The sequence below is a fragment of the Phoenix dactylifera genome, chromosome 15 (assembly GCF_051530095.1).
Source record: "Phoenix dactylifera cultivar Ajwa chromosome 15, Ajwa_hap1_PhDact_Kaust_v1.1, whole genome shotgun sequence".
NCBI classification, from domain to species: Eukaryota; Viridiplantae; Streptophyta; class Magnoliopsida; order Arecales; family Arecaceae; genus Phoenix; species Phoenix dactylifera.
The window spans coordinates 14,880,197-15,024,375 of record NC_143204.1 but is presented as its reverse complement, the minus strand read 5'-3'; the positions used below and the strand labels follow the sequence as shown (position 1 = coordinate 15,024,375).

Sequence of the window (144,179 nt, the reverse complement as noted above, 5' to 3'; positions counted from 1 at the left end):
ATTGAGTTTTTCAGAAATGCACTTAATGAAGAAAAATTGTTTGCTTAGAAGATGAAATAGATCTTGATTCTTGCATGATTAGAAGTAAAGATCATCATTATCATTTGCTTGCTTTATGAGCTTTATATTCTATCAAATGAGTGTGTAGAATGGACTCCTATATGCTTATTTTATTAAAGAAGATATATGTTAAATAACCACCATATTTGAAAACACTCATTACAAATATGATAAAGCAATATATGATTTGAAACAAGCATCAAAAGCATGATATAAAAGCTTAAGCAACCTTTTTGATATAAAGTAATAGTGATAATTCTTTGCATCAAAATGTGTGATATCTTACTTGCTCAAAGTATACATTAATGACATCATTCTTGGTTCTACTAATGGAGATTTATATGAAGATTTTACTTAGCTCATGTAAGGTGAGTTTGAAATATGTATGATGAACATCTCCTCTCAAACTCTAAATTAAGATAAACAAGAAAGGAGATCTTCATTGACCAACATTAGTCCACAAGAAAACTCTGATAGAAGATTGGCATGAAGAAGGTATGTCTATGACCCCATCTTGTAGAATTTGTAAAGGATGAGCAAAGTAGATCTATTGTTTAAAGCTGTATTGAAGCATGATAGAATAATTATTTTATCATACAGCTAGTAGACCAGACTGTATGCTCATTATGTGACCTTGTGCAAGACTTCAATCTAACTTTAATTAATCATATTTTATTGATAACAAATACGTCATAATCTGAATTTTGATAGAAGCAAACGTTTAAGATAAGTTGATTAAAACTTAGTTAACACATCTTATTGATAATTATCTTAAGCAAATAAAATCTAAACTAAATCGTTTTTGAGAAATTGATTTGACCTTGCTAAATCTTCCTATTGCCTCACATGCTTGTTCTTGAACCATCTTGGTTAATGAAACTATCTCTTTAGTTCAAGTGATATGTGCTTGCTTATATTTAGGCAATCTCTTGAGTAAAGTGACTCAATATTCAACTATTGTCATATCTTATATTGAGTCATCTAGTTAAAAAAAAATAATAATAAATATGTTGGATGAATGTTTTGTATCTTGAAGAAACTAATGACTTTCTTTCAAGAAAGAAAAGGAGTTTGTTAATAATGCAGGATCCTTTAACAAGAAAATGAGAGATCTCAACTTGAAGGATATCTCCATGTAAGATACAATAAACATTCACATGCAAACAAGAGAGAGGACCTTCTTCAGCCAAAAGTTCATACATAAGAAATCTAGTAGGTATTTGACTGAAGAATGCAGAATGAATTGGTAATTCTAGATACTTCTCTCATAAATTCATTGAGCAAAGTCAATAACTTAAATCTTATTATGGCATGATTAAGGTCTTTAATTATTAATTTTTGATATCATGACTATATATACATATATTGATTGACTTATACTTTTAGAAATTGTTTCATGGTTTGCCCAAACTATAATATATCTTTGCCTATGTCATAATCATGAAATACACAAGTTTATGCATAAAATTTTGATTTAAAATAACTTGTGAGAAGTTATGAATCCTTGAGCACAATGAAAATATTGTTTGCATGATATACATCTATATGATACATAAGATTATTTCATTATTCTGCTCTTTCATGTAAATTACTTGAGAATAATGAAGAGAGAGAGAGATAAAGAAAAGAAAATGGATATTACTCAAGAGATGAAAAATCTAAGCAAAAGCAAGTACTCCAATCTTAAGAAAAAGCAAAACAAGCATAATATATTCGGCATATTTGGAAGTGATAAAATCCATAATTAATTACACTTAAACAGGGAGAGTTTGAAGTGAACATTTTAACCTTTCTATATTGCTCATTGTTGCCCAGTAGATACAACCCAAGAGGGGGGGGTGAATTGGGTCTTTTAAAACTTTTAAACTACTTCTAAGACTTTTTGATTAACTATGCTAAGTTATATAGATGCACAGTGGAATTTAAACTTAGCAACAGTATGATTTATTAAATGGGACTTGATTAAGTAAATTGAGTATGCTTGCAACTAAGGGATGCGTAGATACGAGTTAAGCAAGCAATATATCTAAGTAAGCAAGTTAGACAATGACAAAAAGCATCACAAACACAATAAACATATAGTGGTTCGGTGCACCCCAGCACCTACATCCACTCCCCAAGACCTCTTGGGAATTCCACTATAATCCTACAGATTACAGCCGGTTGTTTTACAAGCTCACAACCCAACTTGTTGTTTTGCGAGATAACAACGAACTCGGTCGGTTTTCCCAGGCTCACCGACTAGAACCAACCCCGATTGTTTTTCCGGGCTCACAATCAAACCCTTACACGTTGGTTTTACCCTCGGCTCACCAACAAACCTTAATCCCGTTGGTTTTCCCTTTGGCTCACCAACAAACCTTACACCGTTGGTTTTTCCTTTGGCTCACCAACAAACCTTCAACCCCTTGATTCAATCCCTTGATTGAATCAAGTTACAAGATATTAAGACAAAGAATAAAAACAAATCAAAGCTTCTTAAGCAAGCAGATATGACAATATAAACAAATAGAGTAAAGAGAAGCCCTCAAACGAGTTTTGAAGATGGAGGAGCTCGGCTTCTTCTTTACTTGATCCTCCTCTGATTTGACATGAAGTAGAGGATCCCCGAGGCAGCACACGGATGGAGAGGAAGCTTTCGGATTCACTTGGATGCTCTTCTTCTCTCTATTTCGTTTTGGATGGCCCTTTTGTGCTTATGGGAGATTTCCTTTGTAATCTCTTTGAGATCTCTTTCCTAGATGATCTCTCCCACTTCCATACGTTCTCCCCTAGCTCTCTTCTTGTTTTTATAGCTTTAGATGGCGTGGAAACAAGAATTAGCCGTTAGAGACAAAAATAGAGCCGTTGGACACAGTCTGCACTTCCTGACAATATTACCGTTGGGATTGGAGTCGACTCGCGCGATCAGGAGTCGACTCGCCTGTTGCAGGAGTCGGCTCGTGCTTTACTGGAGACGACTCGGCCACTGTTCCAAATTTGAATTAAAGTGCATGCCTTGACTGGGAGTCGACTCGTCTTAACCTGGAGTCGACTCGCCAACTTCTGGAGCTGACTTGGCAATTTCGGAGTCGGCTCATCCACTGAAGTCCGTGGATCCAATTTTGAATTTGATCCACTCGAGTCGACTCGACTGTCCTGGGAGTCGACTCGAATCTCAGAGCCCGAACTCCCGATCCTCTGTCTTTTGGCTCATCCAGTCTTGGAGTCGACTCGAACTTCCTTGGAGTCGACTCGGCTCTCAGTTTGCGAAACACAGCCTTCTGCCATCTTGGTGTAGCGCTGCCTTGGAGTCAACTCGAGCTGTCTGGGAGTCGACTCGAATCTCAGAGGCAGTAACTTGGTTTTTCTGTCTGTTGATGGTCGCGGAGTCTCGGAGTCGACTCGTGCAATGCGGGAGTCGACTCGAATCTCAGAGTCCCAAAAATGCTCTCTGACTTTTTCTTTGTGTTCCGCTGAGAGTCGACTCTTGCTTTCTTTGGAGTCGACCTACCAACCATCGGAGTCGACTCGCGTTCCACTGGAGTCGACTCGAATCTCAGACCCGAAAACTGCTCTCTGACTTTTCTGCCTGTGACTCCTAGGAGTCGACTCATACTTCTCCGGAGTCGACTCGGTAAACATTGGAGTCGACTCGAATTCCTCAGGAGTCGACTCGAAGACTATTCTTTTGAATTTTTTCTTTGATTTTACTCCTCCAATTTGAATCCTTTGAACTTTAAGCTTGGGCCAATAAATTGTAGCTTTCTTCCAACTTGAGAGCTTTGGAGGCCTTCTTGTGTTCTCCCAACTTGCTATGTTCCTTGCAAAATAAATATCTTTCTCCTTGCAACATAAACATTAGTATCTATACTTCAAGGTTTTGTGATCATCAAAATCAATCTATGAATCAATCTTTGGGTCATCAGTCTCCCCCTTTTTGATGATGACAAAACTTGGAGTATATGCAATATAAAAGATATTGTTTTCTAGAAGTAATACATAGCAAAGTTGCATGAAGTAGAAAACATATATATTTAAAAAACATACTTCATGATAATGCTTTAGATTTAATCAACTTAAGATAATCAATATATATCAATTCCAGCTGATTTGTATTCAATTCAAAACATAAAGCATTATGAGCATATACTTAGATATTTCTCCCCCTTTTTGACAACATCAAAAAGATAGGGAAACATTAAGCACAAAGATCAGAATACTCATATATTTCTTTTCCTTATTGTACTCTGATTTGAATGTTAAATTATTGCAAGGATATGAATCATATAACTCAAGGCAATAATATTGGAATCAGATTAATGAGCACAGATCAGAGCCAATTAAGATAATTTCAGAACAGAACACATTAAATGTGATTTCAAGAAGTTTTCTAATTTGATACCACAGATAGTTTTCTATTCAAGTGTAGGTGGAATCTTCCTTAGGTTAATCCAAGAAGTACTACAAATGATATTCAAAGAAAACACGAGTGGAAATCTAACCTCTCTTCAATAATAAGTATGAAAGCTTGTTCATTTAAGACCTTTTGCCCAATCTATTAAGTATTTTATCAAACATGAGAGCAATTTTAGTTAATTTTCAGAGTAAAAGATCAAAACTTATATATTTGAGAGACATATCATCATGTTGGATCATTAATTTTTAATGTCTTCAAAGTTCTTTTATTCCTTTAGAAAATAAGCACAATTTGATACATATATAAAAATATGAATTGGCACAGAATTGACGTTCTAAAGAGCAAGCTAATTAGGACTTATTAGTGAATTTCAAAATAAATTTTCTAAGAGATACTCAAGACCATTCAACACGTTATTCTCCCCCTTTGTCATTAAGTTAAAGGCTCTTAAGAGCAACTTGCAATTTGGTTCATGATTTATGCATAAGATATACTAACCAAATAACACGCCTCAAGGTGTATCATAAAGGTTTTCAGATTTAAATTTCAGATGATACATATTGGAGAGTATTAGGATCACTTTTCATTTAGTATTCTTTCTCTCTCCTTTATAAATTTATGCAATTAAGTTCCATCAGACCTCTCCTTCTGAAATTTTCTTTCTCCCCCTCAATTGATCATTCCATCTAAGAGTTTTAAAATTTGAAGATAATGTTCAATAAAATCGTCAATCTCAAAAATATATTTTCTATAAGTTCAAGGTTTGAGATAAGACAACCTTTATAGAACTCATCTCAAGGTAATTAAAGCATGTCTTGCAATATAAGGAGGTTCATCAAAATCAATCCATAAGATTCAAGGTATGCATCAAATTAAAGTATCTTTAGAATATCTAAAGCTCCCCCTCAAAAGATGCATTCCTCTTTAATCATTCTTTTCTTTTGATATCGAGAGTGTAGAGTGATCTAGAATTATTCAAAATTTATAGTAGTCACTCTTCCTAATCCTTTAAGAACAAGTTATGCTTTCTCCTAATCTTAGAGAAAATGTATAGAATTATTAATCAGAAAATGATTCATTTGAAGCTCAGTTTCTTTCAAAAGCATTTACATTTTCTTTCTTTTAGAATCATTTGAGTGAGCTGAAATATTTCTAGCTTTAAGATCATTCACTCTATTTTGTCTTTAATAATGTAGGAGAGAAAAACATATAGATGATCATTGAAATATATATATTTATAGAACTCAATTTCTTAATCATAGTTTTTCCGCAATGTATACATGAAGCACAATAAATATTTTTAATATCAAAATAAAATCATATATTTAAAAATATTTGCTTGCAATCAAGATCATTGATCATTTAGACCAATATTAGTAGATTTTAATGATAAGAAAGGATATGTTTCGGATGCGTATCGGAGCAATCAGCCAAGACATCAAAATTAATTCTGTTTTTCTTAAATTAAGATTTTATTTAGAAATCATATTGAGTTTAAGCTTTTATACAAAATCAGATTCTGAATTTTCATAAGAATTTCCAAGAAGGCTCTCAAAATTTGAGATATGTATCTTCTACTTTGTAGCTCATCTTAAATTACTAAGATTGAAAACACATATTTCAATAATATTAGAGCACTTTCAGAATCTTTGTATTTAGTATTGAGTTTCGATACAAAATGGAGGATATTTTAACAAGTATTAGGATATTATGTATCAAAGTTAGGCAAGTAGAAAGATAGATCAAGATTAATTCATTCTGCCTAAATAGAGATATCTTTCTCTTCTCCTTTTTACAAATTTATTTAACTTTCAGATTTTAAAGATGATTGTAAACGACAAATCTGAAATTTCTTTTCAATAATACCCAAAAATTTATGCAGTATTTCAAACATTCAATTAAATTATCTAAGCATGGAGCATTACAAAATATTGAGAACCCATAATTCAAAACATCATACCATATGCACACTATATTAAGTGTTAAGTCATACATTAAAATAATAAGAACAAGAATGTCAAGGATCAAAATCAATTCTTTTCAAATAAACTCCTCCTATTTAAATATTATCTTGCATTGATTTCATCCTTAAATTATGTTTTCAAGTGATAAAAAAGACTTGATTCTTCTTATATACTTTCATTTACTTTGTCTTTCATTTTTACTTTCTTATGCTCTATACTCTATTTGCTCCCTATCCGGTGGAGTTGGGAAGGGGCACGAGGTACTACCACTAGCCTCCCTCTTGTGCCGTCCCTAATATGCCCTACACCGAATAGTTGGGTCAAATAGTGCCGGGTACTACCACTAGCCTCCCCATTGGCACCATCCCTATGATGAGCAATATAGAAAGGTTAAAATGTTCACTCCAAACTCTCCCTGTTTGAGTGTAATTAATTATGGATTTTATCCCTTCCAAAAGAATGCTCACACAAGTCTCACAAATGTGTCGAATATATTAAGTTTGTTTTGCTTTTCCTTAAGGTTGAAGTGTTTGCCTCTACTTGGATTTTACTTCTCTTGAATAATATCCATTTTCTTTTCTTTATCTCTCTCTCTTTTTGTTATTCTCAAGTAATTTTCATGAGAGAGCAGAATAGAGAATTAATCTTACGTATCATATATATGTATATCATGCAAACAATATTTTCATTATGCTCAAGGTTTCATAACTTCTCACAAGTTATTTTACATCAACATTTTAAGCATATACTTGTGTATTTCATGGTTATGACATAGGCAAAGATATATTTTAGTTTGGGCAAACCATGAAATAATTTCTAAAAGTATAAGTCAGTCAATACACATATAGACATGATATCAAAAATTAATAATTAAAGAATTTAATCATGCCATAATAAGATTTAAGTTACTGACTTTGCTCAACTAATTTGTGAGAAAGGTATCTAAATTACCTATTCATTATATGTTCTTCAAGCCAAACTAGATTTCTTATGTGTGAACTTTTGGCTGAAGAAGATCCTCTCTCTTGTTTGCATGTAAATGTTTAGTGTATCTTTCATGAAGATATCCTTCAAGTTGAAATCTCTCATTTTTCTTTCTTGAAGGAAGGTCATTAGTTTCTTTAAGATACAAAGCATTCATCCAACATATATATTTTTTAACTAGATGACTCAATATAAGATATGACAATAGTTGCATGTTGAGTCACTTTACTCAAGAGATTGCCTAAATATAAGCAAGCACATATCATTTGAACTAAAGAGATAGATTCATTAACCAAGATAGTTTAAGTCAATTTAGTTTAGATTCTATTTGCTTAAGATAATTATCAATAAGATATGTTAACTATGTTTTAATCAATTTATCTTAAACATTTGTTTCTATCAAAATTCAGATTATGATTCATTTGTTATCAATAAATTATGATTCATTAGAGTTAGATTGAAGTCTTGCATAAGGGCACATAATGATCACACAATCTGGTCTATTAGGTGTTTGATGAAATAATTATTCTATCATGCTTTAATACAGCTTTAAACAATAGATCTACTTTGCTCATCCTTTACAATTTCTACAAGATGGGGTCATAGATATACCTTCTTCACGCCAATCTTCTATAAGAGTTTTCTTATGGACTAACGTTGGTCAATGAAGATCCCCTTTCTTGTTTGTCTTAATTTGGAGTTTGAGAGAAGATGTTAATTCATTCATCATATTTCAAACTCACTTTGCAATATAACTCTTCATTAGTAGAACCAAAAATGATGTCATCAATGTGTGCTATGAGCAAGCAAGATATCATAGATTCTTCTTTTTGATGCATAGATTTATCACTATTACTTTCTATCAACAAGGTTACCTAAGCTTTTATATATCAAGCTTTTGATGCTTGTTTTAAATCACATATTGCTTTATCATATATGTAATGTGTAATTTTTAAATATGGTGGTTATTTAACATAGATCTACTTTTTAATGAAATAACCACATAGGAGTGAATTCTACACATTCATTTGACAGAATATAAAGCTCATGAGTCAAGCAAATGATAGTGGTGATCTTTACTTTTAATCATGCAAGAATCAAGATCTATTTCATCTTTTCTTGATTCAGTCTTTTAGTAGTTATCAATTTTTCTTCATTAAGTGCATTTCTGAAAAACTCAATTTTGTTATAATTATTAACAAGTTTTCAGATTGTTATATGTAAAAGATTAACCATATATAATTTGATCTTAGTATCTTGACAGTAAATCATTAGTCTCATAGAGAATAAGACGACTTGATATTTTTGCAACTAAAATCTTTTCATTGAATATTCTATATACATTGCTTGATGAATGATATCCAAGGATAGACATATCTCTATCAGATTTGGCATTATTTTTCATAAGAACATATCAAGCATAACATGTACGACTGAAAAATATGAAAGATATGCAATGGTTCATTTTCCATTTTTCAGAAGATCAAAAGGAGTTTTCATCAAAAATAGATCTAATAGAAATCATATGTATGACAAGCAGTGATGATAGCTTTTTAAAAATCATTTAAGTAGATGACTATCATACACAGTTGTCTTTTTCATTTCTTCAAGAATTCTATTACCCCTATTTTACTTAAGATGTCCTTGGTGCTGAAATAGTTAATTTCTGCATAAACTTTATCAGGATTTTGGTTTTCAACACTGTGCCATGATACTCTTTATCTTCACAGTTAGGAAACCTTTATCATTTGAAACACTTTTACAAGATTCAGCAAATACAGAAAATATTTTCAAGTTTATTTTCCAAGAACAAATCCAATGTAAGCTTTTGAAAACTTAGAGATGGAAACAACATCTTTAGATTTAGAAATGATTTTTGGTTGTTTCCTTAGTTAGCATGCATAGCAAAACTTTGACCTTTAAGAAGATAATTTAAGTAAGCCAATGGCAAGGTCTTTTGAGATTAAGTATATACTAGCATGAGTTGATTTTGTATGCTAAAGATGGTTTCTTTAATCTTGGTATTCATAGTGCATATATTTAAAAACATACCAAGTACACATTATCATATCTATGATCAATAAACAATAATGCCATGGATAAAAACTCTCAATCAAGCATATAGAGAATTCATAGAATTATTCTTAATAAATTAATCATTTTGCAACTTATCCAATAGTGAGTAAAGTACACTATGAAGTGATTTGATCATATTTCCAAAAGTATTTTCTATATCACAAAATTGATCACTATTAGCAATTCATATCAAATACTAAGCAAAAATAATGATGAGATGCAAGGATTACTGATTTTTGTTAATAACTTTTCATAAGTATATTTTAAGTTTCTTTTGTTCCATGGGTATCTTGGTACACCTATGTGTACATCCTCATTTTCTCATTTTGGGTACCCAAGCTTGCTTGAGTCCTTGAGAGTTAGGACATATGGTTCCTTTTGGAATCCATATCTGTTTAATAGTAATAACTTTACCATTTGATTTAATTATACTAGAACGATAGGTAAAGTTGTTATTCCCATCCTTTTCATTTTTGAAATAACTTATCTTATTTAATGGTTTGCTTGATGAATTGATAACCTTTTTCTCTAGAGATTTATTGTTAAGTAAAGGAATCAAGCCAAGTTTTGATTTATCACAAGCAACATATTGGCTTTCAAACATCATTTTTAATCGTTCTGAACTTACGGTGAATTTGTTAATAAAAGATTTTAATTGATTAATTTCTTTACTTAAGTTTTGATTTTCTTTAATTAAGCTATGATTTTTCTGAATCAATTCTTCTGAAAATGACCTTAAACTTTTATTTTCAGAATTTAGTTTGTCTTGTATTTCAGTAATAGAATTTCTTTCTTTTGAAATTTCCAAATTTAGCTTTTTAAGATTTTTATTTTTCCTAGCTAATTTTCTACATTCACTATACAAATCATGAAAAGCATTTAAAAGTTCATCATAAGAATATTTTTCATGAAAGTCATTTGGTGTAAGATTAGATTCAGATTCTACTTTATCTTCTTGTACCATAAGACATAAGTTAGTTACCTCTTGTAGTTCATTGTTGCTCCTAACTTTCAATTCCTTGTCTGACTTTCTCTTGGTCAAGGCTTTCTTGCGCTTTACCTCTTTCTTCCTTTCTTCTTGCTTCCTCTTCTTCTTTGTCTTTAGGAAGCTGATTTGCCTCGGAGTCGACTCGGACCTTATTGGAGTCGACTCGACTAACTTGGGAGTCGACTCTGAGCTTCTTGGAGTCGACTCGACTGAGGGAGATTCATCACCCTTTTCTGCAGTCTCATTGTTAGTATATAATTGAAGCATATGAGAGCTAATCTGAGATTTATCATAAATATTTTCTAAAGTATCCCAGATCTCCTTAGCAGATAAGCATGCAGAAATTTCATTAAACTTTGTTTCTTGAATAGCACAATATAATATGTTCATAGCATTAGCATTTAATTGTGCTAAGTCCTTCTCATTAATATGAGAGAGTGTGTGAAGGTCATTTATTATGATTTTCCATAGATAATAGTTTTGTGATTGAATGAAAATGCGCATGCGTATTTTCCAATGTGGGTAGTTTATACCATTAAACAGTGGAGGTGTATCAATTGATTGTCCTTCTCCTAGAAAACTATCTATTTGAGTTGTCATGATCTTTGGCTCTAGTCGGTTAAGACTACAAATAATATTTGAGCACCTGCTCTGATACCACTTGTTGCCCAGTAGATACAACCCAAGAGGGGGGGGTGAATTGGGTCTTTTAAAACTTTTAAACTACTTCTAAGACTTTTTGATTAACTATGCTAAGTTATATAGATGCACAGTGGAATTTAAACTTAGCAACAGTATGATTTATTAAATGGGACTTGATTAAGTAAATTGAGTATGCTTGCAACTAAGGGATGCGTAGATACGAGTTAAGCAAGCAATATATCTAAGTAAGCAAGTTAGACAATGACAAAAAGCATCACAAACACAATAAACATATAGTGGTTCGGTGCACCCCAGCACCTACATCCACTCCCCAAGACCTCTTGGGAATTCCACTATAATCCTACAGATTACAGCCGGTTGTTTTACAAGCTCACAACCCAACTTGTTGTTTTGCGAGATAACAACGAACTCGGTCGGTTTTCCCAGGCTCACCGACTAGAACCAACCCCGATTGTTTTTCCGGGCTCACAATCAAACCCTTACACGTTGGTTTTACCCTCGGCTCACCAACAAACCTTAATCCCGTTGGTTTTCCCTTTGGCTCACCAACAAACCTTACACCGTTGGTTTTTCCTTTGGCTCACCAACAAACCTTCAACCCCTTGATTCAATCCCTTGATTGAATCAAGTTACAAGATATTAAGACAAAGAATAAAAACAAATCAAAGCTTCTTAAGCAAGCAGATATGACAATATAAACAAATAGAGTAAAGAGAAGCCCTCAAACGAGTTTTGAAGATGGAGGAGCTCGGCTTCTTCTTTACTTGATCCTCCTCTGATTTGACATGAAGTAGAGGATCCCCGAGGCAGCACACGGATGGAGAGGAAGCTTTCGGATTCACTTGGATGCTCTTCTTCTCTCTATTTCGTTTTGGATGGCCCTTTTGTGCTTATGGGAGATTTCCTTTGTAATCTCTTTGAGATCTCTTTCCTAGATGATCTCTCCCACTTCCATACGTTCTCCCCTAGCTCTCTTCTTGTTTTTATAGCTTTAGATGGCGTGGAAACAAGAATTAGCCGTTAGAGACAAAAATAGAGCCGTTGGACACAGTCTGCACTTCCTGACAATATTACCGTTGGGATTGGAGTCGACTCGCGCGATCAGGAGTCGACTCGCCTGTTGCAGGAGTCGGCTCGTGCTTTACTGGAGACGACTCGGCCACTGTTCCAAATTTGAATTAAAGTGCATGCCTTGACTGGGAGTCGACTCGTCTTAACCTGGAGTCGACTCGCCAACTTCTGGAGCTGACTTGGCAATTTCGGAGTCGGCTCATCCACTGAAGTCCGTGGATCCAATTTTGAATTTGATCCACTCGAGTCGACTCGACTGTCCTGGGAGTCGACTCGAATCTCAGAGCCCGAACTCCCGATCCTCTGTCTTTTGGCTCATCCAGTCTTGGAGTCGACTCGAACTTCCTTGGAGTCGACTCGGCTCTCAGTTTGCGAAACACAGCCTTCTGCCATCTTGGTGTAGCGCTGCCTTGGAGTCAACTCGAGCTGTCTGGGAGTCGACTCGAATCTCAGAGGCAGTAACTTGGTTTTTCTGTCTGTTGATGGTCGCGGAGTCTCGGAGTCGACTCGTGCAATGCGGGAGTCGACTCGAATCTCAGAGTCCCAAAAATGCTCTCTGACTTTTTCTTTGTGTTCCGCTGAGAGTCGACTCTTGCTTTCTTTGGAGTCGACCTACCAACCATCGGAGTCGACTCGCGTTCCACTGGAGTCGACTCGAATCTCAGACCCGAAAACTGCTCTCTGACTTTTCTGCCTGTGACTCCTAGGAGTCGACTCATACTTCTCCGGAGTCGACTCGGTAAACATTGGAGTCGACTCGAATTCCTCAGGAGTCGACTCGAAGACTATTCTTTTGAATTTTTTCTTTGATTTTACTCCTCCAATTTGAATCCTTTGAACTTTAAGCTTGGGCCAATAAATTGTAGCTTTCTTCCAACTTGAGAGCTTTGGAGGCCTTCTTGTGTTCTCCCAACTTGCTATGTTCCTTGCAAAATAAATATCTTTCTCCTTGCAACATAAACATTAGTATCTATACTTCAAGGTTTTGTGATCATCAAAATCAATCTATGAATCAATCTTTGGGTCATCACTCATCATAGGGATGGTGCCAATGGGGAGGCTAGTGGTAGTACCCGGCACTATTTGACCCAACTATTCGGTGTAGGGCATATTAGGGACGGCACAAGAGGGAGGCTAGTGGTAGTACCTCGTGCCCCTTCCCAACTCCACCGGATAGGGAGCAAATAGAGTATAGAGCATAAGAAAGTTATAAATGAAAAACAAAGAAAATGAAAGTAGAATTAAGTCAAATTTCTTAATCACTTGAAAACACACTTTAAGGATGAAATCATTGCAAGATTATATTTAAATAGGGGGAGTTTATTTGAAAAGTATTGATTTGGATCCTTGACATGCTTGTTCTTAATATTTTAATGCATGATTTAACACATGAGATGTTTTGCATATGGTATGATGTCTTGATTTATGGGTTCTCAATATTTTGTAATGCTTCATACTTGGACAATTTGATTGAATGTTTAAATTGCTACATAACATCTTTTGTTTGATCCTATTGAAAAGAAATTTCAGATTTGTCATTCACAATCATTGTTAAAATCTGAAAGCTAAATAAAATAGATTCATTCACAATCATTGTAGAAAGGAGAAGAGAAGAATATCTCTATTTAGGAAAAATAAATTGATTTTGATCTATCTTTCTACTCGCCTAACTTTGATACATAATGTCCTAATACTTATTAAAATATCCTTTATTTTGTATCAAAACTCAAAATTAAACACAAAGATTCTGAAAGTGCTTTAATGTTATTGAAATATGTATTTTTCAATCATAATAATTTAAGATGAGCCACAATGTGAAAGATACATATCTCAAATTATGACTTAAAAGGGCTCTATTGAAAATATTTATGAAATTCAGAATTTGATTTTGTATAAAAGCTTAAACTCCATATGATTACTAAATAAAATGTTAATGTAAGAAAAACAGAATTTATTTTGATTGCTCCGATACGCATCCGAAACATATCATTTCTTATCTTCAAAGTATACTAATTTTGATTCAAATGATGTGTCTTACGATGATCCTGATTGCAAGTAAATATTTTTAAAATATATGACTATTTTAATATTTAAAAATTTATTGAGCTTCATGAATACATTGCTGAAAAACTGTGATTAAGAAATTGAGTTCTATAAATACACATACCTCAATGATCATCTATATGTTTTTTTTTTCTCTCCTACATTCTTAGAAACTATCATCAGAATATATATATATATAGAGTGAATACTCTAAATTTTGAATAATTCTAGATCACTCTACATTCTCGATAACATAGAATTTCAGTTTTATTCACGTTTATTATTAAATTCTGAAATTCAACCAAAGAAAAGAATGATTAAAGAAGAATGCATCTTTTGAGGGGGAGCTTTAGATATTTAGTATCTTATCCTAAAGAAACTTTAATTTGATGCATACCTTGAATTTTATTGGATTGATTTTGATGAACCTCCTTATATTGCAAGACATGCTTTAATTACCTTGAGATGAGTTCTATAAAGGCTGTCTTATCTCAAACCTTGAGTCTTATGAAAATGAGCTGAAACTTATAGAAAATATATTTTTGAGATTGACAATTTTATTGAACATTATCTTCAAATTCTAAACTCTTAAATGGAATGATCAATAGAGGGGGAGAAAGAACATTTCAGAAGGAGAGGTCTCACGGAACTTAATCGCGTATATCTATAACTAAAGGAGAGAGGAAGAATACAAAATGAAAAATGATCCTAATACTCTCCCATATGTATCATCTGAAATTTAATCTGAAAATCTTTATGATACACCTTGAGGCGTGTTATTGGGTTAGTATATCTTATGGATAAATCATGAACCAAATTGCAAGTTGAGCTTAAAGAGCCTCTAACTTAATGAAAAAGGGGGAGAATAACGTGTAAAATTTTCTTGAGTATCTTTTAGAAAATCTATTTTGATATTCACTAATGAGTCCTAATTGACTTGATCTTTAAAACTTAAATTGTGTGCCAATTCATATTTTTATGTATCAAATTGTGTTTTTTTTAGGAATAGAAGAATAAAGTCTTTAAAAGAGCTTTAAAAGAACCTTCAAAGTCTTGAACTTTATGTATACTCTAAGATATATTATAAATTGCATGAATTCATATTTTGGTATTTATGCCACAATATTTTTACACCATAAAAGAACTTTGCAATTATACTTAATATATTGTTCTTATACTCAGAAAATTAGTTAAATTGCTCTCATGTTGATAAAATACTTAATAGATTGGGCACAAGATCTTAAATGAACAAGCTTTCACACTTATTATTGAAGAGAGGTTAGATTTCCACTTCTTGAATTAACCTAAGGAAGATCCCACCTACACTTGATTAGAAAACTATCTGTGGTATCAACTTAGAAAAACTTCTTGAAAACTATCTTAATTGGCTCTGATCTGTGCTCACTAATCTGATCCCAATATTATTGCCTTAAGTTATATGATTCATATCCTTGCAATAATTTAACATTCAAATCAGAGTACAATAAGGGAAAGAAATATTTGAGTGTTCTTATCTTTGTGCTTAATGTTTCCCTATCTTTTTGATGTTGTCAAAAAGGGGGAGAAATATCTAAGTATATGCAAATATCTAAGTATATGCTCATAATGCCTTTATGCTTTGAATTGAATACAAATCAGCTTAAATTGAAATATGTTGATTGTGTTAAGCTGATTAAATCTAAAGCATTATCATGAAGTATGTTTTAAAAATATATGTTTTCTACTTCATGCAACTTTGCTATGTATTACTTCTAGAAAACAATATCTTTTATATTATCTTTTATATTGCATATACTCCAAGTTTTGTCATCATCAAAAAGGGGGAGATTGATGACCCAAAGATTGATTCATAGATTGATTTTGATGATCACAAAACCTTGAAGTATAGATACTAATGTTTATGTTGCAAAGAGAAAGATATTTATTTTGCAAGGAACATAGCAAGTTGGGAGAACACAAGAAGGCCTCCAAAGCTCTCAAGTTGGAAGAAAGCTACAATTTATTGGCCCAAGCTTAAAGTTCAAAGGATTCAATTTGGAAGAGTAAAATCAAAGAAAAAATTCAAAAGAATAGTCTTCGAGTCGACTCCTGAGGATTTCGAGTCGACTCCAATGTTTACCGAGTCGACTCCGGAGAAGTTTGAGTCGACTCCTAGGAGTCACAGGCAGAAAAGTCAGAGAGCAGTTTTCGGGTCTGAGATTCGAGTCGACTCCAGTGGAACGCGAGTCGACTCCGATGGTTGGTAGGTCGACTCCAAAGAAAGCATGAGTCGACTCTCAGCGGAACACAAGGAAAAAGTCAGAGAGCATTTTTGGGACTCTGAGATTCGAGTCGACTCCCGCATTGCACAAGTCGACTCCGAGACTCCGCGACCATCAACAGACAGAAAACCAAGTTACTGCCTCTGAGATTCGAGTCGACTCCCAGACAGCTCGAGTCGACTCCAAGACAGCTTCACATCAAAAAGGCAGAAGACCAAGTTTCGCAAACTGAGAGCCGAGTCGACTCCAAGGAAGTTCGAGTCGACTCCAAGACTGGACGAGCCAAAAGACAGAGGATCGGGAGTTCGGGCTCTGAGATTCGAGTCGACTCCCAGGACAGTCGAGTCGACTCGAGAGGACAAAATTCAAAATTGGATCCACGGACTTCAGTGGATGAGCCGACTCCGAAATTGCCAAGTCAGCTCCAGAAGTTGGCGAGTCGACTCCAGGTTAAGACGAGTCGACTCCCAGTCGAGGCAAGCACATTAATTCAAATTTGGAACAGTGGCCGAGTCGTCTCCGGTAAAACACGAGCCGACTCCTGCAACAGGCGAGCCGACTCCTGATCGCGCGAGTCGACTCCGATCCCAACGGTAACATTGTCAGGAAATGCAGACTGTGTCCAACAGCTCTTTTTCTTGTCTCTAACGGCTATATTCTTGTTTCCACGCCATCTAAAGCTATAAAAATAAGAAGAGAGCTAGGAGAGAACTCATGGAAGTGGGAGAGATCATTTAGGAAAGATATTCCAAAGAAATTACAAGGAAAATCTCCCATAAGCACAAAAGGGCCATTCAAAGTAAAATAGAGAGAAGAAGAGCATCCAAGTGAATCCCAAAGCTTCCTCTCCATCCGTGTGCTGCCTCGGTGATCCTCTACTTCGTGCCAAATCAGAAGAGGGTCAAGTAAAAAAGAAGCCGAGCTCCTTCATCTTCAAAACTCGTTTGAGGGCTTCTCTTTACTCTATTTGTTTATATTGTCATATTTGCTTGTTTATGAAGCTTTGATTTGTTTTTATTCTTTATTTTAATATCTTGTAACTTGATTCAATCAAGGGATTGAATCAAGGGGTTAAAGGTTTGTTGGTGAGCCAAAGGGAAAACCAACGGTGTAAGGTTTGTTGGTGAGCCAAAGGGAAAACCAACGGGGTTTAGGTTTGTTGGTGAGCCGAGGGTAAAACCAACGTGTAAGGGTTTGATTGTGAGCCCGAGAAAACAATCGGAGTGGTTCTAGTCGGTGAGCCTGGAAAAACCGACCGAGTTCGTTGTGCGCTCGTAAAACAACAAGTTGGGTTGTGAGCTTGTAAAACAACCGGCTGTAATCAGTAGGATTATAGTGAAATTCCCAAGAGATCTTGGGGAGTGGATGTAGGTGCTGGGGTGCACCGAACCACTATACATCTTTGTGTTTGTGATGCCTTATCTCTTGTATTTCATGCCTTCCATTCATGCTTGATTGTGTAATATCTCTAGCTTTGTTTTCTATAGAGTTATAAGTGATTTGCTTAGCTTCCACTCCATTCTTACCATACACATAGATTAAGATTGATCATACAACTATAAGGTAATTTTAGATCAATTGCACCCTAAAGCCATAATATAATTGCTCTAGCTTAATCTTCCACTGCTTTACTTGTAATTGCCTAGAGCTTAAGTAAATAACATCCTATTATTCTGCTGCAGTCTATTCAAAGTAAAAATTAGGGAACATAATTTTTAGAAAACCCAATTCACCCCCCCTCTTGGGTTGTCACCTTGGGCAACACATATATTTAGAAATTTTTGTTTGCAATCAAGATCATCGAAAGACACATCATTTGAACCAATATTAGTATACTTTGAAGATAAGAAATGATATGTTTCTGATGCGTATCGGAACAATCAACCAAGGCATCAAAATTAATTTTGTTTTTCCTACATTAAGAGTTTATTTAAAAATCATATTGAGTTTAAGCTTTTATATAAAATCAGATTCTGAATTACATAAGGATTTTCAATAAAGGCTTTCAAAATCATAATTTGAGATATGTATCTTCCACATTGTAGCTCATTTTAAATCATTACGATTGAAAACACATATTTCAAACATATAAGAGCATATTCAGAATATTTGTATTTATGTTGAATTTTGGTGTGAATTAGAACATTATATACTAAAATTAGGCAAGTTGAAAGATAAAACAAAATCAATTCATTTTTCCTAAATAGATATATCCTTCTCTTCCCCTTTTTTTTGTTACAAATTTTATTCTACTTTCAGATTTTAGAGATGATTGTGAATGACAAATCTGAAATAAAATAAAAATAACTTCATATAGTACTTCAAACATTCAATCATGGAACATTACAAAATATTGGGAATTCATAATTCAGAACATCAGGCCACATGCAAAATATGTTATGTGTTAAGTCATGCATTAAAATAATAAGAACACGCATGTCAAGGATCAAAATCAATTCTTTTCAAATAAACTCCCCCTATTTAAATATAATCTTGCATTGATTTCATCCTTAAATTATGTTTTCAAGTGTTAAAAAAAGATGACTTGATTCTTCTTATATACTTTCATTTACTTTGTCTTTCATTTTTTACTTTCTTATGCTCTATACTCTATTTACTCCCTATCCGGTGGAGTTGGGAAGGGGCACGAGGTACTACCACTAGCCTCCCTCTTGTGCCGTCCCTAATATGCCCTACACCGAATAGTTGGGTCAAATAGTGCCGGGTACTACCACTAGCCTCCCCATTGGCACCATCCCTATGATGAGCAATATAGAAAGGTTAAAATGTTCACTCCAAACTCTCCCTGTTTGAGTGTAATTAATTATAGATTTTATCCCTTCCAAATGTGCCGAATATATTATGCTTGTTTTGCTTTTTCTTAAGATTGAAGTACTTGCCTTTGCTCAGATTTTTCATCTCTTGAACAATGTCCATTTTCTTTTCTTTATCTCTCTCTCTTTTTGTCATTCTCAAGTAATTTACATGAAAGAGTAGAATAAAGAGATAATCTTATGTATCATATAGATGTATATTATGCAAACAACATTTTCATTGTGCTCAAGGATTCATAACTTCTCACAAGTTATTTTACATCAAAATTTTAAGCATATACTTGTGTATTTCATGGTTATGACATAGGCAAAGATATATTTTAGTTTGGGCAGACCATGAAATAGTTTCTAAAAGTATAAGTCAGTCAATACACATATAGACATGATATCAAAAATTAATAATTAAAGAATTTAATCATGCCATAATAAGATTTAAGTTACTGACTTTGCTCAATTAATTTGTGAGAAAGGTATCTAAAATTACCTATTCATTATATATTCTTCAGGCCAAACTAGATTTCTTATGTGTGAACTTTTGACTGAAGAAGATCCTTTCTCTTGTTTGCATGTGAATGTTTATTGTATCTTACATGAAGATATCCTTCAAGTTGAAATGTCTCATTTTTCTTTCTTGAAGGAAGGTCATTAGTTTCTTTAAGATACCAAGCATTCATCCAACATAAATATTTTTTAACTAGATGACTCAATATAAGATATGACAATAGTAGCATGTTGAGTCACTTTACTCAAGAGATTCCCTAAATATAAGCAGGCACATATCACTTGAACTAAAGAGATAGATTCATTAACCAAGATAGTTCAAGGACAAGCATGTGAGGCGATAGACAGATTTATCAAGGTCAAATCAATTTAGTTTAGATTCTATTTGCTTAAGATAATTATCAATAAGATGTGTTAACTAAGTTTTAATCAACTTATCTTAAACGTTTGTTTCTATCAAAATTCAGATTATGACTTATTTGTTATTAATAAAATATGATTAATTAAAGTTAGATTGAAGTCTTGCACAAGGTCACATAATGAGCATACAATCTGGTCTACTAGCTGTATGATAAAATAATTATTTTATCATGCTTCAATACAGCTTTAACACAATAGATCTACTTTGCTCATCCTTTTCAAATTCTACAAGATGGGGTCATAGATATACCTTCTTCATGCCAATCTTCTATAAGAGTTTTCTTGTGGACTAACATTGGTCAATGAAGATCCCCTTTCCTGTTTGTCTTAATTTGGAGTTTGAGAGAAGATGTTAATTCATTCATCATATTTCAAACTCACTTTGCAATATAATTCTTCATTAGTAGAACCAAAAATGATGTCATCAATGCATACTTTGAGCAAATAAGATATCACAAATTCATCTTTTTGATGCATAGATTTATCACTATTACTTTCTATCAAAAAGGTTGCTTAAGCTTTTATATATCATGCTTTTGATGCTTGTTCCTAATCACATATTGCTTTATCATATATGTAATGTGTATTTTTAAATATGGTGGTTATTTTTCATAGATCTCCTTTTTAATGAAGTAACCACATAGGAGTGAATTCTACACATTCATTTGACAGAATATAAAGCTCATGAAACAAGCACATGATAATGATGATCTTTACTTCTAATCATGCAAGAATCTTTATCAAGATCTATTTCCTCTTTTCTTGATTTAGTCTTTTAGTAGTCATCAATTTTTCTTCATTAAGTGCATATGTAAAAGATTAACCATATAATTTGATTTTAGTATTTTGATAATAAATCATTAGTCTCATAACGAAAAAAATGAATTGATACTTCTACAACTAGAATTTTTCATGAATGTTCTATATGCATTGCTTGATGAATGATATCCAAGGATAGAAATATCTTTATTAGATTTGGCATTATTTTTCAAGAGAACATATCAAGCATAACATGTACGACTGAAAAATATGAGAGATACGCAATAGTTCGTTTTCTATTTTTCAGAAGATCAAAAGAAGTTTTCATCAATGATAGATCTAATAGAAGTCATATGTATGACAAGTAGTGATGATAGCTTTTAAAAATCATTTAAGTAGATGACTATCATACAACATTGCCTTTTTCATTTCTTCAAGAATTCTATTAACCCTATCTTACTTATGATGTCCTTGGAGCTGAAATAATTGAATTTAATATTATTTTCTGTATAACCTTAATTAGGATTTTGGTTTTCAACACTGTGCCATGATCTTCACAGTTTGGAAACCTTTTTCATTTGAAACGCTTTTACAAGATTTAGTAAATACAGAAAAATACTTCAGTTTTATTTTCCAAGAGCAAATCCAATGTAAGCTTTTGAAAACTTAGAGATGGAAACAACATCTTTAGATTTAGAAATGATTTTTGTTTGTTTCCTTAGTTAGCATGCATAGCAAAACTTTGACCTTTAAGTAGATAATCTAAGTAAGCCTATGGCAAGGTCTTTTGAGATTAAGTACATACTAGCATGAGTTGATTCTATGTGCCAAGGATGGTTTCTTTAATCTTGGTATTCATAGTGCATATATTCAAAAGCATACCAAGTACACATTATCATATCTATGATCAATAAACAATAATGCCATGGATAAAAACTCTCAATCAAGCATATAGAGAATTCATAGAGTTATTCTTAATAAATTGATTAATCATTTAGCAACTTATCCAATAGTGAGTGGAGCATACTATAAAATGAAGTGATTTGAATATACCAAAAAAAATATCACTTATATCACAAAAATGATTAATACGTGCAAGTTATGTTTTAATCAAACACTAAAGCAAAAATAATGATGAGATGCAAGGATTACTGATTTCATTATAATTATTATTTAAAATTACTTTTCATAAGTATATTTTAAGTTTCAATGTGTCTAGAACACCCATTTGTATGAATCTATTTGTTTTATGGGTATCTTGGCACATCTAAGTCTACATCCTCATATTTTCATTTTGGGTACCCAAGCTTGCTTGGGTCCTTGAGAGTTAGGCCATATGGTTCCTTTTGGAATCCAAATCTGTTTGATAGTAATAACTTTACCATTTGATTTAATTATGTTAGAACGATAGGTAAAGTTGTTATGCCCATTCTTTTCCTTTTTGTAATACGTTATCTTATTTAATGATTTGCTTGGTGAATTGATAACCTTTTTCTCTAGAGATTTATTGTTAAGTAAAGGAGTTAAGCCAAGTTTTGATTTATCATAAGCAACATATTGGCTTTCAAACATCATTTTTAATCGTTCTGAACTTACGGTGAATTTGTTAATAAGAGATTTTAATTGATTAATTTCTTTACTTAAGTTTTGATTTTCTTTAATTAAGCTATGATTTTTCTGAATCAATTCTTCTGAAAATGACCTTAAATTTTTATTTTCAGAATTTAGTTTGTCTTGTATTTCAGTAATAGAATTTCTTTCTTTTGAAATTTTCAAATTTAGTTTCTTAAGATTTTTATTCTTCACAGCTAATTTTCTACATTCACCATACAAATCATGAAAAGCATTTAATAATTCATCATTAGAGAATTCTTCTTGAAAATCATTTGACGTAAGAGTAGATTCAGTTTTTACCTTGTCTTCTTGTGCCATAAAGCACAAGTCAGTTACCTCTTGTAGTTTCTTGGAGCTAATATCATCATTGTCGCTCCTAACTTTTATTTTCTGGCTTGACTCTTTCTTGGTCAAGGCTTTCTTCCTTTTTATCTCTTTCTTCCTTTCTTCTTGCTTCCTTTTCTTCTTTGTCTTTAGGAAGTTGATTTGCCTCGGAGTCGACTCGGACCTTATTGGAGTCAACTCGGTGAACTTGAGAGTCGACTCTGAGATACTTGGAGTCGACTCGACTGAGGGAGATTCAACACCCTTTTCTGCAGTCTCATTGTTAGTATATATTTGAAGCACATGTGAGCTAGTCTGAGATTTATCATAAATATTTTCTAAAGTATCCCAGATCTCCTTAGCAGATAAGCATGCAGAAATTTCATTAAACTTCGTTTCTTGAATAGCACAATATAACATGTTCATAGCATTAGCGTTCAATTGTGCTAAGTCCTTTTCATTAATAGTTTGTGAGAGTGTGTGAAGGTCATTTGTTATGATTTTCCATAAATAATAGTTTTGTGATTGAATAAAAATGCGCATGCGTATTTTTCAATGTGTATAGTTTATGCCATTAAATAGTGGAGGTGTATCAATTGATTGTCCTTCTCCTAGAAAACTATCTATTTGACTTGTCATGATCTTTGGCTCTTGATCGTGAGATCAATATTTAAACTTAGAGCACCTGCTCTGATACCACTTGTTGCCCAGTAGATACAACCCAAGGGGGGGGTGAATTGGGTCTTTCAAAACTTTTATGCTACTTCTAAAACTTTTTGATTAACTATGCTAAGTTGTATAGATGCACAGTGAAAGTTAAACTTAGCAAGGGTTTGATGTATAGACTTCGACTTGATTAAATATGCTTGCAACTAAAGGATGTGCGGATAAGAATTAAGCAAGCAATTTATCTAAGTAAGTAAGTGTGTTAGTTAGACAATAACTAGAGGCATTTCAAACACAAAGGATATATAGTGGTTCGGTGCACCCCAGCACCTACATCCACTCCCCAAGACCTCTTGGGAATTTCACTATAATCCTACCGATTACAGCCGGTTGTTTTACAAGCTCACAACCCAACTTGTTGTTTTACGAGCGCACAACGAACTCGGTCGGTTTTCCCAGGCTCACCGACTAGAACCACTCCGATTGTTTTCCCGGGATCACAATCGAACCCTACTCGTTGGTTTTACCCTCGGCTCACCAACAAACCTAACACAGTTGGTTTTTCCTTTGGCTCACCAACAAACCTTACACAGTTGGTTTTCCCTTTGGCTCACCAACAAACCTTAACCCCTTGATTCAATCCCTTGATTGAATCAAGTTACAAGATATTAAAACAAAGTATAAAACAAAACAAAGCTTCTTAAACAAGCAAATATGACAATATAAACAAATAGAGTAAAGAGAAGCCCTCAAACGAGTTTTGAAGATGAAGGAGCTCGGCTTCTTCTTTACTTGACCCTCTTCTGATTTGGCACGAAGTAGAGGATCACCGAGGCAGCACACGGATGGAGAGGAAGCTTTGGGATTCACTTGGATGCTCTTCTTCTCTCTATTTTACTTTGAATGGCCCTTTTGTGCTTATGGGAGATTTTCCTTGTAATCACTTTGGAATCTCTTTCCTAAATGATCTCTCCCACTTCCATGCCTTCTCCCCTAGCTCTCCTCTTGTTTTTATAGCTTTTGATGGCGTGGAAACAAGAATCTAGCCGTTAGAGACAAAAATAGAGCCGTTGGACACAGTCTGCACTTCCTGACAATATTACCGTTGGGATCGGAGTCGACTCGCGCGATCAGGAGTCGACTCGCCTGTTGCAGGAGTCGACTCGTGCTTTACTGGAGACGACTCGGCCACTGTTCCAAATTTAAATTATGGTGCATCCTCGATTGGGAGTCGACTCGTCTTAACCCGGAGTCGACTCGTCAACTTCTGGAGCTGACTTGGCAATTTCGGAGTCGGCTCATCCACTGAAGTTCGTGGATCCAATTTTGAATTTTGTCCTCTTGAGTCGACTCGACTGTCCTGGGAGTCGACTCGAATCTCAGAGCCCGAACTCCCGATCCTCTGTCTTTTGGCTCGTCCAGTCTTGGAGTCGACTCGAACTTTCTTGGAGTCGACTCGGCTCTCAGTTTGCGAAACTTGGTCTTCTGCCTTTTTGATGTGAAGCTGTCTTGGAGTCGACTCGAGCTGTCTGGGAGTCGACTCGAATCTCAGAGGCAGTAACTTGGTTTTCTGTCTGTTGATGGTCGCGGAGTCTCGGAGTCGACTCGTGCAATGCGGGAGTCGACTCGAATCTCAGAGTCCCAAAAATGCTCTCTGACTTTTTCTTTGTGTTCCGCTGAGAGTCGACTCTTGCTTTCTTTGGAGTCGACCTACCAACCATCGGAGTCGACTCGCGTTCCACTGGAGTCGACTCGAATCTCAGACCCGAAAACTGCTCTCTGACTTTTCTGCCTGTGACTCCTAGGAGTCGACTCATACTTCTCCGGAGTCGACTCATACTTCTCCGGAGTCGACTCGAATTCCACTGGAGTCGACTCGAAGACTGTTCTTTTGAATTTTTCTTTTGATTTTACTCCTCCAATTTGAATCCTATGAACTTTAAACTTTGGGCCAATAAATTGTAGCTTTCTTCCAACTTGAGAGCTTTGGAGGCCTTCTTGTGTTCTTCCAACTTGCTATGTTCCTTGCAAAATAAATATCTTTCTCCTTGCAACATAAACATTAGTATCTATACTTCAAGGTTTTGTGATCATCAAAATCAATCTATGAATCAATCTTTGGGTCATCACAAGGGAAGAAAACAAAGGGTGGCGTGGCCTCCTTCCTCCTCTTCTATTGGTTCTAGCATAAGGAAAAGAAAAGGCTGCGAAGAGCCTTGTTTTCTTCTTCCTAGATCCCTCCTTCTTCTTTCTCCTCTCAAGCCAATCAAAGGTTGATTCAAAGGAGAGGACTTCAGCCATCAATAGCCTTCTCTGCAAGAGAGCTAGCACCCCGAGAAGATCCAAAGGCTTCGATCGACTCCTTACTTCGTGTGGATACCTATAGAGGTCGGACGCGTGTGCGGCTTCCACTGAACCTTCATCAAATACCACGTAAATCAGATTTGCGGAGACCATCTACCCGTACAAGGTGAAGATCTGATCTTCTTAATCATGATTTTAAAATGGTTTAATAAGAATTTAATCCTGATCTATCTACAAAAGGTTTTAAAATACGTTCATGCGATGAACGGGATATGCACATGTCTTTCCGCTGTGCATCTGAAAATTTTTTGAATTTTCAGCGGCATGTGACAGATCCTAACATTTTTTTCGGGCTTACAAACAACCCAGTTGGTTTTTCAACCAAAACATTTACAACATTTATTTTTCGGGCTTACAAACAATCCAGTTGATTTTTCTCAAGGCTCACCAACCAAAACCTACACTGTTTGTTTTTTTTTGGGACTCACAAACAACCCGGTTGATTTTTTCCAAGGCACACCTACCAAAATCTTTTCCCTTGTTGAATCCTCCTAATTCAACAACTTCCAATTTAAGTTTGGAAGAACCTTTACAAGTGCAAAAATTGAAGAAATTAAAGCACACTAGAGTTATGCTCAAGATATAAAATACAAAAGAAGAAAAGAGCAAAACTCGGATTGGTGTAGTGGTAGATCTTTGAAGCTCTTCACCAATTGATTGAGGTTGAGGATGTGATCTTGAGGTTCTTGGTAGATATTCTGATTGATTCTAACTTGAATAGTTCTCCTCTTGCTCAAATGTTTGGCCTTTTTTGTGGATTTGGCCTTATGCCCTCACTTTTGGAGTTCTTGAAAAAATTTGATCTTGTGGAGCTCTTATTCACTTTGTTTAATGGTGTTTCCATGAATTTATAGCCTGAAAAATATGTGGAAAGCTTCTCCTAGCCGTTAGAGACGAAATAGAGCCGTTAGAGATGAAAAACTAGCCGTTGGAGTCGTGAAAAACTACCCGTTATGCCTCCCAGCGTGCTCGAGTTGACTTGCGCAGACCTTACGTCGACTCGGCTGAAGCAGAAATCGACTTGTGAATAGGAGTCAGCTCGGCACTATAGCCCTTCTTGTATTCTTCAACTTGCTATATTCTTTGCAAAACAAATTATCTTTCTTCTTGCAACACAACCATTAGTAATTATACTTCAAGGTTTTGTGATCATCAATATCAATCTTTGGGTCAATAAAGCCCATGCTAGTTTCATGAGTGCCTATGAAAAATTCATAAAGCTAGGGCTTATCCCTGAAGTGATATTATGCCAGTTTCATAATGATAAGAAGACGTAGAGAGAAAGAGAGGAGTGAGACTTTTCTTGTTGGCATTTGGTGGAAGTGAAGGCTGGACGCAGCCGGGCCGGGTTCGCCTCCTTAGCCAAGAAGACAAGACGGCTAAGGAAGTCAGCAGCTATAATTAATAAAAAAGGATAGAGCGGGTCTCCAGCTGTTGGATTTCTCTCTGCAGCTGTAGCTGCTAGGATACTCCAATTGTTCAGCTAACCACACGGCGTCCAGTCGCCCAAACATACGCGTCCAATCAAGGTTCTCATGCTTAAATGGCCAAAGGCTGACCTCAATTGTAAGCTAAATTCGAATGCTGCTTTAATACAGTCTGTTTAGGGTCTCTTTTTATGCGGCTCCCCTTCCTGGGAGGTAATTACCGACTCTTCAATACTTAAAAAGGTCTCTCCACCCCGTTCTCCGGAGCCCCCACTAACACCATCACTTCCCGTATCGCCGAGTCAGTATATGTCCCCCCCGAGCCCTACATTTCAGCAGACCGTCCTGCACATTCTTCCAATCGACATGAGGACCAATCAGCCAGCACGGGTCCTCAACCGAATTTGCTCCATTTTGCTCAGTTGGGGAGCGGGGGTACCCTCGAGCGGTGGCTGGGCGCTGATTGCCTAACTTCGGGTACTTTTTCAAGGCTCACACTACAACAAGAGTCCGAAGGTGAGAAAGTACCAACAAAAAGGGGGTCGAGGGGAGAAAAAAAGGAACGCTATACTTATAAAAGTTTAAACCTTGTAAGCATAGCACGCCTAAAGCTGGTTTTCGTAGGCACTCATAATTTTTTGCAACCGTGAGAAGAGACTGAGAGACCTATGTTTTCTATCACATAGATTTGCGTGCAGCTCGAGAGTTTTTCTCTCCTCTCCCCCTCAAATTTTCTGTAGCTGATATATTACGCATGTTGTTTCTTTTCACCTACTTCAAAAAATCTGAAGAGTGAAACTCAGGGTAAAACCTGTCAACTAAATATCCAAAATTTGTGCTACTGAGTGGTCAAATTTTCAAACACATAGGTTATATTTTTCTCCGTTGGTGATTTTTTTTGCTAATTGGTAATTCAGTGTTGAAAGGAGGAGAATATAACTTTTTTTTTCTTTTTATTTTTTTAATTTTAAGTAGGTGATTCAATTTTTAAAGAGATATTACAGAAAGAGGCATAGTGTCTTTAAAATAGAAGTAATATAAATGATATTTATTAAACTATTGCAACTGTACCCACTACCTCGAGCCAAGCCTATGCCAGTTTCTCGAGTGCCTACGAAAAATTCTGAAAGCTATGGCTTCTCCCTGAAATGATATTATGCAAGTTTCACAACAACAAGAAGATGTAGAGAGAAAGAGCGGAGTGAGACTTTTCTTGTTGGCCTTTGGTGGAATGGAATGACATGACTAAAGAGCTTGGAGACATGTCTCTAATATGGTTGGAAAGTACCAACAAAAGGGTGTTAAGGGGAGAAAAATAGAATTCCATATTTATAAAAGTTCAGACCTTGCATGCATAGCACGCCTAAAGCTAGTTTTCATAGCCACTCATGAATTTTTTGCAGCTCAGACCCATGTTTTCTGTCACATGAATTTGCACGCAGCTCGAGAGAGCTTTTCTCTTTCCTCCCCCTCAAGTTTTCTATAGTTGATATATTATGCCTGTTGTTTCTTTTCACCACTTCGAAAAATCTAAAGAGTGAAACTAAGGTCTAAAACCTGTCAACTAAATATCTAAAATTTGTGCTACCAAGTGGTTAAATTTCCATATACAGAGGTTATATTCTTCTCCGTTGGTAATTTTTTTTTAACAAATTGGTGATTCCATTTTCAAAGGAGGAGAATATAACTTTTTTTTCTTTTTCTCACTACAGGAAAAGGTAGATTTCCCGATGCTAGGAGAAAGCGTCGGGATATTTTGGTTCAGCGCCAAATTTTACCGACACTTTTAAAAAGCGTCGGTACATCTTTAGAATCGACGATGCTTTTTAAGCGTCGCTGTAAGCTGGACCTACGACGACGCTTATAAGCGTCGTCAGAGGCCAAATCCTTTCCAACGCCTCGCCCCACTCTCAATTGATGCCCTAGCTACCTTAAAAATGTCTCCTCTCCTCTCCTCTCATTCAAAAGCGTCCTCGAGCTCCGATCGCCTCTTCATCTCGCTTCCCGAGCTCCGATCGGCGTCCCCGAGCTCCGATCGCCTCCCCATCTCGCTTCCCGAGCTCCAATCGGCGTCCCCGCGCCAACATCAATCCATCGCCTCCCCATCTCGCTTTCCGAGCTTCAATCGGCGTCCCGCGCCGACATCAATCCATCGCCTCCCCATCTCGCTTTTCTGCTGCCGTCGCCCTCGCCCTCTTCTGGTGCCCTTCTTCTTCTCTCGTTTCTTGCATTTTTTGTTCTTGGCGAGGCTAGTATTTTCTGTTGATTTTTGGGGGGTTTTTGCAGATCCCTTTTCTTTCTTGGTGATTGCAGGTGCTTCCGAGCCTTAAAAATTATAGGTGCTTTCTTTCTCGTTTCTGAAGCGGCTTAGGGATTTAGAGAGGACAGAGAGGAGTTCTTCTTCTATAATTCCTCCTCCATTACGGATCGTTTGTGATCGTTTCTATTTCTTCTCCTCAGAATCGAATCCATGGCGCGGAAGCAAAAATCGGACGCAACGCGCCTCGACGAGGTGGATCGGACGCTCTACTCCATCTTCCGCAGCGCGGCCAACTCGCTCTCTTAGTTCTACACCCAGGCCATGAACCATCAGCTCTCCTTCCAGGCCGGCGAGCGCCATGCCCTGGTTCCTCTCTCTCTCATCCTCATCAATCGATCGTTCCCAGGTTCATCTTTGCTTTTATGGTTCCTTTAAATCGTTACAGGTTCCTACTTGATAGATTCAATTTGTATTGGCTCTTCTTTCATGGAATCTTTGTAAAATTTCTCCTTCCAGGCCATGAACCATCAGCTCTCCTTCTAGGCCGGCGAGCGCCATGCCCTGGTTCCCCTCTCTTTCTTTTTTTATTTTTTTAAAAAAATTGAAGGCTAAAGCCGACGCTTATATGAGTCTTTCAGCGACGCTTTTAAGCGTCGGTAAAAAGCGTCGTTAAAAACCGACCTTTCACAACGCTTTTGAGAAGCGTTGGAAAAAACTTTTTTCACTCAGGTATCGCCGACGCTTCGACGATGCTTTGGATAGCGTCGGACGGATCTTTACCGACGCTTATAAGCGTCAGTAAAGGATATAAAATATGCTGAAAAGACCACTTTTTTTGTAGTGTCTTTTTTTAATTTTCAGTTGCTGATATGTATATGTATATATATACATATGTATATGTATGTTTTCAAAGGAGGTGAGTTTCAGATTTCACTCGGTGTATATTAGATGGATCTTGGGCTGCATTCAGGCCCCATCATTCGCCATTCTTGTGAATGTCTCCCCCACGTGCTTCTTCAACACCTCGGTGGGGTTGAGATAGGGGTGCCCACTCTCGCCGTTACTCTTCACTATCTATGCGGATGCACTATCTAAAGCACTCTGGCATGGCACAGAGGCACAGGCTCTAGAGGAGTCTAGCCCAGCACCGAGTTTGACTCATGTTTTGCATCTGCTATTTGTCGATGACTGCATGCTATTGGCCCATGTGATGAGGCGGTCTACATAAACGATCCAAAGGATTCTTGTGGAGTATTGTGTGGCGTCAGGGCAACAGGTCAACTTGGCCAAGTCGACTATTCACTTCAGTCCGAAGGTCAAGCTGAGAGTGAAGACTTCCATTATGGAGATCTTAGGCATGGGCGAGCAGGAGGGCACCTTGATGTACCTTGGGGTGTTGATTACTGGGCGTCAACTCCGCAGGGGGGAGTGTTCCACCATGGAGCAGGGAATCAGGTACAGATTGGAGGGGTGGCAGGCGAGTTCTCTATCCATGATGGGTAGAGTCACCTTAGTACGATCTGTTCTCAGATCAATCTCGGTCTATCTCCTTTCCAACACCATTGGGCCTCTTGCACCATTGAGAGCCATGGAGCGTCTGTTCAGGAGCTTCATCTGGGGCCAACACGAGGGAGGGAGCGGTGTTCACCTGCTGGCCTGGGATGTGATCTGTCACCTGACTAGTGGTGGTGGTCTGTGGGCTCACTCCTTGTTAGAGCAGTGGGAGGTTCTTGCTACTAGAGCCCTTTGGGATTCTCTAATGATGGCCAAGTACGGCGTTTCGGCCGAAGAGCTTGTCTTCCATATTAGGCGCCACAGTTCTTTTATTTGGAGAGAGATCTATGCATGAGGCTTTTCTATTCTCGCTGCAATCAGATGACAGATCAGGGATGGGCAAACGATTGACATCCTAGAGGACAAATAGTTGGTTGCTGAGTGGATGGCCTACACTGCTTGATATGGTATGTTTGGCAGGTGCAGTATCTGTGATCTATTCATTCCAAGGGAACGAAGGTGGGAGGAGGGTCTCATTCGGCGGGCCTTTGGGGAGCACCTGGCTGAGCGAGTCTTAGTTTTGCCGATACTCGTAGAGGAGATAGCGGGCAAGAGTGTCTGGAGTGGCTCTGGGAGGTCAAAGGTGAACTCTCGAGACCTTTGCGACCTAGTGACGAGGGCCTCGACTCAACAGATAGATGGTACCTGGATTTGGTGACTGCGCATCCACCCCCATGTTTCCATGTTCATCTGGAAGCTAGCTTGGTGGTGCCTAACAACCAGGGGAGTATTGGTCAGCAGAGGGGTGAGGGTCTCCCCAGCCTGCGAGGCATACCCGGAGGTTGAGGAGTCCATCTACCATGTCCTTTTTGGATGCCCGCGGGCGGCCTAGATCTGGCGGTGCGCGGGCAAGGCATGACCCCGACGGAGAATTTTTTGGCTTGTTTGAAGGCATCTTCGAGAAGGCCCGACACCATGGATTGGGGGGTCAGACGTGCCTACTTTGCCTATTACATATGGCTAGATAGGAACATCCGAATCTTCGAGGATAGGTAGGTTCATCCGAGGATTGTGGTCGACAGAGTATTGATTCACGCAGCCGAGGCTACTTTCTCCTGAGACGGCTAGGGACATCTGGGATTCCCATGTAGCTTCTTTAGCAACCATGTTTGTTTTTATCTCTGGGGAGCCCCCACCCCCAAGTTATCTTAAGGTAAATTTCAACAGCAATGTTGCTAGGAAAGGAGAAAGTGGAGGAGTGGGCTTTTTTATTAGGGACCACTATTCCAGACTTGTGGTGACCGAGAGACGAAAGATCTTTGACACCTCTGTCATTAGAGATGAGCTGACAGCGCTGTGGGAGGGCATCTCCTATGCGAGGCAGACTCTGGGTGCGGCGGTTCCGGCGAGTCGTGGAGGAGATATTCTATGTTAGCTCGGTGTCGAGCCTGGAGGACTTCGTACCGCTGCTGAGGTGGGTGGGGGTGAACAGGGTTAAGAAGCGGATGGCGAAGGACATGGATGGGTTGTTCCAAGAGATGGTCGACGAGAGGCGCCGCCACCGCCGCCGGTGGGGGAAGGAAGATGGAGGAGGGGAAGAGAAGAAGACTATCGTGGATGTCATGCTTTCGCTGCAAGAAGAGGATCCCGTGTACTACACCGATGATATCATCAAAGGAATAATACTGGTTCATATTTTCCAATTAGATTTTTGCGTTTAAATAATTTGGAGATGAGATTCATTAAGATCCGCTCTACGGTTTAAATAAGAGCCGTTACAGCAATTTTATAGGAATCCGTTATATGAATAATATATTATTAATAGCAGATATAACAAAAACAGTTATCAGTTTGCCATTATCCTCATGATATTATTAAAATAAGGGACATTAATGTTTTCCTAATAAAATATTACTATTTTCTTAATAAAATACCTTTTTTTTTCAAAATTGAAATTTTTAATCAAGTTTTTCTCAAAATAAACATTATTTCTTTATGAGTGAACAGATATTCTGAAAATGATGCAATTGTCATTTGTCATGTGCCCATTATTTTCTATTACAATATCAGTAGAACTAATGCTATAACAGTTATTATTTTAACATAAAATAATTTGAAATCGCTTAAGAGTAAAACTAATAATGGTTATTTTAACCAGTAAGACCGTGGGGGTATGTTTAGTCTCACATTGATTATTAATTGAGAAGATCTTGATAGTTATACAGGACTAAGGGACCCAAAAATTATTTTCTTTTCGAAAAAATTATGGGTACAACTAAGAAAGCTAAAAAATACTTTGAGGAAAGAAAGGAAAACTAAACTCAGATAGTTCCATCATTACCTACTTTTTTTTTGAAAAAAGAAATGTTGGAAAATTGACATGAAATAAAAAAGCAAAACGGGAAGAATATGAAAAAGAGTTGCAGGAAGAAGTTGATTGGATAAGGTACATTAGTTGAAGCACATTCTTTAATATAGTGATTTCCTCCTTATAGATAAACTTGTAGGAATATTATCTTTAGCATACAACACCAAATGCTTTGATACACTATTTAAGAGCTACGTGTCTATTCTTTCTCCTTTCTGACAACTTTTTTTTCTGATTTTGTTGGCTGCATCCACACCATCGTATGTAAGACGTCGTTGTACCAAAAAAAAATAGAAAGCAAAAAAATACTTAACTCAAAATAAAAAGTACAAAACTAACTTAAAAATAGAAGAGAGTTCTGGTGGATTCTTTGCAAGAGAGAGGAGCAATTGTTGAATACAATCTGGCCTTAATCACTGCTTTATTTCAAAAGAACCAGTGTTCAACATGTGAGATGCATGTAGTTGATCTAGAAATCTGGCCTTAATCAGGCTTTTATTATTAGAAGTTATTCTACCCGGCCGGGACAAAACAAAAGCCAAAATAAGGACTCACAGCAATGCACAGTAGACACGGTCAAAAACGTCGACACATCCGAGGAACAGGAATCCATGGGGGTCGTTCTCACATATATTTTAATTGAACACTTTAGACGTGATTCTACGAGGTTCGTTAGATAGCCCTGATGGTCGAAGGTAGCTGCCGCCGGGACCCACACCTTTGTGCCGACACAGCCGTAAATTTCTCACCTTACACGTTGCACGACTCCTCTCTCTCTCTCTCTCTCTCTCTCTCTCTTTTTGGTGGCGCCCTTGGACTTGATATATATCATGATAGCAACCGCATCAGACCTAAAATATCTTCCTGCACGAGACTTTTGTTTATACAAAAGGTCAGATATATACAATCTTGTATAATTTTTGGTATCTCCTGATATAAGTGATGGTCAGAGAATTGACTCTGTGCTTTGAATGCATATGGGAACATGGTTTGGGTTGCAGCTGAGCCCATGTTCATATTTTCATGGTAGCAACCGCATCAGACCTGAAATATCTCATTGCACGAGACTTCCACCACTATTAAATTTATAGAGGGTTAAATATATACAGCTTTATATTTTTTTAGGTATCTCCCGATACAAAGTGGTGGTCAAAGAATTGATCTTGCGTGCTTTGAATGCATATGGGAACATGGTTTGGGTTGCAACTTAGCTCATGTTCATATTTTTTTGGATTGCATTTGGATCAAGAGTTTTTCAATCCATATCTATATTTGAGTTTTAAGTGGAGATTAAATTTTCGATTCATTTGGGATCATGTAGCTAGAACTTTATTCAGGTTAGGATAAAGACCAAGACCAAGACAGTTTGAGGTTGGCTTGTTAAGTTGGGTTAAGCGTCAGCAGATAGGCAAGTTTGGGTTGAGGTGCCTTGATGGGTTATAAAAGCATATGCTGTTGTTCTCGTAACCCAACCCAAATCTCACTTTAAGCAACAAAAGTTAGCTTTAGCTAGCTGAAATTTGTGCGCATCTAATACAAATATAAAAAACGACTTCTTGTAGGGTAACTTTGGAAAATTGAACTAGTTAGGTCACTGAAAAACATAGAAACTCAAATTCAATTTTTTCAAGTTGGATCGCCGGGTTCCAAGTTGATCGCCTAATTAATAGCATTTCAATCAAAATTTCGACCAATCCGATCCAAAGTAACCTTGGACCATTGATGTACTTGATTGGGAAATCGGCATCTTATTTAGTCATAAATTTTATACCAATTGATGAATTTGGTTAATCATTTGACCTGAAGTTTTCTAGCATAAAGACCTCCAAAAAAAAAATCAAACGAAGAAATATTTTAAAATTTTACTTAGATTTTTTTTGTAGAAAAAAAGATAAAGAGTAATCACTCACTTTTCTCCCCATTTATGCATGTAGATCACCAATCTGAGTATAGATATGATTAAAGATGCTGCAATTCTTTTCTTTAATGAGTATAGACATGATTTAACTGGCTTTTATTTCTTTGTAGGTCCTCATAGCAGCTGGAACTGATACTACTGCTGTAACAATGGAATGGGCAATGTCACTCCTACTCAACCACCCAGAGGCACTGGAGAAAGCTTACACTGAAATAGAGAGTCATGTTGGCCACGAGCACTTGGTCTCTGATTCAGATCTCCCCCGGCTTCACTACCTCGAGAGCATCATCAAGGAGACACTCAGATTGTTCCCAGCCGGCCCACTCCTGGTGCCACACGAGTCATCAGCCGAGTGCAACGTAGGAGGCTTCGACATTCCACGCGGCACGATGCTATTGATCAATGCCTATGCAATCCATAGGGATCCCAAGGTATGGGAGGATCCCACGGAGTTCAAGCCAGAAAGGTTTGAAGGTGGCGAGGGAGAGAGGTACAAGTTTCTCCCTTTTGGGTCAGGGAGGAGGGCGTGCCCAGGAGAAGGCTTGGCTACGAGGTTGATGGGGTTGGTGCTGGGATCTCTGATCCAGTGTTTTGAATGGAAGAGGGTTGGAGAAGAGGAGGTGGATTTGACTGAGGGCGAGGGGCTCGCCATGCCCAAGGCCGTCCCTTTGGAGGCCGTGTGCAAGCCGCGTCAAGCCATGATCAATATATTGTCTCAGCTTCAGGAATAATTTGATTGGGGGTAAGGTATATATGAGAGCATATATTACAAAATATGATTTGCTGTAATAAATTGGACTGAGAAGATCCAATTAAGTAAGACCCATTGCAGTGTCTGCATCTATGTCTCACTTTATAAGAGGTTAAATGATTATTAGTTATAATCTTCATAAAATATTTTCTTGTTAGACGCTTCATATATATACTGGTGGTTCCTTTAATATGTGTTGTTTCAATATATATTTTCATAATGCTTTTTTTATTTTTGAGAGGATATTTTTATGACACGTTTAGTAGAGAATATCCTGCACTTGGAATGATCCGATCGTGGAGAAAGAAGAATTTCTTCAGCCAGCTTAAGTTGAATCTGCCAAAGAAAATTTAGAAATAATGGAAAAAATGCTAAGATAGGATTTATATCTCCTTTTATTTTATCGATGATCCACTCCTATTTATAACAGTAATAAAGTCCTTTTTATACAATTTGAGTTAGGTTTCTTTTCTAGTTCGAATATAACTATATTTTCAAAAGTAAATATAATTAGTAAAACTAAATATAAAAAAACTATAATTCTACATAATGTAGATCTCTGACTTCTACATCAACTTGCATGTTTTCTGCCACTATGTCTAATTATTCACGGATTGAGAGATATGTTAGTCAAAGTATTTTCTGAAAAAGAAACCTTTGATTTGATCTGCATGTTTCGGAGCTCTAATGATGGAATTTAGGCCCGTTTCAACCCTGTTAGAGATTAGCACTAAGTCGTAGATCTCGATAAGTTACACTATTTTAATTAAAAAAAACTTAATTTGGCATCGTATAATCAAGTTTGACCTCCGGAAGTTTGATACATGATTTGGCTTCTTAACGTAGTGAATATTGCTTCTAGATTCTATCAAATTTTATCTATAATGGCCAAAATGATCCGTATCGTGTTCAATGATCTTTCTGGATTATGGATCCACTTCTGTTATTGGGATATCAAGGAACTCACAACAAGTTCGATGAAATAATTAAAAGCCCTGCTACCATTGCCAGGGAAAAAATGGGAAAATCTGTCAAGCTTTTTTTGGTTCCGCATTTTGTTGGCACGATAAATGATGTGATCTGATCGCAGCTCACATAATATCATAAATAATCAGATTATAATGCATAATGTTACATAAGGCATAACTTTTTGCATCCTTGAGCTACTAGATTATAATTGCATAATAAGAGATCAACATGGTCAAAATATATATCTGTTTGGGAACATTATGTAAATGGTGAACTGCAAGGGTATAATAAGCACTGCAGCAAGACTAATAACAGTATTCTAGAGAAATAAGGAGGCGTACAAAGGGAAAGCAAAGGATGATTTCCTGAGGTCTTAATACAATGGCTGATCAAGCCAATGATGGGGCAACAACGCCCATCCATTACCTTTAAGAGGGATATATGGTGAACACTGTACATGAGTTTCTTGAAATTTTAGGATTAATAAAATCTTTTAGGGCTGGTTTCAATAACCTACGTCGAGTCCCACCCTCATCTCAATTTTGGATGTCATTTCTCCCAGCTTAGGGCTCCTCCTTTATTGCATTTGATTCAGCCCCTAGATTTGTTCGATTTATATTACATCATCATTATCTCCAAAACATCCCACCCATGTTCATTAGCATCAATAGCAAATCTTTTACACAATCATCTCAAGATTCTCACGGTATCATGCAGCTCACACAATCCAATTCCAGTCCGCGTCAGTTACAACCATTCATCTATGAGGTCTATCACTCCTTGACTACTTCCCAGTTCCCTAATTTGATCAATTAATGGCTTGGACTAGAAAGGATTAGGAAAGTTATATACAAAATCTTGACCCACATCCTACCTTAACCCGACCTGCAAATAACCTATTTTAAGCATGTTTGAATTTGACTTAAAAAGGATTAGATCATAAATAAGTCAACTTGTCTCAACCTATTTATAAAATTGTTTGGGTTCAGATTTAAACTTTTGATTTGTTTAACCTATTTTGATCTATTTAATAATTGGGTTGGATCATGTCCTGACCGGTTTAACTTATTTAAAATTTATTTAATCTGTTTAAAATTTGCTTAACCCATTTCTCTCCTATATAACCCGACCCACTTAACATGTTTAACCCATTAAAATCCATCTAATATGTTAAAAACCCACTTAATCTATTTAACCTATTTAGCCTAATTTGATCTATTTAATAAACAAGTTGTGCAAGTAGAGTCAAGTTACCTATTTTATAAATAGGTAGGGTTTATATCTGAATTTTTTATTTGTTTAATAAATAGGATGGGTTCGGGTTGATAAATTTTTGATCCGATCCATATCCAGTCCTATCCAGACAAATAAAAATCATATAGGACGGGCACCATAAGAAGAAATATGGGGCAAAACTCATTTTTTGACACATTTTCTTTTGCGCCAATAGAGAAAATCTAAAAGTCAAATAAAGATAAGAGAATTTCTACTAATGAAGTTTGCAAGTCCTCCAACTTAAAAAAAGAAGACAAAAAAAAAAACATTACACGCGCCAAAAGAGACCATCCATGAAGAAAGACCATAATCCGTATCCCCTTTCTTCCTTATCAAGCCTCTCCTTTTATCTTCTTCCTTATCAAGCCATCTCTCTCATCTTTGAGGTCTTCCTTTTCCTCCGAAGTCTTTTTCTCCGGCCTTGCTAGAAATTGTGTATCAATTTACCTAAAAATGTATGTTAGAGTATTGGATAACTATTTTATTAAGTCAGTATCACCTCACAATGCAGTGTGTACTAGTGAATACTATATTTTAAAAATTATATATCACTTTACTTGAAAGTATGTATGAGTTACTGCTAGGTATGTATCCTAAAAGCTCCTAATATATATCAAGAAGCTGATAAGTGTATATCACTTGGCCATGTAGTGCACGATCATATTCTAAAAATTGTGTATCAATTTATCTAAAAATATGTATTGGAATGTTGAATAATTATATTGCTAAGTGTATATCAACTAATCATGTATATTGGATTGCTACTATATATGTATCAAATAAGCTTACATTATATATTAAGAGGCCAATTAGTGTGCATCACTTAATAAGGAAAAAAGAGGATGCGGCGATCTTTCTTCACACATAGGCCCCCCCTCTCTCTCTCTCTCTCTCTCTCTCTCTCTCTCTCTCTCTCTCTGAGTCACCTATTAGATCTTTAATAAAAAAAATTGTTCGATCTGATCTAATTAAACTGTGAGACCATTTCTCACTTGTTTCGAGTCCAGGTCAGAGAAAAGGAAAGATAAAATTGGAGAACCGGAAACTCCAGACCGGACTTGGCTGAAAGGGGGTTTTGTTGCGTTTCCGGGTCGGATTAAGACACCAACAACCCATGCCACGCGGTATTCACAATCTCCCGCGCATAAATCCACCGGGGAATAAGACCCAATTCCATGGGTGACCACAGTAAACAAAACCGGGGACGTGAATCCGTCCCGTGATCTCCTGAATCCGCCCGATTCCTTAATTCCCGCCGTACGGACGTTTCCTTTGAAACCCGACACCACCCGGGCGGCGCCGCGCGGCGACGAGGTCTCCCCCGCTATCCCTCCTTCGAGCGAGCGAAGATCTCGTACTTCTTTCATGAAAGCGAGCAAGGGGAGGCCGCTATGGGGCTTGGCGAGGGCCAAGGTTGAGCTCCCGCTCGTGTTCTTCTACTGCTCCCTCTTTTTTCTTGCTGGGTTCTACGGATCCCTCCTCTTCTCCGTGGTGAATCCCCTTATCATCTCCATCTTTGCTTTTAGATCTCTTCTTCTTCGTCGTCTTTTGGAATTCCATTGTGATTTCTTTCTGGGCTTGCAGCGTTTCTCGGGTGGCCGCGTGCCTCGGGGAAGGCTGCTGGAAGTGGAAAAGGAAGTGTCGGATTTGCCCGGGATGCCCCATGGGGAGACCGGAGAGTCTCGCCCTTCTTCAGTCGCCTTCCAGGTTTTTTTTTTGTTGTTGTTATATTCTAGTTATGGTGAATGAATCTATTCTTAATGTCTCTGATAGAATTCAAAAGAAAGCCATTGATTGCTGTAAAAATTTAGTTTTTATACTCTCAAATCTACTAAGGTTTAAGTGATGAAGCTATTTGTAGTTGTTGCGAAGCAAACAGTTTAGGAACAATTGTTTGCTGAAAGGAGTAATTTTGGCTGGATGTCAAATTGGATGTTTGTTATTCAACTTTATAGATGCAGGGCAAGAGACAAAAAGGGAAAAACCAATTTTATTTGCCACTGATAGGAAAACTTATTTCTCATTTATTTTGGTTTAATTTGTTTGCTGATTTTATTTTGGAAGTCTTCAGATGAAATTCACTTGTCAAATTACACTATAATTTATCCAAGACGCCAATGCACCTCAGATTCTTTTCTTTGCATGAAATACTTTCAACATCATCCAATTGTATAATTAGGGTTCACTTTGATGGAAGTGGGACCAAGGAATCATCACACTCATGCAAACCTTATGTTGAGCACTCAGGGTGTCTAGGATGAAACTGCTATGAGAAATCTGGTTCACCGGGCTTTTTGCAGGCTCTCATAGCTTGCTAGAGAAGTAGCTTAGTAGCACTAGTTGCAATTTGCAAAACACAGTTTTGGAATATTTGTTTGCTGAAAGGAGTAATTTTGGTTGTATGTCGAATTGGATGTTTATTATTCAATTTTATAGATTCAGGGCAAGAAAGTGAAGAAACAATAATTAAAAACCAATTGTATTTTGCCATTGATAGGAAAACTTATCTCTATTTACTTGATATAATTTCTTTGCTGATTTTATTTTGGAAGTCTTAAGATGAAATTAGCTTGTGAAATTATGTAATAGGTTATCCAAGATGCTAATACACCTCAGTTTCTTTTCTTCACGTGAATTTTTTTTCAACATCATCCAATTGTATAATTAGGATTTGCACTGATTGAAATGGAACTAAGGGATCATCAGACTCATGCAAACCTTATCTCGAGCACTCAGGTTGTCTAGGATGCAACTGGTATGAGAAATCTGGTTCACTGGGCCTTTTGCAAGCTCTCATAGCTTGCTAGAGGAGTAGCTTAGTAGCACTATCTAGTGTAAATAGGGTACTAGAGAATAATTTAGTTATACAATTTTCACCTTGCTGTGCTGCATGGCAGCAATTTATTATTGCATAATATATATACTGGCTTCCATTATTGTTAATTTTGTTACTTTAATGTCTCAACAAACAAGATTAAAACTTTCTGTAATTTTGATGCTTGGGAGTAGGTTCTGAGCTGGAAACCTCGAGCAGTATATTTCCCAAAGTTTGCAACAGAAGAAGAGTGCCGAAATATAATAAAAGTTGCTAGACCAAGCCTAGAACCATCGACACTTGCCTTACGAGAGGGAGAAACTGTGGAAAACACCAAAGGAATAAGAACAAGGTAAAACATTCTTTTATATTCTCTTGGAAGAAATCCATTAAAATTAATGTTGTAATAGAGAAGAAAATCACATACATGTTCCTTTGTTTGTGTTCCCTTTATGACAACAGTTACTTTTAGTTGATTGGTGTACTTTTTTGGAGAACGCTTGTTCATTTTTTATATTTAGATATCTAAAGAGTTCATGCAGAATTCAATGTTGTTGGAAAGTAAATAACGAGGTTTCGGATCCCGAAGAGCTCCTCTTTGCTTTCCGGTTTGGTAGGTTTTGAAGCGAGAGTGAGTGCAGGACTGAATTCAGGTGTGGGTACGGGGAAGTAGATCTTTTTAAGAAATTTAGAAGAGGAAATGCTTAAGAAGCTGGTGCTGAAACAAATTTCTTGAGAGATATATGCAGCAATTGTGGCAACCTAAATAGAAGTTTTCTATTACTAAGTTTCTCTTTATCTATTATCTTTGTTGCTTTCATGAGAGTTTCTTGAAGGGATATTATTGTGCACTGGTTCTGAAATTTTACCGTCAAAAGCATTGATGTGTGGGAGAAGACAAAAAGAATGTGGTCTTTATTTTAAATTGACTTATAGAGCCGGAGATAGAGGTGAATGGATGGTTTTTCTTATTTTTGTATATGGGTAGCCTGGGGCAGATGACTTTACTGTGAACTAGATAACTATTATAGCTTTTTGTGCGGATTGAACTTAAAGTTTTGAATATACTAAATCATCTTAGGATTTGAATCCTTGTTTTAAAAAGAGGTTTATGCATCCACATATGCCAAGGAAGCCCCTGTACTGCATCCCACAGCCATATATGGCCCATTTATGTGCTGGGCTGCTTATGCCCAAGCCGCTGCATATGCACCCACATACTGCACATTTGATCACTTATGCACCAGATGCTGAATATGCACTCGCATAACTTAAGTACTACATGTATGTACTACATGTTTTGTCTCTTTTGTTTATGAAGTATGCATTCTAAAGTTTAAACTTTGTTATAAACTTGTAACAATGCTTTGCTGTGACTTATAGTTTACTCTCTATTACAAGTTGAGCATGAATAGGATCATATTGTCATTTTATTAACATGTCTTTTTATTCTAGAACTTAATATATGCATTTTGAAATACCCAAATAAGTTTGAATGCATGTACTTATTTTTTTGTATGCTTTATTTACAAATTTTTAACCATATATATATATTTGATTTATTTTAAATATTTAAAATTTGAACCTCATATGCAGCCGCATACCACATATGTGCTACGCCATGAACTAATTACATGCATGTGGCTTCCACTTTTTAAAACGTTGCTTCGAATACTTAACCATTTGATCCTCTTTCTTTTGTTAATGTTTCCATGCAATATCTTGGATAGGGTAATTAGTTCGAAACCTATAAAATTTGCAGTCTTAGTAGTTTTGATCAATGAGAGGTAAAGAAGTGTTGAAATTATGGAATAGATGAGGTTGCTCATTTTAGGAGGATTATCCTTTTAATGTGCAATGGTTAACTCTAATATAATTATGGGGACCACATTAGTATATAGTTTTGTTTAGAAATATTATAGCCCTTGGAAATACCCTTTTCCTCTTATTTGTTTTTTTTTTTTAGCTGTTTAAAATCTTATATCTGATTTTGGGAGTGAATTTTTTCTAGACACTAGTGAATTATTTGTTATAGAATAGTAGAAGTTTATCTTGCCAAGATGCTAACTAGTATTGATATTAAGAAATTAATAGTGTTTTATGTGGCTTTGTTTAGTGATTACTTGGAAATTGGGATTAAGTCATGTAGCAAAAAGGAATGATTGCTCACATCTACAATGTGCTATAGAAGTTTGTTTTAAATGTGAAAGATGAGTTCTGTTAAGGGCTGGACATGGTTTAGTTTTGAATCATAGATACTCTATAGGTGGACTATCCAAATGAAAGATCAATATCAACCTTGATCTGGTATCCCTATATTCCAGAACTGTGCTGATGCATGGATGAAACAATACATCAAGGATCTTGCCCTATAGAACATGAGTCATATGAAAAATGGTTGATTAAAGATCATCTTTGTGTTTTAATGCAAATTTTCCTTTCTTTGTAGTTTTAAAATCTTGATACCTTCCCATTTAGTTGAGATACCTACCAGCTATAGTATTGAATGGAGGGCTTGTTACCAGAAGTGCCATTGTGGCAATGATCAGATCGATCAATGGACAGCTTTTGGGGACTTGTGAAATACAATTTCGTCATGGGCATGCAATTAAGCATGGGATGTAGATTTTGGTGAAATTTTGTTGGAAAGATGGTTAGGCGACCTTTCATTACATCTGACTATACCAAAGCATATAACGTGGCCATGGAGTGGGATAAAAGATGCTTTATTTGCTTACAATCACATGGAGAGTGAGAATAATCTCATATGGGTTCAAAGTTGGAATATAGACTTAATGAAGCTGAATTTTTGGAACTGGAAGTCTGCTTAGTTGTGCTTGTAACATGGGATGATCGAAGTTATGAGATCAAGGTGCCTAATGACAGCTGGTGGAGATCACTCAGAGAATGAAAAAAAGTGCTTTTTTTTTTTCTGAGTGAAAGTATTCCTCAGATTCATAATAGATGAATCTCATCACCCTGCAAAGATTTGGAAAGACTAAGTCTTCAAATGCGGCTATACTTTTCTGCAGTCTTTCTGCACAGAAAAAATTCTGGCCATGCTTTACTGGTAAAAAAGCAGTCAGTTAGGGTACACAAAGTATGTGATGTGCAGGCTGGCAGGGTTCAAAGGACTAATATCTAATATATCTGGACCCTCTCTTTCTCTGTTTTGAACATTTCATCAATCTTTTGGATATGGGAGTAAGATCAGTCCAATATGTTGAATTCTTTCTTCCAGGCTACTGGTTAGGATAATCTAAATTAAACAGTATTAGGTGGACGGCTATTCACATCATTTGTGCTGTCTGTCATCCTGGATGAAACATTTTGATTTTTAGAAGGGAAACAAATTTGGAGTAATCTCCTGGATACATTTATAGCACTCAAAACTATAGGTATGTTTTGTCTACTGCTGTAGAAGTACTAATGCCATTTTCATTCTTTTTATTGTGCTTTTTCACTAGGTGTTTAGGCTTTCTATTTCATGCTTTCGAGCTGGGTTTGATGTGGTTTCTTCTTCTCCCTCCTATAAATTGTATCTTAACAAATTAAAATTGTTGGTTGATTGGGAAAAGAATAGAGGTTAGAAGTAGCCACCTAATGATTGGTTATGCTGGACACTGGCAATAATTTTTCAATGTTTCTTATAATCTGAGTTTTGCATTCGCGATCTTTCTTCGATAAACTGAGCATTGTATTATATTTTTTTGCCTACCTTGTCTCTGAGTCTGAGGTCATGCCTCTTTCAAACAACAAATATCGAGGCAAAGTTTAATATATTATAAATTTTGACTTTCGATTGTTTGTGATAACACAAGAGACCATGGTCTACCGTACCGATCGGTACGGGTCAGTACGGGCCGGTATGTACCGGTACCGGACAGAACCGGTATGGTACAACTACATTTTTTGGTTCTGACCATTCGCAATGCGTACCGGTCGGTACCGGCCCGTACCGACCGGTCCGTATCGGCTCCAAATTGTTTTTGGCTTTTGGCCCGAACTAGCCAAACCAGTATGGTACCGGTTCAGTTCGGTACGGTACCGGTTCAGTTCGGTAAGGTACCGGTACCGGTACCGGCGCCCACCGGTATGTTGGTACAGTCAGTATGGCAGACCTTGCAAGAGACATTCTCCAGAAGATGGTTGTGGAAGTTTTCTGTGCATGAACATGATGTGGACTTGCATATCTTTTTTTGGCATAATATTGCAGATATGGTGTTAGGGTTGAAGTTTCTAGGTCTTATGAAGAACTTCTTTGTTAATGATGTCTTCCAATCCGTCACAATGTATTTAAACTTTTTCTTGCATATTTTGAACTCTGGGCTCATAATTCATTAGGTAAATTAAAGGATTTGAAGGAAGTGTATTTTTTACTGCTTTATAATTCATCTCATGGTTAATTGGCTTGCATACTTTTTGCTGCAGGTTCATCTTCATTAGTGTTTTTTATCCAACAATCTCATTTGTTGTATATGATTCACATTTATTATTACTTTTGCCTTAGTGACTAATAAAAGACTGATGAAACCTGTATTGGTTCACTATGTTTTGGAACTTTTCTGAATTGTTGGCTTCTGGTAACAGTTCAGGGACATTTATCAGTGCATCGGAAGATTCAACTGGAATCTTAGACCAGATCGAGCAAAAAATTTCAAGAGTTACCATGATCCCAAGAGAAAATATGGAGGTATGTTCCAAATGCTTTTGTACAGATACTTAATAGTTGTTTATTCATACTTCCAAGTTTTAACAAACAATGTGAACTGTAATACCTTTTTACACATTTTCTTCAAAAGATACCTCTGTGGTAGCTTCTAGGGCCAATCCTTAAATCACTTTCCTATCAAATGCTGTGACAGCATGAGCTACATGCTAAGAGTGCAGGTGTGAAACTAGTTGAATAATTTTGATGAATGTACCAGATGGGTGGTTAAGAATGCTGATGTGCTAAAGACTTCTTTTCTTCTTATTGGTGGTTAATTTATTGCATACTTTCTAAGCATATAAATTGATTTGTTATGCTCCATGTTTTATTAATAGAGTTATATCTGCCACTTTTTTGCTCAACAAGCCACAGGGTAATTACCTAATACATTAGAACTCATAATTTTTATGATTGCATATTGGAAACTGTGCATTTTCCAAACTTACAAGCTTAATATTATGGAACCAAAAGGCCTATGATCTAAAGAAATACTAGTAGCTCATCCTTTGACGATCCTAATGATTTTACATGAACCCTTGCTGCTTTTAGAGGATTACTGGATGATTTGTAAGCTGACTTAGGTATGGTGATACAGGCCTTGTTGGTTAGGTTGATGGTTAAAGGACAGCTTTAGCACCTTTTCTTTTTTGTTGGCACTGCTAAAAGTTAACTGTTGGAAGTGCAATCCGAACTTAGAATATGTGCATGATAAGATAGAGTGTAGATAAAATATAAGTTATATTTGACTTAATTTTTGATGCAGATTTGGATACCTTAGAGAGGCCAATTGTGTCCTTGAATGGTTTCCCAGCCTTGGCCTTGTGATACAGTTTGAAATAGTTTTTGAGACTAGAGTCAGTTCATGATGTGTTTGGTTGTGATGATCTTTCTTTAGAGTTTGGAGAGGAGACTAGATATGCTCTCAAGTCTCAATTATATATACACACACTCATATACATATATGTACATAGACACAGATGTACATATGCATACATATACATATGTATGTATATGTATGTATGTGTATATATAGATATTTGCTTATATATGTGTATGTATGTATATATATGTATATGTATACATATATATATACATGTACATATATATATGTATATGTATACATATATATATACATGTATGTATATGTCTACATATACATACATACATATATATATATACATACATGTATGTATATATATATATATATACATGTATGTATATATATATATACATGTATGTATATATATACATACATGTATGTATATATATATATACATGTATGTATGTATATATATATATATGTATGTATGTATATATATATACATGTATGTATGTATGTATATATATATATATACATGTATGTATGTATGTATATATATATATATACATGTATGTATGTATGTATATATATATATATACATGTATGTATGTATATATATATATATACATGTATGTATGTATATATATATATATATACATGTATGTATGTATATATATATATATACATGTATGTATATATATATAAACTTTGGATACTAGAAAATCAAGATGCATTATTTCTTGCATCTGAAAGGTTGATAGATGTCATAGGGGATAGCTATGATAAAGTGGTTGACGAGCACGAGCATGAAATGCTCCCTCAAGTGGGAAAGAGACACTAAAAGAAAACCAGAAAGACAAGATAGCACTGTCCCACATCTACCAAGTGGTAGGTGAAATGATCTTGGAGAAGATGTCGTCGGTGAGTACAGCGAAAGAGGCTCAGGACCTTTTATTGGAAATGGCTGTTGGAACCTAGGGAGGAAGAAGAAGCTTGGGAAGGTGGCAAAGATTCTAGCCCTGCAAGCAAAGAAAATGATTATGAATGGGAAGGCACATTTTGATAATTCAGAGTATCTTGCAGAGGTGAGCGTTATCACTAGTTGATTTTAACATGGCCAAAGAGATTTCTTCAAATTAGGTTATTATAAAGGATGGACGAGAGAACAGATTTGAAGATTTAGTTGGAAGCATTTTTATTAAGGCTGATAGTTAAGTGCACTTGCTACCTCTATATGACAGCTCAAAGTAGGTCAAGTCATCTTAGCATTCAGAAAAACAGATTATAAATTAGAAGATTAGTGTGGCAGGCATGAAATATTGTGATGCTTGGCATCAAGATTGATTGGTGAACATGGAGCAAGTGCAAATTAGTTTTCTAGAACTACATGATTTAACTTCTTAAACAAGTCAAGATGTATCACGCAGTGTCATGTGCTATGTCAAGGGTTCATAACTAATTAAGGAAGACTTGAAGCTTCATGAATAGAGATTCACCACCAAGGTACGCCAAACTAGTACTGGTCGGCGCACCGGTGGAGACCCGGACCGGTTCAGATGGTTCGGCCGGATTTTGGCTACGGCGACGTTTTTTTTTTGGGGGGTTCTCTCTTTTGGATCTTTTTCTATGAAATTAAATCAAATTTGATATTTTTTTGTTATTTTTTTTCATGTTTTTTTTTATATTTCTATGTTTAAGTTTAAGGTCTAAGTTAGATGATGCATCTTATTACTTTTAATTGATATATATCATAAAATGAAGACCATAAAATATCTTCAAATTAAGATACAATCAATTACATACTTTTAAAATATTTTCGGATATCTAAAATCGGATCGAGTGGCGATGGCCCTCGTAGATATCCGAATCATAAGTATAGTCAAAAGGAGGTAGATCAAGTCATCCAGAAGGAACGTGCGCTGGATTATAGGAACTGTCGGATCTCTTGCTCACGCTCTGGGTCTGAGAGGTGTCTTCTGACTGTGTAGGAGCCCATCCGAATATGGCGGCAGTAAAATCCGACCCGTGTGATGCTCCGGACTACGTAGAGTAGTAGCCATCAGAAGATGCCTCCGACGCACTATATCCATATCCGTATCCGTATGGATCATTGGCTGCCTGAGGCTGCGGATAATAGGATCTAGTATACGACTCGAAACTTGATACTCCTATGGATCCTACTCCACATGCGAGGTCATCTACAACTGCATCCTATCCTCCTGAACGACCTCGAGGAGCCCGTCTTGTATATGCAATGGTATCCTTGCGGGCTCTATCAGATGGCCTACCGTGGTCTCTAACCTGTGTAGTATGCGTAAACTAGGACTCGCCGGTGTATCAAATACCAACCTCCGGCTGTGTCTCATAAGTAGTGTACCATACAGCCCTCCACTTTCTCCATGGCTAGCAGATACATCACCACCACAACCTTCATCGCTGCTGCTTTAGGTCTTCTCGACACTCTCCATTAGGGCCTTTTATTTTTTTTCGTTTGCTAGGCAGGTGCCTTTTTACCATTCGTGCCCCTCTTTGCTTGACTACCACGCCCTCCTGATCGAGTCGACTAGGTACCGTAGCGTCCAAGTCGACTTGGCATTCCACCTCCACCTTCTTCTTGGCAGCCATCTCCTTGGCTTCTTTGATGTCAACAAGGTTCTGCCTCATTAGCAAACAGGTCTCCAGTGGGCAATTGGGGCATGTAGCTACCTCACCGGAATTGCTGGCTAAGTTCTGCTTCAATCTAGTTACCCCTCCTTTCTTGAAGTACTTGTGGCAATATTAGCACTTAAACTGGTGCCGGGCCTCGAGCATGTGCCCATGGTCCCAGCCAATATCACGCTCGGAGGGTTGGTTTTTCTTGATGGCTCCATTCCTACGAGAACGATAATTTCTTTTTTATAAACTAAATTTATTTTTAATTTTTTAGTTATTGTAAATTCAGAAAAAGAAGATTTCTGTCTCTAAAATGACTTCTGAATTATGTAGAACATATGGCTATTTTTTTTAAAAAAATATTTTTTTATTTTTATTAAAAAATTAATTTTTATTTTTTTATTTTTAATTAAAATATAACTTATATATATTTCAAAAAAAAATTATGTCACCATGCACATATCTACAACATATAAAAAAAATCAAGCCCAAATCGGCAAATTGAGCATGATCTCCTCTTTTTTTGCAATTTTTGACCTATTTTTTTTAAGCACCTTAAAAATATATTAAAGAAAAAAGATAAGAAAAATAAACCATACCTTAATTAGCCTTTACTAGATTTTTTTCGGAAGGAGAATAACGCTTTGTTACCTCCTTAATTTTTTTTCACATTGCCTTTGCTGGATCCCTGCTCGATCCCCCTTCCCTTCGTCTACTGGATGCCTCGATCCCTGGACTGCCACTCGGTTTTTATAGCCGAACGAATTCGGCATTTGATGGGACAGCGCACGCGCTGTGGCTGAAAGGGCCGACAGCGCGGCCACAGCGCCACGCGCTGTCGGCCAAAGTCAAAAAGCGTCATGTGCTGTGGTCAAAAAGGCCACAGCGTGTGGCCTTTAAAAAAAAAGCAAACCGGTGCGAATCAAACCGGTTCGCACCGGTATAAGGATGTACCGGTGTGAACTGGTCCAGTTTGCACCAGTACGAAGTTGGAACCGCTCAGGGCCGGAACTGTTTTCCACGGGCTGAGCAGACTGGTCAGGAATCGGACCGATCTGGTATGGGTCGGTTCAGCATACCATGTTCACCACTTTGATGTGATTGTTATCAGGTGTTTTGGATAGTGCAACAGAGATGATGTTGGCTACTATAGGATTTTATGGCATCAACAGACTCCAGATTGAGCAGGGTTCTTCAAAGTTTAAAGCATAATTAAAACTTAGAATATGTGTTTTTAGTTAGAATACAATTGATTGGTCTTGTTTGAGTTCATGTAATGGGTGTTTGGATGTATAATGGCTGAGTGATAAAACAGAATTTAGTTAAGAGGTAAATATTATACTTAGTGTTTGGATTGAGTTGAGATCATAGTGGTCGATTGCAACCTTGTATGATGTCATAACCTTGGCATACAGTGATAGCATTCGAAGTATGGCTAGAGAGTCGGTTCATGAGTGCATTTGCTTTTGATGGTCCTTGATTAGAGTTTGGATAGGAAAGTGGACATGCTCTTAGCATATGCTATATCTAATGTACATCCATATAGCTTGTCTACTTAATTGCCAAAAGAAATTTAATAAAGATAATATTCTTGTGTGCTATTGTGTTATATCTCTCCGGTCTCCACTCCATTTCCTTCCTCCTATCTTCTCCACTGATATTTAAACCTGCTGGTTAAATATTTACTTGGGTTACCTAATCCTTATGCATTTCTGAATCAAGCCATACAGAAGGTGTAAGCCATTTTACTCAATGCCTAATATTATAGGGTATTGTCTATTATTCCAGTAACTATTCAATCATCCTTTTCTCATCTAAGATTTTGGATTATATATATCAAAATTATAAAACTTTGAACAATTTACGGAGGCATCGATGTGCATTCATGTGTAAGAAGTATCTTATTTTAGATGGACAAATTATTTCTCTAGCATGCTATATGAGGACATGCTATCTCTAAAGCCTCCCACTTCTAGATGCATCATTTGGAGAATTAAAGCATACTGTAGCCCAAGGTTCGCCGTTTCGGTACCAGACCCCATACCGGTGCCACACTAACATAGTATCGGTACAGTACGGTACGAAATTTTTTATTGTACCGAGTATCGGTAGTCTCTTAGTACCGAATACTGGTACTGAACAAGTACAGCACAGTACGCCTTGTACTGCCCAATTTGGCCGGTATGGCGTATCATGTCGTAGCTAGTGACCAATATGACACATATATGGATATACAGGTAGATTGCAGTCAACATTTGCATGCAACTTGGTGTGAAAATACTCCATTACATGTCTTTGAATATATCTAAATGAAAGAGTATAGGTCTAGAATGAATGAAGAACCACTTTTCATTTTGTTGTAATGTTTTTACTTCTGTACAAGAGAGACCTGCATTTTAAGTGAAACAACACCACCCTGCTAACCTCCACCCCTGCCCCTTAAAGAACTCAATATTCAAGGATATGTTATCAGCAATAAATTTTCCTATTAAAAATATATTGAATGCTTTTTTTATAATTAAATCCCTATTCTCAAATGGGAATTCCACTTACCAGTGGAACATTTTAACCATTGCAGATTGGATTGTTGTTACCAACAGAAATACTTCTTTGATTTAAAATATTTTTCACTCAACATGCATTGTAGTAGCATTCATCAGATATTTATTGGATGTATTGTGATAATCTGATAGGCCACTTTGGCTTAGGAGTTAACTGATAAATTATTATCTTCTCTGAATCAGTAAAGAAAAGTACTTATCAAACTTTGAAGACTCAAGGAATGTTAGGATGGGAGAATTGTTGCTCATCTTCTTGTTTATCTTGTTTGTTTTGTTAAAAGGTTTAGAAAGAATTCGGAAGGAATGAAAAAAACGTAATGCTGGAAGTTTCAAATCCTAGCTGGGCTAGCTAGCATGCAGATGACAATATATGGGATTTAATGGTGTTTTTTGATAGTTACCAATAGCTAATGCTCATGCAATTATTTTATTTGGGAACTCACTTGTCTTCTTTTACAGTTTATGGCATCTTTTTTGTGGTGCTTCAAATATATTGCTACTGTTTTATGCATTTTCTTTGTTGAACTAGTAAATTCCCTGTCACTGGAAGTCTAATATAGTTGAGTAACTTTTGGTGATATTATCATGTTGCAGTCATTCAACATCCTCCGCTATGAGATTGGACAGAAATATGCTTCGCATTATGATGTATTCAACCCAGCTGAATATGGCCCACAACAAAGCAACAGGGTACGTACTTAGCTACAGCATAAGTCTTTTTTTGGGGAGAAAATTCTTTTTATTTTACACCTGACATAGCATAACATAGTTTCCTAAGACCTGACTACAGTGAATTAAAATGTGCAAAATAAAATTGATCTTGACATAATGTGTCTTTACAATTTGGTTAAGAATCATTTTATTCATTATTTAGAAATCTAGCTGGAGCTGGCACCTTGTTTAACTAACCAGCTTGGCCCAAAATGCCTAAAGCCACTATCTCTCCCACTGCTAAAATCCTTCATTATCCTTTTTCTTTTCTTCCCATGTTAGTAGGGTAGCCCACTATTCTTTTCCAAACACCTTCATCAATCCCCTTATAAATAGCGGTTTTTGGTAAAAAAAATAGTGATTATATCCATTCTGCCGCTCCTATTATTTGCCACCAGATCACAGACACAAACAGATCATGAAGTTGATCTTGTGCTTTTATCCCTATCTCAGATCTGAGTTTATTTCACAACCAAATATCATTTCAGTTCTAAAATTATATCAGTTTGCAACTTCTTGTAGAACCAGTCTTTTGAATATTCTTTATGTTATATTGCCTCTTGAGATGTATGCCTATAGGATATTAGTTGCAAATGCCGTTCTTGCAGCATATTGGAGACACCTTTAAGTGTGTGTCTAAGAGAGTGGAGTGTATTATTCTCAGTTTCTGGTGTCTTTTAAAGGGCAAGGAAAGGATAGTTTTGCATTGGTAGTCTGAAATCTGTCTTGATTACATGTGAACACTTTCTTTTTTGCCTATTTGCTTTTTGATCATGATAATTACCTGCTTGGGTACAAAAGTTATCTAGCAAGTATCTTTCTTGAAGTTGTAGCATTTTGTGTGTTCCACCCTTCACTGAAAGAGGATGGTCAGGGGATATGCTAGATGAGGGGGAAGGCACCATACATTCCCTAGCCTCACTTTATGAGAATTAATGTAAGGATAAACATGCCATTTGCTCTTCTGGTTAATTGTAGCCCGACATTGATTAAGTTTATTTGACAACAATTGACGCAAGGGCCTATATACACAATTTAAATTTTGTGGGGGTAGATATGCAAATAATGATATATCGAGGCCTCTATGTAAGTATAATATATTTGTATCTTATATATGCAAATTTCCAGTTTCTTTGGATGTTCATCAATAAATCTGGGGGCATAAACAGCGTGGACCAAAACTCTACTGGTCTCTTGGTGGTGGCTGTTGATTGGACAAGGCTTCGTGTTAGGTTATTCTTACCCATTGCTTGTATCAGGTTTCATATCTAAATATTTATGTCATAGCAGTTTAAGGGCATCCAAGGTGACCAAGTTGTCTTGTAATTGACACAAATCTGGGACATTGAAAAATAAAGTGATCATTTTTCTTATCCTTACGTCTGTCTGATGTCAAATGCAAGAGATTACATGAAGCATTTGAGAAGTGAAGGGGAAAAAATCCTAATATGATACCCATTTAATAAAATTTCAAGAAGGAAATTTACAGTTTTATTTACTTTGGTGACTGGTATGTTGCATGGTTTAAGTATCAAGCTTCACAACCTTGCTAGTCATAGGCTGGCATGGTTTGATACACTATCAAACTGTGTCATGCCTTGCCAGTCTTGTGTCAGGGTACTTAGCAATGTAAATGGGTTTATGCCTATGCTTATCAGTCTATGCCCGTCCATATTGGTCCAGCCAGTAAGTGCTGGATCAGCAAGCACTAGCATGCATGCTACAAGAGCCTGTAATCTCGTGCCATTCCAATAATCTATGGGCATGGATGTACCATACAGCAAGGACTTGCATGCAACAATATCAAAACCCTCAGTGTATCGTAGATTATTTCAAGCAAATTATCAACCTGATAGGACCTCTAGAATTGCGTTACCATTAATTTAATCTTGAAAGTATAGTTTATAATATGAGGGATCATAAAACTCAACATGTTGAAAAGAAAGGTGGAGAAAAGTTAAAACCAAAAACAAAAGAACAGTGCCGCTTGTACAGAGGAGATATTATCATGGACAACATGAGTGAAAGGAAAAGCAAAAAGACCATTATGCTACGCCGATCCATGTGTTGCTATTAATAGTTCTGTTACAGTTATTAGCTACTCACATTAACACTGCCAACAAACCTAAGTGTGCAGCTGGATTAAAATGAGTAACCCCCAAGCTCATTTCAAAAGTTCTTCTGTTTCTTTCCAAATAAATGTTACTCTGGCCTTCAAGAAAAGTGATTTTACATGTCTGTCTCATCTATTTTTGGTCTTTTATTGTCATTAATTCCCATGTTTGCCATGAACAGGTTATGTTGTGGTCTATGACTTAGTAGAAACACAAACTCTGAAAAATAGCCTATGTCAAAAAAACTTGTATTATGTAATTTTTTAACCTCAGCTTCTTGATTCAGTAATGGTGATTGGCTTTTTCACACTTTCTTGTATCACAATGTTATCCAAATTATACAAAAATCTTCCTATTTAGGAATGGAAACCATCCAAAATCATAACTGCTTAAAATTTAGAATACAAGCTTTTCTTAAGCTGAAGCTGATATTCTTTTCCATGTTTCAGTTTTCTTATTTTGGATCTTGACATTTGAATTATGATACTTATTCCATATTCTTGGGTTTAATAAAGGCTGTAGATTTTTAGGCTATTGTCTTGAGCACTAGTTTAGCCTTCCTAATCATTTGTAAATTTGTATACATTTTATGTTGCTAGCTACTTTTTAAGATTTATATGATGAACCTTCATTTTAATTAACAAATATTATTGTACTCATTTAGATATTACTTACTGCTCAAGCAAAAATAATTACTGTGTGTTTGCAGGTAGCTACTTTCTTAATATATCTAACCGATGTTGAGGAAGGCGGAGAAACTATGTTTCCTTATGAGGTAAGCGGCAGTAACAACAGTGTAACCACTTTTAATCTATTTCTTCCATCACATTTATGCAGGATTTGGTTGTGTTTGCAGAATGGTTTGAATATGGACATTGGCTATGATTATGAGAAATGCATAGGTTTGAAGGTGAAGCCACGACAAGGCGATGGTCTTCTGTTTTATTCAATGTTTACAAATCACACAATTGATCCAGTATGTACTCCACCTTTTTCTACCAGGAGAAGAAATTTCTCTGCTTGTATATTTTATTGCTGATACATTCTCAACTATATTGTAATCTCAATATGAAAGCATTTTGATCTTATTATTATCAGATTAAATTACATTATTGCATCCAAATTTATTATGCATTTCTGCAAGATAGATTTGAGAATCTTATGTCAAACCATGGTTTTGATGTCTATATGCAAACAGATGACTTAAGACTTGATGTTCCAGGACATAACCGAAGCATTATGCTTTGTACCTAAATCGATGCAAGTGATCCAAAAGGATAACCTAATATATGATAAAAATAAATTGTTCATTTTCTATTGAAAGCCTATCATTTTTCCACTTTGGTGCATATGTAACAAATTTCCAAAAACATTGGAAAATTTATTTTAGGCATTTGGATGATGTTGATTGGGAAGAATGTTATGGATCGTCAATTCGATTGCTTGACCATGCATTTTGGCACTAGGGAAAAAAGCTATACTGGTTATCTCATACAAGTATTGAGTTTGTCCTGGTGTAGTATTGTTGTTCCATAAACTTTATTAAACTCTGTAAACTGTTATGACTCTTCTTAGTTTGACTTTTAGACTAGAAACAATTTTATGTTCTTGAGGTCATGTGTTAAGCTGATGATCTTTGCTGTTTATGCAGCTATCACTTCATGGGAGTTGTCCAGTGATAAAAGGGGAGAAATGGGTAGCAACTAAGTGGATCAGAGATCAAATACAAGACAATATGTGATGATACAGAGGCTTTTTTGTTCATTAGATTATCCTTCATTTTTTACATTACGTATTTACTACCTATGAATAAAACTCATATACAGAAATATAACAAAAAATTAGTCAACTTTTAAGTGTCTTATCCAAATAAAAAAATGTTCAAATCTCAGATCTGAATTTGATAGTTTGTATACTTCCTTTTTTTTCTGCCCCTTTAAGCTAATTTAAATTCACTTGCTAGCTATTTGTGGAATCTACCGATATTGAAGACTCGAAGTTTTTGTTTTAGTGCATAAAATAAACAAATTGAATGTAGATGTGTGATGGAATCATGAGTAAGTGACCTTCCTGCAATCTGCAAACAATGTTATTCCAATTTTTGTGGACGGACTTTTGTGGCAAAATTGGTCAGGGGCTTGATCATAAATTTGTTCCGAAATTTATGGATGATCTGTATTTAGATTGTTGTATTTCTTCTTTTGTTGCTGCTGCTGCTGCACTCTTTTCCTGTTGCAGTGCTTCAAGCCAATCACCAAGCTGTTAAGTAAAGCCGCATTATGAATTGATGATTTGCCAACAGTATGTATCATGATTTTTGTGATACATGATTTCCGTACCTCTGTCCAACTGGTCTTCGAATTGGATGCTGTTGATCAAGCTGGCCATATGGTCCACAAAAATTTCTTGATCATTTTTTAATCTGCTAATATGCTCATCTTTGAATGATGATCAGTTTGGTACTGTTTTTTTTCTGCCATTTCGTCATCTATTTGAGTTGTATTGCAAATGCACCAGAAATGCGTAAACTCTCGAACTGGATCTCAAATACAAAGAAAGCATTTACGTGAGGGATTTTGTATGGGTCACACAATGTGTAGGCAGTTCTAGCACTATGTTTATTTAGGTTCAAGAGAGGAAATTTAGTGTAAAAGGGGGCTTATTAATCCAGTCAAGCTTGTGTTCTCTCTTTTGGGTTCCAAAAACAAACCTGAAGTGCTGGTAAGCCGAGTTAGGATCTGACTTAAGCGAAACCGGAAACTTGAAATCCAAACTGACAATATAATTATGCAGGTATCTCACCTAAATATGAGTCCAATATTTTTTTTCTCTTATTATCCTGAGTTCTTCTGGGAGGGTGGCTGAGGCTCAGCTCAGCTCAAAATAAGTTCGAACTAGTTTAAATTTACTTATAATTGAATCAAACTTGAATCTGGATCAGAGGCTTGAAATTGATTTCAATCCAACCTGAGAAGAGCTAACTTAATTAGGCTTGGTTCTTTAAGACTCACAATTAGGTCTCTAATATGAAATATATGTAAGAGAATACAACTAATCAACAATATGAATAAATCAAAAAGCTGATGTTGGGAAGCTTAGGATAATATTAAGGCTATAATTAATAGACTATATAATTAGTTGGAATCAGCTAAACTTTAATTACAGATCGAACAATTTGAGCTTGAGCCTGATTTTGGTTCAAGCTTGGAGTCAAAATTTCAATGGAGCTTGTACCAAGCTTGATTAATTTTGACTTGATTTAGGATCATCAAGCTAATAAAAATATACTAGTGTTAAATACAATTCAAAATTAAATTTAATTGCAGTTGATCGGACAATAAATGAGTCAAGCTTGGTCTCCATCTTTAGGCTCATAATTAATTTGAAAGCCAAACTTGGCCAACCTTGGCTATATTACACCAGAAAGCAAATAGCTCAATGCCACTATTCTTGAGCAACTTGAAGCCGGATTTTTTTTTGCACTCTTATGGATAGTAAAATAATAAAAAATATTGGATTCAATTGTCAATTGCTCCTATCGAAAATAGGATTGGCTACAAATTCGAGCCATAACACATGGTTGCATAGAATCCATATAATTTTTTCGATCTAAATCGAGCAAGTCTTATACGAAGATTTTGTTCTTGTTCTATTTGATACTAGTAGAAAAAGAATCTGACTCAGTATTATTAAAAAATAAGAGTAAGCAGGACCAAATTAAGATGATATCGATCACCCTACTTGCGCTGTGGGAGCTACATTGTTTTTCAAATTTCATCAGAAGTTTCTATATGTTTTTGCGCCTTTTTTTTGTGACCTCAAAAAATAAGGGATGGACAATTGTTTGTTCGTTAGGGACATATACAAGAAGAAGGATGGTATATTTCTTGCAAAAGAAGAGGACTCCTACTTCCATACGAATCCACCATTGGATCATCCATCGGTCGTTTTAAGATCTGTGCTACCGGCTGCATGGGAGTTGGGAGCGTTTTCAGATCTTTGCTGTGGATGATCTAACAGTGGACACGACCGAGGGAAGGTGAATCCTTCTTTCACGGGAAAGATACAAACCCGATCCTTCGAATTCTGCCCCGCGGGACCCACCCACGCGCAAAACCATACGAACCCCGTTCCCACGCCTCTGACTGCTGACTTCTACGACGTCTCAGGTTGACCGCCAACATTGCCTCCAGCCCTCTTTCCCATCGCTTCCTCCCTCCATTTCCGCCATTCCAAAAGCTTCTACCTCTCTCTCTCTCTCTCTCTCTCTCTCACACACACACACACACACACACACACACACATGGCGTCCCGTGTCGCCTTGGTCTCCTTCCTTCTTCTCCTTGCTGCGGCTCCTGCCATGTCCACCAACTACGAAGGTACTACTCTCCCTTATCTTCACATATCTTTGTCTTTTGGGTTCAATTGATTCCACCACCCTTCCATCCAAGGAAGAGATGGAGCTAGATCGGTGTTGGTGGGTTCTTCTCCTTGCCACCAAATTTGAGTCGATTTGATCTTTGATGTTCTCTTACTACTATTTAGTTCGTGACAAACAGGGGAGGCGCTGCAAGCGCTGAGGGCGAGGCTCTCCGACCCAAGCAACGCGCTCCAGAGCTGGAACCCCAGCCTCGTCAACCCCTGCACCTGGTTCCATGTCACTTGCGATGTTCGCAACCGCGTCATCCGCCTGTGCGCCCTTTTCCCCTTTCCCCCCTTTCCTTGTCTTCGTGTAATCCCCTTTTTTTTCTCTCTAAAAAAGATAAGTTTTTTTGTTTTGTTTTGTTTTTTTCGCCTCTCTCTCCAGGGATTTGGGCAATTCCAACATCTCTGGTCCTTTGGCTCCCGAGCTCGGCCGCCTCCAGGACCTCCAGTATCTGTGAGCACTTGTCCCTTGAAATCTTTGCTTCCTTGGACGCATGTTTTCTTGTTCAAAGATGAAATCTTGGTTGATGGTTGGTGTTGGATTTTGCTCGGTGAATACAGGGAGCTCTACGGGAACAACTTCGAAGGGAAGATCCCTGAAGAATTGGGCAATTTGAAGAGCCTCATCAGCATGGATTTGTATGGGAACCGATTGGAGGGAGAAATCCCCAAGTCCTTTGCCAAGTTGAAGTCGCTCCGATTCCTGTAAGTTTCCCAATTTCCTGGTGATCATAAGAAAGATTCTGTTTTTTTTATTTAAATGCTATCATTGCCGATTTGGTCTAAAAATTTCCCCTTTAATTATTTCTGCAAATATTGATGCAGGCGTCTGAACAACAATAAGCTTTCAGGATCCATTCCGAGAGAGCTTGTGACGCTCTCCAACCTAAAAGTCTTGTAAGAATAACAAGGATAAAATTCTTAAAATTTCTTTTCATGGCTTTACGATTCGGCATTGAAGTGGTGCTTCTAATTGTTGCAGTGATGTTTCAAACAATGATCTTTGTGGAACTATTCCAATTGATGGCCCATTTGCTACCTTCCCCATCCAGAGGTAGTGTTGGAAAACCCATCTTCAATATGGGATAGAACTTTCTATTTAACTTATGGTTAGAGTCTTTAGACTCTCTAAATCATCGACGATATGTTTTGCCTTTAAACGTTCTTATTAGGAATCTTTCTTGACTATAATGAAAGTAGAAGATAAAGTGATCAAGGGTATAGTGAGAGTGGAGCGTGCCAACTGGCTGAGTTGATAAAGTCACTAGGTGTTGATACACGTAGATTAGAATCCAGCCTTCACCTTGATCTAGGGCGGGCTTAATTTGAACCTAGTTCTCAAAAGAACACTTTACTAAGAGTGTGTTGATAATTTTAAGTAAAATAGTGGATTAAGATTTGCATTACTTGCATCTTTTGTTTGTTTATGGTATAGAAAGTTCTTATTTTGACATATGGCCTAAATATTGGAGGTATATTTGCTTTAGACTTTGATCTATGCTAGACATATCTAAACCAATATTTAAGAGATCAAGTGTTGCCCTTTTAAGTGAAAATACACTTTTTAGCTAGCAGTCTATTAAATTGCTGCAATACATATATAGGCCTGGAGTTGCAGTTAAATAGCTAGCAATCTTTTAAATTGCTGCAATAAATATATAGGCTTGGAGTTGCAGTTAAATAGTTTGAGCATTTTCCCTTATATGCTTTCTACTCTCTAGTATATGTCATTCATTCATGAGGTTGTATGATTATTGCCTTATTACATTGTCCATCTTCCATGTAATGTAATTGCTAGATTTCATAGCTTTGTTACATATACATGTTAGTAGTAGCTATTGTTCATACATACGTACATACATACATACATACATACAATGTAATTGCTAGATTTCATAGCTTTGTTACATACATACATACATACATCATAAGTTATCGAAGCGAAAAAAGAAAAAATATTGGAATTATAAAGAATTGCATCAAGTTCTTTCCTGCGTACATGTGAGCCGAAATTTCTTCCATCAAGATCCTTCCTACCAGGAAATAAACTTGTTATATATAGAGGAGTAATTTGGAGAATAAATAGTTACAAAGTGGGTAGCAAAAGATCACCTCTTTTGCATTCATGCTGTGTAAACCAACACATGCCAACCTCACATTTATGAGAATGTGGGGCTCGAACATCTCATGCAAGTGTTAGGGTCTGCCTGGCATGCTGCAGGTCGACCTTGCACTGCAAGGCCGGTTATAAGGCAGGCTAGCCCACATGTTTCGATGCTTGTAATTGGACTGTAGGTTGCAAGTCAAGCTGCAAGGCCCTTGCAACCCAAGTCTAATCTGCAGTAGGTTAGCTTGCAACAAAATTGGCTGCAAGTCGACTTGCAAGGAGAGCACTTCCATTACCTTAAGGGCATGGGTTAAAATCTTGTCTTCATAACATTTTAATAATATAATGATAATAATTATATAATGCAGTTGTTATCATAATATAATATAATTACTATCATATGTCCATATCCATGGTAAATGTAATCATAATATGATATGATATGACATGATAATATAACACTATATAATATAATATAATATAATAATGTTATTGTATTATATAATATAATTATATACTATTTATCATGGTCTGCCGTACCGGTCCGTACCGGCCGGTACGGGCCGGTACGTACCGGTCCGGCCTGGGACCGGTACCGGATCAGCGTAAAATCCGGTACCGGTAATTTATTGTTGAAGGACCGGTACGCCACCGGTACGGGACCGGTTCGGACCGGTACGGGACCGGTTCAGACCGGTACGCCACCGGTACGCTACCGGTTCGGACCGGTACGCCACCGGTACGGACCGGTACGGGACCGGTTTTGTACCGGTCCGGGCCGCCACCGGTACGCCGACCGGTACCGGTACGGCGGACCTTGCTATTTATAATATATTATAGTATAGAAATATTATTATGTTGGTAATAATATAATAGTATTATTATATTTTAGTTTATTATTAGGAATTTGATATATTTTATTATATTATATTGTTGTAATAATTATATTTAAATAGCATAATAATTTATAATATAATATGCATTATAATATTTTATTATTATAGTGTAATAATATTATAGAAACTATTATTATATTTTTATATCATATATACTATTTATTATACTATTTAAACTAAAATATCAAAATAAATATTTCTAAATTAAATATATTTTATAAATAAGTAATATTATGTCGTTCTCCCATCTAGGCTCGAGCTCACTTGCCTCCACTTCTCTCTCTATGGCTACACCTCCTCTTCTCTCCATCTCTCTCATTTCGCCTCTCTTTTTTTTCCAATCTCTCCTCCAAGTGCACGAGTTGAGCTTTCTTGTAAGTAAAATACTGCAATTTAAATTGTAATGCTACTTAAGTTGTATTGCAGCTTTAACTATAAGGCTCCAAATAGCCCCATAATGTATCACCTGCATGAATGTATGATCACGATGGTGCATGAACCTGCCTAGGTACAGTTTACCAACTTTTAACTTTAATGTACTAAAAACTATAGTATCACTCTGTAGAAAGCTTCTAATCCAGTGTTCTGTAATGCAACCAACTCAAGTTGTGTGTGAACTTGTAATGTGGCTCATGGATGTACATAAATAAATATTTTGGCTGCAATGCTGTGAATTTTATTTAACTTGCCTATAATCATTGACAGTTTCTTGTTTATATGGGACTGCAACTATACATTCTCTATGGGTATGAAAGTCCAGTATTTTGGATGAACCTAAACAAATAGATATAGTTCTACTACTATATTATGCTAGCCTGTTTCTTTCCCTGCCTTGTGGAGGCATCAAAGTGTTGCAATACTGAAACCCAATCATATGTTTAACAATGTCTGAACATTTGGCTCTCTCTTTCCTCTGGCATTTCAGTTTTGGCAACAACAGCAGACTAAATGGACCGGAGCTGCAAGGACTGGTCCCTTATGATTTCGGATGCTGAATGCAACACGATCTACTTCCCCTACAGAGGCATTTGGAATGATATACTTGAATGAATTCTTGTACTTGCGCTAGAGGGAAGCTATTGTAGTTATAAAATGCTAAGGCAGATGGAGCTTTTTTTTTAACATGTTTGACTTTACCTAGCAACATTATCAACCCACAGTTAAAGATGATATAAAGATCGAAAGCTTATATTGTGCTGAATTGCATGTTTTTTTCAGATGCTTACTGTTCTTTTTCTTTCCCTTGAAGGAAAAATTAAACTTCAGTCTTAAGCCTTTGAAATCTAGACTTTGTTTTGTTCATCTTTTCCTCCATATACCAACTAGGGCAAGCAGTTGATTTTGGTTTTGTCATGATTATTTTGATCATCTTCTTTAGCCCAAAAGTGGAAGTATGTCGAGTAATCTTGAATCAAATTAAGATCATAGTCATCTGTTTACTTCTCACTTTGAGTTGCACGTCAAGGTCTAGCCAAGATATTTGGCTGCATTTGGATATAGATAGCTAACCAAGGGGTAATAAATATTAACTCTGGGTATCCCACATTTATCCACTTATTCTAGAGTTAATAATATTCCTTGTTGGTTGAAGTTTGAGAGTTATTAAGTTACATAAAAAATATGACAAGATGGATAGATACACACACACACACACACACACACACAGAGAGAGAGAGAGAGAGGAAAAAAAATAAAAGAGAAAGGAGAAACATTTGAGAGTAAAAGTTATTCCACTCCTCCCGGTGGAATAATTTTAATTGGGATTGCTGTTTTTTTTGGGAGGGATATTTGGATAAACTCAACGTACCAACATATGCCAGAGCTTAGCCAATGCAACATTTGGATACAAGGAATTGCCCACATTAGAATGGTTGCAAACAAGCCAAGGCAGGCCAAGCTCTACGCCTGGCTTGTCAAATGAAAGGGGTACTCCACCAGGCTTTGCTACGAATTGTTCAAGCCTGATTCATTCCCTAAAAACTTAAATGAAGTTTGTTATCGAACCAAGCGCAAGCTCTTGCTTAGTTCTGCAAGCCTAAAGCTTTTCTTGAGACTCGTCTTGTTTATGAGTCAGGCCCTAACTGGAGGATGTAAATAAGACCAATTAGGATGTCTCCGCGCGTGCTGATAGCATTCTATGAGCAAATCAGCCTGCCTATGACTTGGACTTGACATGCATCAACCAGCAAGTTATCACCTTGCTGACAAGGAGGAATACATACTTTCTGATCCATGGTGAGCTTGCAAGATTGCTCAGATTGTCTGGCCATATATTCAGACACAATTACCTTCATTCGCAGTGTCGAAAATTTTTGTTCAACCAGAGAATGCACAGAGAGGACAGTTGGATGGATTGGAAACTCCATAGAGCAGAAGTTTAGACATGCATTCTCATTTTCGATTCAGGGTTCTGTTGTTACAAAGTAAAAAGTAGTCAGAGAGCTCATATATATTCAGTATTCCAATTTCATAAAAAGAAACCAGCTTTCACAGATAGAGCTGCAGATAGATTGGGTACGATGTACTGATATTATTTATATCTGTATCTATATTTTTTGATGAATATGAATGTAGGTATAGATAGTTACTTTTTTGGAGTTTCCATATTTCTTCTAAATGGTTATGGATACAACCCTGATATTAGCTATATATGTATTTTTTCAATCCAAGTATAGATATAGAATAAATATAAATCAAAACTTTAGCAAAATTCAAAAAATATTATAAAAGATGGGAACCGAATGCACTATCGAGATTGTATGCGATATGCAGATTACTAAAGATCCAAGACATAATTATTGAACATGCATGAAGACCACCCATTGGTCCAACCAGATTTATACTAAAAATATTAAAAATCAAAAAATAACATAAACAAAATTTATATTATAGAACTATTAAAAAATTTTTATATCAAATACCAACATTGCTCTTTAATTGCAGCATATATTAAAAAAAAAAACATGAATTATCTATTTTTATAAAAAAATTATATATAAATGCAGGAATACATAAAATTTATTAATATTTTAAATATTTCTAACAATGAAGTTCTAAAGATATAATTAAAAAACAAAATAAAATATATTTATTTAGATTTAATGATCAAAATTTGAAGTATTACAATATACCTGACTTTTTAACAACGTGAAAAGATATCAGTAAAATAAACTACCTATAAAAAAATAGCAATAGATATTACAGGTTACTAGTTTGAGCATTTGCTATGTGAGTAAAATCTCATTGGTTTGAATTTTTTAAGTGCAAAGGTTATTTAGAGAATTTTTTTTTATTGATATATGAACCCAGATTCAAAAAATCTTTGTAATCAGTAATAAGATCCAGGTCTGCTATGATTTTATAAGTAGATATTCAAATATAGATCTGACTGGACACCAGAATATCTATCTGAATCTTCGAAATGGATTGGATTTTATCAGACCCGTTCTCAACCCTACCTTCAGCATGTATCAAATGAAGCGCCGGTTAGCGTGGAACTTTTGGTGTGAGAGAGCAGCACTTTGTAGCACCATTCTATCAGAAGTACTCTTTTTTTTTTTTTTTGGCTACTTCAAACAACATGATTAGTAACAAATATACAATTTGGAACAGGACCCCTCGGTCGGCAGATTCACATTCCAGTATATCTTTTTCTTGTCCGCTCATAGACAGATGGAACTTGACGTTTGAGAATAAGAACAATTAAATACATTTCCAAAGACACAAATACTGCAAAATTAAGAGCCTGTTTGACATTGCTGTTGTTTACGTGCTTTTTACTCTACAAATTGAGATTGATATTAAAGATAGCATTTGCACAAAACTTTTGATATTCCTTGCTTTTATTGCTTTCAAAAATTCTAAAGATTTTACAAACAATTTCAAAAAAATAAAGGTTTCTCATGCATGTTCGGTCTAGTTCGCTTTTCTTCGGGTTTTTGGGAACAAGAACAGAAAATGGAAGCAATACCAATTAGGCTCTAATTTTTTCTGGCACAAATGGCTCATGTAGGAAAATTATCTCCTGATAAAGCCAGGAGTTAACACATGCGTTCAGACTAAAAGATGCAAAGAGTAACAAGCACACATTGAATGGTTCGAGAAAGTACAATATATCATAGGAGTGCAAGGGCCTGCTGTCAGCTAAGTGGTCATGACTAAAGCAAGACAACTTGTTTATATAGTATAGAGGTGCCCCAAATCAATGACAATGCCCATTCTTAAAATAACACAACCAAAATCACCTGCATCTCCACTACTAAGTGCGCATCCTGCTGTTCTCTACAGCCCTCACTTGAAGGAAATAAGGATGTGCCTGAACAATATGAAGAATAACATGTCAGAACACTAAAGTAGAATAAGAGAAGAACAAAAGCTGTACAACAATAAACAAATATTACTTTCTTTTTTCATTCTTGAGGATAGAATGCATAATCAGATATAAAAGAATGCTTCAACAAGATTGACCTCTGCTGCTCACCCAACTTATTTTTTCATATTTGGTACAATGGAAACTCCTTATAATGCAATTTCATAGCTTCCGAGATATAATCAAAAGTTTGCTTAACAATGCTCGTAAATTGTATATACATATGTATCCATCCAAGCAGGTAGGCATGTGTTGTACGATTAACTCATTACTCATTCTTCTAAAGACGAGATTAGGCGCCATTTAACAAGTTACCGCACATGTTAGGTGCAGGCATAGAGGGTAGGTCGAGATACAGCTTACCAAAGCGAAAAAAAAGGTTATGCAGACACTCATTTTGCCTCTAATATGATTTTCTTTCTATCAAAGTCACCCTTGTGCAACTAGAACCATAAAAAAAACTTCACTTTAGTCAAACAAGCATAATAGAGCATGAACAGTAAGTCTTAACTAGGGGATAGGGCGGGTTTCGAGCCCAACCCCAAAACTTTTTTGGCTCAAAGACCAAAATTTTTTTCAAAATTCTGGCCCAAACTTGAACTTGAGTTCAATCTGGCGCCCAATAGGGCTGGCCCGGAGAGTGGGGGGTCAGAGAGAGAACGGAGAGGGTAGAGAGAGAGATCAGAAGGTAGAGAGAGAGGGGAAAGAGATCAGACAGAAGGGAGAGAAGGGAGGCGAGGAGAGAGATCAAGAGGAAGAGAGAGAGCGAGGAGAGAAGAGAGAGGGAGAGAGGGGAGAGAGGAGAGAGATCGGATGGGAGAGGGGAGAGAAACATCAGGAGGGAGAGAGCATGAGGGGATAGAGAGAGCAAAGAAGAGAAAAGAGAGAGCAAGAGGTCGAGTTGGAATCAAGAGGGGAGAGATGAGAGGAGAGAGAGTGTAGTGAGGAGGGAGAGCGGAGGGGGGAGAGAGATTAGGGGGGAGAGGAAAGAGGGGAAAGATATCGAAAGGGAGAGAGGAGACTAGAAAGAGCAAAGTGGGGGGGGAGAGAGATCAAGAGGGGGAGAGCAGAGAGGGAGAAAAATCAAGTGGGAGAGCGACGAGAGGCAGGAGAGTGGAGAGAGAAAATACATGGAGAAAGAGAAGAGGGGAAAGATATTGAGAGAGGGGGGAGAGGAAAGAGCAGATAGAGATTGAGTGGGAGGGAGACAAGTGCTGAGAGAGCAGAGAGGAGAGAGAGAGAGAGTGGGGAGAGAGAGTCTAAGGGGGGATGAAAAACAAGGGATGGTGGGGTTTTCCTTAGGCTTGGTTCTAGGCTTGATCTTTGGATTGGGCCCAGACCGGGCCAAGCATTAATCCAAAGTCGGGCAGAAATTAATTTGAGCCCTACTTTTCATCCCCAACCTAACCTAATGCATCTTAGGCCTAGCTCATGGCCCCACCTCAAACCGGACCAAGCCCACTTCCAGCCCTAGTTTTAACCCATTAGGCTCTAGATTTTCTTTTGATATTATTTCTAATAGTAATACCTTCTCTCCCAAACTTATTCACATCCACACATCATACCTTTCTCAATCCTTCAATGCACCATGTTCTCCCATATAATGAACCTCTACAACTTTATCACAATTAGTAGTTGTCACTTCCATCTAAATGTAAACATTTACCTCTTGCCATCTTGATTATGGAACACATCTCTCCCTATATTTCCATCTCTAAAATCCTCATCTTACAGTAACCTCATCTTATGGTAACTGTCCATCTGTGACCAACTATATGGCCCATAAAATAATGTTCGAACTTATTGCAAATTTCTGAATTTTTTCTAAGCCTCATAAGCATATTCTATGTGGCCACCCTTTTATTGCACCTTTCTTGATTTATCTCTCATTATTCAGTACAACAGACCCATGAAGAAATATTAATCACAATAACAAAGAGGCCTCATTTAAATATATAAGTATATCGACACTAAACTCGCATACAAATAATCTGATTAATCTTTGGAGTTTGGACCCTTACCCTCCAAAGTTCTTCATACTGGAAAAGCCATCAACATGCAATAGTTGAAGACCTTGAAGACCAAAACTAGAGAGCATATTCAAATTCAACAAACAAACTATCAAATTTGGTGATCTTTATTCTTTCATAGGGTGCTTGAGAGACAGGCTACGATATTAGAGAATTCCTGAATGTTGACCAGAGAAACAGCTGGTGTATGTTGGAGGCTAAATGGTGCAGTATTTGTTATGGAGTTGGCTACAAGGGATACAGTAATTCTGTGAAAATGGGATTTGCAGAATTGTGCTATTCGGAAATCTTCACATTATAGAACTAGTGACCTCTCTTATCCATCATCCTGCTTTGCTCTTCCTCTGTGTCTCTCTTCTGCCAAACGGAAGGTTTCATGTTGGAACTCATACTCGTGCACAGGAAATCATAAAGCAGTAGATGAGCATTCACACATACCCACATAGTTTGCAGATAACTGCCCCAGGAGGTCATTAGCATGAACTTCATTACAAACTCCACCACCTAATCCTTTTGGTATCATTAAAATGGAAAGTCATAACACATTTAGATGATTACTCTTGACATTTCAATTGAATATTATTCAAGGTCCATTAATTGATTGTCAATTACCATTCATAGGTCAAACCAAAGACCATCCCCATCAATTACAATCTGTCTTAACCAAGGTTCGCCGTCTCAGTACCGAATCCCATAATAGTAATATCCTATTACAGTATTGGTACGCCCCCGTACCGCATACCGATTTGGTACTAGTATGGTACGGTATGGTGAGTGCACACTGGTACAGACCAGTATGGCAAACCTTGGTCTTAATCCTTGAGGACCACCTTCTTTCCATTAACTCATGTCATTTCAAAAGACTCATACATATTCTTGAATTGAGACACTGACTAAATAAAGTAACTTATTTCACAAATTACAAGTGTTATAGATGATATGATGTTAAACTAATATACTAGAGCTAGGCCATATTGGAGTTCCAGTCACAGCTAAAACGTTGTAAAGGCTTCACTAGGAAGTAAGTCTATTAAATGAAATATAAGTTCAAAATAATACCATTGCTTCTCGTGCTGTAAGCCTATCCTGGTGATCATAGCGAAGAAGCTTATCGAGAAAATCTATTGCCTGCATGCCAAGCCAGAGTCATGATGCAAATTGCAAACTAGTGAGGATGCTGATGATGATAAAAAGAACTAACAAATTAATTAAAAAATAAAACTCATTGCATCAGAATGCATGCCAAATGATATAATTATAACCTCTGGAGAAACAAGATGCTGATTGTCTGCATTGATAAACTTAGACCAAGGTTTCCTGCTGTGCCTGCAGAAAGTAAAGCAAGCATGACAATGACTAATGTGCTAGCCAGCAGCATCTTATCCTTCTTATTAAGTTCTTAGATAAGGTGATTGTCGCATGTAACCTACTATTATATAATTCTAGTATCGATTATAAATCCATATGTCACAAAAAAATGTACCTTCCAACAAGAGCTTCAAGCTGTGGATCAAGTTCCAAGCGATACTTATTTAAATAAGCATTTAGTTCATCTGTACCAAGTACCTGGAAAATTAAGTACAACATCAATAACTCATCAAGCGGTCACATAATACTATTGAATGCACTTAGCATGCTGATGTTGTGGCAAATGAACATTTACATTTGAATGGCATTCATAACCGGATTGGACTTTGTCCAATTCTCTCTCTCTCTCACACACACACACAATCACACATATACACACAAAAAAAAGAGTATAACATGACCAGTCTACTGAAATAGCATTCTTCTATTATTCCTTTTCTGTATTTGTAAGATGACTTTTGACGCCAAGACTTCCAGTTTTAGACATTGTTGTTGATCAACTGACTGACAAATAAAAGTAGCTCTAGATACATACCAACATCAGATACAAACAAGAGATGACATGAAACAGCCATATCCATTTTGTCATATGATCTATTGACATAGGAAATAAAACATTAATATCGACACTTAAGAATACTGCGACAAAGAAAAGATAATAAGTTAATGTAATAGTAAAAGATTGATTTAGGAGGCCAATGTTAGCACTTGGTTGAGATAGAGTCCCAGTGTATTGTCAAAATTTGATTATTATACCTTGATCCATAAGTAACCTGTATAGGTAAATTCCCATACTAACAACTGCCAATAAAGGTTAAGATTAAGGTGACTATCATAAATTACCATCAAGCATTGAAACTAATGTAAGTCAATGTTCAGGTCATATATTACTAAGCTCAACATAGTAAACTAGAAATTAACATGAAAAAAGTGTGTGCATGCGTGCAAGTATGCATGCACATACATGCATATAGTACATATACATTATATATATATATATATATATATATATATATATATATATATATATATATATATATATATATATATATATATATACGAGTTTGACTATACAATTTATGCTAACTCCTTGTAAAAGAAGTTAAATATTTTAAAATGAACAACAAGCAAATGAATGATAGGCAATTCAACTTGAATTAATACATTGCACCAGCATGGTAAAATATATGATAGGGTACATAAATTAAAAATTTACTTTATGGATCATGATATACACCTCTTAAAACATGGGAGGATTTAAATTCATTAGATTTTGATGATTAGATCATAGTAAAGCATAGTATCATTGTTCAACAGTTAAAAACAACCAAAACACATGAATTTTGATTTTTAAGCCTTTTTTTTATAAAGTATGTCATGTTCAACAGTTTGGATCTTGAATTTGGATAGCCAATCATTGATTTTAAATCATTAACTCTTTTTTTGAAGGAATTACCTAAAGCATATAGTCCAACTCATATACACATAGACACACACGCACACACATATGTACGTATATATGTGTATGTATATACCCAGGGGCGGCCCAATACATTTGGAGGCCTAAGGCGAATCCAATAGATGAGGCCTTTTTTTTAATAATAAAATTTTAAATAAGTATAAAATATTTTTTAAAAATGATATAAAAATAGATAGTAATCAAGTATAATATTTCAATAAAGATACACGAATCTAATAAGAATAGATAAGAAGTCTTTTCAATTTAATATAATTTTTGAATGAAAATATAGAAAAATAATTAACCTAAAAAAGGAGCCATGAAATTGATTAAATAACTGAGATAATGCTTAATAATACTTTTATTCTGTCAAGTAAGAGCAGAATAGGAAAAGATCATCCTATGGCACTTTTTATGGGAATTATGGTAAAGCAAGAGCAGAATTTGTCCAGGCCTTTTTTATAAAAGAAAGTAGGGGCATTATGGAAAATTCACTCGATCTAATTAATAAAAATCCCATCCCACCATTTTCCTTTCAAAGTGAGTACCCTTACTTGGTGAGTACCGAAGCAGCTACTGCAGCATCACATCACAGCAGCCATTCAACACCACCCCCCCCCCCCCCTCTTCCCTCCTTTTCTCTCTCTACCCTCCAAGAAGTCCATCTCCAATCCCCCTATCTTTCTTCCCGATGGCCCAGGTGGATCAGGAGTATTGTGAGGGAAGGAAAACCAAGACCAAAACCAAAAAAGAGAAGGGATGAAAGATAAGAGTGGCTTCAGGCGGGTATCAAGCCAACCAAATCCCTCCTCTCTCTCTCTCTCTCTCCCCCCCTCCATCCAAAACAAAACTACTGTCCCCAACTTCCCAAATTGCTCCTCTGCAGGCCAGAAAACTCTCCACCTCCCTTCCATCAAGGGAGAAGACTCGTAGCCAGCTCCTGTTTCCGTTTTAAAAGAGGCCTTTGCTTCCTTTTGATCACGGTGCCAAAAACTTCCCCCTCTCTCTCTCAATTTCTTTTCTCCCTTCACCTCCCGGGGCCTTCCATTGGCCCGGGGCCTTAGGCGACCGCCTCGATCGCCTAAGGCTCGGGCCGGCTCTGTATATACCCATATACACATACACACACACACATATATATATATGTATGTATGTATGTATGTATGTATGTATGTATGTATTTACGGATATATATGTACATACAAACACATGATGTATATGAACATACAAGCATGCAGGCATGCATACATACATAATACATGCATGCATTCAAACATGTACATATGTACTTATGTATATAAAGCAGAAGGTCACAGAGTTTCACCTAATGATCAGGAAGGAAAAAAACAATACGGATCTACAGAGGGAAAGATTGGAAGATCCAAAACTAAAAAAGTGGCATTTGCTAGAAATAACATAAATACAACAAGACCTAAAAAATCCAAATGATTTTTACCTTGGCAATTTTAACAAGCTGATCATGATTATCATGGCCATAGAAGAAGGGTTCCTTGCGAAATATCTGCAATCAAATAGCAGAGAATTGTCACCGCTCACCATAATCGAGAAGTCATGAATGGGCAAGAAAGAACAATCTAATAGCATTTAAGATAACTAAGGAACTAAGATAAACTTAAAAGCTTTGGGTAGCAGAGAAGCCACTTACCATTCCAGCAAACATGCAACCAAGACTCCACATGTCCAGGGAGTAGTCATAATCTTGCAAGTCAACAAGGAGTTCAGGCCCCTTGAAATACCTAATTTAAAAAGACAAAGAACATTAAGTAGTCAAGCATATGTATAATAGACCAAACATGAGCATTTGCCGCATCCACCTACAATCATGCCCACACATTAATAGCTATATATATATATATAGACCTTCATCCAGAAAGACTAAAGAGCCGAGAGAGTTAGCTGATGCATGACTTTGGCTATGACTTCGGCAACATATAACCTGAGAGACGCTATTTAATAACTTAATAAATATCATGTGAATTTCTTTAAAATATCATGCAAAAAGACTTGATGATTATTGTTCCTCTTAATATCAATATGATTAATTTGGTAATGGTCACATCTCTGTTCAATATAGCATACTTGTTATTATAGCTGATCTATGTAAATAGTGTTTACTCAATAAGTTCAAAAAAATATGAAGGTTATTAGAAGCAAGATCAGTTGCAACTGTTTGCTAGAAGTCATCAATCTTAATGCCTAACAAATTAAACCAAACAAATCCTAGCAAAACAATAGAGAAGCTGTACAAAAATAGAATATGCACCTTATGCTAAGAAAGCAGCATGAGCACAAAAATATATACCAATCTGAAGCAAAAGCAAGTATAGCAAGTACAGTGCAAACAAAATATAATACCAACAAACATGGTTCGCCGTACCACCCCAAACCATTCAGTTCAAGGCATACAGAATCATACTGAGGGAGAGCCAAGACAACTTTCCATTTTGGTTCGAAATAGAGCTCGAACCACTCCGAACCATATGGTATGCCTCGATTCGGCCTGGATTGCCCAACCCCCAACCCCCCTCGAATAAAGGAGTTGGGAGGCGAAGAAGGCCTCCCATGACTACTTAGCCCCTCTCTAACCCCTTGTTTCTAAAAATCATGAAAAGTTGATACATTTCGCCGATCTAAGCCAAATCTAGCATGAAAAATAGGTAATGGCCCTCTCACTCTCTTTCTTTTTCCTTTTTTTCTTGTTTTGAGGTTGAAAGCTGGCAAGAAAATGAGAAAATGAGGGGAGATAAACTATGGATCTATAATGATCTAGCAATTCTACCTAAATCATAATTTTTCTTTAACTCTGTAATTTTTTAAATTAAAAAATATATTTTTGAATTAAAAAGTAATAAAAAATAAAATAATAACCAAAAAAGTGTAAATTAGTAACATTTTTAGGGATGTGCTTGCTACTCTCTATCAAAATTTGGTACCAATTTATTTAAGTTTGGGCACAATCATACATATAGAGGCACAAGCCAAAATTTGAATAAATTTAAAAAATAAGTAACCTTTTGCGCATATCCATGGGCTGAGAAAAATACAAGTAGCATCCCTGCTATGGTGCTACACTGATACGAACTCAAATTAATTTTCTAAATATTTTTATATTTAAAAATACTTTTAAATCAAAAATTATTAAAAAATATTTAAATAATACAAAAATAATAAAATAGGTATTATGTATAGATAATTCAAAAGTATTTTCTAAAGTAGAAAACTGATTTTTTGCATTAAAGTAAAATTTCACCGATTTTAAATAATTAATTAAATAAAGATAATATAAGATAAACATATAGCTAGCATCCCTAGTAGGGTTCTACATTATTCTGAATTAAAATAAAGCCACCATCCCTCGATATTTTCTAATTAAAAATTAATTTATTAGATAAAAATTAATTAAAAATATTTAATGAAATCTAAAAATATTTAAAATTATATTAAATATAGATAATGTATCCAAATTGGTTTTCACATCACCGATGAGTTTCAGTTAACTCATGCCACACCAGATAGGAACCATAGTATACAACTTGATAGAGCCCATAAAGATACCATTGCATAAGGAGACAATCCATCAAGGTTGTTCAAAACATGACATTGCTATGTGTAGATGACCTGGCATATGGAGTAGGATTCCTGGACGTATCTGGAGCCGAGCCGTACACTGGATCCTATTCCACACCAACTAGGTATGCCTATATGGGTATGGATGGGGTTCGTTTGAGGCATCATATTCGAATGGGTACTATCCTTCACAACCTTGAAACTGAACATTGTTCATAAGAGATATTGTTATATTTTCAGGTTAACAAGTAATACTATGTTAAAATGAGCTCTCATACAAATATAAAAGAGAATAATTTATTTTCTTCTTTTATTTATTTATTTATTTATTTATTTATTTATTTCTAATTTTTTTTTTTTTACATTTGTGTGAATGTTATTATATAAATATTTTAAATACCAACAAAATATTTATTGTGTAATATCTCAGCTACCTGCATGCTACAGCTACTTTTTTAAAACTTCATTCCTAGCGGTCACTGATGATCCCAATGGAGTTAAAATGATACAAGACACATCCATACCACCTCTAGAAGATGGGCAAAGTGACTTCTAATACCTGGTTTCAGTGCAATTTCATCTATGTTACATGGACCCAGATCTGTGTGTTGGCTGCAGGGGCGTGTCCAAGCACCAGACCCTTTCAATATCAAGGAATTCCTAGAGAGTTGTATTCAAGTGTCACCCTAATGTTCATGTCTAAAGTGTTATTTACAGGCACTTCAGGCTAAGGCAAAGGAACCATAATATTTCATGTTTAGTCCTTGAGCTCCCACTCTTGGTTCTGAAGAAAACTGATTTTCAATTTTTCCTTGGTAAGAAGACCACTCAGACTCTAATATTGAAATGCTCCACGCCCTCTCCCTCAACACACCCTCCTCTCCCAAGTGGTTCCGTTTGGCAATGTGAACCACCTCCCTCCAGCTTGACTCATCTTTATAATCACTCATGACATTCTTTGATATTGTGAAAAGTCGCTAATTTCTCAATCCAGCTAGGCTTTTTGATGCTATTCAGCTATTCCCTGTTCCAGTGCACAATAGAACTGGACCTTTTTTCTTGGGCTAAGTCATCCAAATCTGAGTCCACCTAGTTCATCTATTGTCTGCCAAAGTATACCCTTTTATGGCCAGTTGTTTGTAGCAATTTTTGAATGGTGAAAAAATGATTTTTAGTGAAAGAAGCCTATATACCCTCTTTTCCTCATGCTCCCTCTTCTTTTCTTTTTCTTGTTATTCTTTTTCCTATTTATCTCTATTTTCTCCCAATTCCCTCTCTTTATCTAAATTCTTTTCTCTTCCATGACAACATACAGAAGTACATAATACATTATTGTTGTCTATCATTGCTGTGATGATCCGACTACCAGAAGTCAGCTTCATTTAACAAAAGTCAAACCGTCAAAGGCTTGAGGTTGCAGCAGCATTAAGGAATAAGGAGAAAACTGGCAAAGGAGAGCTTCAAATGGAGCAGGAAAGCAGACTTACGTACAACAAGGTTTTAAAGATTCTAGGAAGGAGAGAGGAAGTCAAGGGGCTGCCGTATGCCTAGGCACCTAGATGGGCGCCAAGAGTTCAAAACGATCCAAAAAATATAAATAAATTCTTAAGATTACAAAACAAAAAGAATGTGAAAAAAACATTTGCTAGATATTAATCCCATCTATATTCAAACATGATACAAACATTAGATAAACTTAAGGAGTAAGAATACCAGATAATTTCTAGCTTTCACACTTTTTTCCTAAATATTCTTGAGTGGCAGCTGTAGTAAGCATCATGGGTCGCAACCCGAATAGCAGCCACCATGGGCAGCAGTCATAGCAACAGCAAATGCTGCAGCTGATGGTAGTCACACCAGTTTAGCATCATCTCAATGATAGCAACCCCGATGGTAACAAAAAGGAATTCTTATGAAGCTGTATTCAAATGTCACTAATGTTCATGTGTTAGTTACAGGTACTTCAGGTTAAGCCAACCGTCCATAATATTTCATGTTTAACCCTTGTTGAATTCCCAATCTTGGTTCTGAAGAAAACTGATTTAAATTTTACCTAGCTTAAAGACCACTTAGCCTCTAATATTGCAATGCTCCATACCCTCTCCCTCAGCACACCCTCCTCGCCCAAGTGGTTCCATTTGGCAATGCAAACCACCACCCTCCAGCTTGACCCATCTAATATCCACCTTTATAATCACTCGTGACATTCCTTGCTATTGTGAAAAGCTGCTAATTTCTCAATCCAGCTAGGTTTTTTCGATGCTATTCAGCTATTCTCTCTTCCAATGCAATCGAAACATTAGAATCGGACTTTTTCTTTGGACTTAAGTCATCCAAATTTGAGTCCACCTAGTTTATCTATTGTCCACCAAAGCATACTCTTTTATGGCCAGTTGTTTGTAGCAATTTTTGGATGGTAAAAAAAATGATTTTTAGTGAAAGAAGGCCTTATACCCTCTTTTCCTTTTCTTATGCTCCCTTTTCTTTTGCCTATTTCTTGTTATTCTTCTTCCTATTTCTCTCTATTTTCTCCTAATTCCCTCTCTTTATCTAAATTATTTTCTTTTCCACGATAACATACAGCAGTACAGAATACATTATTGCTGTCTATCATTGTTGTGATGACCTCAAACATGATACAAACATTAGGTAAACTCAAGAAGTAAGAAATACCAGATAATTTCTAGCTTTCATACTTTTTCCTAAATTTTCTTGAGTGGCAGCAGTAGTAGACATCATGGGTTGCAACCTCAATACCAGCCATTAGGGGCAGCAGTCATGGCAACAGCAAATGCTGCAGCTGATGGTAGTCACACCAGTTAAGTATCATCCCAATGATAGCATCCCAGATGTAACAAAAAGGAAGAGAGAGAGAGAGAGAGAGAGAGAGAGAGAGAAGGGAAGGGAAGAGAAAAAAAAAATACTAGAGTCGCCAGCCTTCGGTGCCGGCAAAGCCGCCACCCACTACTGACCCCTCTTTCTCTCTCCATCTCCAATCTCTTGGCTGCTGTTAGGGTTCGGGTGAAAATAAGATGCGGAGAAAGGGGGAATCAGGAGTGTATGAAGAATCAGTTTAATGCTTTAACTGGGTCTAAGTGCTCACAGAAATATCTAGACAATCCAGCAATTATGAGCATCTAAACTCACTTTTGTGCCGTCATGACCCTTAGACTGCATCACAACTAGAGAATATTCATCTTCTAATGTAATATGAAAATGATTCTGCTGAGTAACAAAGCCATCTCAGAAGGATCGGTTGATATATTTTGATATGTTAACAATTTTAAGTCATAATTAAAAAACAGTAAAATCAATGATTTTTGGCATGGTTCCTAAACAAATAATTTGTCAACTCATCCAACAATCACTTCTTGACAAGTAAATCACACTGTCCTCAGTCTTGACATATCCATATGTTTAGATAGATTGCTATACACCCACCTTCTATGACCAGATTTCCTTCTCGTACTTTTATCTGAAACAAATAATTGAAGTGCCTCAAATCTCTCTTCTCCCAATACCCATTGGACACTAAAGAAACAGTAATCTGGTTGATGATGATGTCAAATGAAATATTTATATATAAATCATTTATAATAAAGTTAAATGAGAAAAAAAAATGATTGCTTCGTTGAAGTTGTGCAAGTAGATTGACTACTCTTTTAAGGAAAATCCATGGAATAAGCACTGGAATGTAGAGTTGTTGAGAAACAAAAAACCTAGTCAAGTTGGAGTGAAAGGCAATGGGCAATTGACAAACAAGAAAGCATTAAGGCATGAGAAAAGCTCCATTTAGTCACAATTACCTTGAAGCCACACGAACATTGTACTCCTTTCCAGGATGGTAGAATTCTGCAAGTCCCCAGTCTATTAAGCGAAGTTTACGAAGTTCATGATCGATCATAACATTGTGAGGTTTGACATCTCGATGCATTATTCCTTGTGAATGGCAGTAATCTAATGCCTGAGGTCATAAGAGATTAATTTTGAAACATTTTGAAGTCAATAGCAAGAGAAATAATCTCAACATCTTCAAGTCGAAAGTGCTGCAACTAAAAGGTTGTCATGATAAGCTTTCCTAAACTCTAATAACAGCTGCAAACAAGAATTCTTAGGGATGTTTATATAAAGGAAACAACACAATGCAGAATCAAAAGGGTGGAGGGAAGAAGGTAATTTAACTGACAACAATTAAGAAGTGTAACCATTTGTAACAAACACCAATTACAGCAGTGTAGGCAATACGTACTTCTGCATGTAACCAAAAATTCATCTGTAGAAACTTGTGAACTAGCACGTCTAGCAGTTCAATCCAGCATTCGAAGATCAGTTGAGTGAGAGAGGGGGGAAAACACGACAATATTCTCATGGACAACAAAACCACCAAAAATAACATGGAAATGTTCAGCTGTTGCAGTAATACAATGAAGTTAGCTTAAAGCTAACTCCCATTAAACACAATATAATTAGTGCCATTTATTATAGATGGGACTTGTAAGAAGTACTCAGAAATCTCATGCGTAGAAATTTTTGAGAAAAAATTTGGAAGAGGTTGTGGTGACAATAGTTTCAGCCTTAATAGGAACAATTGTCAAGAATGGTTCCATGACCTAATTGATAGTTGAGATACGTCTGGATGCTTACGCTTATGGTAACTCATTGGATACCAAAATAAAAGACGAGTAGATAAAATGGAACATTTTTCTTTAGATTAATTCTTTTTTTTTTTGACACTAAAGGGAAAGAGTAGTATCAATTATGTCCCATAAATGATATTATTAGCCGATATACCGGCTTAGTACTTTACAGAGGAGCATCTTTGCTTTGGCATAGAGAGGACAAATACCACTTCACCTGATAGTGTTTACACCTGGACATCGTTTAAAAGGCTTATTTGAGACTCACATTGCCTCATGCACCAAGACAAGACTCTATAGAAACACCTCGAGACTCTTAGGCAAGGCTTTAAGATGTGCAGGCTATCAAACTAAGATTTTCATGGAAGGCGCATTCATTTACATTTATATTATACCTTATATGCGAGCAAACAAGCTAGGCTTTTTACAATTACTAAAATGAAATAGAAGAGAAGAAACGGATTTCAGTTTTATATTTCTGTAAGAAGTTCTCTGTGAACCTAAATCCAAAACCTGGGTACAGCAAGAAATGTTACTGTATGCTTTGCACAGTACTGGCGTGTAGAATGCAAACTTAAATCCAAATCCTGTGGACAATAAGAATTATTACTGTATGCTACCCAGTATTGGCATTTAGAATGTGTGATCTGTACAAAATTTCATATTCGTGCAAATATTAACTGGGATTAACAATGCATATTTTTATCTGCATTCTTGTCACATTATTTTTTCACACCTTTTAAACCTCATTAAAAAAAAGTGAGATTTATATGTCCTGCCTTAAACTGAGTTTCTCGGATATTTTTTCATCTCGTTATTATTTTTACCAAACTTTTCCCTTCTTGCATGTTAGCATACAAGAGAGGAAAAGAGACTGCCCCTTATTAATGAAAGCCTTGTAGACCCAAAATGGTTCATACCATTGTTAAGCCTTTAGTTAAGATGCTTCTAATCTGCACCAGCTGGTTATTCCGGTGAATTGGGTGCATACCAGTTCATGGATGAAACCATACAGGTTATGGTCTTGTGAATCAGTGCCCTGGTAGTTTTTGATTTGAGACATATTGGATCTGAAATTGCTAAATTGCTACAAACAACCAACAAGTAGCACTATTTTCTCACAGGTTTTGCAGGTATATAAACCTTGCATCACTAAATTGATTTCTTGTCAAGTTTTATTAAGGAATAGAATGCCTTATTTTATCTCGACATATCACAGTCTAACAAAAATGTTTACAAGAATATTATAGGATAATAGGATTGCTCTAAAAGAAGCATAATGTACGCTTCCTCTTGATCAGTATTCAGACAAAATATGATCTGCAATTGCAAGATGATACACTAAATCAAATGTTACAGGTGAAATTATGATGGAACATCTTTTCTATAATATCATCAAACATGTTTCAGATAACTTAAACAGAGCAAGTAAAAAAAACCAATAGAATGGAAGATGAAATGGGAGCTTGCAAGAAGCACATCACAACATTGAGGTCAAAAGGCACCAGGAAAATGAAGGATAACAATGCACATACTACAGTTTCCAATGTTTCGAAATTGAAAACTAGTTCAGAGGTCTTAAACATGCTATTAAGCAAAAAACCATGTGGCACGAATGGCCAGCTGTGTGCTTAATCTATCTCCTTGTAAGGCTATACGTAACGTCCTGGCCAATTGTGATTTGCAAAAACGATCATTTCTCCTAGTTGGATTTGGCATTTTTCCTTTTAATGTAAGCATATATGTAGAATATTAATATTCATAACTCATGTCACTATATTGTACACAAACAAGCACATGATGAAACACATATAAACATAACAGGGAAAAGTGAGTTAAAAATGAACCTTGAGAAGTTCATATATGTAGTAGCGTATGTCATAATCCGTCAGCGTGGGATATAAAATTTTGAAATCTGTACTGTTCACATATTCAAATATTAAGCTAGGAGTTTTTGAATGCTGATCTCTGACAATATCAAGAAGCTTCACAACATTTGGACCACCACAGAGGTTCTGAAGTATTTTAATCTCCCTCTTTATCTGCAAAAGGTGGCAACAGAGATTATTTGTAAGAACATCAAAGGCAATCCAGTTTAGCCAAATGCAGTCATTATTGTTTTCCCCGTAATTCCAACAACTGAGAAACAGTGCCAGCAGTGTGCAAAAATCATTCGTATAACGAAAGCATGCTAAAAAAAATTGAAAACTAAAGAACTTATTGTCACGCAAGAAGAGTAAGACTGATTATTAGTGCTAGATGCAAATTCTTTGTGATCAACTGGCATTAGGGCAGAAATCGGATCGAATACGGATCGCATATTACTATATCAGTATATCCATATCTATATTTGTTCTATTTGACGAATACAGATACGGATACGGATGTTAGTCAGATGCAAAAATTCATAACCATATTTGTTTTAAAAATAACACAGATACAGAAATTGTGGATATAAATATTGATATAAATTGGATAATTAAATTTATAACCATAGAATCAAAGATATTATTAAGTGGATGATAAATTAAGTTAATAATATGTTAATACAGTCATTTATTTTTCTTAAAAGTTCATGATAAATTAAATAGGATTACAAATGAAATCGGATATTTGGATACAGATCAGATACTATCCATATCCATTTTTTTTCGACGGATATAGATCCGGATAAGTCGGATGCTCAAATTTCTATACATATCTGAATAGTTTTGGATAAAAAAACAGATTTGGACATGGATTTGGACGGATATTATCCGATCCACTTTCACTCTTAACTGGTATGCAACCATACAATCCAATCTTCTTTATTTAAATATTTTGCCAACCAAGGCACTAGATATGAAGAAAATATATTTTCAATAGGTTCAGTATGTAGGAGCTAAGAGAGCTCTGAGATTGGAGAATGAATCTTCCCCCACCCCAGAAATGGGGTGGGAATAAAGCTAGAATTAGAGGTGCTACTGGAATTCAAGAGACTCATGATGTAAAGTACCCACTCAAAAAGGGTTGACAGCTGAAGAATAAATTAAAACTTCTATCATCTCTTCTGGTCCTCTAAACATCATAAACAGGTTATAGCTAGGATAGAGGGGAGGGGATAAAAAGAGAAATATTCAGATAAGCAAATTTTTCCCATCTAGCTAAAAAGATTATATTCAAAGTGCTTGGAAAAGGGGGAGGGGAAAGCCAATAATAATAATAATGAAGATAATAATATAGTCTTGCTCCTGATGTTACTTCATTACCATTTTAACCATAATGTGGTCTGTCTCAATTAAGCATTAAAACTATGACCATGCTAACTTGGGAATAACCACGTCTTAATCAGATACTGTAAAATGGACAGTCAAAATGTTCACAGCAGTTATCCATCAAATTCTTTGTGATCAACTGGCATTAGGGCAGAAATCGGATCGAATACGGATCGCATATTACTATATTAGTATATCCATATCTATATTTGTTCTATTTGACGAATACAGATACGGATACGGATGTTAGTCGGATGCAAAAATTCATAACCATATTTGTTTTAAAAATAACACAGATACAGAAATTGTGGATATAAATATTGATATAAATTAGATAATTAAACTTTATAACTATAGAATCAAAGATATTATTAAGTGGATGATAAATTAAGTTAATAGTATGTTAATACGGTCATTTATTTTTCTTAAAAGTTCATGATAAATTAAATAGGATTACAAAAGAAATCGGATATTTGGATACAGATCAGATACTATCCATATCCATTTTTTTTCGACGGATATAGATCCGGATAAGTCGGATGCTCAAATTTCTATACATATCTGAATAGTTTTGGATAAAAAAACAGATTTGGACATGGATTTGGACGGATATTATCCGATCCACTTTCACTCCTAACTGGTATGCAACCATACAATTCAATCTTCTTTATTTAAATATTTTGCCAACCAAGGCACTAGATATGAAGAAAATATATTTTCAATAGGTTCAGTATGTAGGAGCTAAGAGAGCTCTGAGATTGGAGAATGAATCTTCCCCCACCCCAGAAATGGGGTGGGAATAAAGCTAGAATTAGAGGTGCTACTGGAATTCAAGAGACTCATGATGTAAAGTACCCACTCAAAAGGGTTGACAGCTGAAGAATAAATTAAAACTTCTATCATCTCTTCTGGTCCTCTAAACATCATAAACAGGTTATAGCTAGGATAGAGGGGAGGGGATAAAGAGAGAAATATTCAGATAAGCAAATTTTTCCCATCTAGCTAAAAAGATTATATTCAAAGTGCTTGGAAAAGGGGGAGGGGAAAAACAATAATAATAATAATAATAATGAAGATAATAATATAGTCTTGCTCCTGATGTTACTTCATTACCATTTTAACCATAATGTGGTCTGTCTCAGTTAAGCATTACACTGAGACCATGCTAACTTGGGAATAACCACGTCTTAATCAGATACTGTAAAATGGACAGTCAAAATGTTCACAGCAATTATCCATCAAATCAAGTGGTAATAATGATCTTGCTATAGACATTGTTTTCTTATCTTCCCCTTAACAAATCCACCTGGTAATCATCCATCATCCATGGATCAGAATGGTGTAAAAATGTAGGTGCAGGTGCAACAGAACTTGAGAAGGTAACTGGCTGCAACTTAGCTAGTAGAGCATAACACGTGTTCAGTCATGGATGTTAAAACTTTAAAGTACTTACTTTACAAAAGAGTTTAACTAGCCGTATTTTATATAATCTAGTATTGTGGAATCACAAACATATCACCATTGCACGCCTGAACATCAGTTCCCAAGTTAGAATGGTTACTAGACGGCTGTTAAAGGTAGTCAATTTGAGAAAGTGCTAATTGATACAATATATTATGCTTTGATTTTGGTTAATAACTTTATGGATGATTTAAAATGATACCGGGATGATGTCAGTTCATTTCATATATCTAGATTCTTGAATTATCATTCAGCAAAAATAAAGTGATGCCCGTGATTCATAGCACCAGTTTCAGTACCTGTAGGAGTACCATGCTGGTACAGTGATGTGTCGGTTCATGGTACCGACACTCAATATGCCCCTCAAACCTAGTATTGGTTTGCTACTGATACAGTACAGTATGCACGGTACCAAGAAGTATGGTCAGGAAACCATGTTCCTACCTTTCTCTCCTTGTCAAGTCCACTTATTAGTATAGCTTGTATGTGATTCTGTTAACTTTATCACTCTTAATATCAAAAGCATGCAATCAATATAAGCAAAACGAAACAGAAAAAGACAACTGCTTACTAGATTATATTGGTTTCCAGACAGAATGATTACATATTAATACATGTATTAATACCTTCTTCTTCTTAACGGGCTTAAGAATCTTGATGATGCATCGCTCATTGGTGGATACATTTATACCTTCAAAGACCTCGCTGTATTTTCCTCTCCCAACTTTCCTCACAACCTCATAAACGTCCTGATCACTGGGGGGAAGGGGGGGAGAGAGAGAGAAACTTTAACTATTTGATCACAACTATTTTAGCTTTCTATAATTGCAGACTATTTGTAGCATGCAGTTAACTAAAAATATCATAAATAAATGGACTCACGCAAAATGCCCTATAGGCAAACAGTGCAGCTCAGTGAAACATTTATTCACTAAAAAGAAAACATATTTTGCAATATCATTTCATAGCTAACTCAAAAGTTCCAGATACTAAGAGCCATAAGTGCCCAAAAAAAAATTATACTGGTATCAGAATAGAGAAAAAATGTAATAAGTAGAGTATCATAGCCATTTCTGCATAACTGCTTCTAACAATTTTGATGTGTGTAACATCCAAAAATTTTGCATTATACAATTCTACATTACTGAAATATAACATCTTTAAGAAGTTAAGAATCAATAAAGCACTTAGAATCATCCAATATAATTTTTTTCTTATTCAAGCATCCAAAATAATCTGAACCGATGAAAAAATTACTTATCAAGCATAACATCTATATGCTGTAATCCAAAATACAAATTACAAGGGGGGAAATTGACGAAAATGTTTACTAATAACCTCACCGAGGCTCTTCACTTCTAGAGACCTTGCCAAAAGGCTTACTACTGATAGATACTCTTTTTAATTAGCAAATGAAATGTCACTGATATAAAGGGAAGGACAAAACACAACATGCTGACTCTCTAGCATGATTGGTACCAAGTCTATTCATATTCAGAGACTAGAGCTGGTAAAACACCAATTTCATGTTACTAAAAAGTTGATCCTTAGCTCTATTATTGCAGCCTATTGTATAGTGACAGGAATTTAGAAAATATTTTGCTACAGGTTCCACATGTGGATTGCTGGGTGGCAGGGAAACTGGAAAACAAGGAGGACTTACAAATGAATACTTAGACAAAGAAGATATTACTTCAAATACCGTATTCTCACTCTCTTTAGTTCAAGAGGGCTAGCATTTTTCAGAAGAGTGATGGTAAAAGGACTTGTAATATAACTTTATTTTCTCCATGTTCAATCTGTTTGCCCTGTTTTACTGAAACATTGAGGTACATATATTCTTCAATTTTCCAAATTTAATGGATTGTATTGCTTCAATAAGTAACAACAGAGTACTCCTAACCAAGATTCGCCGTCTCGATACCGAACCCTGTGCCGGTGCCATACTAGCCAGCATTGGTACGGTATGGTACGAAATTTTTTTTGCGTACCAACACTCGGTACTTCATCCATATGGGTACCAGTACTGAACCGGTACAGTACGGTATACCCCATACCGGCCTACGATACATCTTGTACCATCCGGTTCGGGCCAATACGGCGAACCATGCTCCTAACCACTATGAAGGATTTCCAGTATGAAATCAAAGAAGACATATACATCTAAGTTTGTTAACTTCAAAGTATTAAGTTCAGAATTTGTAGTTACTATTGCATGTGTCATGAGGCTCCATATTTCATTAGTAAGAAATATATTATAGGGTCAAAAGCAATTTCACAGTATGCAGTAACATGCCTATGAAAAGAATAAAAGTTTCAGAACTTTGAAAAGGATATAAATAAGGATCTGTTTGGTTGCTGAAAAATGAAAGAAAAGAAAGATAAATCAGCAGAAGAAAAAAAATGATTGGAAAGAAAAAGAAAATTGAGTGTTTTCTCATGTCTTGTTAAAGTAAGAGCAAAAGTCATTGAGATAGTCGTTCGACATGGTTAACTTAGCGTGAGAAACTCCCTTGTTGTCATTTTCCCTCAAAATTGCTACTTTTTCTAGAAGAAAATTTTCAGACTTGCTGTAGAAACTTTTGACCCTGTATTTTCTCTTTGAAACAATATCTTGTTTCAAATGCACAAAAACAATGCAATAAAATGGAACATCTTCAAGTAAAGGTTTTCTGAAGGAGAGAAGGTTAAGAAGGTATATCATCAGTTGGTTGACCAGGAGACAACATTTGTCTCCTGGGGTGAGAACAACAAAACTCCAAAGTATGAACTAAAAAGCTGTCTGGACAGCATGAATTAAAGAACTGTTTGGACAACAAACTAACTTATCTATATGATTTCTCCCACTTGAATGGGAAGGGGTGAAGAGAAGCTAGAAAGTTCAAAGAAAATAATTGGGAGGGGCCATGAGAATTTATAGATCTGACAAACCAATAACTTCTGAGGCACCAGAAATTATTCTTCTGAATGGTTTCCAGCATCCGAAACCTAAGGGTCATAGGACCAAGGATATCCGATGACTCCCTTGAACTTCTTTCCTCCTTTTGTTTGTGCATATAGCATCAACCACTGGAATCGGATATCTCACGGACAGGACAATCAAGCATCCAAACAGTACAAAGTATCTAAAATAAGTTGTATACTTGCTTTTGCAATTTAACGAAAAGCAAAAGGCATACGAAGCATTGACGAAGGACCTTAACTAGAAAAGAAGCATTACTGAAAGTGGGAAAGTGACCGTCAACTTCAAAAACTTATCACACTTCAAATTCATTGAAGCATTATTTGAAATCTGTAACCCTTCGCAGTTTGTGCAACATATTGAAGCTTTGTCCTCTCAAAGATATACATGTATAGGGTTCACATATATTTTGATGATTTTCTCCATCATCTCTTTGAAAATCAGAAAATAAGAGCAATAGCTATAGTGAAAAAAGGAGTGATGAGGCACCAAATAAACTATAATTCCATGTTATATATATTCAAACTGGTGCATGCATAATCAGAGAAGCACGAGTGAATGTTTCATTGGGGAACAGCTTAAACACCATAATTTCAAAACAATTGCAGATTCTAGCAAGCTAAACAAATATAAAGAGAGAATCTACATGACTAGCAAGAAACTCTCTCTTTCCATAACTCAGACCTCTCTAACAGTTTAACTTTCCGTCCAGAATTCGCTTCCTTAATCAGCACACATTATCGCCTTCTTTCGCATCAATTGAGACAAAAAAAAAAGGGAAAAATAAAAAGACATAGCGACCAAATAACATCCAGACATCGACGGATTACGTTTTTAGATTATTAAAACAAGGCGGCGGCTCAGCAGCAAATTCTTTGGGGAGAAGAATCAAATCCAATCCAATCCATCGGACAATTCAGATCACGCCGCACAGCTAAAACTGGATCAGACCGATAAAAAAGATCGCAGAAGTGAACACCATAAGCTAGGGCTACGGTGGTTCCAGAAATCCGATCTTACCCCCACTGGACGGTGAGGGACTCGTAGTCCCAGTAGTCCTTGGGGCGGTGGACGTTGATGTCGGCGTAGACACGAGCCTTCGACATGGCGGCGCCGCCGGGCCCCTTCACCCAACCGCCGCTCGGATCTTCGCGCAAGAGGGCGAGAGAGAGAGAGAGAGAGAGAGAGCGAGCGAGCGAGCGAGCGCGAGAGTTTCTCCTACCGATCGACAGTATTGGAGAAATTATTACCCGGGGGGCGAGGGCGGAGGGGGAAAGGTAGTGGGGAGGGGGCGGCTGGGCACGTCGCGGAACAGAGCGCGCCCACGGGATCCCCACGATTTCGTGGGCGTGCCTCGCTGGGATCGTCGCGAGGGTAGCTGTCTTCTGTTATGTGAGGAGATTCCAATTCCGGAAAGAAACGAAGACCAATAATTGTCAGCGCCGGGAGCCATCCATCAGAATGCCAAGTGATGATGCGTATATGCGGCTGCTTTTGTTTTGCCCGTCTGTCTATGCTCAATGCTCAACGTTTTCTTACCGACCGCAATAAGCCATCCTATAGAAATTAGCGAATCAATAGCAATAAGCTAGTTTAAAGAGGCTCATAAAATACGTCTCAAAAAACTGTATAGAGCAGAAAACTCAATTAACCGAATTTAGAAGCTAACATTTTATCTCTCCCAACAATAAGTTTAGCCAGAACATTTATAACACAACCCAAATAACCTTCACTTATAGGTATCTAAGTATATTTCTCTCTTTAGGACTTCCCTCTTACATCGCCGAGCCATCACCCTTATGGGTTGGAAACTTGGCGTTAGTATTTGGATCCAGATTGGCTCCTTTTAGTTCTCAGGTTAGCAGCCAAAATGTTTGAGGAAAGAAAAGAGTCCAATCATTGGGGCTTGTTCCTTGTTTTTTTTTTGACGAGGTTATATGTTGTATTTGGACTTAAAAGACTTTATGGACTATAATGGAGAAGCAACAAGCCTTCTTGTTTAAATTCCAAAAGATCATGGCATTCTAAAATACAGGCAGAGAAATTCTTTTCTTGCAATGCAACATGATCCAATGTATTTTAATAAGTCTAAAGACCAAGCACATCTTTGCGCATCCCACTCCCCCCCCCCCCCACAGTTGTGGTTTTCCCCTTTTTTTTTGATAAATATAGCTCAATTAGCTCAGTTCTTTCTCTGAAAAAAAAGGAAACAAGAAAAGTGTGACTGCCAAAAGTTGCAGCACTTCAATTATGACAATTACCACAAGCATAATTATGGAAGGGTGGAGTCTCCCATTCTATTCCCTCCTTAATTACCACAAGCATCTACATACTCAGCATTACAAAATGATCCATGAGCACCACAAATATTACAGCACTTCAATTATGGCAAATGACATACAACATAATTATAAGAAACCATAAGATCTAGCGGATTCCCATATCTCTGACCATATAATCTTCAGGATGGTGCTATTGAATGCCAACTTCAACCTATTCTGCTGCAGAATCACCAGATAGTCTCTCATATAGTCGATAGATCAAAGCTGATTTAGACATCTGAGGCTCCCTCTCAAGGACTGCAATCACATCCTTGATAGAAATGTTGCGTGCCACTTTTGGATGGGAGACTGCCACTGGGCTTCTCCCCAATTTTCTCATGCCCCCTAGGACATCGAATAGAAATTCTACATTCATCAGTAGGTCGATCTTTTTTATTGGGATGGAGGACACCCGCCCAGCCCAAGTTGAACTGCGGGCTACACCTACCATTTACAAGTAATTCTTTAAGACAGTAAAGGAAAAGAATGCCTTACACTTACCAGATATAGCTGCAGCAGACGAGCCTTTCTTTTCAGCTTCTTGCTGTTCTCTCGAACTTCTTCCAAAGCTTGACGCAGGCTTGCAAGTGGTAGTTTTACCAGGTTGGGAACCAGAGGCTCCATCCAGTCCTTCCCGTTTCTGCCGTGCTTGCTCAGCCATGAGTTGCCACTTTGAAAGCATATCATCTCCCCCAACTGCAGCTCGAGCAGCAACATTTGCAGCCGTCGTTCTCATCTTATCATCCTCTTCTTTGTTAGCCTGCATGAGGGAGAAATTCTGCAGCAGAAAAAGGATACAGACAACTCTCCCAATAAAGAACAACATTTTCAAAGAATGATACCTTAAGGGTCTTGGAACGCCCTTCATCCTTGTCCTTGTCAGCATCAGCCCCTGCATTCCCCTCCACCTGTGATCGCAGATAATGAAAATAGTGGCTCATGCAGATTTTGTTCAAAAAATAACATAAATAAAAGTTGAAGAAACACATTAAAGGGAAAAAGTTCAGGCAATATTTTGGCTTCTAAAGTGATTAATTTCATTCATAACCAAAACTAGTACCTAGATGCATAAATAAATGTGCAGGGATGCCTGATTCAGAGGTAAGGATCTCATTTTTGCGTGGAATGGAAAAACTTTCACAGACCAATGCTTTAAGTTTTCATTCAAGATTGAAGGTCATCTTTACTGAAAATGCTATGGTGAGTGTGGATATAGACAACTACAATATAGGTAAGTAATCACATTTATTGGCCACATGGACTGGCTATAATCTCTTACATCATACAGGTTGATAAATATATTAATCCACACCCAGTTACAGATGCTCCTGGCCTTCCTTCCTACATGGACTATTTCTTTTAACTTAAACAGTTCAATCTTCATATCTGCTCACTCTCTGTTCGTTCTGTTCTTGTCCTTTGTAGGCTGAACATATAGGGCTAACTATTCCACTTCAAATGTCATTGGTATTATTTGAAGAATTTTTTGGTGCTCACTTTCTTCACAACAAAATCATAAGAAGTTAACATAAGATCATAATTTCTTATATTTAAGTACATTTTAATTTTATCCATACTAAATCAAAATGAAACAAGCGTCAGACGAAAAAACACCTATACTTCTGTGCTTCGAAAGTAAAACAAAGATTTAACAGAAAAGCTTGAAACAAAGAAGCAAGGATCAAATAAAAATTACATGAACTTAATGGATTGTTCTGCTGAAGAAGAGAATAATGCCATGTAGAACAAAGTTCATTGAGGAATAATAAGACACTCAAACTACTCACTTCATTTAATTTTCGGAGCTTTTCAGCTTCTTCAGCCTGCTTTTTGTCCCACTCCTCCTTAGCTTTCTTGTTCATTAACAAAATCTGGCGCCGAACATCTGAAGTGATGACAAATCGATGACTTGTCTTCTCAATATCAACCCTCTGTTACAACTATAACATAATTAGAAAATGGAAGATAACAAACAGCTAAAATTAAGGGGTAAACAATATTAGGTTATTACCTGTTTCGATAGTCTTATTAGGTAACTTATCAAACCCCGCAAACGCTCCTCCATGCACTACAAAATAGGACCAATGAGGTTAGGACATAGATCAACCCAAAAGAAAAGGAAATTAATAGGTCTTATCTCACCATTGACAGGCAACGCTCCGCATCACTGTTTATAGTCTTTAAACCACATTTTGACACTGCCACAAAACACCACTAATCATTTACTTCATGTTCTATAACTTCCATTGCATCTTAATAATATTTTTTTATTTAAAAAAATGAAGTTGTATCTGGCTCAGGTAGAAAAATTAGTAACTGATATCTGCTAGCTTTTTCTGAAGAGGACCCTTCAGCAGAATCAACCGTTCTTCTTCTTCTTGTACAACTCTTCTAGTTGCTTCTGAAGCTCGACTCTCCTCTTTGGGGGCTGATAACAGTTGCTCTTCCTCTTCCTAAAATAATCAGTATGAAATTAAGTTTCCAGGTATGAATTATTTAACGATGAACTAAGTAAATAAGTAAAAGCATATATTTTCCATAAGGAAACACAAGGGAGAAAGTTCACACCCTCAGGTTAACTCCGCTTACGGCTGTAACATCATTTAGTTGTTCAATGCTTTGATCAAGTAATGCCCCAGTGGTCTTCTGCTTTTTGCTAATGGTATAATTTAAAAAATTTGTGGAAGTCATTAATAGAACTAAAACATGACATATGGAACAGATTGTATGAATGAAAAAACGACACACTAGAGACATGAGGCTAACCTGGACACAGGCGGGGAAGTGCCTAGTGCTTCATGTGGCTTCTTCTGGCCAGCTGATGGTTTCTTTTGGGCAGTTCTTGTAGTAGCTCCAGCCTGAAGTTGCGGGGTTGCAGATGAAGTCTGAGATTGTAACTGCTTCTACATTGTAATCAAAAGAATTTACCAGTTATTATTTCTAAGATAACTAATGTTGCATTGTATGAGAATACTGCCATTGTAAGAAAATGCAGCTTTGCACTGGTTAGAAGAAATAGCTGAAAATTTTTCTAATAATTTCAAGGCCAGTAGTACGGTAAATATTTTCTAGTAATTTAAAAGCCAATAGTTCAAAATTCAGGACACTATTCCATAAGTGTACTTCTAAAGATGTGTTTTTATTAAGGTGGTATAAGCAGTTCAAGATATTTGAAATGCCGAATGATGACATATTGATATTCAAGATCATGCAGGTGACAGTTTTAAATGGACACAGAAACTAGAGTTGCGTACAGACATCTGTGCATTTGCTTTGGCAATAGAAAAAAACTGTTGATTAAGTTTATTTTTTAATACTATAGAATTGTAAATGTTAAAAGATAATATTTGTTAAGGTGTTTTATCTTCTATATACGATTGACAAAGTGCTCCTTCATTGATAAGTTCTAACAAATTATTGTATTGCTATTGGTTTCAAATATTCCAATTGTTATGGCTACTTTTATGTGCCATACAAAGGTGCATAGTAGTAAATAAGCGGTGCTTGAATTGATTCTACAAAGTGGTCACAAGTATTCCATATGTTAAACTCCAGCAATTTTTAAACCTTATTTCTAATGAAAAATTTTGATTAGTATTTGAAGTCTCTGACATGTATGCTACTAACAAATACATGTCAAATGGATTCTTCAAGCTTGGTGCGAGACTCAATGGGTCCAAGTAAATCTGATAAGTGAGATTCTCCAGAATCAACATTCCATGTAAACCTCATGGTACTTGAGACTTCTAATTGATGCAATTAGAGATTTTTAGGATCTTTTGAGGGTTCTTGTAAGTCTGTGTGCACCTTTAGGGAAGCCAATCAGGGTGCAGATTAGCAAGCAACCTGTGGAAAGAGGCTCGACAATTATGTTTGGATGCCCGAGATGAACAGCGAGATGCCACTTGAATTAAGCTCCCTCTTGGGTGTGGATGTGTAATGTCTCTTTTTGTTATAGCTTATTACAATGCATTTTTGACCACCAAGAAAAAAGAAGCTATGTATATTTCTTATTAAGATAGTGTAATCAACAAACCAATTTATAGAAAGGAAAGCAGATCTGATAGATAAATCTCTCTTCATTAAACTGCTATTAATTATTAGCATGATTTAAAAGGCAATGATAACTTTGTCCTGCTGTTGAAGAAGAGAAGAACATCCCAAGTTGCGCAAAGCTCTTCCACAACTTTGCCCTTCTGTTTACGAAGGGAAGGACATCTAAATGTTTGCATAGCTCGTCTCCTTCAACAATTTGACCGCATTAGATAAGGTTAATAGCAATGTCCTTGAGTCTATTGCCTGCATGAGTACTCAGACCTAAAGAGGTAATGATGCTAATACTACTCCACAACGCACAAATATCTATTTCTGAAATCGAAGAATCAGAACAGCAGTCAAATGGCAAAAACCATGACTGAATTATTTCGGGCCAACATGGATAGTCAACAAAGAATAAAGAGGTAAAACTTATGGTCATGGATAGTCAACAAAGAATCAAGTGGTAAAACTTATGGTCTTTATAAATCGTACTGAAATGTGTTGCTCTTTGCCATATCTACAAAGTCGTAAGCATTTGACAACAGATAAGAGAAGTCTTTTTTCAAAAAGGAACTGCAAATTTTGAGGGAATTTTGTTGCTAGAAGTGAAAAGTCGTTCTAACTGATAGTAAGATACTATGTTAAAGATTGAATGCTATTCCAAATTGACCTTCTTAAGTTTTAATATTATAAAAAGCATTTAGTATTAATATTATTATTAGAAATCATAGTAAAAATGAACTCAATAAGCTACTTCAACCATCCCATGACACAAGAAGTTTCCTGGGTGGCATGTAGCACGGTTACTCGCCTCTGTTATATAAATAACCAAACATTACAATTAATTTACAACTATAATGAATGTAGTCCGGGACTAAAGTATCATGACATCCAAAAAATGTATGATGCAGACATTTTGACTGCTGTTGGCATGGGAAAATATGCAAGTCCTAAAGTTACACTACCTGCACGATAACATATACAAGCAAATTTGCTTTCTTCATCAACTTTAACATTAACTGCTTCTTATTTAAAAAAGACATGTTTCTAATACTCAAACAAGGTCTCTCAATTCATCTTAACAAATATAGCAACTTAAGACATCCACTTGGCAATAACTGATAAATACCTCATGAACAAATTATGTATTGTATAATTTAACCATAGAGTCACATGAACTACAATTAAATTAACAAAGGAGAAGCTTATAAGAAACTAAGGCCTTGTTTGTTTGCAGGACAGCAAACCCTGGTTAGATGTCCCTGAATCTCACAAACCCTCCAAGCATGGTATGCCATACTAGTTCAAATCGAGCGGTATGGGACGTACTGTTCCGGTTCGATATCGGTATCCAGTACAAGAGGCGCATCGACACTCAATACGACAAAAAAATTCCATACCATACCATGCCGACACTGTGCTAATGTGGCACCGGTACAGAGTAAGGTACCAAGACGGCAAACCTTGCCTAAATCCCTTATCCCTAAGTTAGTAAAAAGTGGTGTTTGATTGAATTTTGAGGGTTAGTGGAATAAGAAAAGAAAAGTTTGAAAAAATAAGAAAGTGAAGAGAATTATCTACAAACATCCCACCTTTTGAAAATGACCAGGTTATCTAACTTTTTAGCGCATAGACTGGATAAATTTAACCTCTAAAAACAACCCTCAGGTTTGTGGAATAATCCAGTCCTAGCTCACAGTTATCCTACAAGTAAACAGGGCCATATGACTTCTGGGAGAAGAAATAAAGGAACTGAACCTAGCCAAATAAAATAATTTGACAATTGGCTCATGCTAGCATGCATTAGCTTGCGTCAGCCTCTATAATGACATAGGAAACAATGTGCTACTGCTGTTACAACATAGTATGATAAGAGTTGGAACTTAGTTTAACTATAGAGTACAAAATGACTCAATTTAACCTACCCAAGGTAGATGTTAGTTATAGCCACATCAAGGTGGACACATGTCCACAGTTTTACTTGCAGACAATGTTTAGAATATTTCATGTTTTAGACATTTGATCTATGAATGATAATTGAGGTTTAACTAGTTTCTTTGATTATAATGATTATTCCATTATGGATGATGTGACATGTTCAACCTAGATTTTTTTCTAGTTTTATACATTTAATTTGGTTTTAGTTAAAAAAGTCAAAATAGGCGGATAGGAATGCTTAATCGCGTGCAGTATGAGGTGAACTCAATTATCCATTTCATGGCCCAATCACTAATAGATCTCTTTCTGGAGGAGGGGACCAGGCGAGTTGGTCTAAGGCACCAGATTCAAGTACTGGTTAATTTTTTCGAATTTATTCATTTAAGTTCTTGACAAATAATATTTTCTTTAATTTTTCTTTATTTTCCAATTTATTCATTTAAGTTTTGACGAAATATATTTTCTTTAATTGGTCCTTGAGTAGGTTAAATTGAATCATTCTGTGGTTAAACCAAGTTCCAACTCTCATCATACTATGTTGTAACAGCAGTAGCACATTCTTGCCTATGCTATTATACAAGCCAACACATACCAACATGATCCAATAGTTATATGCAACCCGGTATCATTCCAGCATCCATACACAATGGTACATCATATGACATGATGATACTGGCCAATGATTTTGGGAATTGATCAACTTGACAGAATCCCAATACATAACTTTGGAGCTTCACCTCATACAGTAGACATGGTCAACACTATCACTCATTGTATTGTCATTCTTCCACCTCTCTGGTTATCAATGCTATCATTAGTTTAAACACTTTCTAGCTATTTAAAGTTGATTCCTGAAAATAGAGGAAAATTTTGATGGTATAATCTTTGGTGAAATTTTTTCCGTCAATTCATGTATAGGATATACATCAAACAGTTTGCCCTTTAATAGAGTAATTGGTAAATAAGGACTCAAAAAGCCAACGTATTAGCAATGAAGATAATGGTTGATGGATATGGTATGGTTATGATAGATATTTCACTTTGTATATGTATAAGAATTAAAAAATCCAAATTATAGTTCTAGTGAAACATGGTGTTCTAGGTTACCCAGCAGATTAAAGTTAAATTCATATTTGAATAAATGATCTTATATGGGATATGCATACAGCATCATCGGAAAAAAAAAAAAACCTTGTATTACTTAAAATTTTGCAAGAGAGATCACCAATATCCACACGTATATCTTTTCCACTGCAACACTAACATCATTTGTGTCATAATGCATTTACCATTGAAATTCGAAGTTAATGATGCAGTCAACATAATATTTGAAGGAACAGCTGCAACCTGTTCATGAAAATGGTGCTTATAAATGCGCCTTTCTCCTTTGACATCATTATTAGTTACTGAGTAGATTTAGCATAGAGTATAGACTGGTGAGCTGCTTTTATGATGTTATGATTTAGCTCCTACAGGTGGGACTTCCCCTCCTATCTCAAAAAGAAATGATGTTATGACTTTGTATAATTTTTGTATCCACCATTTATTATGAGTAATTAAATAGTCAACAAGGGAACCATGATCTTAAAGGTCCTTAGAAAGTGGCACAGAGTCACATTGCAATGGGGCTTTGAAGAGTTTTTCTTTTTTCTATTTTTTAAGAATTATGGGGCACTAAGGAGTCACTAGTTGTTGAAAGGACATAGATATGATAGGTCACTGAAGAGTCCTCGAGATGTAGTCATAAACCAAGTATTTCAATGGGTCATTGATAAGTCACGTAGGGAAGTTAGCAAGTCATGGTATTCTCCTCCAATTAGAGGATGTAAAAATCTAAATTATGCTTTCTTTTCTTATCTTTGTTCCAACACCTTCTCTATTACATTCTTAGAACAGGAATTCAGGTCTTCCTATGATTGTCTTTACAAGGACATCCGCAAGTCATGGCAACCTCAGTAAACAAATTTATCAATAATTTTCTTTTCCTTATTCACCATTTATACCTTTTAAAATAAATTACTGTCTCTTAGAATCTTTAGTCATTCTTTGCACTTCAATACCAACAAAACTGAAACCTGAAAAACCTTGATATTCGTATTGACTTTTTTTTTTTTTTTTTTTTTTTGGGGGGGGGGGGGGGGGGGGAGGGGGGGGGAGCTAATAAAACTTTTTAAACTTTGATCTTCTAAAAGTAATCTCATGATAAAATTATGGAAGTAGTTGTTACCAATTTTATTTTCTAAAATGTTTACTGAAAGTAGGGTATGCTGAACTGGTGCCGGAAGCCATATCGGTCGGCGACTAGACCAGTTCAGCTCGTTCGGTACCGTCTCGGTACCAGGCCCATACCAAGAGAGCCCACCCAGAGCTGGAGAAGGAGAAGAGACACAACGAGCGAGCAGGGGAGGAAGGGAGAAAGAGAGTCGCGGACTCCTGCGGAAGGCTGCAGGGGGCGTGGCGGAGGCCACTCCCCCGCGGCCCTCTGCAGGCGTCCGCAGCGGCTGCTTCTCCCTCCCGCTCACTCGCTGTTTCTCCCTTTCTTCCCCGGCTCCGGCACATACCGATTTCCACGGCGAAACCATACCGGTAGGGCACCGGACCAGTCCGGTAAGGGCTGAATCGGCCCGTACTTTTCGGTTCAGCATATCATAACTGAAAGATATAAACATGTCACTCCTTTTAATTTGGGTTCATCAACTAAATTATTGAATTGTTACAAATGTGTGGACCACTTGTCTTGTTATTTGCATGCATGCATGACGCCTCCCATTGCATAATACATCAGCATGACAATTGTTTTAAATTTTGTGGTACAATGATTGAATAAAAGCATATAGAAGTATCTCTCTTTGGAATGTATGCACAATGCGCCGATGGAGGCCAATTTTAATTTCGAGGTCATATATCTGACATATACCCTCCAGCTAAGCTGGAATCTTCCAAAGATGAGAAACACTTGATGATCCTCAACTACTGAACTTCCACCTATGGTACCCCAGTTATCATAATTTACAAGAACTAATAAAAGTTCATAACATTCAACTCATGCATGTTTTCTGCCAAATTTCGTTATTTTTCCTTTGCCTTTTCTTGTTTCTGTCTCTTGCTAAAATCTTTGGATAACAAACAACTCTCGACTTACAAAAATAATCATCCTAATATATACAACCTTGAATGAAAGCTTGGAATTATTACCTTCAATATGAGATCACTGGCATAGTATATGGTAAAGGGTTAAATTCCAAAGGGACCTTTAAGTGGTAATGATCCAGTATCTTAATATATAAACAGCACTTCAAATTAAACATAATAAGGTTTTATTTGTTATTTGTCTTTTGCTTTCTCCTCTTTCAATAGCAAAATGAAAGAACTTCTAAAACCAAAAAAGATATGATGCCTTCATTGAAGACATTTCTTCTAAATTCCAGTTTTTTACTTTAAATCCAGTAAGTATGCAAGAATGATATTGCCAGCAGTCCAAAAAGTGAATGTATGCATAAAATGTGCCCCTAACAGTTTGAGATATATTTTCAAAAAAAAAAAGAGCTATACTGCAGTAGGTATTTGCAATGGGAACCACAAATAAAGGAGCACTACTGACTTCAACAACTCCAAAAATGGAAGTGGTTAACACCACAACATGATGCACAAGGCACCTAAAACCGCCAGATATATTCAATTCTTTAAGATCGGAGGAACATGTGGTCAAACCGAACAGTTCGGTTTGACCACATGTGCAGGAGAACAAAGTCTTATTATTTCATCTCCTCTCAGGCTCTGCCACTTCATACTTTTTCTTCCTCCCAATGTTTGCCAAACCAAATCACCTGGTACAAGGCGTACCAAACTGAACCAGTCTAGAACCAGGTCAATGCAGCAATTCAGTTTGGGACTCAATGCGAATTGACCCGAACCACTTTGAACCAAACCAAACCACCTGGTTTGGCTCGATTTTGAGTGGTTCGACTCGATTTGGGAGCGGAACAAGCCCAGTTATCCTGAAATCCCCACCCCAGTTGTCGCTCGATCGTGCTTACCTGTGCCATCCTTTTGCTCACAATCCTTCGCAAGGTTGAGACCCTCGCTCGCTGCTAGAATTTTCAGCTTTTCGTCACCACCACTATCAATGCCCCGGCCCTACAGTCTGCCATCGGCATCCTTCTTGTTGTCTCTATCTCTGATGTCGCCCTCCGCACCTTTTGCAATAAGGGCTTCAAACCACCACTGCCAACTTCGCCCTAGTGGTTCCCCTAAGATTCTTGTATCCAAAACTCTTAACCCTCTGCTGGTTGCTACTCCTCTATGGAGGAGAGGCAGTCACCATCAGCAGTAGTGGCTATGCTTGGAGATATGGCATAGCAGTAGATGCAAGCCACATGAACTGGTTGGTGTTACAAAGGGCAACAGCGGCGACGATATGGCGGTCCTTGGCTATCCATTGCCCATGTGTCATCGGCACGACCTGTCCATGATGGGAAGAGCCAGGAAGGAGAGAGGGAAAAACATGTGCAAAGGCAATGATAATATATGAAGTTAGGTTTAGAGCCTTAAAAATATCTCTTGCGAAGAGGAGAAAACCGATGGTAAAAAAGAACATAAGAATGGCAAGAAGGGTAGGAAGAAGAAGTACAGCGGAAGAAGGGTTGAATAATTTTTTTTCTCCAATTGGCCAATTGAAACGAACCATTCGGTTTGAGAAATGCCTTCCGATAGGATTAAGAAATTGGACTAGTGCCACAGTTTTAGGTTCCCTTCTATTGAGGCAACAACATCATGATGCAGTGTAAAACGCACCCCCCCCCCCCAAACAAAAAAAAAACGACTACAAATTATTATATTATGAACTATACAATTGATTCATAGAAGCTTTGATCGCTAAATACAGAATTGGACAACAATGCATGCAATGTCACAATATATATATATATATATATATATATATATATATATATATATATATATATATATATATATATATATAACAAAGACCTCATTGACCAAAACCAATGTTTTCCAATATTGACTTTTTGATGCTCTCAACTATAAATTCAGAGTTCCAGGTCAAAAGACTTCAAGAGATACAGCTGATTAAAATGCTTAGCCTCAAAGGATGAAGATCAATGTTGTATTAAACATAGAAGTAATGGTAAATGCTAACCTGCATGGTTTGGTCCCCTTGGATTGCCATGGGACTTGAAACCTGAGCTTTACTTCCCATCATGCTTGCAGGTGTAGAATATCCCAGTTTAGATGACTGTTTTTCCAAAGTTTCCTCCTTTGATGATTCAAGATTTTGATTTCCTTGGTTACTATGGATTGAACCAAATGAAGAGCTCTCTGGAGTTGTGAATTGAGACTTGTGAGGAGGTTCAGATGGTTGATCAGCAACTTCTTGTTTCATGTACGGCATTGGCGGGAAAGCACTGCTCCTCTGCTCTTTGTTTGCTGATAATTGCCATGCCACTGGATTATGTTGTGATGCTGCATGGCTTGTCAAAGATCCACTTTGTAGTCTCTTAGTTTCCTTGGTAGTATTTTGCACTTCAGATTTAGGCATGTTCATTACATTCACAGTCTGAGTTGGCCCCAGTTGTGTCATAACCACTCCCTGAGTATGTGGAGCTGGCCTCATAAGTGAATCCTGAGTTTGTGATATAAGAGAAGTTGTTGCACAACTGATAGATGGCCTAGGATATGAATGGGCATGAAAATTACTTTGAGTGCTTCCATACATTGAGAAAGATGTCTGTGGAAGTTGTGTGTGTTGCTGCTGCTTGTTAACTGCTTGGAGTGAATTCATAGAAATGTCTCTTTCTGGATTCATTGTATTCACGTTACCAGGAAAATTCTGGGTAACATACCCCTTCCCATCTGACTTGTTCTCAATTTCTCGAGACTTCTGAATATTGCTCTCAAGGTTTGAAGTATCAATCTGCATTTGGACTGTTGAAAGAGGAGCATAAGGCTGGCGTGGAGGAGATCTGGGGCCTTTCTGCTTCTGAGATGATGGTGTTAAATGAAGAGGTGGAACTGCCTGTGACTCAATGAACTGTTGAGCACCACCAGCCAAAATCTGCTGAGAGGAAGCTTGAGTCTGTAAGGAGTATTGGTTTGGATTTGTTTGTGGATTTCGAGATGACTGGGCATGAAGCTGCCGGCAAATTTTAACAAAAGCAAATTGTGAAAAAGAATTAAATATATTTCAATACCAGAACAATAAGTGTGTGGCATCTTTATGGACTGGCATCATAAATCTTCTACAATGAATTATGCTAATCAAGGATCATGAACTCCAAGATTATTAAATTTAAAACAACCAAAAGTCCATAAAATCAATTTACTTGCCTGCATTTGAACTTTCTGAGCTGCCTGCCTAAGCATCTGGTCCCCAACAATATTCCTTATGACCCTTAAAAAGTCTTCTTTGCTGACTTCATTAGTCTAGGTAAAACAACAAGTGCAATGCAAAATCAAGCCGAGCTGTGGAAATAGATCAATTTATGGAAAGCAGTTAACTTACAGCATGTCCGCATAATTCTCATACCTCTCACTGAAAGTTAAATTCCAGATTTTGTCAGGGAGGTTGGGGGAAGTGGTTCTTAATATTGCTGCAAATTTTCAAGTTATTCACTAAACAATTCTTATAATTTCCTAAATTATATAAATATGTTCAGTTCACCATCATTTTCTCATCTTTTTCTATTGCACCTTCAGAAATTTCATAGATGCAACGTTTATCCAACTCCCTGGTTTTTGCAGGTCATATATAATCTTGCCAAACTAGTTCTGAAATCTCAGTCTTGACTTAATGACCACGACTCCAGCTAAGTAGTAGAGAATAAAAATCGAGAATAAGAATGTCAAAAGACCCACCCTCAGTTTTGCGAATATGGACATAAGCTGCATGGATCTGTCTTTATCAAGGTGAGGGCGTAAGATTGGAATCAACATATGGAATGGTATGCTAGAATTAACTTTCGTCCTCCTCATAGAACTGTTTGCTTGGTTAGTAGCTGGTGCTTGTTGACTATTCAACTGTTGCAGTGTATGCTGCTGCTGGATCCCAGAATGCTGAGTAATGTCATGTTTTGGGCCCCGAACAGTAGTTTGCTCAGATGTGTTGGCCTGCTCTTTTTCAACGAATTGAAGGGGATTTGGTTCTGACTGTTGCTGCTGGTTATCAGAATGAGAATGTTCTTGTTGCAACAGCAACCGGTCATGTTCTGGTTGGCTGTTTACTTGTTGATCTTGATCTTTGGTACCAGATTCTTGCCGTACCAGCTCTGTTTGAGATGCCTGCTGCTCTAAGGACTGCAAATGCTGTTGTTCTTCTTGTTGGATTTGCTGACCAGGATTGTCCTCCTGCATAGAAGTTCCCCATTGTCCTAGTATTTGTTTTGATGCAGAACTGCTCCCTTGGGATGATACTCCAACTGATATCATGTAAAGGTCAAAACTGATAATAAGTTAAAACAGTACTAAAAAATAACTAAAATAAAAAGCTGAAACACATTATGGAAGATTAAAAATAAATAAATAATATCACTTTTCAGTAAAGTTGTACCATATCGAAAAGTAGACAGAGTCATCCAGTCAAGCTTAACATAAACCATGCTGTCAATTGGTGCATATTAACTGTGATGAGAAAAAGGTTACCATAGCTAAAAGTGTAGGAGTAACTTTTTGCTACATAACCACTATACAGGCCTCAATATGAAAGACAGATCTGGCAAGGCCATCATTAAGTGCCCATTACACTTTCTGCAGAATTCCATAGTGATTGGGTCATTCGCATTTAAAGTGACATATAATAATACTGGAAAAAAATGCATTATCCAAATAAAAGGTTATGGCAGCATGGCGTTGATCTTAATGATAGCTTTGGCCCAATTGTCATCAAAAACAATCAAAATTATCTCCTTTATTTTGACCCATGACCATCAGCATGTGTGACATTTACTCAGAAGCTCCAATTTTCTGGACCTTCAAAGTGCCCATTTTTTTGGGACACTTAAAATGACATTACACTCTGTGGCATTCCAAAAATGGAGTATCCTGTCTATGTCAGCTAGAAATAGCAGCATCTGGCACAGTTTTTTGAAGTGTCTTGGCAAGAAACACCTTATCAGAATTGATGAGACTTGAATTCTCAACTGCTTACTACTGACTAGTCAATCTACTCTAGATGTCATCATATTTTGACAATTTTATGCATTTCTATTTTTTCTGTTGTATTAGCTAGAAGTGTTGCATGCCTGGGTCTTCTTGAGGTAATTGTAAGAAGCTAGGGGCACTTGGATCAGAGAGATAGAACTGGAAACAGGATTGGATTGGAGAGACAATCATGTGATTTTGTGTGTGGGGAATGTTAGGTGGTAGCTGAGGACAAGAGTGAGATCCAGTTGTTAAGGAAGAGATGGAGGGAAGGGACTAGGTCAGTTGATTAGGAAAAGCATAGAGGAAATAGGGGATGAGGGCATTTTATAAGGCAGGAATCTTCCCCTTCTTAAAGAGCACCAAAAGTTAGACAGTTATGCTTCTTATGATTTTTTTTTTTTTTTACTTTTTTGAAATACAGAATTCAGATTTCTCTCTTTCTTATTTTCCTTGTTGGATGCAAAATCTTCATCATTTTATTGACATGATAAGATATTGATCTTTATTTAACTCTAAATTGTGAAATTCTGTTATTAGTTGGGCACTCCAGAAAACCTTGTTGACATATCTGATCATTTATGTTATTTTAATCCAAGCCAATTTAGATGTTTATATCCTTATTCCTTTTCAATATCTATAGTAAGCATGTTTAAGCACCGAGCTTGAATGTCTAAAAAAAGAAAAAGTTAAAAAAGGGACAAGAAAAGTTATTCTTTAGTCAGCTCAGTCTGCTATCTCTTGAAGTACATTGTGTTCTCTCTTTAAGCATTTGTTTCTTTTATTGTGAAATAAAAAATGGTAAAGTCTCTCACAAGCTCAAAAAAAAAATAGCAAAATTGAAAACTATTTAATGACAATAACTGTAATCAGTTTTATGTTATAATCATTGCTACAGTTCCCACTAGAAATATTATGATCAATTTTTTCCTCCATATGGCAGAAGGACTTCAATTTTATTATATATATTTACATTTTTTATTAATAAAAATTTGAACTCTTTTATAAGTAAACCTCCATTAATGCATTGAGTTTCCCCAGCCCCAAGATAAAAATCCTAGCTCATACCCTACAGATAATATTGAGCATGCAGCCATTGCTAGACAAGCACACTCTAGATACCTCAACAATGAGTCTGATGCATTAATCAAGAAGTCTAACATTAAAAAAAAAGTGAAGATTTTTCTTTGCGGTAGTACAGATTAAAACAAGGTAAGCTGTTGTTCAGAGAAGAAACTAGAATGATTTGCCAAGAGCAAAAGTGTTAAACAAAGAATTAGAATCTTGCACATCACGAAGAGGAAGATAAATCTGTCAACACTGGTAAGATGAGCAATAGACAATTTCCTTGAAGATACGTTTCACTAAATGGCAACCAAACAAGGCACTCCTTGCCTCAGTTCATAACCATGATAGCAACTCCTTAAAATTCCCAAAAACCCCTCAACAAGCTTCCACAAAAAAAAAATAGAGATGCCACTGAAAGCCAACTGGATAATGCTATTCTTGCCATTTCTGGAACCATAAACATACCCTCCAATTTCATGCAAGTGGGCTTGAATCCAAACTGCCATCCACATCTTAGTAGAAGATTTACATACATGTCAATCTAAGCTCTAAATTTAAAGAATCTATCAAGAATACAATTGAATTTACAACAAATTAATTTCTTGCTCGAGAACTCTGTAAAATGTTTATCCAAGGGGTTGCCTATAACATAAAAGAATTGGCTGCACACCCTGTGATTTTTGCAGATTGATATCAGAAAGTCCTATACTATGATCATCTTTTCAGCCGCTGCATTCCAAATCCTTCTCCTCAATGAATCCCTTCTATATTTGGGCATCTGATAAGTTCCTTTTTAAGGTCATAAGTCCATTATGACAGCTAACCTTGTAGACCTCATTTATGAAATCCATTCCCCCTCGGCCCCTCCGATGCCTTGCGCCATTTCAAATCATTCCTCATCAAATAAATTGCAAACCCATTTTACAAAAAGTACAGGAGCAGGTGAGATAACAATTCCTTCCACCTTATAGTACGTTTACTGACTCCTCATTAAACCTGTTCCTCCAGCTAATTGGCATTTAAGAAGCTAAAATTTTGTTTTTATTAAAGAAGAAAAGGAGACAATTTCGTAATGATCTGTGTAGTCCAAGAAGCCATCAAAATTTTAGTTTTCTTCAGAAAAAAGAGACTGAACTGAAGCAAGAAAACCTGATGAAAGCATGAAACAATGGATGGGTATTTTACCGGTATCGGGCTCCGAGGGCTGGGAGAAAGCAGCAGCATCGCCTCCGATATCCCGATTCAAGGCAGCTGTGAATGCCTCCACATCCGCCCCGGAATGCATGCTCTCGTCCTGCTCGCAAACATGAAAACAATCTTAGGTTAAAATACTCAGCAATTTGGACAAAATTTGGAGTAAAATGTTCTAATAGGCTCGCATTGAGTGAGGATTTAGCATGAAAGAACTAAGAGAGCGAAGAGGATAAGAACCACATCGTCTTCGAGGAGCTTCATGATGGATGGATCCATAGCGGCGAGCCTTGGATTTTGGGGGAGCGGAGCGTTGTGTCGGGGCCGGACAAAGTCTTCAAGCTCGTTGGGGTTTGAAGGTGGCTGAGGTTTCGTAGGCGCCTAGGATCGGAAGCTGGACATTGCTTCCGATCATGGCAGCTCGGCGAGGGTCGGGGCCGGAAACAGCCTCGCCCGACAGGGTTTGCCGATGGGGCAGCGGCTTGCTGCAGGCTTTGGAATTCGATCCTTGTAGACGCCGTCGGTCACAGCTCGAGCCGCGCAATTGAGGGGCACGTGTCACATTCGCCAAATGGAATATGGATTGGATGGCTACTGATTCATCAATCAATGATTATTTGCCGTGGAATTCTTTTTTATTTGTTCAATAGCACAAAAATGTATTCGAGAATATTTTGGAAAAGTGATTTTAGCAAATATATATATATATATATATATATATATATATATATATATATATTGGAAAAGTGAACAAATATCTCCTGATTCCAGAATGATAAATATAAAAATAATTAATTAATTGGCAGCCTCTAGTCTCCCTTTTTTTTTTTTTTTTTTGGTTAAAAAGCCTCCAGTCTCCCTCGGAAACCATATCCAACTCCTTTCTTGACCCGTCCTCCAGGTCTTCCCAAGATTGGCCTTATAAATACATGCATACAAACATATGCACGTTCATAGATGTTATATTTCAGAATCTACAAAAAATGGTGACTATTTTTTTTCTTATACAGAAAATAGTATATTACTAGCATATACAAGGATTTGAATCCTATATACATGTGGAATCTGAATATAATTTTTGTCATTAATAAGCACTCATGACGAAAAATTTATATTGAAAATATAATTTGAATTACTAATAGTGTTTATAGTACTGGCGTACTTCGTATACAAGTTGAGCTCCCAGATATAGTAGAATACAACGATAAAATCTATGATTATGGAAAATATACGAAAGACCAGATATAGTATAATACAATAACAGAATCTTATGATTTGGTACAAATACTAAATTTAAATATGACAACCACATTCAATAATTTTTTGAGATTGATCTGAGCTGATATAGCAAAATTATACATGTTGTTGCTGGTGGTCCAAACCGAGAACGATTGGCACAGCGGTGTGAACGGGGTTCCCTTGGAGTTGGGTTGGTTGCGCTCCACCTTCCACCGGGAAACCTGCAAGCAAGCCTCGCACCACCACTGGGGTAGTGGGGGCCCTCCGACGATCAAGTCAGAGAGGATTGAAGGAGAAGGAGAGATAGCAGTAGCAGGTAAGAGAATGCTCTGGAAAACTTTTTCTTACCTCCCCCCTTCTCCCCCCAGCCGCATATATACCAGGCTGGGGGGTCCTTCTGGGGGGTTGGTCATCGTGTAGCACGATGGAGCTGCCACTGACATGGCCGTTACAGGGCGTCGTGGGGCAGCGCTGGGTACGGCCATGACAGGGCGTAGTGGAGCTCCGCTTTGTACGGCTGTTACAGGGGATCGTGGAGCAGCGCCGGATACGACCGTTGCAGAGAGTAGTGGAGCAGAGGGCCGCGGCGTGCTTCAGGGGAACAGCCTGTCGTTGTCGAGAGATTACCGACTCGGGGTCGGCTGCTGCCCTCCCGGGGATCTTCCGCATCTGTCTCGGGGCCGGGAGGTCCTCCCGCCCCTTGATCTCCATAAGGATCTGGGCCCGGGGAGTCAGGAGAGGGGTGTACCGGTTGAAACGTCGGGGCGGAGAACGAGGGCGTGGGGGGCCGTGGTTCCTCGCCGGCGACGGGCTTCTGCGCCGACGCTGGGGCGTCAGGCTCCTCCTCTGGCGTGCCTCTTTTCGCCTTTTCTTCCCAAGCTTTGGAGGGATCTCGGTGGCCTCCTTGCTCCGGTGGGCGGCCGCCTCCTCGGCGTCCGCATACTGGTTCGCCCGGGACAACAGCTCCGGGAAGCTCCTCGGCAGGCGTTTGTCCAGGGAGAAGGTGAGTCTGCCCTTCCGGAAGCCGCGCTTCAGGGCTGAAAGAGCTACCTCCTGGCTCAGGTTCCGGACCTCCAGCGTAGCCTTGTTGAAGCGGGTGAGATAATCCCACAGGCTTTCTCCCTCGTTTTGCCGAACATCAAAGAGGGAGTCGGAGACCAGTCGCCGCCGGCTACTGACGGCGAAATGAGTGATGAAGAGGCGAGTGAACTGGTCGAAGGACTGGATTGAGTTAGCCTCCAGGCCGGCGAACCACGCCCTTGCCGGGCCACGGAGGGTTGCTGGGAAAGCCTTGCAGAGGAGAGGATATGATGCTCCGTGGAGGAGCATAAGGGTCCTGAAACTCTCGACGTGATCCCGCGGGTCCGCTGCCCCGTCATAGGGCTCGATCGCCGGCATCTTGAACCCCGGCGGATTCGGGGTCCGCAGGATCCTCGAGGCTAGCGCCGGCTGGGAGGAGATCTCCAAGTCGGCGAAGGGATCTTTGGAATGGCCCTTCAGGACCTGGAGTTGTCGGTGGAGATCGTCCACCCGCCGGTCCAGGGAGCGCGACCGGTGGGCGGGAGACAAGGAGCGGCAGGAGGGAGACCGACTGGAGCGCGGGTTCCTCGAGGACTGGGGGGTCTGGGAATGCGCCCGGGTCCGCCTCTCGTACCCCGCGCAGCTCCGATGAGAAGGTCCCGGCAGAATGGAACGCGCTCGAGAATCCTCCTCGCGCCGGCGCTCCTCCCCATGGGAGAGGAAGGAGCGCGGGTTGAGGAGAGCAGGCGAACGCTCAGGCAGCAGCGGCTCCTGAGCTCGCTGCGGCGCCCGGGACATCACACCCTGCAGATTCTACACCGCCTCCGCGAGGGTGCGAACCTGCTGGGCTAGCTGGTCGAACTGAGCGGCTTCGACCGTCTGAATAGGCGGTGGGGCGGTGGAGTGTTGCTGAGAGCGCGTTGGAGATGCAGCGGCCTCCCGGCCGGAGGCGCGAGAGGCTCCGCGACCGGAAGCGTTGGAAGCTCCACGACCACCTCGCCGTGCCATTAAGATCGCTCTGAGATCCGGCCCTTCCTCTAGCGCCAACTGTTGCTGGTGGTCCAAACCGAGAACGATTGGCACAGCGGTGTGAACGGGGTTCCCTTGGAGTTGGGTTGGTTGCGCTCCACCTTCCACCGGGAAACCTGCAAGCAAGCCTCGCACCACCACTGGGGTAGTGGGGGCCCTCCGACGATCAAGTCAGAGAGGATTGAAGGAGAAGGAGAGATAGCAGTAGCAGGTAAGAGAATGCTCTGGAAAACTTTTTCTTACCTCCCCCCTTCTCCCCCCAGCCGCATATATACCAGGCTGGGGGGTCCTTCTGGGGGGTTGGTCATCGTGTAGCACGATGGAGCTGCCACTGACATGGCCGTTACAGGGCGTCGTGGGGCAGCGCTGGGTACGGCCATGACAGGGCGTAGTGGAGCTCCGCTTTGTACGGCTGTTACAGAGGATCGTGGAGCAGCGCCGGATACGACCGTTGCAGAGAGTAGTGGAGCAGAGGGCCGCGGCGTGCTTCAGGGGAACAGCCTGTCGTTGTCGAGAGATTACCGACTCGGGGTCGGACTGCTGGATCAAGGGGCAGCCGACTCGGGGTCGGGCTGCGAAGCCGAAGATATCCGACTCGGGGTCGGACTGCTGGATCAAGGGGCAGCCGACTCGGGGTCGGGCTGCGAAGCCGAAGATATCCGACTCGGGGTCGGACAGCTGGATCTAGGGGCAGCCGACTCGGGGTCGGGCTGCGAAGCCGAAGATATCCGACTTGGGGTCGGACAGCTGGATCAAGGGGCAGCCGACTCGGGGTCCGGCTGCGGAGCCGAAGATATCCGACTCGGGGTCGGATTACTGGATCAAGGGACTGCCGTAGTCTTCCTGGGTGCGCGTGCCGGTCACGTGGGGCGTGGCGGCTAAGTTCCCCCGTAACACATGTGATATGTGATAGTCGTAATATTAAATATCGTACATACTATAATATGTGAGATTGTTCATGATTCTAACAACTATAATACATGGTCATATGAAATATGAGAAAAATAGCAATTCGATCGAGCATACTCGTGAATTGACTCCTAGTAAATAAATGAATAGAATATGAGAAATATAGTAATTCGGCCAGGTACACTAGTGGCCCCTAGTAAATAAATAAATAGATTTTGAGCTTTTTTGTTGCTTATTAAAAGTTTATAACATGAATACCAAAACAGCTATGAACTATGCTAGGATCATTCAGTGCAAAAAAAAAAAAAAAAACTATGGTAGGATCTAATAGCATCTTTGTTGAATAACCTAGAATGAAAAGTCTTAATACAAAATATTTAACTCTTGCAAATAATTATAGCTATAGATTTTAGTATGAATCATGACGACCAACCATATTTATAATATTTATTTACTATTGAAAGGAATAAAGTATAAAAAAGATTCAAGGTCAACTCTCCCGACATCAGTTAAAGAATCTTAATACAAAATATTCAACTCTTGTGAATCATTTCAGCTATTAATTTTTTTAATATCAGTTAGTTGTGGATCATATCAAATGATCATATCAGTAATATTTATTTGGTATTGGAAGAAATATACTATAAACAATATCAAGATTAACTTATTATATCGTTAATATGGTGTTCTCTTGCCATTGTAGTTTTTCGAGATTCCGCTACTCTTGGTTAACTGCTTCGTCATTAGTATAGGCTTCCATTTGATGAACGAAGAGTCAACATAAGCCGAGCTTTCATTATTTATCCATCTATCTATTTACACCTTCTTCCCTTTCTCTCTCTATAGAACATTGTTTCAGTCAAATGAACCAAAATTATAAAATTACATTAGTATACTTCGAGCTTTATTAGAAATACCGGTAGCAATTAAAAAAAAAAAATTGTACTAGAGAGGGATAGATGATATTAAAGTTTTTTTTTAACACTATTAAATATACAGACTTGATTGAGTTCAATTTATTTCCAGATTGGCTTAAAATTACAATTTAACTTGTGGACTGGATTTAAGCTTGGCTCAATTGCACTATGACATTACTCATATCTATTAATAGATCTAATTAGGTGCACCATGTTAATTACACATAAGCATTGAAAGCTATCATAATAATAGTATTGGTATCTTTATACAAAAATCATTCTTTTTAGTTTTTTAGTGTCAATATAATTTTTCTTTAGAAGAAAAAGCTGCCTACCATGGATGACAAAAATGTTTATCATAATTAGATTTTTACATGCAAAGTTGTCCGTATCACTTTCTTTAATCAAACCATTTATAATTAGCATAAAAACTAATTATAAAATTATAAAAATATAAATGTAAATATAAATTATCTTTATCAAATATATAATCTAAATAATAATAATTTATAAAATCATTCCACTTTAGGCTCCACTAATTAGAATCCAGATAAAAGCTCTTATCCTTGAATTACCCCTACTTTATTCATGGAAAATGCCAAACATCTTACGAGTGCGACAATTCAATCAAATTATGAATAAATGAAAATGGATGGTTCCACAAGGTCTCCAAAATTTCATATCCGCGCTCTTTGTCCTCTCTTAAATTAGTTTCAAAAAAAAACTGCTATATAGCAAAAAGTAGCTACAAAAAATTATAATAATTTCAAAAGTAATAACAATGATGTTTGGATTTAAAAAAATCGAAACAAAAAATTATTTAGCTTATCTTATCTTGGAAATAACCCTACTGGGAATAATAATGATGTATCTTGGAATTGCCTATCCGGTTTCTAAGCTATCCCTAAACTCAGAAATAAACAATAAAACAAAAAGAACCACAGGGACGCGCCGCGCGAGGGGCCGGGGGTGAAAGTTCTTCCACACGTGGCGAGCGTCACACTTAGTAGGTGACGAGTCAATCAGCCAAACTGATGACGGGTCGAAATACCCCACGAAACCACCACCCCAGATTCCCGGAGACACCCGCGACCCAAACCCCGGGTCTTCTATGCACACCCACAATTGCCTGGATCCTTCTAATATATTCTTCCAGCTGTCAGAACAGCACACCGCGTAATAGGGGCGCGAATTAAAAACAGCGGAATAAACTTATCAACAAACGGAACGGGTCCCATTCCGCGTCCACAAGAGACGTCCGTTTTCCATGCGGCTTGCGTCAAACCGGACCCGATAAAAGGACGAGCGGGCGAGGGAAGGTCGAGAGAAAGAGAGAGGGCGAAGAAAACAGGGCAAAACGGGGGCAACCGAAGAGGGCAAAAAGCATGAGCGGCGGGTTTCTGAGGAGCGTCGGGCGGCGAGCCCACCAGCTTCTCCTCCTCCACTCCCGGCCTTCCCTCGCCGACGTTCTCTCCAAGCACTCGCCGTCGATAGCCTGCGTCCGATCCAACCTTCTCTCTTCTAAGTTTAAGGAGTCATCGTCCCAGATCTCCCCTGCTTCTCCTTCCCTCTTCTCCTCATCTTATTCCTCTCCCTCGGCCTCGGACGCTACTTCCTTCGCCCGGAATGGGTTCGTGAGCTGGTATTTGGGAATGATCGAAGCCCGCCCGGTTCTCACGAAGAGCCTCACCGCGGGGGCGATTTTTATGGCCGCGGATGTCTCTTCTCAGGTCGGTGTCCTTTGCTCTGTCTTCGTTTCCTCGTTTCTTGCGATAAAATCCCATCTTGCTGCTTGTTTTTTGGGCGGGTTCTGCTGGCTTTGATGTTTGGATGTGTATGGAAAGAAACAAGGGGGATGTGAGCTGAAATCTGAAGCTTCTAATTGTTGGTAGGGGTTGAGTCTAATGAATATAGAAGTTGGGATTTGTTGAAGCGTGGGGCTGGTAGAGGGCTTATGTGTATTTAAGTTTCTAGGGTTTGCGCACTTTATCACATAGTTGTAAGATATTGATTGGTTGCATCATTTTGTGGGTGCTTCAGATTTGTGTGTGGTTCCACTCATCTATTTGCTATAATTTTGTGTTTGTGCATTTGAGTTGTATAAGAAGAACGGCCATGTAACTGCACGTTCTTGAAGCAACGATTGTAAGGAAAATGTATCTCTTGAATCTAGACTCTAGAGAAAATCTCTGATGTTATGATATTAGAGGAGACTGATTAGAAGAAGACATCTGAGAAGAATGTGTGCTTTCCACACATTGTCATCAGTTATCACCTTCATCCAACTTTGATCTTCCACTGTCTGTTTTTCTTATTCTCTGTGTGTATTAATAACTAATTAAAGTTCCTTTCTAATTCACGTATTGAGATCAAAAGGAATAGGAGCACTCAAGTTCAGGACCCCTATCAAGTGCCAATTCTAAATTGCCAAACCACACAAAGACCATGCCTTAATATCATAAACAATAGGTGCATATTCCATGTGGTTCTTAATTCATCTTATTATAGAATAGAAGGTAAAAGAGCCTTGTAATATCACCTAGTTCCCGATGGTAATACCATGTGAAACATTATGAAACACACGGGGTTGATATATATTAAATTTGATATGGTGCTTGATCAATAGATTTTGTGTATGATCTATATATGAGACAATTAGTGAACATTATGAAAAACAAAGAAGGTAATATGTACACGAGCTTATATCACATGGATGCTACATATTTTTAGCACGAGCATATGAGCCTTGAAAAATCATCACAAATAATTTATATACTATGGAAGTCAGAGACAATTTATTAGTTATTAATAGGCAAGATCACCACTATATCTATTTTTTTTTTTGTCCAAAATGGACTACTATGAGTTATTGACTAGTATTATTTGCCCAAATAAAGATGGTTTAAAGTTTCACCAAAATCATAGCATTCCAGTTTTGACTAAACTTGTTTCAAAATTGATTCAAGGTATTTTGTAAGGTTTTGACCTTTTTCATGAGAAATTAACTAGTTTTGGTTGTCTTGTTAGAAACTACCTTTTAAATGTTCTTTAGCCTCATTTCTAGGTATTTTTTTCTTCGTTTTCGTAAGTTAAGAGAGATGCATATCACCTGTAGGTGATAGATTGAGACTTCAAGATGTAATTTTTATATAGTTTTGAGAATACTTATGCTTTTTCATAAGCAAGTCAATCTACATGCTATTTAATTTTTATGTCATTCTTGTCGGTAATTTTCCATATTTTTATAATAATAATGCTTGATAATTATACCTTTATGTTAATTAAGCGATTCATATATTTATAGTTACTTTTTGATTGCTTTACATGATAATTCTTTTATTACTTATTATTTTTACTTGTCTTGATTCTTTAGACTACAGACTCAATATTCAACCATCATTTGTTACTGACAAGTCTCCCCAAGGTTGTCCCATTCTTCTTGTTAGATTCTCCAGTCTATAATAACATCTAATATGTATTCTTATACTTGTTCTATCAGCTCTAGTATCTTTTTCTTTTCCTCCTTGGATTCATTTGTTTGAAATTTATACCAAAAAAACATATTATATCATGATATTGTATTATATTTTTCCTTTTTCTTTTTTTTAAAAGTTTTCTTATTTTTGTTTATCTCTTTTTGAAATAACTTCAGACAAATCCCTGCCAAAATTACTTAAATGTTCGGCATAGTCTCTTAGAGAAACTGATGTTGAGATTTCGTTTTTTAATGTTGCCTATAGGCTTTTCTATTTGCTTTCTGGATACGGATATGATGCGATGAGGTTTCAGATTTGAATTTGAAATATTTTTATGGGTTTGAATTGGTTTGCAAGGTTATGGGATTCATAGTTGGTCTTACATGCAGGGGCACTTGTGCAGATGTAGGTCTGCTGCTTAATGAATGCAATACACTTGGAGAGAATAAAATTAAAATTGAAAGAAATAACTAGTGTTTGTGTTTGATACCAAGAAAGGACCAGAAAACTCCTTAGAGAATATACATAGTAGCCTTCATTTGTGGTTATCTTCTCCTGTAGATTTATGGTAGTTCAACCATAGCTTTCGTTTGCTTGATTTGCTTAAAATCAGCTGCTGCAACAGTTTTAGAAATTTTCAGATATGCCCCCTAAAGTGTAGATATGATGGGACATTCGAGTAAATCCTATTTGCATTGTTATCTATATTGTGTTATAAAAAGGGCCTTTTAAATTTTGGAATATTTCTTGTATATTCGATCTGTCAACTTTTTTGACCAAAATGTCCTTGATTAATTTTAAAGTATTTGTACACTCTCCAAAAATATTCTTTGGATTATCTTTGTTTCCTAAAAGGATCAATATTCGAGTTCTTTCCAAACAAACCAGCCTTCTCTAATCCTTAATAAATAAGGAAGCAGGTGAGAAATAATGGATGTAATGTGGTCTCCTAATTTGTTAGAATATATTTATTCAGTGTTATTTATAAGATATTGCCTCATTGTTAAGGGCCTCTTAACAGAAAGTGGATAATTAGGGTTCATGGAATCTGGCATTGTGTGGGCTATGAACATAATGATGTTGATGGCTGTGGAAGATTAGAATTTTTTATTTTGGTTTTTAAGTATTTTTAATTTGTTATTTCTTTTTTGCTTCATATTATGCTTATTTTTTATTTTATTTATTTTTTTATATTTTTTTACTCCAATTTTTTTGTTTTGCATTTTATTTTTCAAATCTTATTTTCTGTTTTATAACTATATCTGTATTTTCTTTTTTGGTAAATCATATTTTTCTCTTCAACATGCATGGCATGTGCCTATTTGCTAGTAGAATTATAAAAAATCTTATATAACTATATATAGTGTTACAAGCTGAATATTCTTTCACAGAATGGTTTTAAACAATATGTAACCACTAACCTTATTCTGCCCTACTCTTAAAGCAATGCTGGTGAAGCTAATATGATTTCCTTGATGATCTAGTTCATCCCGCGTAACTTTAATGCAATTTTTATGACTCTAACATTGTTGTTTTGTTGATCTACTCCATTTGTTTGATGGTTTTGAAATTCCAGCTGATATGTGGTTGGTTGCCTCTCTTTGCAATATTTTGTATGTATCTCATCTTGACAAGGTAGCATAGATGCTTGAAAGCTCTTGGCAACAAATCCATTTAGTTAAGACCCATGCCTTGGAGCGGAGTAAAGATGTACATCATTTTGATGGTTCCTCATCATGATCTTAGTTAGGAGACTTATTTTGAAAGTAGTTAGGTGAATGAATCGTGTTATCAAGGTCAAGATATTTATGGTGGTGAACTGTAAGTATCTTATGGACTATTCTGAAGGTCAAGAAAAAGAGTTGTAAAGAAGCTTTCTTTGTAGACTGGTCAAGGAGTTCATGATATTTTAGACACACAGTGACCTTCTTGTTCTCCTATTACATTCTGAAGTACTGTTTATTTATCATTTAATACACATTCGAATGTTTTTTGCCATGTTATCTTGTTTGTTAGCTTGTGCATTTGTGCTTGTTTCTTTGTGTTTGTTATGGGTTGCAAAGAGGCCAAGGGGAAATCTATTTGTCTATATGCATGCAGAATTGTTTGTCATACCTGGATTGTGAGTGAATAACTGCTCAGTTGTGATATATGAGAGCATGCTGGAAAAGAAACTAACGTATAACATTTGGAAAAGGATGAACCACCCAAGGACTCAATTCATTTCCTTTTTTACTAGATGGGAAATTGTCTCTATAGAATGTTTTTATTTATATCTCGCTTTTGTTTTGATTTATGGGTGAGTTAGAAAGATGTGATAATGATGGAGGAGCACAGATCTGGCAGTAGAGGATTGTCGACGACAAGAAAATTGCTGGAGGAGGAGGGTGTGACAATGATGCTCACCATTGTTGTGCCTCTTTGTTTCTCTCCTCCCCTTCTTCCTTTGCTGGGAGGAGCCATCACTGAAGAAGGTAATGACAGGAGGGAGAGAGGAGGAGAGATTGATTGTGAGAGAGTGAGAGAGATTGATCATGATAGAGAGGGAGAGGAGCGAATTCCAGACCACAGGGGAAGGGGGAGTAGGAGGGAGGGGGGGTGCTTGGGGGTTTATTAGGTGTCAAACCATCCCAGTTCTTGACCAGTTTAGCATGATCTAAGCTGTCTGATTCGGGACAATTCGGCTAACCTTGATTCATACCATTGTTCTTACCATTTTTCAGATGAATGTGAGAGAATAGGGGTGGCAATGGGCTGGGTAGTGTTAGGTTGACCTGGAGTGAGATTTAGGTTGTTAGATATAAGTTGCAACCAACTCAACCCATTTAATGAAGAAGTCAAAATCCTTAACCAGAAACCAATCTGTTCATTAGATGAGAAATAAGGCACAACATCCTTAACTTGTTTTATTAGCTAATAGGATCATGTTTGGCAGTATGCAAGTGACTTGTTGACTTGATGTGTTTGACTAGTTTTTTTTTTTTTTCGAGAGGAGTGTTTGACCCGTTAACTTGATATGAATTCAATAAGATTGATCAACCAATGTTTCAAATCTCGCTCGATACTGGTAACCTATCAATTCAAATTGAACATTATTGCACATGTGCAGGGGTAGATATTGCAGGTGCAGGTTTATAATTCTTGCACATGATTTGCATCAGAGTCATGCTCATCATCCAATAAAGGATAGGAATATTCATGTCAGATTAACATGGCGGATTTTGAAATCTAGGAAATAGGCTATGGGGCAGATCAACAATTAGAAGCAAGTGGACTTTAGTGACTCCATTCCACATAAATCATTTCTTTCAAACCCCATTCCTCCACAAATTTAGGTATTCTATTATTAAAACGATTATAGCAGTTATCGCGACTGTTATTGTTTAATAAACCCCCATAGCTGTTGGTGTGTGTGAAGATTAATCTTTCCTTGTAAGAAGTAAATGTGCAAGGATTTATGAGCCATGAGTTATTCTCAATATTTGACGAGGCCCCCAAGAAAAGTTCAATGGATATGAGAATTATCATCATATATTTAATTGCAATCTTTTTTATATCATTTTGTTGTCTAGTTTGTGTTGATTAAAGTAAATAGGTGGCATTTCACCTTTTGGTGGAACCTTGTGTTTCTTTGAAATGAGGTGATATAAAGTTGTAATAATTCAATCAAACAAATTCTTTTTTTGCGTCAAATTGGAACTATGTTATCACATACAGGAGATACTGTATAATGATAAGCCTGCTATATGAATGCTTCATTGGTGAAAGGCCAAATAAGGAATATAACTTGCATGTATTTCGTGACTGTGTTTCTTTTTGATTCTTTTGGATGCCGCCCTCATGAAACTAACTAATGCTGCTTCATTTGAATTCACTGCTTTCTGATTCTTGTATATTTATCTTATCAGATGATCACACTCCCACCCTCTGATTCCCTTGATTTAGTAAGAACCTTGCGTATGGCTGGTTATGGAACACTAGTTTCAGGACCCTCATTGCATTTATGGTTCAATTTTGTGTCAAGGATACTGCCAAAACGAGATGTGCCAGCTACTTTTAAGAAGATATTTCTTGGGCAAACTACATATGGGCCTATAATGACTGCAGTTTTCTACTCAGTAAATGCAGGATTACAAGGTATTGATAATATTAGTTTCCCCGCCATGATATGAAAATTTACATATATGATATGAAATAACATATTATGTCATACAGATTGTGGTTTTTTCTTGTTCACTATTAGTTTTTGATAGCTAAAGCAAACTTTATGCTCTTGTAGTTATCTTCTTTGCTCAATTTTGTGTAGCTGAAACATAATGCATTAAATACAAACGATTAGGCATAATATCTGTTTTCATAAATTGCATTGAAGCTTAAATTCTATAATGATATTTTTCTTTTTCTTTTTTTTGTTTCAGTGGTAGCTTCTATAATCAAAAGACCTAAATATTCATGCTGATGTCATCTGAAATACATGATTGTATTTACCATTTTAACCATATTTTATCTGCTAATCCGTAGGTAGGTTTGCCCCTCTGCGCTAAATACCTGCATAAATATAGTGGAAACTGGGTGTCTCTCTTTTGAATTTAGTCTTGATATATAGTTGGTAGGCATTTCTGTTCATGCTAACCACTTCTGGCATCCTCCATCCTATTGAAATTAGCAGACACATCTAAGCGTAACCGGTTTGCGGGTGTGGAAATATGGCTCTTAGTTGCTCCATTTTAAGAAATTTTAGGTTTGATTAATAAATACATGAAATTTGATTACTCAAAGACTTTATTTTTTCCATGTCCATAACAATAGCCACCAACCCTTGTTCGAGGTGTTTGGGATCAGCTTTGTGAATGCTCATTTGCCAATCATTCCTTTTTAGATCTACCTTTGATATTTAAATTGTGGCCATCCTAGCCTTCGCAGATATCAAAGTTGGATCCATTTAGGGGTTTGATATGCTTTTATGATTGTTTTCCAACCCAACATCAACCTTTAACTCTTGTATGTGGGATTTGGATGGACATTGGCAGTGTTATGTGATTCTCTTACAAGAAGGAAGGAAAACGAGGGATCACTACATTGTTGAATTAAGGTAGCTAAGGTTAATGCTTTTTTATTACCTTTCATGATTTTGGCATTTTTTTTTCAGTTCCGTGTTTGTGATCTTCATGTAAGTTCTTGACTGTAAACTGTTATTGTTATTTTTCAAATAATGCAAAAAAGAGTATAATAAAACTGTCTGGAATAAAGGGCATTTTAAAAGATTCCATTGCCAAAATGATGTAAACCAATAGAATGTGTGAGCATGTTCTGCAAATGGAAGGCATTCAAGCTGAGGAGCTTGAAGTAGGAAAGGATAACAGAAGAAGAAGTCAATATTTGAAGAATGGTTCATGTAAGAGCAAGTGGCTTGGTAAAGATGCAATTATGGTGAAGATCCAAAGTGCTTCATGGGATGGAATTCAGAACTGTGAACAACTGTGGAAAATTTGTTTTCCAGGAGTGCACTTAATATAAAATTGCATATGTTGAGTCAGGCATTGAAAGAGCATCCCAGTCTTTTATTGGCTTAATTAGAGTTCAGACGAAGAGAGGACTAATGGAGTTGTAGTTGCAATTCTGAAACAGAAACCAGTAAGTCTTGTATCATCTCTTCTTCTGTAGGAATGTGATCCTGAGTTCGAAACCAAGTTTGTACGCACTTTTATAATTAGAAACTTATTTATATTGTATCATGATCAGAGTTTGAATCAATTTAGAGTGATAGATATAATTTGAAATGCTATGATCTTTTCTTTCATTTTGGAGTGCTAGAGTTGATTCTCGGGTTGAAATCTTATTTTCAGTTTGAACCTTTTATAATAAAACAAAGTGCCTTTTTTTTTTTGGGGGGGGGGGGGGGGGGATGATGAATAGATGATTGATAAATGAAGCTTTGGTTCAACCACCCCATGTCCTTTTTCCCAAAAAAAGAGGATAATTTGTTTTTTGAGAAAATATTGGTGGTATTATTTGATTGTTTCCTTATCTTGGTGCTCTTAATTCCTTCGAGATCTTGTTGAAGATGCAAGATGTTGACAAGCTCTTCAAAGAAATTAAGGTCATCATTCATCTACTTATCTATTTCTTTATTCAACTTCTCTTCAGTTTCTCATCTTTCAATCTGAAAATCAAGTCATATCTGATTGGCATCCCAGAGTTTTGGACTGGGATAGTATTTTATTTTTTCTCAAGAGAACTTCTTGATAGGCTTTCTTCTGGGAATTTTAGAGATTGGTGTAGTATTATATATACTTTGACTAATATATAGTATTTCTGGTACTTGTTTGTATAAACTGGCTAGTATGACACTGGCTAGGGTCATTCCATCAATGGAAACTAATATAATTTAATAAAAGCAAAAAATTCTTTTAAAAAAAATAAGACAGGGAAAAATCAGAAGCAGTAAAAAAGTCACTAAAGAGGAGTAAATGCATAACATCATTTATGGCATTTGTTTACCATGGCAAGCAAGCAGCAGGTATATCAATTACAATCTGGGTATAATAGTGGCTATGATTATATAATCATTATATTTCATTGTGTTTATAAGTATAGGAATCATTCTTTTTTAGCTTAAGCAGTAAAGTAAAAGCATCTGCATTTTTGGAATTTAAGAAAGGTTTTTTTTATTTTATCTTACTCTATAATTTCTTCTTTCTCGGCCTTGGAATTCTAAAGTTTTTATAATGAAAAAAGAAACCACATGCTGCCTTGACGTCACTTTTACATCCAATGAATTTGCTATGAGAGTCGAGTTTAGCTAAATTACTTTAAGATCCTAAGTTGGTAATACCAGGTACTAAGTTGCAAATGATGCTGTATTTGTTATTTGTATTACGAGTATGAATGGTATCAAGTATCAACTAAGATTTGCTTTCTAGCTTGCATGGGGCGTGATATTAGTTATATTTCTTCTTAGGGATTTTTGGTCTGTTTTTTAACCGTAATTGATTAGTTATTCAGAGTAGTATCATAACAACATTCAAGTTATCTTAACATGAATGTCAAACTCGTCCTTGCAAAGTTGCATAGCTTGCATCAATGTCCTCTTTAACTACCATCCTTTTTTTTTGTAAAGAATTTGACCAATTTTTCATGAGTATTGTTGATAATCAGGAAGGAAGTGTTTGTTCATATGTCAAAGGGAACCATCATTGAAGGACTACATTGATGAGAAGTTTGCAAAAGATTTTATTGGAGTTAGAAAACAAGGGATGTAGTGCTTCTTATTCTTGTCGTCCAACAACATCCCAAAAGATTTTTTTGGCATTTAGAAGCCAAGTTAATCTTTAAGAAAGTAAAATCTTTATCAGATTTGGTTTATTTTTCTTTAACAAGGTTCGTCGAACCGGTACAAGAGGCCTTATCGGCCAGGCTTGGTACGGTCTAGGTAAGTACTGTATTGACTTGAGGCGTACTGGAATTTGAGGGAGAGGTGGAGAGGGAGGAGAGAGAAGGAAGGAGAGAGAGAGGAAGGGAGGGATAGTGTACCTCCATCGTCATCGTCTCGGCAACTCCCTAGTCTTTGTCATCATCATCGGTGGTGGCAATGGAGGTGATGAAACACTAAGCCTAGCAAGGGGTCATGACGCACGATAGGCGATGATGATTGGGAGAGGGGGAAGAGGCGGGGAAGATTGGGAGAGAGGGAACAAGGATTGGGTTGGAGCTGCGACTCGCGACAAAAATTATAAACCACCAAACTGCTCGATTTGGTCGGAGCAGCCTGAAATGGCTTGAAATTGGGCAGAACCAAATGGTTCAGCCTGATTCTCAGCTGAAACCAAATCAACCAGCGGCTGTCTTGATTCCTAGCCGATACAACTTGGTATGCCTCGAACTGCCTTCTTTTGGACTGTTTAGTTTTCAATTAAGGTTAGCTTTAAGGGGGTCCTAATGAGTGTATGGCTGAAACTAAATGATTAGATGAGGTGTTGACATGGCATAATTAAGAACAAAAGCCACATCAACTGAAAATATGTTAGTGGTAGTGCAATTACTGTAGTGATCAGTGTTCATGTGCTGTTCACACTACGGTTCATGCTACAGGAACCATGAATAAGTGGTGCATTATAAGGGATACTTTAGGGACTCGAAAAAAGGTCCTTAGGTTTTTTGGTTTCTTTAAATATGTGAGTCAGGTTATGTAAGGGACTTTTATGTAGAATATGAAGAAAAGAATGCATAATTGGTGTTTTTTTCTCGTGGTGTGATTCTGTAATGGAGGCATGGGACATTCAAAAACCCTAGTTATGATTCCAAAGTCTCAGATTGAGTCCGGTATTGTCCTTTCTCTCCTTTTACTACTTTCTACTACCTCCAGTTTTGCTTCTGTTCTTTGTTTTCTGTGGCTTGGTTGTTCTGTTGTTGCTGCTAATCTGCAGCAAAACCTTAGTCTGCAGACCTAATAACATAGCAAGCTATTCCCCTGCCATTATGCCACCACTAATCATCTGTGGAAGGCAAACAGCCACCTGTAAGGGTCCATTTTCAGGTCACATCAGGGCTGTTGTCACAGCAAATCTTGTTCTACTATTGCAGCGAGCCTAACAGCCTTCCACCACAACCCATGGTTGATCCTTGCAAACCTTAACCTTGCAGCCCCTAACACCACTTGCTTTCTTAGATCGGTAATACTGCAGAAACAAATCTATTGTTACCATCTTTGCTATTTCTCCTCGAATCTATACATGCAAGCCACCAACAGACCATTTTTTTTCTAGCCAAAAACACAGCTGATTTCTCTGCTGTATTTAAAACCCTAAACCTGCTACTAAACTGGAAGTTTCATCAACCTGTAGGTTTGATCCTTGCTTCCTCAGATCCTGGGGACCCCTACCATCTAGATTATCCTACATCAAGAATCAAGATTATGTCCTAGAGGAACTTGGCTGATGTTCTTCAGGATCATCAAGTCTCCATTTAAGGTGGCTATGGAGTTTTTGAAGACAGCAGTGTGATTGAAGAAAATATTATTAATGTCCAGTTCATTATAAGATCCTTCTTGATGAGGATATTGCTCCCATTATTGATGTCCACGAATGTTAATATGGCATTAAGGATGAAATATTTCTTGCAAATATGACTGCAACAATGGCTTCAGTATCCTTTGTTTGGATTTAAGGATTATAGAGAACCTCCCCTACATACAGCTAGGCAATGGCCACTCTAAGTCCCTACAATCAAGAAGGAAGGTATAAATATATGAAAACAAAAGAAAAAAATTGGTTGGTGGATTTTTTCAGGAGCTGCAACAGTGATATGGTAATAATTAAGGGAGATTTGATTTTCCTTGAGGGATTATGTGACAGACCCAAATCCAGAAATTTTTGCATTTTAGTATGGTCTAAGTTTATTCCTGTAAATTCCTAAATTCTTTCTGTTCAACTTTTACCCTACTTTTTGGTTTTTCTTTTTATAACATTCAAAATTGTAGACACGCTAAATTTACAACATAGTTGAAACTTGAAACCTTGATCATATGAGAGGGTATTGCTAGCAGAGGTATATCTCTTTATCCATATTTACTTGGGGATGATGATGGGACGTGGATATTGCTAAGGTGAGTGTTAGAGAAAGCTCTATTTGTAAGATCTACTCTATTATAAGCATGCTTCAATTCATGTCGTCGATTGTTTTATATTACAAGCACGAACATGCATGAACCAGAGTCACAAAATTCAACCACCTAGCAAGATTAGATGTAGATTTTGCAGATAAGCTGGTATCTGGGTTTACCTGCAAAGGAAAAAGGTATCTGAATTTGTTAAATCCATCCTTTGTTGATAAAAGATGATCTGAATGCTTTTTGAAACAAAGAGCCCTGAATCTTATGAAATTTGTAACTTTTCTGTAATCCATTCATTCTACAGCCAATTTTAATCTGATTTTATATGTCCTGTTAGAATAGCTAGCCCAAGTTTTCTACTCAATTCACATTCAAATGTTTTGATATTTCCTGCCACATGGCTACAAATTCTAACTACCACCATTGATTTCACTTTTATATTTGTATATCAGCTTCTAATACTGTCCCTGTATTTATGTTTCGGTTCATCAGGGAAAACACTTGTTAATTCCATATCTGCGCTTCTTTATACTTGCATTGTTGGAACTCTTCTACCATTCTAGGAATTCTCATGCTGCCATTTCTTCCTGCTTATTTTGGTCTGCTTGCATCTTGGATAGTATGCTTGTTCTCCTGGTCTAAATGCACTGTCTTGCAACAAAAAAAAAAAAGAAAAAAGAAAATGGATGCACTGCCTTGCATGAGAGACTAGATGAGTGCTTTGTCTTCTAGTAACTGGTTATAGCTGCCAATGTACAAGGGGTTGGTGTTATTGGACTTGTTCGAACTTTAGTTCACTAGAATATGATACGTGCCATGCACATGATAGGATATAGTTTTGGAGAGTTGTGGAGATGTGGAGCTTGACTGATGCACGCATCTGGAGTTCTGGTTTATATTGTAGACTGGACTCCATTCTCAATTTCTGGTGTTCGTCATACTAGCAACCTTCCTTGAATGCAGTGCATTATATTCTCTTTTCATGTTCAAAGAACTGGAAAAGCTGGTTGATGTGACATTTTATTATGTGATTAGATGCAATTTCTAACCTCTTTATGCTTTCTTTTTCAGAGCCCAAAGTTGTCCCTTAATCCACTATGTACAAATGGATTTTGATTGCCCCCTTTTTTATTCAAAAAATTGTGGTTCTTCCCCCAATTTCATATTGCTTTATAAAATCTTACAAAGTTTAGCAAGTAAATGTGGATCTATTTTGGCTTTTTCTCAGCTAATATTTCCTCCACCTTGGCATCTTTTTTATTTTTTATCTTCTATTTTTGTTCTTCGGTGGGTCACCGTAGAAACTAATCATCAAATATCAATCTATTAATGATCATTTATAAATAGTGTGTTATTTCACTCTGTTTATGTTAGCTAGAAATTCTGTGTTTTTATGTGTTTATATTTCTTGTATGATGTCATTCTTTAGGTGAAACTGTTGCTGAGATCATTGCCAGATTGAATAGAGACCTGATCCCTACTTGTAAAAGTGGGCTTGTATACTGGCCCATATGTGATTTCATCACTTTCAAATTCATCCCTGTTCGTCTACAGGTGACATCTGACACCTATGCTATTATCAAGTAAAATGCTAATTTATTGAAGTGCGTTGTGACTGCTCTAAACACAGATGCTGTTTATTTTTCAGCCACTGGTAAGCAATTCATTCTCATTTCTTTGGACCATCTACATCACATACATGGCAAGCTTGCAGAAGGCAAGTGTCTAAAGGATCTCAACTGACTCAGTGCTGTATGTGCTCTCATCATTTATACCTTGTTCATTTTTTCGCAAATTGCCTGAATGGCATTGCCCAGAAATATGGTATTGACACGAAGGGTGGATTAGATTCTTTACTTTGTGTGCAGCACATTCTGAAAAAATGGATGTATATTGTAGCCTAGAGCGTTTTAAACGTGCTTGATTATTCTTGCCATAATTCTGTTAGAAAGTGCTGAGCACTGTCAAAACCTTTATCTCTTAAACCAATGAAATAGTTAATTAAGTGGCTCGGAGCCATTTTTTTCAAGACCAGCTTTGTACTTGTTATTATAGTATGGTTTCTTGATGCTTCATGGTGTTCTATGGAATTCGACGCTTTGGTTGCAAATGTCTTCTTACTGAAATACACGGTAAAATATAACAAGGAACTCAGTATTTCAGTGCACGGCCACCTGGAAATCCATAGTTTCATAGTTTTATTGTCAATTATCATTTTGACTCGTCGACATGGGAATATGGAGGTGTCAATAATCTCATAAATTATCATTTTGATTTTGGTTGCATTCCCCATAGTGCTATCCATCTCATTCTATGGCTCGGTAGGAAACTATTCTGAGCCATAGGGTTCATATTTCGCCGTGAAAAAGGATGAGCAGAGACTGTTCCCTAATACGATATTGATGGAACCCTGCCCCCCAAAAGAAGGTAAAAGAAGCAAAGAAAAAGATATTGATGGAACCCCATCAACAGGTCATGAGATTATGATGCTAAAACCTTTCCTGTTTCAAATCTACTTTGGAGTTTATCAAGTTTCTCCTCAGCTCTTCTTTTCTGCAGATAATTGTCATCTTGAATCTCCATTAGCAAACTTTGGTTCAGTCTTGGCTACAATTTCTCTACTCTTACAGCAGCTGATACTGTTTATGTGATCGATTCTGAATTTAAACATTGCATGTCCATTGATCCAACCAGCCAGCATCAACCCCCACCTTCCTATGTTTTTCGAACAAATTAGGCAGCCTTTCTGTGATGTTGGTGACCATTTCATGTTATCATCGTCGATAGGACCCGTCTCCGGCCACTCTCTCGGACATGGGGGCTGCTGGCTAACCTCAAGATTGGGAATGGAACATACTGATTGAAGGGTTTATGTGTCAGTCTTCTGCTTCTTCCTGTGGTTGTGGATGGGTTTAGTTGGTCCAGCCTGATATGATGCTCCTGCTCCCTTCACTCTCAAGCCTACCTGTCAAACTGGCGCATACAGTTGGATGGTTGAAGGTCCCAACCACTTGCCAACAAGCTTTCAAGCTTGGCCCACACTTTTGGACCATAGATGAGCTCAAAAAGAACTTTAATGCAAACGAAAGAATCTACAACCAGGAGAAGCAAACAATGCCCTGCGTCCCTCTCAGCTATTTGGCTGTTCATGCTTTGAGTGAAGCAGCTTAGTGATCTGGACCCCTTCATGAATGGCTATTTTTACGCTGATTATGTTTCTAATCAGTTATCAGATCAGGTGGCAGAGCAATCTCTCTCGTTCTTTCTTTTTTCGTTTTTATATATAGAATGGAAGGATCATCCTATTCCTATTCGTTGAAGTGCCGTGCCATGTAGGAGGTCATTTGGTCTGCGGCATGATTGATGTGAACGGCAAGGAGTACAGCGCAATTCTTCATTATCCTCCAGATATCCAGCACCGGAGGGTTCTACTCTGCTCTAGGAACCGAGATGTTGTAAATTTATCTGCCACCGATGGCAATAGAATTGGAGAAGCAAAATGGTGCACAGCATGAGGAGGCCTTTCCACAGTGTACCTCGGCCGGTGGCCGCAGAGACCATATGAACTGGCCTTGGCAACGTGATTCTTGTTGCCATTTTTCTTCTCTCTTCCTTCATGTTAGATGCGGGTGATGCAGTTGAGATGCTTCTAATGAATGAATGACGGGGCTTCAATCTTTTACATCCAAAGAAAAAAGTTAAAATACCAAGATAGTTAGGCTTCGTAATCTATCCACGGCTTCGTAGCCACCTTGCTAAGATAAAGAAACTGACAGCGTGCTCTCAGCAGTGTTATGTTGGGATAATGTTGGGGTAATGCCCCTCAAATAAAATTATTGTACCAAAAGATTTCAGCTGTCGCAGCCACCCAAAAAATTTGGCTGGAAGGTATTATTTACATTTCTTAGTCTTGTATAAGTATCTAAAATCTTCTTGGCGAATAATCAATATGGAATTAAATACATGCCCACACAGGTCCTCACATACTTCCTCCGTCCAAAATTTCTTTGGTGAATAATCGATGTGGAACTACACACATGCATGCATGGGTCCTTACATACTTTTCTCATTCAAATTTCGACATCCTCGTCAGGTTAAGAGTTTAAATCCATTCAAATCTAATTACAAGCACCATAATATGTCTGGTTAGCCTCCATGAATTCATGCTATAGTGTTTTCTAGTTTACATAGTCTATGTCCCGAATTTGTTATGATACTATTTCTCATAACTTAGAATCTCACTTAAAAAAAATAGTTAAAAGATATTTTTTAATTTTTTTAATTCTATGTAAATGCTTAAGATCTTCCAGTGATTAACCGATGGGCTAAACACACGGACCTCACAGTCTTAGTATACGAGAGGGATTGATCACCTCCAGACCAAACAAAATAATAGGGAAACAAACATGTGAGGAACAGAAGCAGACCCGTGCTTTAGGGGTTGCCTACTTGCCTTAAACCTTCACCATATCCTTTTATACCTCCTCTCTTCTTCTTCTTCTACTATTGCACCCTTGTTCGCAACATGGTGGAGACATGGTCGAGATAAAGAAGAGGAAGAGGAAGAAGAACGAGGAAGAGAAAAGTGGTAAGCCTCTGGAGCCACAGGAATGCTGGGGGTTGATCCTGAAACTGCACCACCATCTGCTGCCATCTCTAAAAAGAAACAGCTGCTCTCCACTGCTATGAAGAGAACCAGTGAATGGTCTTGTTTCTTTTCCTGCTATATATTCCATTGGGCCTCTCTCCCAGTTCATTATACTCATTTGCGAACTCTTAATATTTTTTCTGCGTCTTTCTTTGTTAGAAAAAGCTTCTCTATGAGAGAAATGTTTAGTAATCAATGAAGAGGATTTCTTTGTTTGATTGGTTTGTTGAAAAAAATGTACTTTTTCTCTCTTCAATCCTTTTCTGTTTTCCTTAATTTGCTTTACGTGTTCCATTTGGGTTTTCATACGATTTCTGCACGACGTTTTTTCATTCTTTCATTCATTTTTTTTTTCTGGAGCTAGAGAGATGAAGGGTGTTTATGATAAATGGAAAGGCAATTGATGAAAAGGTTTTTCTTTGTACTTGTGATATTCATAGGATACTCTCCCAGGAGATCCCCAGTGATATCACCGTCCATGCTGGAGGTGCCACTTTCGCCTTACACAAGGTAATTCAAAACCAAGGTGCCAAAAAATATAGAACTTCGAAAGAAAATCTTATTGTTTGATCCTTAGCTATTCATGCAAAGATTGGTCATTGGAGATCTATAGAGAGTCCTTTTCATGAAATATCTCAGAGATCCAAAGAGGCACAGATGGTTTATTTATCACCAAATAGAGATGAATCCTGTCAACACATGGAACTTCAAATAAATGGAATTGAATAGCCCCTATTCACTCTCCATAGTTCATGTAGATTTAAGTACATGAGATAAAGAAAGTTAGATATATTCCATGATCATAAAAAAAGATTCAATTTAAACTCATTCCATGGTGCATGGAAGTTCGCCTTTTTAGCTTTTCTTATTCAGCTTCATCCCCCAATCAAATTCCAATTCTTATATACTGCAAACTTTCCATGCAGTTCCCTCTGATCTCCAAGTGTGGTTACATAAGGAGGCTGGTGTCTGAAGCCAATGACTCAAACATCTCACCTATTGAAATCCCGGATGTTCCTGGAGGTGCTGAAGCATTCGGATTTGCAGCAAAGTTTTGTTATGGAATAAATTTTGAGATCACAACGGAGAACATTGCTATGCTTCGATGTGTTGCGGAGTACTTAGAAATGACAGAGGATTATGCATTTGGAAACCTTGTGAGCAGAACAGAGGTCTACTTGGAGGAAGTAGCATTGATGAGCCTTTTAGGTGCAGTCACTGTCTTACACAAATCGGAGGAACTTCTTCCCATGGCTGAGAAGGTTAAATTAGTAAGCAGGTGCATTGATGCGGTAGCATATATAGTCTGCAAGGATAGCCATATATGTATATCCTCAAGGACTGAAAACAGCCATGAGAGCTTGTATTCAGGATTACAACCTAAGGCAATCTTGGATTGGTGGGCAGAGGAGTTGGCAGTTTTGAGGATTGATACCTTTCAAAGAGTTCTCATGGCAATGAAAGCTAGAGGCTTCAAACAGTATGCTCTTGGACCAGTAATTATGCTCTATGCACAAAAGTCTCTGTGAGGTTTGGTGAGCCAAAATCCTTGCATGGCTGCTTCTCTATTAATTTTTATTTTGTACTACAAACATCACAATCTGCCGATGGTACCAAGGAAAAATTTATTGGTTTAATGAGACTGAATTGCTTATGCCAAATCTAATATATAAATGATAGGTCCAATTCTCCTTATGCCATACAGGGTGGCATGACTTCCTTAGAAGAACTCTCTCTCTGTTTGTTTTTTTTTTTGAGTGAATGTGGAGGAAGTAAGATACTTCACCCGATTTATTAATGAAAGACCTTAATCATCAAAATCAGATTTCTGCTGCTTTCTTATGTTCGCAACATTAAATTTACCTTAAGGAACCCATTTTCTTGTTACTGGCAAGATAAAACCAATGTGATTAATTCATACTTGCAAATAAACTTGAATGTGACCTTACATATTTCTGTTTGCAACATGTTATTTTATATAAATTCAATAGTTTTACGCAGGACATATTTGGAAGGAGGAGGAAGAAAATCGAGCCAAAAAAAGAGCATGAGAAAAGGGTGGCGCTGGAGACAATTGTCAGCCTTTTGCCAAGAGAAACGAATGCGACATCGGTCAGCTTTCTCTCTATGCTTCTAAGAGCAGCAATATATCTCGAGACGACAGTGGCTTGCCGGTTTGATCTGGAGAAGAGAATGGGCTTGCAATTGGAGAAGGCAGTATTGGACGATCTATTGATCCCTTCATTTTCCTACAATGGTGATACCAACTTTGACGTTGAGACAGTTCGGAGGATCTTTACAAACTACCTTGAACATGAGGTAGATGGAAGCCACTTCGGTTATGACATGGATGATGGCTATGCTTCTTCACTTCCTAGTGACATGGAGAGGGTCGGAAGGCTAATGGAAAGCTCCTTGCGGAGATCGCTTCTGATCACAACTTGACCATTGCAAGGTTCATAAGCCTTGCTGAACTTGTTCCAGAACAAGCAAGGGTCACTGAAGATGGAATGTACAAAGCAATTGATATATACTTGAAGGTGCTGTTCCTTTTGCTCTTAAAAAGTGATCTTTCTTATTGTTCTTGAGGACCATTTTTTTTCTAATACCTTTTCTTTTTCGAAGAATAATGGCCTTGAACAAATGTTGTGCGAGAGATTATACCCATCTGACTTATGGGAACACCTCACAAGCTTTGAGCCTGAAACCTCCTCCAAATGGAAGGGTGCAACTGCTGGGCCAAAATCCGGTTTTGCCCAAGTTCTGTTAAATAAGCTTATGGTCATGTTCTTCAGTACACTGATTCTGACCTTCACATCTTCTGTATTTTGTTTTTGATCTTCATCATAATTCTTTAATAGTGACATTTCCATCTGCTAATTATCTCACATACGATAGCCAGATCTTTGTTAAATTTATTTTACGTGAAGGCATTGATCAAATAAATTTATGATCACAGCACGCATCATTTAGTTGGAGTCCTCTTCTAAATTTTATACATGAACAGCAAACTTATGCTCCATTATAAGTTGTGTATTTTTTGTATCTTTTTCATTTATTGCCGCTAATGCTGAACTTACAGGCTCATCCATCTTTGAGTGACCTGGAAAGGAGAAAAGTTTGCAGCTTCATGGACTGCCAGAAGCTCTCAAGAGAGGCCTGTGCCCATGTAGCTCGGAATGATAGGCTTCCGGTGCCGATCGTTGTTCAGGTGCTTTATTATGAGCAGCAACGCCTTAGAGATGTTATGAGTGGAAACTTGATTGGTGGAGAATCTCCTGCTCTATCCCAGAAAGCAACTTCATATGGTATTGGATATCACAATGCGCCTGATGAGCTCTTGCGCTTGCGAAGAGAAAATGATGACCTGAAACTGGAATTGGTCAGATTGCGAATGCAGTTAAAAGAAATTGAAAAGTCTTCAGGAAATATAGCTGCTGCAGACAAGCTTCCATTGCTAAAGAACTCGTTCATTCATTCTATATCGAAGAAACTTGGACGCCTTTACCACTTCATGCATTCTGACACTGCAAAACTTCTCTCTGACAAAACCAGGAGAAAGCCATCCAAAGCCCAGAGGCATTCAATCTCTTGATACATGACTCTGGTTAAAAGTGAATATGCTGCACTTCTTTAAAACTTAGGGGCTTCACTAGAAAAAAAGTCATTTTTGCTTTGGGTTAAGGTTGCATGTAAGAGTCATCTGTTTTGTCTCTTCTTTCATGTAAATATCATATAAATTATCTTTAATCCTTCACTAGATGCAATGGTGTAAAGAAAATGTAAAATAATTTTCTGGAAGTATGTTAATGTTTATTGTTGTATGTACATAAGCAAATGAAATAATTTTCTTGATATTATCCTGCATATTTGCTCTGAGATTAGAAACTTAAGTTTTCTTTAAATAAATTTTAACACAGCTTGAGTTGTTCTTCTTCGTTCTCATTTAAACAATGATTTGACATTTTCTGGAGTTTTACAAATAAATTAGCATCAAGACAAGACTACAGAAGGAAACAATTTAGATATTACCTTGTGTTTACTTGGGATGAATGATCGGTAAACAAAAAACCATTTCAGGAATCTGCACTATTGTTGAATGACCTTACACCAAATGTCCCCCTGGACACAAAAAGCAATCAGTGACATGGAAACATTCTCAAATACCTTGGTCAGTTTTCCCCCTTGAATAGAAGGGAGGGGAAGCCCCATATGAGTATACTGAACATTAATATTTTATAAGTCAATAGAATGTGAATTTAAGGAATCATCAGCAATTAGGATAACTGTATTTTCTAAATTATGGGGAAAAAAATCATCAACTGCTTTGGACAAATTCTTTCATTGAGCATGTATCTTTAAAAATTTCTTGTTCAAAATTTGACATGCACCACTTGTCTTTGTCCTGTATCCTACTGCAAATTAATTGTGTTGCAGTTTCCAGCTAGCTAGTCATTTGACATAAATGTTATTTCCATGAAGATGAGGCTTTGTGTTGGACATGACTATCCTAATGTCTCTGAAGGGCTAAAAAATTTTGGGATCGATTATTCTAGATCCAATTAACATTTCATTATACTAAAATACATTACAGATTTAGAAGCTTCATAGCTTGCCATTTTAACATGTGTTGTACAAAGAATCATATCAGATACAGAGTTAGTGAAGAAACTTCATTTATAAGTTGCATTAAAAAAATTGCATGCGACACTATTGCTTTGATGTATTGCTAGTTCAACAACAACGAGAAGTCCGAGGTTCTTCTAAATGATACATGTACTGAAGGTTAGACATTTTCTGAAAAAAATAAGAACTCTTTGGACAGAGGTCAGTTCTGTACTCTAGAATACTTGGGGACCTCATAATACCAGACTGAAGCGGCACTATGTATGCGATGTGATTGTTTCGGTGTTTTGTTGGAGTGTGTGGCTAGAAAGGAAGGGGAGAATATTGAGAAGTCAAGCTAAATTTGTTACTGATGTTAAGAACAGCATTATGGCAGTGTGTTTATCTTTTGATTAGCATGTTTGAGGCATTCTAAGTTCTTTATTTATATATGACTTTATCATAAACAGAGTAAAATTTCAAGTTTAATTCTCTCTACCTAATCTCGCAATTGTTACTGTCATCACTCATCTGTGCCCGTATTCCCATCTGACCAAGCATAATTTTGGTTGACCAGAAAATCCCTGATCGACAATGCTGAGCAAGTATTGTCTTTATATAGAACTCTTAAGCATTAAGTTTTCCATATAGTCGAATTCAAAGGAAACCAGTTTGCCTTCTTTGATGATTTTTTTTGCTTCCTGCTCTTGGCGAGCGAGGTGCTTACTCTTCCTGATTTGCATTATTTAAGATAATGGATTTTCTTTTTGATGAAAAAAAGTGGGAACGCCACTGTCCATTCTGGATATTTTATGCTTAACATGCATCTTCTATAATTCACTATTCTCTTCTTCTAGAAAAATTAGGATGCTTTAGCCTTTCCTTGCAATAGACCAAAATTTTCATGTTTCCTAAGCTTTTATGTTCACCCACACAGTCTTCCCAAAGACAGCATATAATCTTCAGGAGGTTCTATGATATATATTATTAGTGTTTAATTTTTATTTTTCTCAATAGGTTATATTCGATATTTTTTCCTTTCAGTAACTTTTTTTTTCAGTAATTTGTTATACTAACTCATCCCTCATTATATATCATGGGGAAAACATGATCTTTCTAGATCATTATGTGGTCACTTGTTAGGTGATCTTTAACATCCCTTCGTCCTAATGATTTTAATTAATGATCTTTTGCTGCGTAAATCTTTATGAAGACCAACTTTTGGTCAGTAAAGATTATACAACTCCACTATTTTAACAGCCTTGTCAAATCAATCTACCTTGTTTATGCAGTACAAGATCCAGGATACTTATCAAGGACAAAGACAATAGCGAACCACCAAGGATATTTCTAATATAATCTTAGTCTTTAAAAAGTTGCCTTTGGTGCTTTATTTCCTAATTTTCTTGAGAGTGACGATTCCTTCTCCTAGTTAAGGCTACTTATGTAATTACATGTGTAGTAGGGGTTGTTGGAAATTTACCTGCACCTGTTATAAGAGCTTAAAGCAAACAAGTATTTGTCATGGAGAAAGCTCATACGAAATGATGCAAGTCACCTGTACAAGGAATAGCCAAAAGAATCTTTCAACCAGTAAAGCAATGCAGCTTGTACAGGCTCTGCAGTCTAATAGTCATATGTGATAAGATGTGTAGAACCACTGCCATGCAAAGAGAAAATTGACCTTTTCTTTATGGGCCAACTGGGGAAGGGAACCGAGTGTTTTAAGTATGAATCAGAAAATCAACTGTTTATATCTTCGTATATACTTTTGTACCATGCTGATGCACCACCCTTACCAGAATATGGTAGTTCCACGTCGAGTTCAATTTAACCAGGGATGGTCTTTTCATAATTATCCATTTGTGCTATTATTATTTGAAAGATTCAGAACGAATTACTTTGATTTAGGAGGATATATATATATATATATAATTAACTTTATTATATTTCAGTTACAGAATCTTAATGATCCGCCTCATACTTCATCTATATTGCATCATATTGTGCAACTTTGGCACAACGGATTATCATGTTTTCCTTTCATTATAGCTACCATGTATTCCCCTGAAAAAGAAGAAGTTAGCATACATATTGAGCAATGAAAGTATTTGCAGTAAATCAAATCACTCCAGTTAGCTAAAATGCAAAGGGTTTCTGTTTCATCTTCCCATGCTCTAGTTTTTCTTAGGCTGAATCATCTCCCAACTGTATCCCTTACCATCAGATTTCCACCACTAATTTGTCATCCTCGTCTGCTCTTTTTGACTGTTTGATTGTTTACAATCCATCCTTTGCGGTTGATGGCAAATACCGTCCATAGATCAGCATAAACAATTTGCAGGAATTATGCTCATCTTTTGTTGATACATGGTGTTGGGTTGAAGACAATGAGAAGTACTGTAAGATGTGGGTTCATGTCAAAGTTTTCATAAACTTATCCAAAGCTCAATCTGCCATGCTGAGATTTAACCGTTGCCGTCATTATTAACAGTCCCATCTTCACATGATGTTGTTGTTTAACTTGTCAAACGCATTGCTTAGTCCAAGCATGCAATGTGTCTGTGTTTTAAATTATTTGTGGCTCCTGTTTGCCCTTTTGTTTTATTGTGAATCCAGCTCATGGTCCTAAAACTAATCAGATAATTTCACATCTAGCAGATATTACAAATTTGTCAGCAAGGAACATGATAATACCATGAGATTCTGTTCAACAGCTACAACGATATGGACCATTGCAATCTAAGAAGGCTATGATGCCATGTCAAGACTCAAGCATTGGAAGAGCCAAGGAGGCTGTTTCAGGCGATCCTCCCTCATTCTTCCTTCCACATTAAAGCAGCTCTTGGTCTCATCTGGAAACCTCATGGATATGTCTGGCACATGAAATAGTCCCCACTCCTGTCTGTTCAATTTCACCACAGCTGACTCGCTTGAAGACGAAGAAAAGCATGCTCCAGAATCTGAAGTAAATGATGTCTCTTCTTTCTTCCTTCGGCTTCTGCTGCTTCCGATGGCCAGCGTCAGCTCTAAGTCGCTTTCTTCTTCAACCTCTAGCATGACATCTCCATCATCCCTTCCAATGCACTCTACTGCTGGGAGTCCCAGATCGAGTGTCTGATAAGGCTTCCACTGACATATGTAACTACCATAACATGATTGATTTGTACCTCTCTCATTCTCTACATTTCTTCTCTCAAGACCGGGTCGGTTTTGTGTGAATGCCTGCTGTCTCTTCAGCTCCACATTCTTCATGTCTCTCATCAACAGCTTCTGGACTCGGTACAGACGGTGAAGCTCATGTACCTGAACCAGTCATAAGGACATGGCTAAGAATCTCCTGAAACTTTGAAGTGATGGGCATAAAGGAAAAAGAGGAGAATTTGACAATGATTCTCATTACCTGGTGTCTGAAGGTTTTTTCCTGCTTCAACATAGCTGTCTTCATGCATTCTTTGTCATACTGTTTCAGATTTCTCTCCATTGGTCTTTGCAAATCAGCTAGGATAGATCAATGCAAATTGTTCTGCTGGTTACTTGCAATGACATGGAAAAAGATCCACAGACTTGCTTATTTTTTCCTCACTCTTCCTTGAATTTGAGTGTCTGTTTTATTTTGTTGCCAATTTGGTCTACTCCCTGCACATAGCCACATTCTGGATTCAGTCCTTCTAATGATCAATTGGTCAGTGAAGAAGTTAACTTGGCAGCTAACATAATAAAAGGGGCACTACTGTGTGAAAGTATTAGACATTCCAAGTAAAGGATTGATGTAAAATTTAAAGGCAGCAAAACATCATAATGCACCTGCATTAAATGTGTCTTTTGAGAATACCACTTGCTATATGTCTATATCTTTGTATCAATAAAATATTCTAGTGTTGTTTTCTATTCTAACGAGGCCTTCTTTGTGTTCTTTTTCTTTTTTTTGGAATTTTTGTTCTCTAAAGTTCTTTCACTTTTTATATTATGTGATATATGATAATCATTGACAAAGAAACCCACTTTCGTTGGAAAAAAAGGATAGTATGATTATCATATGATATTGCCAGCTGAATGTTGAATATAGTTCTGTTCATCATGGCCTTAACCATGTCTAGGACTTGATATGTTGGATAATTTCCTTTCATGAAAATGCCTGCTTAAGTGGTGCCAAGAGCACTATTCCAAGGTACATCATATTCAGTACAATTCCAATCTCTAGAGCCCTCCTTTTCTTTTGGATCTCGGTGATGATAATTATTGTCATGTGGATTCTGTGGATCTTCTCAAAAAAAAAAAGAAAAGTGGATTCTGTGGAGCATGAAGATCTTTATTTGCTGTGGTTTGCCATGTTGACTACTTGTCTTTGCACAAAAATGTTTTGTCTTCAAGTTGAAACTGAGTTCATAACAAACTCTGTTTGAGATTGCATAATTCTTTAACAATTTTTTTCCTTAGATTCCGAAATTTGTCTTTGAATTTGTGCTCATGATGATTAAAATGTTGAATCAATGAGACAAGGGGGGAATTTCCATTGCAATCTCCAAGAAACTAGATCAGCTGGCAATAACATCAGTAAGCATGGAGTTGATGGAAAGTTCTTCGAGGAAATTTTGATTTAACCAATCCATGTTAGACAACTCATGTCTATATCAACTACCTAATGTTCAAACTCATTAACTTTGATTTGCAAGACATTCGGTCAGATCTTAAAGGGACAGGTCACCTAACAACTAATTTTTTAACTTCATATCAGGCCTCTCTTACTAAAATTTGTATTTTTCAGGAAATTGACATCATCTCTTAGAGGCTTGATGTTAATTCCAGGGTCTAAGTTCCTGAATGTCAAAGATCATATCTTGATATCCTACATAAAATAATCTCTTCAGATATCAAATGAAGAATTCCCCCATGAAGCCAGCTTAGAACCTCACCCATTCACAAGACCAGAGAGGAGTATTTCTTGGTTAATCTGACGAGATGTTTCACTGCAAAATCTCTTCATGAAATGGAAAAAATTAAGCAAAGAATGAGCACACATACATGTGGAGAAACAAATTCAGAATTATACAACTGTAGACAAGTACTCTGTGTTATCTAGATGACACTAGCAAACTTCTAAAACAGCTGAAGTATTTAAATGGGTTACAATTGTGATCCAGTATAGCGGTGCATAAAATGATTCTAAAAACAATTAAAAGGAACAACTTTGTAACAAGATTCCATGGCAGACAACCTTCTGCTCTCTTGTGGAAGCTTTAGACAATTTGACATGAATACATGCTGTGATATATGCAAATTTATTTTCAACACAATCTTTTATGAACCACCATGACAATAACTTAAAAACAGTAAGAGCTAAGTATCTTCATGCAACCTTGCAAAGATGCAGCTAGGATGACCATGAAAAGAGAAAGACAGGAGAGAACAATCTGAAAGATAGCTCATGACCAGTGGAAGGAGCAAGAGAGAAGGTAAGGAGGGATCCTCACCTCTGAAATTCTATCAGCTGAAGTCTTGAGCTATGAGAAAAGAGAGGCGCAGAGGTGCAACCATGGAAAGGATTACTCTCCTCATCTCATACCACCCTTAGACCACAGTTTCCTTTGGACAAAACATCAACTCCACATACCCAAACTGTTGAGGCAGGAGGAAGATTTAAGATTCTCTTCACAGACTCTCACCAGAATATTTTAGTGGGCTCTCAAGCATGCCAAACAAATCCCAGTCCCTTGGCCAATGCAGTTCGAGTATATGTGGGGAAAGATGCCCCCAGACACTGCCAACAAGGGACAGTATTAGAATAAGGAGACCCACTTATTATATATTTCTTGGAAAATTATGGAGCACTACTCTAAAAGAATCATTAAACAGACAGCTAAACCTGCCATGGTAGATCACATGTGCCCTGGAACTCTATGATCATCACCAATTGTCTCAACTTATATATTGTTGTCTAAATGTCTTGAGTGTAAACAACACATCATATGATGATTGTGATAGACAAATACAATAGAGGGATAGATGGATGATGGGATATGCAACAACTCAGGGCCTCACCCAAAATGGCTAGCTGGAAGATATTATTTGGGTTCCTTGATCCTGTATAAGTACCCAAGATCTATCCAGCAAATAACCGATGTGGAACAAACACACGCCCGCACGGGTCCTCACATACTCCTCCCGTTCAAGCCCTGACGTCTTCGTCAGGCTAAGGGTTCAAATTTATTCAAATCCATTCACAAACACCACGATCGGCCCATGGTCAGTTTCAATGAATCTGTACTGCAGTATCTCCTAGTCCACATAGGTTATAGGCTGGATCCGCTCTGATACCATTTGTAACAATCCAGGACCTCACCCAAAATAGCTAGCCGGAAGGTATTATATGGGTTCCTTGATCCTGTATAAGTACCCAAGATCTATCCAGCGAATAACCGATGTAGGACTAAACACACGCCCGCACGGGTCCTCACAGGATATGTTGTGAGTCTTATACATGGGAATAGTTTGTCTGGCTCATCAGTTTATAAGGGTACCTAGTACATACACTCTTGTACATTCTTTATGATTTGAAGGAATTCATAGGTGTATATAACTCATGCATTCACACCTAGATGGGGAAGCATGATCATCATCTCTACCTGCCAAGAGCTGGATTTGTCTTGCATGTCTATGACCACAGTAGAATTGTGCGAGAGCTAGGAACAAATAACAGAGGCTGTGATGATCTTTACCATCCATCAGGGGTACTTTGCCATTGTGCATTCAGTTGATCCTATAATGCATCCTTTGGCATTCATTTATGGAGCACTCATTTAATTGGTTACGTTTATGATGATGTAGTCTCGGTCCCAAGCCTAGATGAAAAAGTTGAAGGGTTGGTATCAGCAAGACTACTCGTTGCAGCAAAAAGAAAGGACAAAATACCTAGCAAGTCTATCTACGATCATACTCGTTCGCAAATTGCTTGGATCATCGTCCATCCATAGTGGAGCCCAAATGGTAATATGGGATCGCAAAATATGCCTTTCACAACAAAAGCTAACCCTGTTCCATTTACTCGAGCCATATGTCCTGTTGGGATAAGGCTTGATGATTACGATTAATAATATAACCAATAATCCGACCTGGTGGAATGTCAAGATCATAATTTGTTTGATTCTATCACATGATCGAGCAAATTAGGTTCACAAGGGTTACACATATTTCTTGGATCATGCTTGGGGGTAGGTAGGTACCTTCTCTTCGGGGTCTAACCTTAGTAAGCATAAGCTCAAACAAAGGATGACACATGGGTGTGCGCACGCGAGCATTATTGCCACAATAATACAAAATCCCTTCTAAGGAAAGGCTCGGTCTTGTCCTTGCTGTACTGGTGAGGCTTACTATAAGGGCTTGGGTTGTATCTTTCGTGTAAAAAAATGATTAATTTTTTTTTGCAACATCAATCATTGGATTATTTTTTGCATAAATTTTAAAATATTTTAAACTCTTTCTTTCATCTGCTTGCATAGATATATGGTAGCTATTGTGCAATCCAACGGTGGACACCACGAGAAAAAGACATAATCCGAAACCTCCAGGGCAAGGAGGATGAAATCCCACAAAAAGAGCGGCACTGTACAAAATTATGGAAGTTGAGGTGTGTGAAAACTCTTTTAACAAGAAACAGGAGCATATAACTCTTGGGTTGGGACTATCAAGAAGGGGATCAGACGTGGGGTTCATGAGGATAACTCTTTCTTTTATTCTCTCTCTCTCTCTCATAACTCTTTTGGTTTCTTCTCCGACCCCAAAACGCCGGGGAGGGGGACATTGGAGCACGCGTTGCCGGTCCGGGGAGGCACAGACGTATCGGGCGGTGGGCCACACGAGGGGGATGGCCGAAAGGACGAGCCAAGGCTTGCCTATTGGGCCCCATCATATTTGCCCCCTCCTTCCAAAAAAAAAAAAGTTTCATAGGAGGATAGATGAGCTTCTCATATAAAAACAAAACTCTTATTACTTTCACCTCCAATGAAGGGTGGGGAATGTAAAGCAAAGCTACTTTTTCTACTGCAAAATCAAGAGGGTGTATGATAAATTATTTGGGTTTATCAGCTGCTAGGTTGATTGAGAAACTTGTTTAGTTGTTGATGACCAAGAAACCAACACACCACTGCCAACTTGTGGGGGGTGATAAAGGGTGAGATGACCTCACATCTAATCAATTACAAGATTATAATATTGTGTTTTGATTGTGTTGGGTTGAACCTGACAATATTAAAAGAGTTTTAGGTCTAGCTTATTAATCTAGGTTTTGTTTATACACTTGATGGATTTGAATTAGTTATAGCTCCATCATGACTAAGTTTCGGTCGCTCTTCTAGGTTTTCCGGCCAAAATTGATGTTTTGATGTGATTTTAGTTGGGCTTATTTGGATGTGGCTAGTTTTGTTGCATCGATTCCAAATTAGTTGGCGAATTAAATTTAGATGTGTGATTCATAAATTCCAGCAGTATAGGTTTCCTACTTAGACCATACCCAACCAATTTATGACTAAATTTGGTCAAATAATAAGCTGCAGAAACTCCATATTGTTTTGTTTCCCTTGAAATATATTTAGGATCTTAGATTTTCTTCACCTGAGAAAGATTTTACCCTGTTCCAACCTCCTGTCTCGTTCCGCTGGTGCTATCAAATGATGTGTTTTCCACACCATTCTCCAACCTTGCTGTCATTTCTAGTCTTGATGATTGATGCCACAATTGGTGATTCAAGTTTCAGTCCCACACTCATTTGATTTACACTGTGCAACACTTGTTCCTCTCCAGTAGCAGTGGAGGAGAGGAATTGATCGGTGATGGTGATAGAGATACTTGTAACTAATTTTATAAGGTATTCCATGCACATTGGCTAGTTGTCGGGATGAGTAGTCCATAAAAACCTTTACATAGCGAATAACCAATATGAGACTAAACACACGCTCACACGGGTCCTCACGTACAATCTCCGTTTAAGCCATGATATTCTCGTCAGATTAAAAGTTCAAATTTATTCAAATCTAATCATAAGTACCACAATCGGCTTGTAGTTAGGCTCAATAGATTCATGTTGCAGTGTCCTCTAGTTTATATAGGTTATGGGTCGGATTCGCTCTAATACCATTTATAACAACCCAAGACCTTACCTAAAATGGCTAGCCAAAAGGTATTATTTAGATTCTTTGATCATATATAAGTACCCAAGATCTACCCAACGAATAACCGATGTGGGACTAAACACATGCCCGCATGAGTCCTCACACTTACGATACATGCCCTAATGGAGATATCATTGGTTCCTGAAGATTATCTCCATGGGTAACTATTATTTTGGTTGTCTGATAATATCTTGTCACTGTAAGAAAAAGAGTAAACTGTTCTTTTATTGTTGATTTGCTTTCATGGGGAATCTTTGCATGGTCATATGTTTTGTATGATAGGTATTGATAATTTTGCCCTTTTAGCCTATGTACATAAGTACATTAGGTTTTCAAATGATTCACAACTCAAATATTTTGCAGATGAATGACTGTGGAAGGCATGGTATACATCATGCAATATTTTCTTATTATTTTTTGTTTTGATGGGAAAAAGGGAGGAGCCTAGTTCCACCTGCTTCAATAATTTTTTTTTTCTTTTTCTGCTGAAGTCAGTGGATGTTTAAGTTCTTGCATTTATATAGAGATAACACCATGCATAAGGAGTGGAAGAATTATTATTTAACAAGAGCAACAGTTCTTGGCCAAAGCATTATTAATTCTAATAGACCTTGTACAAGAATCACAATTACTTCGCAACAACGATTCTTGATTTTCTTTTCTTTCGATGCTGTTTTAATTATTAAAGGAATCTAATTATTGTATGCATGTTCACACCAGTGCATGTGTGCGCATGCGCATGCATGCACACATTTCATCCTTGTATAACTTAAAAGATATCTAAATGCAAAATCTAATGCAATGAAGTCATGTTCCATTATTTAACAATAAGTTGTCATGCTTTATTTTAACACCTTTCATATGACTACTCCATTATTTTGAAGTAATTAAAATTTCATTCCTCATGATGAAGGTAAAGCAATTGTTGCTTTGCTACATATGATAAGGGTACAAATTAACACGTTTGGAGCTTCTTCAATATTTCATCAAAATAGAGTAATTAAAAAATTCGTCGGCCCATGATTGGAGTACAAATAACGATCTGGCTATTGCATCCTTTCTGATTAGAGTGGAAACTCGTATGGCAAATTATTTTAGTATTAGGAATATGAGATATTCTATTAGGCCCTATTGGGTTGGGGGATAAGGCAAGATAAATGGCATTATTTGGGCTTATCCTGACAAATAGAATCAGCATTTCTTAGGAATAGTGCAATTCCGGTTGATGACTATCATCCCTTGTCGGAGGAGAAAAAATAATTCCATAGGAAAGGGTGAAACAACTTTAACCTCCGGATAGAGTCTAAAATTATCCCTCCCAAATTATGTTTCTGTTCCCTCCTTTCACCTTTTATCCCAACTCTTTTTCACCACCTATCTCCAAGCTCCTATCTCCATGCAGCAGTACGAGGATCCGTGCGGATATGTATTTGATTTTATATCGATTATTCATCGA

The 144,179-nt window shown here is 37.1% G+C and overlaps 6 protein-coding genes and 2 pseudogenes across 15 annotated transcripts; 5 read left to right on the top strand and 3 right to left on the bottom strand.

Moving 5' to 3' along the window:
• Positions 1–30,874: 30,874 nt before the first annotated feature.
• On the top strand, positions 30,875–36,269 carry LOC103719798 (cytochrome P450 81Q32 pseudogene; annotated as a pseudogene).
• Positions 36,270–39,631: 3,362 nt separating this feature from the next.
• Positions 39,632–56,728, top strand: LOC103719793 (putative prolyl 4-hydroxylase 9). Its single transcript, XM_008809193.5, has 8 exons — positions 39,632–39,944; positions 40,038–40,160; positions 41,463–41,620; positions 45,859–45,961; positions 52,607–52,702; positions 55,547–55,612; positions 55,694–55,813; positions 56,489–56,728. The coding sequence occupies exons 1-8, from the start codon at positions 39,819–39,821 to the stop codon at positions 56,576–56,578; spliced, it is 882 nt and encodes a 293-aa protein (XP_008807415.1). The 5' UTR covers positions 39,632–39,818; the 3' UTR covers positions 56,579–56,728.
• A 2,256-nt stretch (positions 56,729–58,984) lies between these two features.
• LOC103719792 (leucine-rich repeat protein 2-like) lies at positions 58,985–63,466 on the top strand. The gene is made up of 7 exons (XM_026809506.4): positions 58,985–59,216; positions 59,397–59,529; positions 59,645–59,716; positions 59,824–59,967; positions 60,088–60,159; positions 60,245–60,316; positions 63,191–63,466. The coding sequence occupies exons 1-7, from the start codon at positions 59,141–59,143 to the stop codon at positions 63,258–63,260; spliced, it is 639 nt and encodes a 212-aa protein (XP_026665307.3). The 5' UTR covers positions 58,985–59,140; the 3' UTR covers positions 63,261–63,466.
• Positions 63,467–66,331: 2,865 nt separating this feature from the next.
• LOC103719791 (casein kinase II subunit alpha-2-like) lies at positions 66,332–88,922 on the bottom strand. Its single transcript, XM_008809190.5, has 10 exons — positions 88,414–88,922; positions 85,058–85,187; positions 81,564–81,758; positions 78,886–79,043; positions 73,158–73,248; positions 72,948–73,013; positions 70,148–70,230; positions 69,927–69,990; positions 69,724–69,792; positions 66,332–66,580 (listed from the first exon to the last, which is right to left on the bottom strand). The coding sequence occupies exons 1-10, from the start codon at positions 88,497–88,499 to the stop codon at positions 66,524–66,526; spliced, it is 999 nt and encodes a 332-aa protein (XP_008807412.1). The 5' UTR covers positions 88,500–88,922; the 3' UTR covers positions 66,332–66,523.
• Positions 88,923–89,614: 692 nt separating this feature from the next.
• Positions 89,615–106,711, bottom strand: LOC103719789 (transcription initiation factor TFIID subunit 4b-like). Of its 9 annotated transcripts, none has more exons than XM_088711701.2 (14): positions 106,344–106,711; positions 106,098–106,206; positions 102,564–103,123; positions 102,036–102,131; positions 100,849–101,841; positions 92,481–92,617; positions 92,283–92,370; positions 92,032–92,167; positions 91,857–91,912; positions 91,726–91,782; positions 91,502–91,645; positions 90,557–90,622; positions 90,216–90,474; positions 89,615–90,059 (listed from the first exon to the last, which is right to left on the bottom strand). In XM_088711701.2, the coding sequence occupies exons 1-14, from the start codon at positions 106,380–106,382 to the stop codon at positions 89,887–89,889; spliced, it is 2,913 nt and encodes a 970-aa protein (XP_088567827.1). In that variant the 5' UTR covers positions 106,383–106,711; the 3' UTR covers positions 89,615–89,886. The 9 variants fall into 9 exon arrangements, with proteins under 9 accessions (XP_088567827.1, XP_088567820.1, XP_088567823.1 ...); XM_088711694.2 differs by having other exon boundaries at positions 89,615–90,080; positions 90,216–90,492; positions 106,344–106,683; XM_088711697.2 differs by having other exon boundaries at positions 90,216–90,492; positions 106,344–106,683.
• Positions 106,712–112,534: 5,823 nt separating this feature from the next.
• Positions 112,535–126,332, top strand: LOC103719788 (protein SYM1-like). Its single transcript, XM_008809184.5, has 4 exons — positions 112,535–112,947; positions 118,602–118,830; positions 125,733–125,857; positions 125,952–126,332. The coding sequence occupies exons 1-4, from the start codon at positions 112,603–112,605 to the stop codon at positions 126,030–126,032; spliced, it is 780 nt and encodes a 259-aa protein (XP_008807406.2). The 5' UTR covers positions 112,535–112,602; the 3' UTR covers positions 126,033–126,332.
• A 146-nt stretch (positions 126,333–126,478) lies between these two features.
• Positions 126,479–132,839, top strand: LOC103719787 (BTB/POZ domain-containing protein SR1IP1-like; annotated as a pseudogene). The gene is made up of 5 exons (XR_015973435.2): positions 126,479–129,008; positions 129,392–129,461; positions 129,878–130,486; positions 130,953–131,491; positions 132,034–132,839. The product of XR_015973435.2 is annotated as a BTB/POZ domain-containing protein SR1IP1-like (transcript).
• A 3,291-nt stretch (positions 132,840–136,130) lies between these two features.
• Positions 136,131–139,313, bottom strand: LOC103719786 (uncharacterized). Its single transcript, XM_008809180.6, has 3 exons — positions 139,031–139,313; positions 136,960–137,195; positions 136,131–136,862 (listed from the first exon to the last, which is right to left on the bottom strand). Exons 2-3 carry the CDS (start codon positions 137,038–137,040, stop codon positions 136,308–136,310), a joined length of 636 nt encoding a protein of 211 aa, XP_008807402.4. The 5' UTR covers positions 137,041–137,195; positions 139,031–139,313; the 3' UTR covers positions 136,131–136,307.
• Positions 139,314–144,179: the final 4,866 nt, after the last annotated feature.

Excerpts from the sequence above, each read along its gene's own strand:
- LOC103719793 (XM_008809193.5), top strand. The coding sequence starts at position 39,819 with ATGAAAGCGAGCAAGGGGAGGCCGCTATGGGGCTTGGCGAGGGCCAAG. Across the intron at positions 39,945-40,037 it reads GATCCCTCCTCTTCTCCGTG|CGTTTCTCGGGTGGCCGCGT; the intron begins GTGAATCCCCTT and ends CTGGGCTTGCAG. Across the intron at positions 52,703-55,546 it reads GCCCACAACAAAGCAACAGG|GTAGCTACTTTCTTAATATA; the intron begins GTACGTACTTAG and ends GTGTGTTTGCAG.
- LOC103719792 (XM_026809506.4), top strand. The coding sequence starts at position 59,141 with ATGGCGTCCCGTGTCGCCTTGGTCTCCTTCCTTCTTCTCCTTGCTGCG. Across the intron at positions 59,530-59,644 it reads CGCAACCGCGTCATCCGCCT|GGATTTGGGCAATTCCAACA; the intron begins GTGCGCCCTTTT and ends CTCTCTCTCCAG. Across the intron at positions 59,968-60,087 it reads TTGAAGTCGCTCCGATTCCT|GCGTCTGAACAACAATAAGC; the intron begins GTAAGTTTCCCA and ends ATATTGATGCAG.
- LOC103719791 (XM_008809190.5), bottom strand. The coding sequence starts at position 88,499 with ATGTCGAAGGCTCGTGTCTACGCCGACATCAACGTCCACCGCCCCAAG. Across the intron at positions 85,188-88,413 it reads TCCCTCACCGTCCAGTGGGG|TGATCAGGACGTTTATGAGG; the intron begins GTAAGATCGGAT and ends CCTTCCCCCCAG. Across the intron at positions 79,044-81,563 it reads ACATATATGAACTTCTCAAG|GCATTAGATTACTGCCATTC; the intron begins GTTCATTTTTAA and ends TTATGACCTCAG.
- LOC103719789 (XM_088711694.2), bottom strand. The coding sequence starts at position 106,382 with ATGGATCCATCCATCATGAAGCTCCTCGAAGACGATGTG. Across the intron at positions 101,842-102,035 it reads CTCAGAAAGTTCAAATGCAG|CTTCATGCCCAGTCATCTCG; the intron begins GCAAGTAAATTG and ends ATTTGCCGGCAG. Across the intron at positions 90,493-90,556 it reads GGCGTTCCAAGACCCTTAAG|AATTTCTCCCTCATGCAGGC; the intron begins GTATCATTCTTT and ends TTTCTGCTGCAG.
- LOC103719788 (XM_008809184.5), top strand. The coding sequence starts at position 112,603 with ATGAGCGGCGGGTTTCTGAGGAGCGTCGGGCGGCGAGCCCACCAGCTT. Across the intron at positions 112,948-118,601 it reads CCGCGGATGTCTCTTCTCAG|ATGATCACACTCCCACCCTC; the intron begins GTCGGTGTCCTT and ends TTATCTTATCAG. Across the intron at positions 125,858-125,951 it reads TCATCCCTGTTCGTCTACAG|CCACTGGTAAGCAATTCATT; the intron begins GTGACATCTGAC and ends TTTATTTTTCAG.
- LOC103719786 (XM_008809180.6), bottom strand. The coding sequence starts at position 137,040 with ATGGAGAGAAATCTGAAACAGTATGACAAAGAATGCATGAAGACAGCT. Across the intron at positions 136,863-136,959 it reads AAAAAACCTTCAGACACCAG|GTACATGAGCTTCACCGTCT; the intron begins GTAATGAGAATC and ends TGACTGGTTCAG.